The 144,179-nt window shown below is 39.0% G+C and overlaps 3 long non-coding RNA genes across 3 annotated transcripts; all 3 read right to left on the bottom strand.

Moving 5' to 3' along the window:
- Positions 1-1,974: 1,974 nt before the first annotated feature.
- On the bottom strand, positions 1,975-8,487 carry LOC140598549 (uncharacterized). Its single transcript, XR_012000987.1, has 3 exons — positions 8,458-8,487; positions 5,073-5,219; positions 1,975-2,967 (listed from the first exon to the last, which is right to left on the bottom strand). It is a non-coding gene; the product is annotated as an uncharacterized lncRNA (long non-coding RNA).
- Positions 8,483-19,762, bottom strand: LOC140598550 (uncharacterized). Its single transcript, XR_012000988.1, has 3 exons — positions 18,942-19,762; positions 15,764-15,884; positions 8,483-8,564 (listed from the first exon to the last, which is right to left on the bottom strand). It is a non-coding gene; the product is annotated as an uncharacterized lncRNA (long non-coding RNA).
- Positions 19,763-78,779: 59,017 nt separating this feature from the next.
- Positions 78,780-136,085, bottom strand: LOC140598444 (uncharacterized). Its single transcript, XR_012000875.1, has 3 exons — positions 135,999-136,085; positions 90,776-90,879; positions 78,780-78,959 (listed from the first exon to the last, which is right to left on the bottom strand). It is a non-coding gene; the product is annotated as an uncharacterized lncRNA (long non-coding RNA).
- Between the last annotated feature and the right edge of the window lie 8,094 nt (positions 136,086-144,179).

The following is a 144,179-nucleotide window of genomic DNA, read 5'->3' as shown; positions in this document are numbered from 1 at the left end:
CGGGGAACAAGTTCAGGCTGAGAATTTACTTTTCTCTTGGTATCATTCTCTACTGCTTGATTTTTAAAACATGTGTATGTATTAAATTTAAGTTTAAAAGTTAGAAGAAACAAAACCAACTCGACTTTTTGCAGCTGCAGCTCTTGGCACCACTTCCTTCCCATCTGCAATCTCTCTCCTCACACCAGTAGTCCAATCCTATGGAGGCAGGAAGGAATAAGAGACTAGAAAAGTTCCTGTCCTGGGGATCCCTGGGTGGTGCAGCGGTTTAGCGCCTGCCATTGGCCCTGGGCATGATCCTGGAGACCTGGGATCGAGTCCCACGTTGGGCTCCCAGTGCACGGAGCCTGCTTCTCCCTCTGCCTGTGTCTGCCTCTCTCTCTCTCTCTCTCTCTCTCTCTCATAAATAAATAAAAATTTTTAAAAAGCTTCTAAAAAAAAGTTTCTGTCCTGAATTTAAGTTTTTTGGAATATTTTTGTTTTGTGCTTGGGTTCTATCTTTTCAATGTGCAACTCTTTGGAATACTAACTTTTGACTACTTTAATCTGTGATATCTAGATCCTCTTTAAAGTTTTGCTAAACTTTGTTATCCTTCTTTTACTTCTTGACAAAAGACTAATCTTGACTCATTGCCTCTTACTGTGATCACAGTATTTTATTTTCTTAGAATCTTGATTCTGTCCAACTACTGCTTTGCCTGGCCGAACTCAACCTGCCTAGGTAGGAATGAAACATCTATGGAAGAGAGATGACAATTATCATTTTCAGAAAAAATAAAACTTCATATACTAGTAAAACATAGCACTAAGGGAGTAGGATGATGTTCATTATCCCATTCCTCATGCATTTTAAGAGGAGAGTGTACTTCCCTGTCCTAGAGAGAACAGACTTGGGAGAATGTGGGAGGAGAAATTCTCTCTAGACTTGTGGTCTCACAATCTTGTACCAAAGTAGCCAAAACATGAGACACAAGACACAAGGAAATGAAGAAACCAGAATACCTATCTACATTTTTGAAGAAGGCAATAATGTCTCAAATGTCACTCTCTGAGAGAAAGTAGGTAATATATATGGGAGACCACTGCACACATCACCAAAACAAAACAACAGCAAAAGCAAAGGAATACCTATATTAAACATGGGGAAGCACAACTATTGATGGGCACTTTCTGCTCAGTCATACAGATTCACAGGCCGTGGATTCAGTGCTGGTGCAGCTGGCTCGCTTGCCACCGGACCTAGACCAGGTCCTCGCTGTCTCCAGCATAGGTGCTACTAAGTTATCTGCTGTGCTCCGATAGCAGTATCAGATGACATTACATAGTCACTTAATTGGTGTACCACAGTTTTGTTTGTGACAACTTCTATAGTGGACAGTTTCTTTTGTGACTGCTGACCCCTTGGAGACTAGAACTAATTAGAGATTTGAAGCAACTTTGAAGAGGCTGAAGAAGCTATACTCATTCCTGTGAAATCCCAGGACACAGCTGCAGCTATAGGAACCTCGGCTCTAAGTAAAAGCCTCTGGCTTACACTGAGCCAATTGTATAAAATGGAGAGTGAGAGCATTTGGACTTTAAATAAAAGCTCCATGAGCTTTTCCTTGCAAGGGGATTTAGTTTGTGGGGAAGTTGAGTAACAAAAATCAGTTTCATATTGTTCATATTTGGGACATTTTCATATTGATATAGTTCTCTGTATTCATTTCATAAAATCTGGTGAGCTATTTTGGACACCATGACTGGGCATAATTAGTGATAAGAAATAGAATTAGAGAGTGAACTTTCAGCTTAGTACTATCTGACTCATGGTGCTAGTCTTTTATGGGCAAAAAGCAAAATGCCCTTCAAGAAGTCCCAGAAGGACTCTGTGTAGGGAGAAGCAGACATGGGGTCTGTGTGAGCACAGCAGCACTGTGAGCATGCACCACTCGGCTGAGAGGGACAGCTGCCTGGTCCCCTTCGGATGCCTGAGTACAAAGGGTTATGACATTGTTTCTCAGCCTTCCATCATGCGTACACCGCCTTCATGACTTTTCTACAAATACATGTTTTTAAGTATTCAGCATGGACTTTACAATCTTTGCTCAGGGTAATATGTGTTAAAACATGTTAGGAAAAAAAAAACAGGTATCTTTCTGACTACAGATGAAAATGCATACATAATTAATAAAACTGAAAAAAAAATGCCTGGGAGTATGCCTACTTAAAACAACTCACATGATGCCAGTGGAATCCACAATGTAATATATTTAAAAAATTAAAAAGCTGGCAAGCATTAGGAGGGATGCGTGTTATTCCCCTCTTCAGGATTCGACTCCAATCCTGATGACACAACATGGTGTTGGAGAAGAGATTTGGGGTCGCTCTCTTCACTTTCTCACACCATCCCAAGCAACGTAGAGCAGACCTTTTTAAGACCTATAGAAGCTGTGTAGAGCTTTTGTACTTAAAGAGTTTCTTGGTCCCCTATTGGAGTGGGCTTGAGTGAGGACAACTGCAGTTGTCTGGCCATCCCATGGCTTGTTTATGGAGATGCAGTAGCAAACCCTGTTTTTGCATGACGTCTAAGCCTCTACCCAGCTTTACTAGGGAACCCTATAATTTGGATGATAACATACATTTCAATTGCCTGCTGTGTCCCCTTTCTCGAACTGGTTCCAACCCGTAAAGAAGCCCAAATTCCAACACAGCATGTAGTTACATAAACAAGTGAAAGAATGAGAGAAGAAAACATTGATGGAAGAAAATGCATGCTGCTATTATACAGCAAAAATACTATGTACATATAAACATTTAATGATAGCTTATTTTGAAAAAGTGTTTTTTAAAAAATGAATGCAACTCAATACTCAAATAGTGTTGAGTTCTCCTTCCCCAACTTGCAGGTACAGTCATGTAGTATTCCAGTCTTTCTGGCTGAGTCCCTGCAGCTGGAGCAGGGCACCTTCCGCTGTTGCCTAGTTTCTGAAAAACAATGAGAAAGAATATTGGTTTAGGGTCAGGCCTGGGGCTAGATCCTGGATGTCTGAAGTTCAGCAAATTACCTGGCCTTCCTGAGTCTCAGGTTTTATACGTGTAAAATAGGAATAACCCCTCTAGATTTGCTGTGAGGATTAAGTAATAATGCATGTGAGTCAGTGACACTGCCGTTCAGAAAGAAATTCAGATCCATGTCTAGGTATCCACTGGGTATGTCCATAACTAGATAGTTTTGGAAGAGGTTTGAGATCTTTCCCTTGCATGGATAGTGGAGTATGTGTGGTCGTGCCTATAATCAGAGGCTTTTGTTAGCACAGATAAAATGCCAAAACAATAAAGATTTTGATGTCATGTGTTCCTTTGTGCAAACAAGCTTGCCTAGCAAAATGGTGCAGATAAACACCGATGAATGGAATTTATACAAATAAATGAAAATTATGTTTCTCTAGTATAAAAATAGATCAAATGGTAAGAGCACAAAAATAGGTGAAATGGTAACATAAACTGACTTTTGTAATCAGAGGGTCAACTCTTGACATTTTCCTCTCTAAGCTTTTTCTGATAGTTTTGTTGCTAAGGCTACCATGTTTTTGCCAGATTGGAAGAGGACTGTCAACTCTAATGAAGATTAAGTAGATTTCCCAACGAGATTTTTTAAAAATAAACATCAGTTAATGCTGCTGGCTTTCAAAGCCATATTCATGAAGAATGGAAAGATCTTTAAAGAGTTGCTCTTAGAGACTCCTAAATCTGGGAAATGAACAAGGGGTAGTGGAAGGGGAGGTGGGTGGGGGGATGGGGTGACTAGGTGACGGGCACTGAGGGGGACACTTGAAGGCATGAGGACTGGGTGTTATGCTCTATGTTGGCAAATTGAACTCCAGTAAAAAATAAATAAAAAATAAATAAAAAACAAAGATCTGCTCTAAGAAGGTGTAACTAATAAAATTTGAAATTTAGCAGCATTTCTATTCCATAGTTATTCCAACACACAAGTTTTTATCATGGTTACATTCTACAAAAATAACTTAAAACAGAGCTTTACATATTTAATAAAAAGATGAAGATATTATTATTTACAACTTTAGCCAAAAATTAATTCCCTAAAGAGTAAAAGGTTATTTAATGAACAATTCTTTTGACTGGTTGGGAAAGTGTTGCACAACGGTTCACAAATTCACACTTGATTTATTCTTTGAACGATATAGATAACTTACAGGATTCAGTCCTCTGTCTTTTGGTTCCTGCCATTAATTGGTTAAAGTCATCTGAGGACAGTGTAATTACAACGCTCCCAAAGAAACCTGGAGTTTTGTAAATACAGTAAATGGAAAGTAATGTGTTATGGACATTCAATTGCTAAAAGGATGTAAAAGGGTAGGAGCCATTAGGAAAGGTGAATACACACTTCTCTTGATGTGCTTGCTGAGGAGCCAAATGAGCTTCTTGATCATGGACAGAAGAGACCACCTAAAGTTTAAAAAATGTAGAGCTGTTTGTGTGTCCATTGATCCTGCAATTCTACTTGTGCACTAAAGCAGGAAAATTAAATGAAAAATTACCTAGCCAATACACGTGCTGTGTTTTCTTCCTCTGATGTCTTTATATCTTTGTAGCCAGAAATCCCAATGTTAATTTCGAATAGGAAAGGCTGAATACTAAAGTTAAAAGTTCACCTTAATTTGAATATTGTAGCATTAGTGACATCTGATGGAAAACGAGTTACAGGGTAGCATTATTTAGGTATCCTGATCTTTCTATCACTTTCATCAGATTTTCGCACAGCCCTCTCCCCACGTCCATGGGAAGAGTGTACTTTCTGGCCCCATTGAAGTTTGGCTTAGCCTTAAGACTTACCTGCATCAGTGGAATATGGGCAAAAATGTCAGTGTGAAAGTTCTGAAGATAAGCTTTAGGAGTCCTGGTGAGCCATTGCCCCTTCAATGATAGAAGGAGACACGTGCCCTGCAGATTTGCAGGGGCAAAGAAGAAGACAAGCACTCCAGATAACCCACAGACTACACGGGAAAAAATTGTTATTCTATGGTTGTTTGTGCAAAAGCCAATTAATACATGAGACTATTACACACCTCTGTGTGAATTCCCATGGAAGCTTGACTCCTCTCTCCAATTGATGACACTGGGAGAAGATTCCTGGAGACGTGTGGTTCAGTCCCTTCTGGGGCTCTATTTCAGACCCGGATAGGCCCAGTCGGAACATGTTTCCATTCCTCTACCTATGGTAAGCAAAACTGAGTCAAGAGTCCAGGGCAGGCCCATTAGGCTCTCTTAGAATCTTGGGTTCACTGTATAACATGGTGTGGAAGTCATGTAGGGCTTTTTTTTTTCTTCCAAACATTTATTTAAATTTTAATTAACATATAGTGTAATATTGGTTTCAGGAGTATAATTTAGTGATTCATCACTTACATATAATACCCACTGTTCATAGGTCATTTGCAATTCTTACATCTGTTGGTTTAAATATCTTCCTCTTAAGGTGGACTTCAAGGTATAGGAAAAGAGGGCAGGACAAGTTTAGTTGGAGCCATAGGCTAAAGCGTTTCCGGTTGAGCTTTGCCAATAAAGCTTGTAGCTTGGCTCCCACTCAACTCTAATATATGTACTAGTAGGAATCAGTAGTGGTATAAGCCACGAAGTATAAGTGGTAATATTAGGACATTTAATTTGGCGAATAAAAACAACTGACAGAAATTTAAGTATTATCCGTGATCTATTAAGAAAGTTGTTACTGGTGAATATTTTTCAGGGAATGACCACATTATTTCTGGTTATTTAGCAGAGGCATTTAGTGTTTCCTAAAGCAGTTACTGCTTTCTAAAAAGAATTTCAAACTTTTGTCCCAAAAGTAGGACCAGATTTTTTAACTCTTCATATTTTTACTGAACTTCCAGTTCTGCTTTCCTTCTCAACCTAATGTTTCATGTTTAGAGGTTACAAACAGCACAGAATTTAAATGCTTTAATCTTACTAGTGTCCACTTTGTAACATACCTCATGTTTGGAAAACCAGACTCTTGACCACACCTTAATTCAAAATCATTTTCCTTTCTGCAGAACTGCTTTTCTTATTCAGGAAAAGGACATATGTGGGTGGACCTCAATTAGATAGCTTCAACAATTCTCCAGGCAATGGGCTTTCACAATAGCATTCACTATACCTGTCATCAAATACTGGCACTTATTTGTCTTGCAATGAGAGAATTACCTTTTATTCTTAACAAGCAGGCAACTGGATCAAAGAGATTAGATTACTCAGGTGAAAAAACAAATACATAATGAGATAAACCTGTGTAGTAACTGCCTGGAAGCTTGCCATCTATTTTCCTCTCCATATCTCAAGCTTCAGAAAGACCAAGACTTTGTTTCATTCATCCTAATACTTGGCACTTTAACAGGTGCTCACTTTGTCATTTCTGAATGAGTGATACAGGCTATGTGTTTTTACTTTATAGTGAAGGTTAATGAGTTAATTCATATAAAAAGCTTAGAACGGTGTCTGATACTAAGCACTTAATTACAAAACAAGGTAACATTTAGAATAGAGATTAGAAAAGACATCAGAAGTTTGCCTTAAACTGACCCTTAAAAAATAAGGAAAACTAGGCTGGCAATAAAGCTAAGAGGATAGAAAAGTTCTCCAGTCCACTATATGCTAAAATGAATTAATTCCAAATGACATGTATTATTTTATACAGAGAATGATTCTTATTTTAAGTCTAAGGTTATAAGATTAAAGGGATATAATCAAAGCTTGTTCGTTAAATTGAAAGTACCTCCAGATTTATTCAAGTTGGTATCCTTAGGCCTCAGTAGGCACAAGATATTATTTGCTATACTGAATCCATTCTATTATATGTGTTAATACCACACCAATATAAACATATTTAAGACAAATTTTAAACATACATATTTAACTTTATTTCATCATCATTTAAAGCTTGATTTTATAAAACAAAAAAATTAAGAGTTCTGTATCACAGGAATTTAAACAGTGGCAATACACATAGCTTTGTAGGTTCGAGTTCTACAACAAATCAAAATCAAATAATTGGAAGTGTTTTCAATATGGAAAATATACAAATGAAATAAATGGCAGAGACCTATTATGAGCAATGTTTCATTACTTGCAGGTTGTCATTAGATAATTTCAGAATCTAAACAAAGACTCTCAATATTCATACTTCTGTTGCTGTATTTTACATTTAATATCTCCCTACCTATATTCCAGAGTCAAAGTCCTTGACCAAAAGGTCTGATTTAAGAAGGCATTTAGTTTTATGGCAAAAGTTATCCATCTACAGTTACCACTTTCAAGGAATTGACAACAATGCTGATGTGATCTGCTAGTTCCCTTTTGAACAATGTGCAATAATTTATGCCAACCCTGTATAAAGTCATACAGGTAACAAAAAATGGGACAATTATGCACAGTTCAATAGATGTATAATGTTATGTTTCCCCAGTCTAAAAATTAACCAGTGATACAAAATTTATCAACTATAGTTGACTTGGTTTCAGGAAAACCGCATCTGAGAACTACAAGTACATCACTGTCCTAATCTCATCCTCAGTCACTGGTCGGAATTTTATAGGCCACCATGCTATTTACTTTGTGGATAGTAGTAGTAAATGAATGAAGACAGACTTCCTCAGAATTGGTAATATACTGTGGTCCCGACTCTTCCCATTATTCAAGTACAACCAAATCTTTGTATAAATCAGTAGGTCAAATGAACCTAAATTGGGGATAAGATCATTAAAGTACAATTAGTTTTTGAAAGGTACAACTATCCTTCCTCTCTCCCTCACATGTGAGCCACCTATCATGTCAGAAAAGCTAGTTTGGCTTGATCTCTAATCAGTTATATTAGCTAATTGCTTTTCTTCAATGGAAATTTTAGTACAGAAAATACTGTACTCCTTTTTACTTAATGAAAAACTCGATTGTTTTTTTTTCTTCAAAGAGAAAAGCCATTAAAGATATTTGCAGAAAGTATATAATTGATCATGAGACAGCATGAATCTAAGCCAGAGAAAAAGAACATCTTGGTTTTGTGACCGCTGTATCCCAATGCCCAGAACCATGGAAGGCATAAAGTAGGCATTTAGGGTATATCTGATGAATGAAGGAGTAACTAAGCCAGAAAAGAAAGACACAGTTATACCTGTCTAAGTCTTAATTATATACAAGGAAATGTGTATAAAATAAAAGTAATGGAAGAAATTACGTCAAAATATTCAGGAGTACTGAATGAAAACTTTCATTCTTTCCCTATTCAGCACTTGTAAATAAAACACAACCAGCATCGCTTTAGATTCATGACGTTTTTCTCACTTATATACCATGACATGGATAATTAAGAAAAAACTCAACAAAACTGTTAATTCTTAAAGTAATAGCTTAATCTTTCCACAACAAATCTGAACCATCATGAAGTCATATAATACTTACAAGAGACTTCCAACAGCGGCAGAAACGTCATGGTAGCTGTGATCTGTCGGATTACGGAGAGGATCTCATCCTGGATGGCCTTCTGAGACTTTCCTCTGGGTGTGCTACTGAAGAAACCAAATGAGTTGATTCATTTTAAGTTTTAACAAGTTATTTAAAACACTGGTAAGATTATTTGTTTGATTAAATGCTTCAAAACTCAAATTAAGGAATGCATTCAAAAGGAGTTTTTAAAAAACAATTATAATTTCACTTATTATTCCAGTGATTAAGGCTGATCTTAGTATCAGGTCATTAAATAACAGATGACCAGAAAACCTGCCAAGTGCTTCAAGTCAGGAAACATTCAGCATATTGTAAAATAAAGATAACAATTAGTATCTAAGATCTTTAATTGGCATAATCATTTTGGCATTTTTAGGAATACATAAATGTCTAATTCTGTAGTGCTTCAAAGAAGATGTTATATCAAGTTGTTTTTATTATTAAACATTTTCCAGGGGAGGGGCAAGATGGCGGAAGAGTAGGGTCCCCAAATCACCTGTCCCCACCAATTACCTAGATAATCTTGAAATCATCCTGAAAATCTATGAATTCGGCCTGAGATTTAAAGAGAGAACAGCTGGAATGCTACAGTGAGAAGAGTTCGCACTTCTATCAAGGTAGGAAGACGGGGAAAAAAGAAATAAAGAAACAAAAGGCATCCAAGGGGGAGGGGCCCCGCAAGGAGCCAGGCGAAGGCCAGGGCGAGTGTCCCCAGGACAGGAGAGCCCAGGCCCAGGGAAGCAGGAGCTTCACCAATCTTCCTGGGCAGAAAGGCCTCGCAGGGAGTTGGAGCAGGACCCCAGAAAGGCGGGGATGCCCGCAGGCTCCATGGGACACTAACAGAGCAACTGCGCCCCGGGGAGAGTGTGCTGAGCTCCCTAAAGGGCTGCAGCGCAGACACGGCTGGACCCAGGAGCAGCTCACAGGGGCTAGGGCCACAGTTCCGCAGAGAGGCGGCTGTGTGGTGGGAGCACAAATCCAACAGCACAGGCCCAGGAGCACAGGGCGCCAGGGACACAGCCCAGGATCCGGCCTCCTCCCGGGACAGGCAGAGGCCAGGCGGGTCCAGGATGGGAAGGATGCTCCTGCCCCAAGCTGAGCAGATCAGCGGCCCCGACCCCGGAGCATCCAGGCCCCAGCAGATGGAGAGCTCCGTAGTAACTGCAGGAGCTGACTCCAGGGCTCCAGAGCAGGCCGCTGCCACTGCAGGTGTTTCTTCTGGGGCCTCAAGGGGTAAACAAGCCCCTCTGAGCCCTGCACCAGGCAGGGGGTAGAGCAGCTCCCCCAAGCGCTAACACCTGAAAATCAGCACAACAAGCCCGTCCCCTAGAGACCAACTAGACGGACAAGTTCCAGGGGAAGTCAAGGGACTTAAAGTATACAGAATCAGAAGATACTTCCCTGTGTTTTTTGTTTGTTTGTTTGTTTTTGTTTTTTGTTTTTTGTTTTTTGTTTTTTTTGTTTTTGTTTTTTGTTTTTTGTTTTTTGTTTTTTTTGCTTTTTGAATTTTATTTGTTTCCCTTGGCCTTTTTTTCCCTTCTTTTTCTTTCTGTTTTTCCTCTTTTTTTCTTCCTTTTTCGTTTTTCTTTTTCTCTTTTCTTTCCTCCTTTCTCTCTTCTCAATTTCTCCTTTTCCCAATTCACCTTGTTTTTGGCCACTCTGCACTGAGCAAAATGACTAGAAGGAAAACCTCACCTCAAAAGAAAGAATCAGAAACAGTCCTCTCTCCCAAAGAGTTACAAAATCTGGATTAGAATTCAATGTCAGAAAGCCAATTCAGAAGCACTATTATACAGCTACTGGTGGCTCTAGAAAAAAGCATAAATGACTCAAGAGACTTCATGACTGCAGAATTTAGACCTAATCAGGGAGAAATTAAAAATCAATTGAATGAGATGCAATCCAAACTAGAAGTCCTCACAACGAGGGTTCATGAGCTGGAAGAACGAGTGGGTGACATAGAAGACAACAAAGAGGGAAACAGAGGAAAAAAGAGACAAACAATTAAAAGACCATGAAGATAGATAAACGGAAATAAACGACAGCCTGAGGAAGAAAAACCTACGTATAAGTGGGGTTCCCGAGGGCGCCGAAAGGGACAGAGGGTCAGAATACGTATTTTAACCAATCATAGCTGAAAACTTTCCTAATCTGGGAAGGGAAACAGGCATTCAAATCCAGGAGATAGAGAGATAGAGAGATCTCCCCCTAAAATCAATAAAAACAGTTCAACACCTCGACACTTAATAGTTAAGCTTGCAAATTCCAAAGATAAAGAGAAGATCCTTAAAGCATCAAGAGACAAGAAATCCCTGACTATTATGGGGAAGAGTATTAGGGTTACAGCAGACCTCTCTACAGAGACCTGGCAGGCCAGAAACGGCTGGCAGGATATATTCAGGGTCCTAAATGAGAAGAACATGCAACCAAGAATACTTTATCCGGCAAGGATCTCATTCAGAATAGAAGGAGAGATAAAGAGCTTCCAAGACAGGCAGGCACTGAGAGAATATGTGACTTCCAAACCAGCTCTGCAAGAAATTTTAAGGGGAACTCTTAAAATTCCCCTTTAAGGAGAAGTTCAGTGGAACAATCCACAAAACAAGGACTGAATAGATATCATGATGACACTAAACTCCTATCTTTCAATAGTAACTCTGAACGTGAATGGGCTTAATGACCCCATCAAAAGGCACAGGGTTTCAGACTGGATAAAAAAGCAGGACCCATCTATTTGCTGTCTACAAGAGACTCAGACAGAAAGACACCTACAACCTGAAAATAAAAGGTTGGAGAACCATATACTACTCAAAGGGTCCTCAAAAGAAAGCAGGGGTAGCCATCCTTATATCAGAAAAACTAAAGTTTTTCCCAAAGACGGTAGTGAGAGTTGAAGAGGGACACTATATCATACTTAAAGGATCTATCCAAGAAGAGGACTTAACAATCCTCAATATATATGCCCCGAATGTGGGAGCTGACAAAACGATCAATCAATTAATAACATAAATTAAGACATATTTAGATAATAATATACTTGGTGACTTCGACTTAAGGCTTTCTCCACTGGATAGGTCATCTAAGCACAACATCTCCAAAGAAACAAGAGCTTTAAATGATACACTGGACCAGATGGATTTCACAGATATCTACAGAACTTTACATCCAAACTCAACTGAATACACATTCTTCTCAAGTGCACATGGAACTTTCTCCAGAATAGACCACATACTGGGTCACAAATCGGGTCTGAACCAATACCAAAAGATTGGGATCGTCCCCTGTATATTCTCAGACCATAATGCCTTGAAATTAGAACTAAATCACAACAAGAAGTTTGGAAGGACCTCAAACACGTGGAGGTTAAGGACTATCCTGCTAAAAGATGAAAAGGTCAACCAGGAAATTAAGGAAGAATTAAAAAGATTCATGGAACCTAATGAGAATAAAGATACAATCGTTCAAAATCTTTGGGATGCAGCAAAAGCAGTCCTGAGGGGGAAATACATCACAATACAAGCATCCATTCAAAAACTGGAAGGAATTCAAATACAAAAGCTAACCTTACACATAAAGGAGCTAGAGAAAAAACAGCGAATAGATCCTACACCCAGCAGAAGAGAGTTAATAAAGATTCGAGCAGAACTCAATGAAATTGAGAACAAAAGAACTGTGGAACAGATCAACAAAACCAGGAGTTGGTTCTATGAAAGAATTAATTAAGATAGATAAACTATTAGCCAGACCTATTAAAAAGAAGAGAGAGAAGACTCAAATTAATAAAATCATGAATGAGAAAGGAGAGATCACTACCAACACCAAGGAATTAGAAACGATTTTAAAAACATATTATGAACAGCTATACGCCAATAAATTAGGCAAACTGGAACAAATGGACGCATTCCTGAAAGCCACAAACTACCAAAACTGAAACAGGAAGAAATAGAAAACCTAAACAGGCCAATAACCAGGGAGGAAATTGAAGCAGTCATCAAAAACCTCCAAAGACACAAAAGTCCAGGGCCAGATGGCTTCCCAGGGGAATTCTATCAAACGTTTAAAGAAGAAACCATACCTATTCTACTAAAGCTGTTTGATAGAAAGAGATGGAGTACTTCCAAATTCGTTCTATGTGGCCAGCATCACCTTAATTCCAAAAGCAGACAAAGATCCCACCAAAAAGGAGAGTTCCAGACCAATATCCGTGATGAACATGGAAGCAAAAATTCTCAACAAGATACTAGCCAATAGGATCCAACAACACATTAAGAAAATTATTCGCCATGACCAAGTAGGATTTTTCCCCGGGACAGAAGGCTGATTCAACACTCATAAAACAATCAATGTGATTCATCATATCAGCAAGAGAAAAACCAAGAACCGTATGATCCTCTCATTAGATGCAGAGAAAGCATTTGACAAAATACAGCGTCTATTCCTGATCAAAACTCTTCAGAGTGTAGGAATAGAGGAAACAGTCCTCAACATCTTAAAAGCCATCTACAAAAAGCCCACGGCAAATATAATTCTCAATGGGGAAGCACCGGGAGCCTTTCGCCTAAGATCAGGAACAAGACAGGGATGTCCACTCTCACCACTGCTATTCAACATAGTACTGGAAGTCCTAGCCTCAGCAGTCAGACAACAAAAAGGCATTAAAGACATTCAAATTGGCAAAGAAGAAGTGAAACTCTCCCTCTTTGCCGATGACATGATACTCTACGTAGAAACACCAAAAGCCTCCACCCAAAGATTGCTAGAACGCATACAGCAATTTGGCAGTGTGGCAGGATACAAAATCAATGCCCAGAATTCAGTGGCATTTCTATACACTAACAATGAGACTGAATAAAGAGAAATTAAGGAGTCAAACCCATTTACAATTGCACCCAAAAGCATAAGATACCTAGGAAGAAACCTAACCAAAGAGGTAAAAGATCTATACCCTAACAACTATAGAACACTTCTGAAAGAAATTGAGGAAGACACAAAGGGATGGAAAAATAGTCCATGCTCATGGATTGGCAGAATTAATATTGTGAAAATGTCAATGGTACCCAGGGCAATTTACACGTTTAATGCAATCCCTATCAAAATACCATGGACATTCTTCAGAGAGTTAGAATAAATTATATTAAGATTTGTGTGGAATCAGAAAAGACCTCATAAAGCCAGGGGAATTTTAAAAAAGAAAACCATAGCGGGGGGCATCACAATGCCAGATTTCAGTTTGTACTACAAAGCTGTGGTCATCACGACAGTGTGGTACCAGCACAAAAACAGACACATAGATCAATGGAACAGAATAGAGAACCCAGAAGTGGACCCTGAACTTTTTGGTCAACTAATATTCGATAAAGGAGGAAAGACTATCCATTGGAAGAAAGCCAGTCTCTTCAGTAAATGGTGTTGGGAAAATTGGACATCCACATGCAGAAGAATGAAACTAGACCACTCTCTTGCACCACACACAAAGATAAACTCAAAATGGATGAAAGATCTAAATGTGAGACAAGACTCCATCAAAATCCTAGAGGAGAACACAGGCAACACCCTTTTTGAACTCGGCCACAGTAACACCTTGCAAGATACATCCAGGAAGGCAAAAGAAACAAAAGCAAAAATGAACTATTGGGACTTCATCAAGATAAGAAGCTTTTGCACAGCAAAGGATACAGTCAACAAAACTAAAAGACAAGCTACAGATGGGAGAAAATATTTGCAAATGACGTATCAGATAAAGGGCTAGCATCCAAGATCTGCAAAGAACTTCTTAAACTCAACACCAAAGAAACAAACAATCCAATCATGAAATGGGCAAAAGACATGAACAGACATCTCACAGAGGAAGACCTGGACATGGCCAACATGAACATGAGAAAATGCTCCGCATCACTTGCCATCAGGGAAGTACAAATCAAAACCACCATGAGATACCACCTCACACCAGTGAGAATGGGGAAATTTAACAAGGCAGGAAACCACAAATATTGGAGAGGATGTGGAGAAAAGGGAACCCTCTTACACTGTTGGTGGGAATGTGAACTGGTGCATCCACTCTGGAAAAGTGTGTGGAGGTTCCTCAAAGAGTTAAATATAGAGCTGCCCTATGACCCAGCAATTGCACTGCTGGGGATTTACCCCATAAATTCAGATGCAATGAAATGCCGGGACACCTGCACCCCAATGTTTCTAGCAGCGATATCCACAATAGCTAAACTGTGGAAGGAGCCTTGGTGTCCATCGAAAGATGAATGGATAAAGATGTGGTTTATGTATACAATGGAATATTACTCCGCCAATAGAAATGACAAACACCCACCATTTGCTTCAACGTGGATTGAAGTGGAGGGTATTATGCTGAGTGAAGGTAAGTCAATCGGAGAAGGACAAACATTATATGTTCTCATTCATTTGGGGAATATAGATAAGAGTGAAAGGGAATATAAGGGAAGGGTCAATAAATGTGTGGGAAATATCAGAAAGGGAGACAGAACTTACTTACTCCTAACTCTGGGAAACGAACTAGGGGCGGTGGAATGGGAGGAGGGCGGGGTGGGCGTGACTGGGTGGTGGGCACTGAGGGGGGCACTTGACGGTATGAGCACTGGGTGTTATTCTGTATGTTGGTAAATTGAACACCAATAAAAATAAATTATTTAAAATAATCAAATAAACATTTTCTAAAATAGACCAAAGGCTTCAGGAACAAAGTACATTTCATTATGAGAGAGAGTTCTGAGTTTACAGGTAAGCATGCCTTGGACAATGCTAAGAATTAGCATATAATGAGGGGGCATTTCCCATCCAGAGGATCTAAGAACTTCAGTTCAGAGTGTCTTAGGAAGTTCATAGCATTAAATGAAATACAGTAGAGCTGCATATCAAGCTAGGAGAACGTCTAGGATAATACTTCATGGTTAAAAGTACCTTGACACAATCCATTAAATGGGCCACCTAATACATCCTAATACACCTAATACATAGCTTACATATAGCACCATAAATACTAACGGTTGAAATTCATGGATTTTAGACTAAGGGCAGTTATGTTAAAAGTACACTATACAAGTCCATAATAGGCATGACTCTTTTGTGAGCACAGTTTGTGAGTCTTATTCTTCTCCACAGGAGATCTAACATAATTACAAACAAACTACCTTATACGAAACTAGTTCAATTTGGTTAGAACTCATTTAGTCAAGAAAACAAGTTTTGGGAAAAAAATCATGAAAATGGAAGCAGTTTAATTCATACTTACCTGTCATCTTTTGCAGTCTTGTCGCACTCAATGTCAACCTGCCACCTTTCAAGGACTTCACTGCTTTCATTATTTGAGATGAATACCACCAGCTTCTGAACTGAACACTTGTATAACCAATCTGCAATACAGAACAAGGCATCTGTTTTGGTTCACTGCATTACAAAGTAACTCTTCCCAGGTCTCACTTTCTACCCTTAGCAAATCCTACCACTGGTATTTTGGAACTCCTCCAACCTGTACAGAAAACTTGCCTCACGATAACCTAGCTCCCGTTTTCCAATTCTCAGTATCCATAGCAGATGTAGTTAGTACTGAATGCTAAGCACAGAGTAGTGAACATGCAGTATACTGTAATCCAAGGTAAATTGCAGAAGATGAGCATTAATCTAATCACTGCAGCAATGAATGTAAATTTTTAATTGTAATAAGTGCCAAGAAGGTGCAGTATGTGATCCAATGAGAGAATATAGGAAAATTTGACTCAGGGAATTCTCACTGGACTTCAGTTCTACAAGTAAATACAATTAAATATGCAAAAGGTTACAGAAAAGGGTACAGGTCTAAAATACTGGAAAGCAAAAAGTATCTGACCAGAGGATTGAAAGGGTAATACAGATACAGTTAAGAAAGGGAGAATGAACAAGGTCGGTTTGTGCAAGATACATAGGGGTCAGACCACACAAGGTCACATGGGCTAAATTAAAGAACTTATACTTCAAGTACCAGGGAAGTCATTACTGTGTCTGAAGCAGGGTGTGATGTGATTAAACTTATATTTCAGAACTATCCTTTTGGCTGTGATGTGTGGAAAGTAGAGTGGAAGTAAAGAGAGGATCTAGGGATGCTAATTGATTAGTAATTCAAGCAAGAGGTACTGAAGGCTTATAGAAGGATAAATTGGGAGAGATGGATCAGTATAGGTAGAGTGAAGAGATTTCGTGGTTAAAATTGTTAAGATTTATTGGATACTTATGAGACTAAGGAAGAGGAAATACTCAGGGATAGTTCCCAACTTTCTGGTTTATACCACTGGTTGGAAGGTTGATCCATTCATTGAGAGAAAGAGAATGGGAATGAGACATGATGCTTACAATTTTATAAGGTTCTATTTTTCTTCTTTTTTAAAGATTTTATTTATTTATTCATGACAGAGAGAGAGAGAGGCATAGAGAGAGAGGCAGAGACACAGGCAGAGGGAGAAGCAGGCTCCATGCAGGGAGCCTGATGTGGGACTCGATCCCAGGTCTCCAGGATCATGCCCTGGGCTGAAGGCAGTGCTAAACTGCTGAGCCATCCGGGCTGCCCTAAGGTTTTATTTCTAAGTCATCTCCACACCCAATGTGGGGCTGGAACTTACAACCCAAGATCAAGAGTTGCATGCTCTACTGACTGAGCCAGCCAGGACCCCCTTAAATTTAGTTTTCAAGTATCACTAGGATAGCCACATGTGGATATCAAGGGAGCCACTTACTATATGAGCAAAGAGAAGACTTGGGTTGGATGTATGTTTGTGAGTCAACTACACAAAGATTGTTAGTAAAGTTATGTATGTGTCAGAAGTCATCTTAGAGATTATAATAAGGGGACCTCATAATGAGCCCTGAATTAATCTTGGAACTGGGGATAATATACTCAAGAATACACAGTTGTTGTTTTCTTTCAAGAGACAAAAACAATCTTGTAATATTTAGGACTTGTGGGCCCCCTAGGTCTCTTGCGTAGTCTTTTAAAAACTAGCCTTTCAAAATCTGAAAACACTCAGTTTGCAGGTAGTACAAAAATAGGCCACTTGTTGGATATGTGCCCTCAGGCTTGCCGACCCCTCGACAAAAAATAACCTTTTCTCAATTTTGGTCTGAAAAGGAAGAGATTGGGTAGTCACTTAAAGATCTGGGGTGGGTGGAAATCTTTTTCTTTTAAAACTGAAGACAAATGAAACCAATGAAAATATCTCAAAAGAAAGAAGTCAGAAATACCAGAGAAGAACTAGGATAGAGTCCTTAAGAAGGCTAGAGGGATGGGGATTCAAAGAGATTGAACAATTTGCCTCTAAGAAGAGCAATTCCCCCATTCTAACTAAAATAAAAGGGACAAATTAAATAGGAAGGTGTACATACAACCGAGGTGAAATGTCATCAGTGTAGTCTTAAAGGAGACAACCTAAAAGCCAGTAACAGGCAGAGTTTGCTTCTTCATCAAATTAAGGTGACATAGATTCTTAGTTACTTCTATGTTGCAGGCTAAGTAATCTGAGTATCGCCCTGGGTGATTTAGCCCTGAAGATGATAAAAATATAATTAATAGAATTCTAAAAATAAAGCCTCTTGAAACAATATATATATATATATATATATATATATATATATATATACATATATATATATATATATATATATATATGACTTAGGAATAAAAAAAAATACTATAATGTTTTTTTTGGTTTTTTTTGGAACTAGCTTTGGAAGGTCAAATGAGGAGCCAGGGAGAAACATCCTATAACACAGAAAAATTAGAAGTGAGAATCCTAAGTAGAGAAAAACATGGGGGAAAAAGAGAGAGAATAGATGGAGAACAAGTATTCAGGAATTTCTTGAGCTACGGAAAAACAAGGAGTGTTCAGATAGAAACGGCTAACTTACAGGCAGGATTTTAACAAAGACAAATGAAGAAAGTAAGACATTAAAAAACTTTATTGGGTACTCTATTAGTAGTATTTTTTTAAGTTTAGTTCCCAGGCTGGATCCAATTTCATTTTCTTTTATCTTAAAATAATGATGGTTTTAAACTCCAGGCAGCTATAGAAAATATGTCATGTAAAAATATATAGTGGATTTCTCTCCAACAATAAACATCATCATAGTTATGTAAAATTCCAACTTGTTCCACCTGGCTACACGAACTGCAAAAATCACTTCAAAAAGAGTTGATAGAGATTGTTTTGTGAAGCCAGATCAGATTCCTAACATCAACGTATTTAACCCACTCAAAATGTGGTAGGGAAGAGTGGAGTTTCTTTCACTTTATTATTTGCTTCCTTCCGATGGAGAATCGCTTTATTTGAGATTTCAGTGTTTTACACCTCTTTGTATAGAGCTGAAAAATGAACACCAAGATGCCAGAAAGTAGGGTCCAAGAAGGCCTGCGAAACTCAAATTGGTTTTCAACAATTAAATACCTTTCACTTGTTCCACTACATTACTGAGTTACTTTATGAGCTCAGGATCTGTTGTTATAAGCAAGGTGAATGCGTATTTCTGCACTCTGGTAGAGGTTTCAGGTGGATATATGCCACGCTGATATAAAATGCTGTTGACGCCAAATGCTGAAAACAAAAGGAATGTTAAAGTTATTTCCACTTTGTAACTCTGGAAAATAAAACCTATTTAGATGTGGCTGCGGTTTCATTCATGGCATCAAACTGAAAAAGCCTAATGTGCGTTTGTGGGTGTCTCGCTGAAAGCAGAGTAGGTGAAAAGTGCCACTGAAAATCCTTAAAAATGTTGCTTCTAAATCAAAAGAACACGATACGTGCTTTTATGCGGAAATAAAAATGCCAAACTGCATTAACCTAGCGTCAAACTAGAACTACAAGCTCACGGTAATGCAAGCCCCAATTCAGGTTATGTGATCACAGGCTTTTGCGTCTGGATTAGCAATTGACTGATTAACCGGTCCAATGCTCCAGAGCAAGCCTCTCCCTCACTTTTCCCTCCTCTTCTCCTGCCAGAGTCTATCAGAGGGTGCAAACATGGCCTGGTCCAGGACAGAGTTTCCTAAATCCAGTCCATCGCCCTCAGTGCCGGAATCAAAGCTTGGTGGATGGGCTGTGCAAAATGTACTGGGGCTCCACCCGCTCGGGGCGGTGCCGGCCGGCCGGGCTGGGAAGCCTGTGGGATCCGCAGTTTAAAGCAAGGCTGCTGGGAGGGGCCGGCGCGAGGCAGGCCTGGGCAGCACCTGGGCTTCCCGCTGCCCCAGGAGCAAGGCGCCTAGATTAGATTCTCCAGCCAGGCGGGCGCTGGAGCAGAGCCGCCCCCACCCCCGCCCCCGCCTCCGTGGCCCAGGGCCTCCAGGGCCGCCGGGCCTCAGCTCTCCCCGCCCTCTGGCCTGCAGGAGCGGGACTTGCAGAAGAACTCGGCCACGATGTCCGCGCTCCCGCGCAGGGCGATGCCTTGCTCGCGGGACAGCTGCAGCGCCATGGCCAGGCCTAGGGACGAGGGAGCGCGCTGCTACCCGGCAGGCGGCGACCACACGGGCTCCAACGGTTCCCGCCACTCCTTTGGAAAGTAACGACGCTGCTCCCCGGGGCCTTCCGCGCAGGCGTGATGAGCCTCTCAGCCCGCCCAGCGCCAGTCTCCCTGCTCGCCGGAGGGGGGGCGCCTCGCGCAGGCGCAGTGGGTAGGCGTGGTCAGGCACTTCCGGGTTGTGGGGCTCCGAAGGGTCCTGGCGGGCCCCTGTAATTGTGGTCGCGGGCAGCAGCTGAGGCGAGAGGACTGCAAAACCTGCTTTGACGCCCGCTCCGGAGGCCTGCGGACTGAGCGGCCCAGGATCCCAGCTCGTCAGTGCCAAAGCGATTGTTTCTTTTTTTTTTTTTTCAAAGCCATTTTCAAAGTGATGTGAACCGCGCGGGTTGCCTCTTAACGTGGCCCCAGGGACCCCCGCCACCTCCCCAAACTTCTGCTTAGATGCTTCCGGAGTCAGTGAAGAACCCGCCTGCGTGGCTGCCCAGCCGCAGCTTGAGAGGGCCTGGTGACTGGATCCGGGCGCAGCTTTTAAGAAATTGGGGGCGGCCGGGGTGGCCCAGCGGTTGAGGCGCCTTCAGCCTGGGCCTGACCCTGGAGCCCTGGGGTGGAGTCCCGCGTGGGGCTCCCTGCATGGAGCCTGCTTCTGCATCCGCCTGGGTCTCTGCCTCGCTCTCTTTCTCTGTGTGTCTATCATGAATAAATAAATTCTTCAAAAACAAGGGAATTGGGTTGGGGTTAAAGGGGTGAGCCGCAGCTCCTGTCCTGTGCTGTCAGCGGGGAGCCGCAGGGGCTGCCTCTGCGCGCGGGAATAAGTTCCTCGGGAATAAGTTCCCCCCCAATCAGGCCCAGACACGCGGAAGAAGTTGTCAGGGAATTCTGACCCACGAATTCACTATGTTATGTTAGGATGAGAAGTTTGAAAGAGAGCGCACAATCCGTGTCAATTGCAAAAACACTGTAGTCCTTGAAGCAGCTAGAAACATTATTTGTAAAAATCAAGTCTCAAAAACTACGCACCAGACATGCTATCCTACTTGATTATATGAGAAATGCCTTAGTGTCTTACTATGATTGCATGACAAATTACCGCAAATTGATGGCTGAAGATAACACGCATTTATTATCGCCATCTGGTACATCAGGGGTTGCTGTGACACAGCTGGGTGCTCTACTCAAGAGTCTCACGCAGTTGAAATACAGGTGTCTCTGCAAGTGCAATCTCATCCATTTGCATCCATCAACCCAGAAGACCCAGGGTTCTCTTCCAAGCCCCTTGGCTGTTGGCAGAATTAATAACCTTGGACTGGGGTTACTGTTGTTTTGCTCCTTGGCCAGAGGGGAGTCTTGTGCCTTTGCCAGATGGCTCTTCCATAGACCTTCTCATACTGCGAGTCTGACTTCATGGAGATCCCTTTTAAGGATTCATCTAACTGGGTTAGACCTAGTCAGTTAATTTACCCTTAGCTAAATTTTTTTTTTTTTTACCTTTGATGAATTTAATCCGGGAAGTGAATCCTATCATATTCACAGGCTCTGGCCACACTCAAAATGAGGAGAGTATCTAAAATGTGCTCCTTGGGGGATCCCTGGGTGGCGCAGCGGTTTGGCGCCTGCCTTTGGCCCAGGGCGTGATCCTGGAGACCCGGGATCGAATCCCACATCGGGCTCCCGGTGCATGGAGCCTGCTTCTCCCTCTGCCTGTATCTCTGCCTTGTCCCTCTCTCTCTCTCTCTGTATGACTATCATAAAAAAATAATAATAAATTGAAAAGATTCCTTTAAAAAAATAAAAAATAAATAAAATGTGCTCCTTAGAGGATTTTTCTGCCATCTTAGAATGCTGCCTATGACAGTGTTATCAGATTTTGATCAGTTTGAAACATACCTAATAGGCCAAGTAGCCCTAAAATATTTTCCGTACACCCTTCAATCTTTTGTACCTGTGTATACACACAGGTGTGTTTAAATCACCATCTTTTCACTACTTCCACCAGGAATTTAGAGGCAGAACTCGGGCATTATACTGGTAGAGCCACATGCTCAGCTTACTACAAATAAAAATTGTTTCTCTTTCTGAGGAATTTTATATTGATACTGAGCACGTAACGAAATATTTTCTTCGGTTTCATTTTTCTGAATATGTAAATAATTGTTGGTATAATTTTGGAGATTCTAGAATTTACTTTTTTAATTTTTTTATTTAATAAATTTATTTTTTATTGGTGTTCAATTTACCAACATACAGAATAATACCCAGTGCTCATCCCGTCAAGTGCCCCCCTCAGTGCCCATCACCCAGTCACCCCCACCCCCCGCCCTCCTCCCCTTCCACCACACCTAGTTCGTTTCCCAGAGTTAGGAGTCTTTATGTTCTGTCTCCCTTTCTGATATTTCCCACACATTTCTTCTCCTTTCCCCTTTATTCCCTTTCACTATTATTTATTTTTCCAAAATGAATGAGAACATACACTGTTTGTCCTTCTACGATTGACTCACTTCACTCAGCATAATACCCTCCAGTTCCATCCACATCGAAGCAAATGGTGGGTATTTGTCGTTTCTAATGGCTGAGTAATATTCCATTTTATACATAAACCACATCTCCTTTATCCATTCATCTTTCGATGGACACCAAGGCTCCTTCCATAGTTTGGTATTGTGGACATTGCTGCTATAAACATTGGGGTGCAGGTGTCCCGGCGTTTCATTGCATCTGAATCTTTGGGGTAAATCCCCACAGTGCAATTGCTGGGTCGTAGGGCAGATCTATTTTTAATTCTTTGAGGAACCTCCACACAGTTTTCCAGAGTGGCTGCGCCAGTTCACATTCCCACCAACAGTGTAAGAGGGTTCCCTTTTCTCCGCATCCTCTCCAATATTTGTGGTTTCCTGCCTTATTAATTTTCCCCTCTCTCACTGGTGTGAGGTGGTATCTCATTGTGGTTTTGATTTGTATTTCCCTAATGGCAAGTGATGCAGAGCACTTTCTCATGTGCATGTTGGCCATGTCTATGTCTTCCTCTGAGATTCCTCTTCATGTCTTTTGCCCATTTCATGATTGGATTGTTTGTTTCTTTGGTGTTGAGTGTAATAAGTTCTTTATAGATCTTGGAAACTAGCCCTTTATCTGATACGTCATTTGCAAATATTTTCTCCCATTCTGTAGGTTGTCTTCGAGTTTTGTTAACTGTATCCTTTGCTGTGCAAAAGCTTCTTATCTTGATGAAGTCCCAATAGTTCATTTTTGCTTTTGTTTCTTTTGTCTTTGTGGATGTATCTTGCAAGAAGTTACTGTGGCCGAGTTCAAAAAGGGTGTTGCCTGTGTTCTCCTCTAGGATTTTGATGGAGTCTTGTCTCACATTTAGATCTTTCATCAATTTTGAGTTTATCTTTGTGTGTGGTGAAAGAGAGTGGTCTAGTTTCATTCTTCTGCATGTGGATGTCCAATTTTCCTAGCACCATTTATTGAAGAGACTGTCTTTCTTCCAGTGGATAGTCTTTCCTCCTTTATCGAATATTAGTTGACCATAAAGTTGAGGGTCTACTTCTGGGTTCTCTATTCTGTTCCATTGATCTATGTGTCTGTTTTTGTGCCAGTACCACACTGTCTTGATGACCACAGCTTTGTAGTACAACCTGAAATCTGGCATTGTGATGGCCCCAGCTATGGTTTCCTTTTTTAAACTTCCCCTGGCTCTTCGGGATCTTTTCTGATTCCACACAAATCTTAAAATAATTTGTTCTAACTCTCTGAAGAAAGTCCATGGTATTTTGATAGGGAATACACTAAACGTGTAAATTGCCCTGGGTAACATTGACATTTTCACAATATTAATTCTGCCAATCCATGAGCATGGAATATTTTTCCATCTCTTTGTGTCTTCCTCAATTTCTTTCAGAAGTGTTCTATAGTTTTTAGGGTATAGATCCTTTACCTCTTTGGTTAGGTTTATTCCTAGACATCTTATGCTTTTGGGTGCAATTGTAAATGGGATGGACTCCTTAATTTCTCTTTCTTCAGTCACATTGTTAGTGTATAGAAATGCCATTGATTTCTGGGCATTGATTTTGTATCCTGCCACGCTACCAAATTGCTCTATGAGTTCTAGCAATCTTGGGGTGTAAGCTTTTGGGTTTTCTATGTAGAGTATCTTGTCATCGGCGAAGAGGGAGGGTTTGACTTCTTCTTTGCCAATTTGAATGCCTTTAATGTCTTTTTGTTAACACTGATTTTCTAAGCACAGAGTGGGTATAAGACTGTCTACACGTCCATCACACGAAGAAGGCAAGCTGCCCAAGCACCCCACAGGATGGCTTCACTGTACACTATTGAAGGTGGATGCCTAATGATCTAGGGCAAAATGCAACAGCCACACACCAGTGACCTCTTCAGTTTCCAAAAATGCTTAGGAGCAATTCTAACTAAAAAAAAAAAAAAAAAAAAAAAAAAAAAAAAAAAAAAAAAAAAAAAAAAAAACAACTGTGGATAAATAACCTCAAGAACAAACAATTTTACATCTTAGAAGAAGGTCAAAGCAATGCATGTGTAAGTCCGGGTGACCCTCTGTTGATATTCTCAAATTAAAAAGAACTTTCAAGGTGTTACCCTCAGCCTCCTGTGCTCCTCCCTTACTTTCCCTCTAAGAGGCTTAATACTTCAGCACTTTGGACCACGAGGAGTTGAAGAGGGCACCACTCCTAGAATATGTTCTAGCTAGACAAAGGAAAGCTGGGAAGAGGTGATAAAAGAAGTTGTAAAATTGTCATCCTGGTTCTGTGACTTCTAGTGAGTGCAACCTTATAATTTCAATTTACTACTCTGACTTGTAACCAGATCACGTTACTAGGTGAGAAAAAGGTCTCTTGTTGTTATACATTCTGAGAGAAAACAAAATTTAGGGCACCAGAGAACAGGGAGTCTTTACTCATGGTTATCGTCTGGTATGCAACATATGTTTATTGAGCGCACACCAGATGCCGAGTGCTGTGCTTGGCCCTGCTGAAGAATAGATAAAGATAGGTTAGGTCCCTTCCCCCAAGCTTGCACTCAATTCAAGAGAAAAGATGAAAATACATCACTTTGATCATACCTAGCAAACAAAGTGAGGGTTAGTGGACCAGCGGCACTGGGTCACCTGAGATTTATTAGAAATGTGAATCATCAGGCTTTACCCCAGCCCTCCTGAGTCAGAAGCTATATTTTACCAAGATCCCCAGGTAATTTTGTATGCAATCCAAAGTACTTTGAGAAGTACTAACAAATAGAACACTATTTTCTCCTCCCATGGGTCTATTATGCTGCAACGTTAAAAATGGCCACTGGCCCAGCTACATGCCAAGACCAAATGTGTATGTTCATGAAAGACAAGGAATAATTTAAATGAAATATGCCTACGAGGCTGGAGATAACAGTAGACAAGCTTAGCAGAGATGCTTTTGTTCATTTTTAGTGCTATCAGAGTATAAAAAAAGAAGACATTCTTTTATTTAGCTTGCTATTTGTAGACCACTAAAAGGTACAAGTGACCTCATTAAAGGGAAGAAAAATCTACAGTTTGAAATATGTTTCCATTAGTTTACAAGGCTAAAAAGGATAGCATCTGGAGGTTATTCAATTTTATAAAAGATTTTGTGATTTAGTGATTAAAATTCTTGTCTCCTTATCCTCTTTCTGGAATTATCATATCTCTAGGATATGTCAACAAAAGGAGACCTATCAGCTAATGAGGATTTTTTTCAAAGGACGTTTCAGTTTGCATGTAAGAAAACCAAAAGTATCAGGGTGAGTTGTGGAAGGCTACAGCATGTAATTTAAGTACAACATATGTAATATAGTATCAAAATATTTTCATATTTAAAATGTATTCGAAATTAAAAAACAGCCAATTTTTGTACTCAGTAAAGATAAACAAAACCAATTTTAAAGTGATGGCTGAGGGATCCCTGGGTGGCGCAGTGGTTTGGCGCCTGCCTTTGGCCCAGGGCGCGATCCTGGAGACCCGGGATCGAATCCCATATCAGGCTCCCGGTGCATGGAGCCTGCTTCTCCCTCCGCCTGTGTCTCTGCCTCTCTCTCTCTCTCTGTGACTATCATAAATAAATAAAAAATTAAAAAAAAAATAAAAAAAAAAATAAATAAATAAATAAATAAATAAATAAAGTGATGGCTGATATCGGCAGAAAATGTACAACAATTGCTTTGTATCACTGGACTATGAGGGAAACACCTGAGAATTATTAATGATTACTAAATTGCTCTTCACAGTGTGGAGGCCAAGAAAAATCAAAGCCTTTCCACCTCAAGTTTAGCGTTAGCACAAGTACAGCCATTTTAGGCCCCTGTGAATAAGAGCTGAACTTTATGGGAAAACTGCAGAATGTCCTCAGTGTCCTCGGCAGGTAATCCCATATCAGAAAGACAACAGAGCCCATGCCCATGGTAGAAAGTCCCATATTAGAACAAGAACAGACCCCAAGCCAAGGGCAGGAAGCCCCTATTAGAATAAGAACAGAGCTCAATGCCCTTGAAAGCCCCATATCAGAATGTAAACAGAACTTGAGAAATTCCTCCATCCCTTCTGAAAATCCCCTAGACCAGCCCATAAAAACCCAGCTGTAACCCACTTCGGGGTCCAAGTCCTTGTTCCGCAGTGTCGGGTATACTTGGACCCAAGCTCGAGCTTGCTAATAAACCCTCGTGTGCTTGCATCGTTGTCAGCTCCTCGGTGGTTTCTCGGATTCGCTATCTTGGGCACAACAACAGTACTGATTACACTTTGCACTATATTCTGCAATTAGGTAGATGTATAATTATTACACATTACCATCATATTACTATTCTTATACATTCATTCTTTATTCTTTTAGGTCCCTTAAAGAATCAATGGCATTCCTGGAAGCTAAAATAGATTTCATTTACATTAATGCAGGTTCTGATTAGTTCATGGAAAATAATTCTATGCAAGTTCCTGTATTGAATTATCCTTTATAGGTTTTTCACATGACTCTCTACTCTTTGTGTATTAGTATTTGTGGAGTGAAATGTAGTTCAAAAGAAGGAAGATGTTCTTCCTTTTATCATTTCTGACTCCTTTTTAAATGCAAGATTAATCATGTTACTCACTAAACATAACTTCTGAAAATCACATTTGGTCATTGAAGAACTATTTTTTCTCTTTTGTGGACTTCAATTCCCAATAGTGATGATATCTTACCATTTGCTGTGAGAAGGAAAACATAGCTGTGGTCCTAAAAGAAATTAAAAATATACTCTATTCTTGGTATATCACCATTAATGGGAATATAAATTTGTAAGAACATCACAAAGGCATTTGTTCTATCCAAAGTATTTGTCTTGTTTACCATGATGCTGTGGGATCCATGTTAAGAGATCCATGTTAAGGTCACATAAATGGCCTGCACCACTATAGAGTCTAACAATTGTGCTGTTGTCCCATTTACTTGGTTTGGGTGTTTAATGAGTTAACCATCACTATCTCTAAAGTATGAGGTAGGTCAAAAAATATAAATACCTTAGAAATGAAATATAAATATGTAAGCATATGTATAGGGGGAAATGTGAAAATATTTATATTTCTAGAAATGTCTATATTTATATAAAATGTATAAATGAACATAAAAATGTCAAACAGTAAGACTTTTAGTTCTAGAATATAAAAGTTCAGGTCTGTCATATTCTTTAGTTAGACACAAAGATATTTCTTCTCAAAGTAACACATTTATTGTAAAAATGCACTTTGGGTGTCATGTTCATCATGAGTGTTTCAGAATTTGAGACATATAAAAACTTTTTTTAGGTAATCTCTAGACCCAACGTGGGACTCAAACTTATAAACAACCCCAAGGTCAAAAGTCACATGCTCCACTGACTGAACCAGCCAGGCACCCTTAAAAATTATTTTTAATAGGGTGAGTAGTTTCTTTTTTCTCAACCAGATTTTCCAATGTTTATTTCATAATCATATCCTTATAGATACAGTTACTTTTAATTACAAGACACTATTCTAACATTTTGCTATATGCATGAAATAGTCAATATCTCATCTTCTCACAATGAGGTAAGTCGTCTTCCGGGGCAGTCTCATACAGATTCATGGAGATGTTGGTAATCAATACAAAGAAAATTTAGAGATCAGTGATTTTTCATGTCTCAAAACAGAAATTAATAAATCAGACAAATTCAGTTTTTACAAGAATGGCATAAAATAAAAAATCACAAAGGAAATATAACTATTACTCCAACAGCCTCCTGTAATCAAGCCAGTATCAGAGTAAGAAGAAAATTCTTCAAGGGAAATGTTTCACACTAAGGTTTTTTCTGTTCATTTTCTTGATGTTTATTTAGGAATCACAGCTGGGGTTTTTCCACATGCAATTTTCCATAAGTGGAAATCTGAATTTTCATGTTAACTTACATATTCTCTAAAATTGTGCCCTATGATTAGAGCTTCTATAATGATGGAATAAAGAAAGGGGCATTCTGGAGACATAATAAATGCCTATTTGGAGCCACAGGACTGAATTATCTGCTTTAGAGAACTCAGAGTAAATTCTCTGCAAAACTCTTATTATGTAACTGACAGCATTTTGCTAATATTTTTGTCCCTTCGCTTATTTATGTAAGAACTCATTAATGTATGTGATAAAGAACTGTGTGATGCTACTTTGTCCTACAATGCAGTATATGAAAGGGTCTTTTCTGGAATACAAACTCAATGGTATTTTCTTTACAATTCAGTTCATTTCATAACATATTACATATTATATACGAAGTACCTACTATGTGAGAAGTATAAGACCCTGTGTTTGACCCTACAAGGGATGGGATATAACAAGATAAATACGACTTAATCCAGCAAAATTACAATCTCTTTTTTTTAAGATTTTATTTATTTATTCATGTGAGACACACACAGAGAGAGAGGCAGAGACACAGGCAGAGGGAGAAGCAGGCTCCACGCAGGGAGCCCGACATGGGACTCGATCCTGGGTCTCCAGGATCAGGCCCTGGGCCGAAGGCGGCGCTAAACCGCTAAGCCACCTGGGCTGCCCAAATTACAATCTCATAAAGAAAACAGGACATGTAGCATTAGTTACTCTACTATAATCTCCCCCACAAAGGTGTCACGGGAATGATTTAAACATGGAGTAGACATATAGAGGACAGAGATAATTTCTTAATAGAGAAGGCTGAGGGAAAAAATATTTGATCCCATGACTTAGGTAGCAGTCACAATGTTTTCAATCCAAATATCAGGCATACATTAAAAAAAATTGGTACAGGCTTGGTTTCATAGTTTTTGGGCAATGGCATCATAACTCATTAGCATCTACTAAGACATCAGAAATTCCCCCATGGTCTCCCTCAGCAGTCCTTCATTTATTGTCCTCTTCATCCCTACTCCTGGACCTCTTCCACACTGCTTCCATGGCACAGAAGACTCTGGGATCATCCCAACCCTCTCTGCTTAGACACACTCAACTACCTCCTAGGAGTCCCAGTGGGAACAGGGACAGTCCTTTTTTGACTTCTCTATTCTTTAGAGTCCTCTAAATTTTTCTGCAGCTGTGATCACCTCTTACCTTTAGGGGACACTACCTTGAGGTAAAAAGATTTTGTGGCAAAGATCCACAGTGGTGTGCACAAATGTATAACATATTGAAAAATGGCTAAGATGTTGCCATGCTGATGGGTGCCTGGGTGGCTCGGTGTTTGAGCATCTGCCTTTGGCTCAGGGCATGATCCCAGGGCCCTGGGATCAAGTCCTGCATCAGGCTCCCTGTGAGGAGCCTGCTTCTCCCTTGGCCTCTGTCTCTGCCTCTCTCTCTATGTGTGTCTTATGAATAAATATATAAAATCTTTTTTTTTAAAGGATTTTGCCAGGATCCCTGGGTGGCGCAGCAGTTTGGCACCTGCCTTTGGCCCAGGGCACGATCCTGGAGACCCCGGATCGAATCCCACGTCGGGCTCCCGGTGCATGGAGCCTGCTTCTCCCTCTGCCTATGTCTCTGCCTCTCTCTCTGTGTGTGTGTGACTATCATAAATAAATAAAAAAAATTAAAAAAAAAACTTCGTCATTCTTTAAAAAAAAAAAAAAGGATTTTGCCATGACATGACAGAATGAACTACTCTTTACATATTGCAAATAGGAAAGTTTAGAGGTCAGTTTCAACGTGCCACCTCAAAAAATGGGCTGGGGGTAGTGGTACTTTGGTTCCAAGTCGCAATTGAGAGTTTGCCACTTAACTGACTGAATCACCCAGGCACCCCATGATGGTAGTTTTAAATGTATCTTAGGAAAAATATCAGAAATCCAATGGATATTTTCTTCGATAGATAATTAAAAAAACATAAATAAGTAAATACAATTAAGTACATTAATCACTCTGAACTTTAACTCATCTTGAGTCCCCTGTTTCTTCACTCTGATCTCCCTAATTTACTTTTACTTTCTGAATACCACACTAACAAATACAAGGTTTTATCTGGAAGGCAAATGGGAAAATTCTAGTTTTTTCAAGCAGAAGAAATGTATGGTATCCATGTGTTTCAGAGAAAAATAACCTATAGGTGTAATAAGAATTAAGTGCATTAACTGTTAACATAATTTATGGACCAGAGTTGTCAAAAAGAAGGCACTGGGACTAAAATAAGAACATAGAATCTTAGTTATGAACATTGATTTTTTTAATCGCACAGCCCTGAATTTCAGTCCTATTCTAGATTATTTACCATGTGAATTTGGAAAAGTTTTAAAATATTTTTAAGGGACACCTGGGTGGCTCAGCTGTTGAACGTCTGCCTTGGCTCAGGGCATGATCCCCGAGTTCCTGGATCGAGTCCCACATCAGGCTCTTTGCCTGGAGCCTGCTTCTCCCTCTGCCTATGTCTCTGCCCCTCTCTGTGTTTTTCATGAATGAATGAATGAATGAATAAATCTTGTTGCTTATGAGCCTTCAAGATTTAGCTTTCTAGGAAACAAAAAAGATTCATGGCATAGAGTCAAAGATTTCGGTGGCAATCCCATGGGAAAAGCCCCAAACCACTGGGTAGGTACATGAGATATCTGCACCATTTCCTGGATGGAAACCAAAAGGAAGCAGAAATTCCTCACAGAATAATGAGCTGACATGTCTAAGAAAGATGGGGCCTTCTATGTCCATGCAGAGTTGCTTATACCTCAACATGGAACAGATCAGTTAGTAAATGTCTTTCGATCAGTACCAGAATAGTATGGAAGAAATAGAGAGCCACTGCGATTGAAAGACGTGCCTCAGCAACAGGCGTACAGACCAATTTCCCATGGTCAGATAGCAGTTTGGACACCTCAGTGGCTATTAGTATACATCAATGACACAGAGCAACCAGATAAGTGCCACTTCACCATTTTACAGCCTCTACAGCACCAAAAGACTCTAGAACATAGACACACTCATGAGGGCAATTAAGAAATCCTAAATCTCTGGCAGTCTTGGAACAGAGAATCAAACTAGACATCAAGTGAGCTATTTAGAACTACAGAATTGGGATCCCTGGGTGGCGCAGCGGTTTGGCGCCTGTCTTTGGCCCAGGGCGCGATCCTGGAGACCCGGGATCGAATCCCACATCGGGCTCCCGGTGCATGGAGCCTGCTTCTCCCTCTGCCTGTGTCTCTGCCTCTCTCTCTCTCTCTCTGTGACTATCATAAATTTAAAAAAAAATTAAAAAAAAAGAACTACAGAATTGTACATTTCTTACATATGCCAGTGTATAGACAGAGATTGCTATCAGTGCATATAGAATATATGATCCATGCATTGTTTTCCCATTTCCAGAAAAGGTTCCCCTGTCAAATAGGTTTGGAAAATTCATACTTTCCCTTTGAAAGTCAAATGATCCATTTTTTTCCATATTTATTTGACATTACTTGACCCTTTTGAAGTGACCCCATTAATTAATCATCCTGGGGACATTTACACTACATGAACATGCTGTATATTGGCCATGGTGAAAATAAGGCTAAGTGAATTAAAATACACTAATCAACCTTCTTCCTTAGATACAGGCCACAAGACCATGAAAAGCAGTGCTTTCAGAACTCGGCATTTTGGTGGTGCGCTGGCACTTGTCAGAACAACCAGTGCACAACTGCACCATCTGCAAAACCAGGACAGCTCTTTGGAGTTTCCCTCACAGATATCTGTGATAATGACAACTTGCCCTTCCCAATTCTGGTAGGTCTCAGTTTGGTCTTTTATTGCCTTCCTGAGGAGAAGGAACTTGGAGAGGCCAAGTGTTTTCATACAAACCTACCCCCAAATGTGGAAATTATTAGACAGCCCCTGGCTGTGGCTGAGAAGCCTTGGTAGTGTCATTTGATTTAGCCACTGCAGAGTCATGAGGCCAATACAGCAGCACAACTTTTTGTCCATTCCACTTGTTTCCATAGAGACCCATGTAGGCCTGTTCAGATCAGTCAAAATGGACTCTGTGTGCATGAATCATCTTCACATTTTCCCACTGTTTTCTGAACTTACAGTAGACTCCAGTCTCCTTAAACTGAGTCTACTTAATCTAAAAACAGAAAACATCTTACCTAAGCATAAAGACTCACCCTGCAGCAAATATGAATCCATTAATCCTAACAGAATATGTTAAATGACAGCCACTAGTTTGGCCTGTGTTATCTCAAATCGGTCTACTGAATTGTTGCTGTGCAAATTTACTAAGTACCCAGTACCTCTGCAAGCACTACACTAGATTTGGGAATGTATGCTAGGTGTGAAGACATATACCACGTTAGTTACATGCTAGCTACTACCCCGGTACTTGTATCACGGCAATTTTTGGGGGTAGGTAGAACTATCATCCTCCACAATTTACAAATGAATTAGAAATGTTTCAGTACAGTTAACATGTGCCCCAGGTCACACAATAGAATAGAAGGATAATAGATTTCCGATCCCTTGGTCTTTCTGACTTCAGCCCTTATTATCTTTCTACACTGCAGGAAGAGGACATGAAGATAGATCAAAGGACAGTGAAAGACTCATGAAGGGAATGTAATTGGAGAATAAGAAGAGAGCATTTGAGCTTGATTTTAATAGAGGAAATGAAATAGAGGTAGTACGAATGCAGCATGCAATCACTTAAAGAGGAATCAACAAATGGGAAATGAGTACGGCAAAAAAATTTCCATACTTGGGGCAAGAGCATCTATGGAAGGGAATAAGGAGAAAAGACTGGTAAAGTAGGAGACAGGCAAGGATTCCACAAAGGCCTTGAAACATGGAGTTTGATTTAAAAGGGTAAATGCAATGAAAAAAATCAAATTAAAATAAGTGATTACAATGTTTCAGTGTATGACTGTAAGGTGGATTTTTGGGTAGAAACTATAGAGAGACATTGACTAAAGAATCTAAATTGACTTTAGTCTCCCCAGCTGTAAAACCACATATTGTCACATTCCCTAGGTCTTTCATAAAGGAAGCAAGCTTTTGCTCTGGGATTGGGATATGAAATGCCATATACTATTCTTCTTTTCCTACAGAATATGCTTTCATTTATCAATCAGAAAGGACCACTCATGAAAGACATCTTCAGAAAATCAGGAAGTAGAAAATCATGCAGAATCCTAAAGGAGAAACTAAATATTGGGGACAGAGTGAACTTGGACAGCGAATCTGTCCTTGTGGTAGCATCGGTTTTAAAGGTGGGGAAAGTTCTAGCTTTATCCACACATGAGTAGCTCAAGTGGTGATTGGTGTCTTTCAATCATGATTTTCCAAGAACCATCATAGGCATAACTGATTAAGAACTTGACACACTGGAAAAAACTTCATCAAATCAAAATTTAAGGAAGATACTGTAGGAGTTAAAAGCCCCAAACATTAGAAATACTTTGTTTTTACCACACACCGCCCACCTGAAGACTCCATGCAGAATACTAATGCTAATATGACTACTACTAATAATAATAAATTTCAAAATATCCACTGGCACATACATGATGTTTACCAAAGCAAACACCTGCTTTTGATGACGTCCTCACCACCCTAATGAAGGCAGTTTCCAAAAGAAAAATCATATGATACATTTGAGAATAGACATAGAAGTTCACAATAGTAAGCAAATGTTTACTTTATGAGGAATCCAAAAAGGCTCAGTGAGGTGACCAAATCATTCTTAAGCATCATTGTCTCCTGTTTCTTAGTGCCTTTTACTTTATAAGTCATGGAGGAAATATTTTGCCATTTGTGTCTCTTTTTACCACATCCTAAGCATCCTTTTGTTAATATTTGTGATGTCTAGCCCACCATCCAAAGTGATAACAACATGGCAACCAGCTCTTGCTACATGCCTCTTTTGATAAATCTAACTTTTGAAGTAGGTGCAATGGACAAAAGTAGTTTGGAATTCTGAAAATTCAATAGATCGACTAAGAAATAGATTAATTTTGAAATTATACACCCTAAATCACAGATATCGCATTGTATTGCTAAAATGGTAATAGAGAAAGAAGTGAGAACTAGAACAAAGAATTTAATCCATCTACCTTGGTACATGCTAACACCTCTAAACAAAACTATGGTAATGCAGTAATGATGACACTCTTAGAATCAAGGTCATATTTGGTCCTTCCTTGTCACATTTGGTCTTTCCTTCTACCCCATTACTGTTCAACTATACAATAATAGCAATACTCCCTAACCACTACTACACTGGGCTACAGTAAAACACACCACAATGTATATATCAAGCGACAGGGGAAAGAATGATGATACATTAGGTACACAGATAACATGATAAGTGTTGCCCTCTTTAAGGTGCACACATGGAATTGACTTTTCTAGCAAGACTTAGTCAGGTCTTTTCTATTTCTGTGTTATAAGCACAGACTAGGAAGATGGTGACCACGTGTGCATAGAGTTCTTAGACATTTCTAAAGTTTTCCCTTCCTAAAGTTGACTAATCTTTGTGGAGAATCAGACTCTGCAACCTTGGCCTGAATAGTATCATATCAAACTATCTGGAGAACTGGCCTACACTAGAAATGAATATATCCTCAGGACCAACATGAGTTTGCCATTAGACCGTCTACTTTTATACAGTTAAGGAAAGGAAGAATGAAGCAATTATGAGAGTAGCTTTTGTAATAGTTTGCAAAAAAGTACACAAAAGAGTAAGTGCGATATGATGGAAGGGAGCTTTGTCTTCCTTTCCACTGAAGCCTAGGCTCTGCTTTGATGCTTTCATTTTTTTGTTGGAGAAAATCCACTCTCCTGCTTTTGCACGTGCAAGTAAATGGATAGTCAGAGCTGAGCTCCGTGTGGGTCACAGTTTGGGTATCTATGAAGGAAGTAGGGACCAAAGTGAAGTTTCAACTCAGTGTTTTCTCTGTAAAACTTCCAAGATATATTTTCTATTTTATATCTATGTTTGTTTGTATATATCTTTTTTAATCTACATAAGGATTTTTTTCAAGATATCCAGGGAAGTATATTTTCATTCGACCTCTATGATAAATGGCTTGGTGTTATTGATGAATTGACTGAGGAGGAGAAAATAAATGTAGCCCAAAGGTAATGATACAATAATTACTCTATTCTGGTCATGTCTCTGAAATACAGCAAATATACTATTAGGAAAATATTGGCTTATATTTTGCCACTTTGTCCTCCAAAATAACAATCAATGCCAAAGAGTTTTAATTCTTCACACCCATGGAGGCCAGTTTCAGAATACAGGCATGCCTTATGGCTATTAATGCTCTTCGCCTGAAGAGCATTATTAATGTGGACTCCTTAGCCATTGTACACCTTCTGAATATGTGAAGCTGGTAGACAAAATTCAGTGGCCTACGAGAGATACTAGAGCATCAACAGCCAGTGGTATAACCTTAAGTTTGTCAAACATTACCAGAGTGGGTTACCTCAGAAATCGAATTCAGTGAAACATTTTTGTATACATTCATGCCTGGAACTCTGCTACAGCGGGTTGTGTACTAGATCTAAAAAGATGTCCTCTGTTCTCCGTCTCTATGCTTCCAGCTTCCTAAGTGCAATGACTTGCCTTATTCAAAAGTGCATCTTTCTGACTTTAGGCTTCTAGCCCAGCTGCCAAAAGCGAATGTTGTTCTCTTGTGATGCCGTTTTGGAGTGTTATACAACATTGAGCAACGAACCTCATCCAATCAGATGACAGCTTTTATTTTATCACTGCATATAGCCCCAAGCATTCTTTGTCTGTCTAATTCCTGCAGCTTGGAATTGTAAGACAACTTCCTAAAAAAGGTAGAGAGAGCTCTCATTTGTGTCCTCTGGGGTTTAGAATCCATGCTTTGAATGTGAAATGTGTAGTAGTAAATCGGATGGATCAGTACTGAAAAGAGCAATCTTATAGGCTTCCTTGGAATGGCAGAGTTTGTTATCCTACTCGGGTGGAATGTGGGAAGGGGTGTTGTTAAAGTGGGAAATGCAGAGCAGTTGAGTAGCTCCTTTCCTATCCAGGAGATTCAATACTAGACTGACTAAACAAAAGAGAGAGAAGAGTGGGGTGATATGGTAGAAAAGAACCTGGGCTCCAGAGTTTGACATGCCAAGCTTCAACTCTCAACCTGATCCTTGAGGGGGGAGCTTGGAACCTTGGGCAAAGCCATGGCTCCTCATGACACAGTGGTAACAATACCTAGCTCCTCTGGTCGTTACTGGCACATCCTAGGTGGCTTGGGCACTATGAGCACCCATGGCTCCAAACACATTGGCCTTGCTCTGCAAGTTGTGGCTCATTTAGAAAAATACTTGGCTACTGTTTTGCCTCTGCTACATCAGACAGAAACTACTAGAGTATTCCAGGACATCCTAATGGAGCCACAATGCCTAATACGATGATAGCTTTTCCGCAAGCTCATGTCTAGAGCCCGCATTAGGCAAAGCAAGACATGAGAAGGGGACTGCCCTGCAGTTAGACACACATTTTCTCTCCAGCCATGTGAGTTTTTCCTCAAAAAACAAAACAAAAACAAACAAACAAACAAAAGACCACAGGAATCTCCAAATTCCACTAAGATACTTCCTCATTTAAGAAATGGATTTCATCAGTTTTTGTCTATGCTTTATGCATTTAAATAAGATGTTATACATAAGTTACAACCCAATATAAAGTGGAAACGAAATTTTGAAAAATAAGTAGTTTAATAAATTAGGTTACTTTGAAAACCATCCTAGTTTTAAAAATGTAACCATTGATATCACAATGTTAGCTATTAAACTAGGCCACAAATTAGAACTTTAGCCCACTGACTAGTAGTATTTTAAAATCTGTACCCAAAGTTCACTGTAAAGTATCACTCTATGTTATTTTTCTTAGAGAACTCTGGTCTCTCTCTATTTTTATCAACTCTGAATTCTTCTTAGAAGTCTTTCACATTATTGGTTAGATCCAAGATTTTAAACAAAATGTGACTTATAGCTATACTATATGATAAAGAGCACCGCTTTGTGGTCTTTTTGCATTACAGGCTTGTCTTGTACACTTTTTGATTGATAATGGCCTCAAGATATTTGGAGAAGACATCACTTCTCTCTTGGGAGAGAATTAAAAAAGAGTTGTGATAACAATGAGAAGGCTGCAGGTACTGTGAATAACTTAATTGGCTTTGGCCAGATATAGACAGCAAGGTTGCCAGAGTTCATGGTAGATACTTAGCCCTGTTCTGGAGCCCAGAGCATCCCCAGGGCAATGATCGATTGCCAGCTGCTCCTTCTTCCAAAGGCTGGCTCAGAGGTCAAGGGAAGTTTCACACTGCTGGAGACCAAAGAAAGCATAGAAACTTCAAGAAGTTTCTAGCAGTATTAGGAGATAGCATGGTATGATAGAGTGTTTGGCAATTTTTTCTAACAAAATTTTAAATTGATCCCATATCTATATTATATTATATTATATTATATTATATTATATTATATATGCAGTTAGGCATATAATACGCAATTATGTAAATCTATTTATAATATATAAATGTGTTCTGGTTGAAACCAGAGCATGAGGCTTTTATTCATTCTTCCTCCTTGTTTTGCTCAGTGCTCTTGAGGCACCACAGGATTCCAGTTTTCTTTAAAATGAGTTGAAGGGAACCAGCATCATTGAGTACAAAGGACTTGACTTGATGTCAAACTACCTCTCCAGAGTACAAACTCCAGTGCCCCCATTTATCAGCTATATGACCTTTGGCCAAGTACTCTAGCTCAGTAACAGTTTATTCATCTCTAAAATTTGGATAAAAATAATGTATCAATCTTATAAATGATGTAAACATTAAATAAGATAATGATGTAAAATACATTTCTAATAAAGCAATTAATAGAACTAGGAGAAGTTCCCCCTGAGACTAGTGCGAGTGTTATTGGAGCCTAGCTGACCACAGCTCACTGGCAACACCCTATTTTGTAAAACAGAGTTTAGATTCAGAACCTGGAGACACATATCATAAATCCCTCCCTACTTTTGACATGTCTTCGCTTTATGACATATACCTCATTGTGTTGAGGGAATCTTTAGGGTAATCCGTGTCATCAGGAATTAAGATGAGTCTAGTGTCATGTCTTTGAATGTGCTGGATAAGACAAGTGTCTGTTTTTCATTTCATCAGTGACAGAAAAACAAACTACTGAATCCAAGCCACTGAGAGTGATAATGATTTCCAAAAGAGCACAACTGCAGAATGCTACCAAGTCCCTACCTGGCATGGGTCCATCCACCTACATGTCTACAGTTTACTAAGTCACAAAAGACTGGAATCTCCATAATGACCCTTGACACTTCCTCTTTCTTTATTTTTCCAATGAATGAAAAATGAACCCCTTCCAAGACCAAGCTATTTCCATTTAAAGCTTTTTCCTTGGTCCCTTACATTCATATTGAGGTAATCTTCCCACAAATTATCTCCTCTATCTTCAATGCCTACCATATCCTATGACATATTTTTGGAATCGTACTGTATTGTACTGTATGGTATTGTATTGTGTTGTATGTTTTTATATGGATACTAAAAATCATTCCATAACTCAGTAGGTTAGACAACCATTTCATTTGTTTATGATTCACAGAACACTTCAGTGGAGGCTCACCTGAGCAGTTCTGGCCGCAGCTGAGGTCACTTATGCAATTGCAGTTAGCCTGCAGCTCATCTGGAGCTAACCTAGGTGTCTGTCTATTGGTGCTGGCTCTTATTGGTCCCCATGTCTTCAAGTAGTTGGAATTCTGAAAATTCAATAGATCGACTCAAGAAATAGATTAATTTTGAAGTTATACAGCTAAATCACAGATATCCAGTTCTATTTCTAAAAGGGAAATTGAGAAAGAAGTGAAAACGAAAACAAAGAATTTAATCCATCTACCTTGGCACGTGCTAAAAGCTCTGAACAAAACTATGTTAAGGCAATAATGATGACACTCTTAGAATCAAGGTCATATTTGGTCCATTACTGTTCAACTCTATGATAAATCGCAATAGTCCCTGACCACTACTACACTGGGCTACAGTAAAACACAGCACTAAATATATATATATATATATATATATATATATATATATATATATATAGGCATCAAGAGACAGGGGAAAGAATGATGATACATTAGGTACTCAGATAACATGATAAGTGTTGCCCTCTTTAAGGTGCACACATGGAATTCATGTTTCTAGAAGACTTAGTAGGGTCTTTTCTATTTCCATGTTATAAGCACAGACTAGGAAGATGGTGACCACGTGTGCATAGAGTTCTTAGACATTTCTAAAGTTTTCCCTTCCTAAAGTTGACTAATCTTTGTGGAGAATCAGACTCTGCAACCTTGGCCTGAATAGTATCATGTCAAACTATCTGGAGAATTGGCCTACACTAGAAATGAATATATCCTCAGGGCCAACATGAGGTTGTCATTAGACCATCTACTTTTATACAGTTAAGGAAAGGAAGAATGAAGCAATTATGAGAGTAGCTTTTGTAATAGTTTGCAAAAAAGTACACAAAAGAGTAAGTGCGATATGATGGAAGGGAGCTTTGTCTTCCTTTCCACTGAAGCCTAGGCTCTGCTTTGATGCTTTCATTTTTGTTGGAGAAAATCCACACACCTGCTTTTGCATGTGCAAGTAAATGGATAGTCAGAGCTGAGCTCCGCGTGGGTCACAGTTTGGGTATCTATGAAGGAAGTAGGGACTGAGAGAAGCTTCAACTAAGTGTTTTCTCTGTAATATTTCCAATAAATATTTTATATTATATATACATATATATGTGCATATATTTATATTTTTTAATCTACATAAGGATTTTCTTCGAAATATCCAAGGATGTATATTTTCATTCTACCTTTATGATAAATGCCTTGGTGTTATTGATGAATCGAGTGAGGAGGAGAAAATAAATGCAGCCCAAATGTAATGATACAATAATTGCTCTTGTCTGGTCATTTCTCAGAAATACAGCCAATATACTATTAGGAAAATATTGTCTTACTTTTTGCCACTTTGTCCACTAAAATACCGATCAATGCCAAAGAGTTTCAATTCTACATACCCGTGGAGGCATGTTTCAGAATACAGGCATGTGTTATGGCTATTATTGCTCTTCACTTGACCTTATTAATGTAGATTCCTTAGCCATTGTACACCTTCTGAATATATGAAACTGGTAGACAAAATTCAGTGGCCTAAGAGATATCCTAGAGCATCAACAGCCCATGGTATAACCTTACGTTTGTCAAACATTTAACCAGAGTGGGTTACCTCAGAAATCGAATTCGGTGAAACATTTTTGTATACGTTCATGCCTGGAACTCTGCTACAGCGGGTTGTGTACTAGATCTAAAAAGATGTCCTCTGTTCTCCGTCTCTATGCTTCCAGCTTCCTAAGTGCAATGACTTGCCTTATTCAAAAGTGCATCTTTCTGACTTTAGGCTTCTAGCCCAGCTGCCAAAAGCGAATGTTGTTCTCTTGTGATGCCGTTTTGGAGTGTTATACAACATTGAGCAATGAACCTCATCCAATCAGATGACAGCTTTTATTTTATCACTGCGTATAGCCCCAAGCATTCTTTGTCCGTCTAATTCCTGCAGCTTGGAATTGTAAGACAACTTCCTAAAAAAGGTAGAGAGAGCTCTCATTTGTGTCCTCTGGGGTTTAGAATCCATAGTAGTAAATTGGATGCATCAGTACTGAAAAGAGCACATCTTCATAGGCTTCCTTGGAATGGCAGAGTTTGTTATCCTACTCGGGTGGAATATGGGAAGGGGTGTTGTTAAAGTGGGAAATGCAGAGCAGTTGAGTAGCTCCTTTCCTATCCAGGAGATTCAATACTAGACTGACTAAACAAAAGAGATAGAGTGGGGTGATATGGTAGAAAAGAACCTGGGCTCCGGAGTTTGACATGCCAAGCTTCAACTCTCAACCTGATCCTTGAGGGGGGAGCTTGGAACCTTGGGCAAAGCCATGGCTCCTCATGACACAGTGGTAACAACACCCAGCTCCTCTGGTCATTAAGGCACATTCTAGTTGGCTCGGGCACTATGAGCACCCATGGCTCCAAATACATTGGCCTTGCTCTGCAAGTTGTGGCTCATTTAGAAAAATACTTGGCTACTGTTTTGCCTCTGCTACATCAGACAGAAACCTCTAGAGTATTGCAGGAATTCCTAATGTAGTCACACCTACCTAATAAGATGACAGCTTTTTCCCAGCCCATGTCTAGAGCCAGCATTAGGCAAAGCAAGACATGAGAAGGGACTGCAGTTAGACAGACAGACATGTTTTCTCTCCAGCCATGTGAGATTTTCCTCAAAAAACAGACAAATGAACAAACAAAAAAACCCACGAGAATCTCCACGTTCCAACTAAGATACTTCCTCTTTTAAGAAATGGATTTCATAAGTTTTTGTCTATGGTTTATGCATTTAAATAAGATATTATACATAAGTTACAATCCAATATAAACTGGAAATGAGATTTTGAAAAATAAGTAAAGTTTAATAAAGTAGGTTACTTTGAAAACCATGCTAGTTTAAAAAATGTAACCATTGATATCACAATGTTAGCTATTAAACTAGGCGACAAATTAGAACTTTAGCCCACTGACTAGTAGTATTTTAAAATCCGTACCCAAAGTACACTGTAAAGTATCACTCTATGTTATTTTTCTTAGAGAACTCAGGTTTCTCTATATTTTTATCAACTCTGAATTCTTCTTAGAAGTCTTTCACATTATTGGTTAGATCCAAGATTTATAAACAAAATGTGACTTATAGCTATGCCATATAAAAAAGAGCACCCCTTTGTGGTCTTTTTGCATTACAGGCTTGTCTTGTACACTTTTTGATTGAAAATTGCCTCAAGATATTTGGAGAAGACATCACTTCTCTCTTGGGAGAGAATTCAATGAGTTGTGATAACAATGAGAAGGCCGCAGGTACTGTGAATAATTTAATTGGCTTTGGCCAGATGCAGACAGCAAGGTTGCCGGGGGTCATGGTAGATACTTCGCCCCGTTTTGGAGCCCAGAGCATCCCCAGGGCAATGATTCCCAGCTGCTCCTTTTTCCGAAGGCTAGCTCACAGTTCAAGGGAGGTTTCATACTGTTGGAGAACAAAGAAAGCATAGAAACTTCAAGAAGTTTCTAGCAGTATTAGGAGATAGCATGGTATGATAGAGTGTTTGGGAATTTTTTTTTAAACACAGTTTTAAATGGATCCCACATATATATTATATTATATATGTAGTTAAGCATATAATGCATAATTTTGTATTTCTATTTGTAATATATAAATGTGTTCTGTTTGAAACCAGAGTGCAAGGCTTTATTCCTCCTCCCTCCTCGTTTTGCTCAGTGGTCTTGAGGTACCATAGGATTCCAGTGCTCTTTGAAATGAGTTGAAAAGAACCAACATCATTGAGTAAAAAAGGACTTGACTTGACTTCAAACCACCTCTCCAGAGTACAAACTCCAGTGCTCCCATTAATCAGCTATATGACATTTGACCTATTACTCAAGCTCAGTATCAGTTTATTGATCCCTAATATGTGGATAAAAATAATGTCTAAATCTCAGATATGCTGTAAAGATTAAATAAATGTATGTAAAATACATTTCTAATAAAGCAACTAATGGAACTAGAAGTTCCCCCCTGAGACTAGAGCGAGTATTATTGGAGCCTAGCTGACCACAGCTCTCTGGCAACACCCTATTTTGTAAAACAGAGTTTAGATTCAGAACCTAGAGACACATATCATAAATCTCTCCATAGTTTTGACATGTCTGCATTTTTACGACATATACCTCATTGTGTTGAGGAAATCTTTAGGGTAACCCACGTCATTAGGAATTAAGATTAGTCTAGTGTCATGTCTGAGAATATGCTGGTATAAGACAATTGTTTGTTTTTCATCAGTGACATAAAAACAAACTCCTGAAAATAAGCCACTGAGAGTGATAGTGATTTCCAAAAAGGCAAAACTGTAGAATGCTACAAAGTACCCATCTGGCACGGGTCCATCCATCTACATGTCTACAGTTTACTAAGTCCTGAAGACTGGAATCTCCATAATGACGCTTGACTTTTCCTCTTTCTTTATTTTTCCAGTGAATGAGAAATGAACCCCTTCCAAGACCCAGCTATTTCCATTTAATTTTTTTCCCTTGGTCCCATATATTCATATTGAGGAAATCTTCCCACAATATATCTCCTTTTTCTTCAATGCCTACCATATCCTATTACATACTTTTTGTATTGTATTTTAATGTATTGTATTGTACTGTACTGTATTGTGTTGTGTTGTATGTTTTTATATGGATAATAAAAATCATTCCATAACTCAGTAGGTTGGACAACTTTTTAACTTGGTTATGATTCACATAACACTTCAGTGGAGGCTCATCTGAGGTCACTTGTGCACTTGCAGTTAGCCTGCAGCTCATCTGGAGCTAACCTAGGTGTCTGTCTGTTGGAGCTGGCTCTCAATTGGTCCTCATGTCTTCCATAAGGTAGCTTCTCCTCCTTTCATAGGGTGGAGGAAGAGTTCCCAGAACCAAAAGAGACTTTTCAAGAGTTAATGTGGGAGAGGACTGTGCAAAGGACCACGCCCAAGATGGTGGTTTACAAGATGAGGAGGCATTATTTCTTGAGACCACACATCATAAAACTCATGGCAGCACCACTACTACACATATCCTCTTCTTCACTGGCTTTTAATCCTCAGTTCTCTACAACAGCATTTCCTAAGGGGTATTCCAAGTATGGTAGGAAGTATCTTTGAAGTACTAACTCATTTTTTTACCTCAGGTATTTTGTCCCTCATCCTTCTTCCCATCTTAAGCTGCCTTAAGAGGCAACTAAATCACCTCCTCAGGGAATAGAAGCAAGAGGAGAATATGAGGAAAAGGGAGCTCTTTGTTGCTTATGAGTCTTAAAGATTTAGCTTTCTAGGAAACAAAAATGATTCATGGCATAGAGTCGAAGATTTTGGTGGCAATCTCATGGGAAAACCTCAAAACCACTAGGCAGGTCCATGGGATATCTGCACCATTTCCTGCATGGAAACCAAAAGGAAGCAGATATTCCTCACAGAATAGCGAGCTGACATGTCTAAGAAATATGGCCCTCTATGGTCACGCAGAGTTTCTTATATCTCAACATGGAACAGATCGGTTAGTAAAAGTATCTCCATCAGTCACAGAATAGTATGGAAGAAATAGAAATCCACTGGGTTTGAAAGACATGCCTCATCAACAGGCACACAGACCAATTTCCCAGGTCAAGAGAGCAGTGCCGACACCTCAATGGCCATTAGTGAACATCAATGACACAGAGCAACCAGATAAGTGCCACTTCACCATTTTACAGCCTCCCTGGCACTAGAAGACTCCAGATAATAGACACACTCATGGGGGCAATTAAGGAATCCTAAAACTCTAGCAGTCTTGGAACAGAGAACCAAACTAGACATCAAGTGAGCTATTTAGAACTACAGAACTGTAGGTTTCTTACATATGCCAGTGTATAGACAGAGATTGGTATCTGTGCATATAGAATATATGATCCGTGCATTGTTTTCCCATTCCCAGAAATGTTCCATTGTCAAATTGCTTTGGAAAATTCATATTTTTATTTTGAAAGTCAAATGCCCCAAATTTTGCCACATTTATTTGACATTATTTGACCTTTTTGAAGTGACCCCGAAAATTAATCATCCTGGGGACATTTATTGCCTTGTGCTGAGTAGAATATTATATATTTAGTTTAAGAGTTGTAGGCAGCATCATTTATGTTAAAGTTGAGCAAACCAAAGCTTTAAAATGCTGAGCTTCCTAAGTGGCAGAACTAGGATGCTTCTGGTGGAGTGCTGGCACCCACATCAGTGGAGGTGGTGATGTACTCACTACATTCCAGAAAAGCCAAGAGGCCAGGTGTTTAAGGTCATTTGGTGAAATGTTGCTCATCTCTTTATCCTTCAACAGCTTGGCTCATCTGTTGACTTTTAAGGAATTCACTTATTTAAGCAATGTTAAGGTATCTTCAAAGGAAAAAATTCATAGCTGACCACTCGAAACACTGAATTCAGCTTTTCACTGCTGATCACCTTTTCTTTGGAAAGCTCTTCCTTTGATAGGGAATGTTGAGTAATTAAAAATCATCTCTGGAAACTGGTGGTAAATAAATGCATTTATAACCTCTCATTGTTTTGCTTTTTCTATGTTTTCTCAAGCCTTGTACTTGTGTGTAGATGTATATATACATGTATGTTTGAGTGTGTGTATGAGGAAGTGTGTTTCCACAGTTCATTGTGGTTTAGGCTCTTTTCAGTAAATGTTAAACATATTTAAACAAAAACATCATCTCTGGGTGGGTTGGTGGGGTATGACAAGAAAACACAGCCACCACATAGCCAGCATGTGATGACAACTTCCCAAGGACCCTGACTGCAGAAAGTCGTCCTTGAAGATGACCCAGAGCAGAGGAACCAGAGAAGTAGGGCTCAGGCAAATTGTGTCACAAGAGGCAGATCCTCTGCATGGGAGAAACTTGAGCACTGAGAAAACCAAAGAGGATATCTGAGGCTGAGGGGAGAAGGGCTGGGAAAGCCTATGATTAGCAAACTCCACGTGATTTGAATATAAATCCTTCTAGCTTTTAAAATGAGATCCGACACCTGAACCCACTGATCACACCAGTAGAAAACAAACGTCTACAGGTTCAGTGTCTCCTGATGCAGTGTAATCGACAGTAACTGATGGCACAGGAAATACTGACCTTGAGTGTGATCGAGTCTCTAGGCTTAACCATCAGTCTGAAGGATATGGGCAAGAAGTCTTCAACACCAAGAGGATGGTATTAGCCAACATCAGAACGTGCAGAATTCTATACAACAAATGACTCAGTTTCCCTCGTCTAGCCACTACAATGAACACGCTGTATAATAGCAATGGTGAAAATAAGGCTAAGTGAATTAAAATACACTAATCTCCCTTCTTCCTTAGATTCAGGCCAGAAGACCATTAAAATTAGTGTTTTCAGAAACTTGGCCTTTTGGCGGTGTGCTGGCACTTGCAAAAATAACCAGTGCACACCTGCACCTTCTGCAAAACCCAGACAGCTCTTTCCATTTTCCCTCATTGATATCTGTGATAATGACAACTTGCCCTTCCCAATTCTGGTAGGTCTCAGTTTGGTCTTTTATTGCCTTCCTGAGGAGGGGGACCTTGGAGAGGCCAAGTGTTTTCATGTAAACCTACACCCAAATGGAGAAATCATTGGACAGCCCCTGCTGTGGCTGAGAAGCTTTCGTAGTGTCATTTGATTTAGGTACTGCAGAGTCATGAGGCTAATACAATAGGACAACTTTTTGTCCATTCCACTTGTTTCCACAGAGACCTACGTAGTGCTGTTCAGATCAGTCAAAATGGACTCTGTGTGCATGAATCATCTTCACAGTCTGCCATTGTCTTCCGGAACTCACAGTAGTTTCAGGTCTCCTTCAACTGAGTCTACTTAATCTAACACTAGAAAACATCTTACCTAAGCATAAAGACTCATCTTGTGGCAAATATGAATCCATTAATCCTACCAGAATATGTTAAATGACAGCCAAAGGGTTTGGTTATGTGTTATCTGAAATTGGTGTACTGAATTTTCAGTGTGGAAATTCACTGAGTACCCAGGACCTCTGCAAGCACTGCACTAGATTTGGGAATGTTATGCTATGTGTGAAGAAATTTACCACATTACTTACTTGCTAGCTACTACCCCAGTCCTTACATCATGGCAATTTTAGGGGGTAGCTAAAACTATCATCCTCCACAATTTACAAATGAATTAGAAAGTTCTCAGTACAGTTTGCATGTGCCCAAGGTCCCACAATAGATCAGAAGCATAATAAGTTTCTGGTCCCTTGGTCTATCTCACTCCAGCCCTTATTATCTTTCTACACTGCAGGGAGAGGACATGAAGATAGAGCAAAGGACAGTGAAAGACTCATGAAGGGAATGTAATAAGAGAATAAGAAGAGAGCATTTGAGCTTGATTTGAAAAGAGGAAATGAAATAGAGATAGTAGGAATGGAGGATGCAATCACTTAAAGAGGAATCAATGAATGGGAAATGAGTATGGCAAAAAGTATTCCATACTTGGGGGAAGAGCATCTATGTAAGGGAATAAGGAGAAAAGACTGGTAAAGTAGGAGACAGGCGAGGATTCCACAAAGGCCTTGAAACATGGAAGTTTGTTTAAAAGGATAAATTCAATGAAAAAATCTTATTAAAATAAGTGATTACAATATTTCAGTGTATGACTGTAAGGTGGATTTTTTGGTTAGAAACTCTAGAGAGTCATTGACTAAAGAATCTAAATTGACTTTAGTACTTCCAGCTCTAAAATGTATACCATCACATCCCTACCTCTTTCCAAAAGGAAGAAAGCTTTTGCTCTGGGCTTGGGATATGAAATGCTATATACTCTTTCTTTTTCTTCCCTACAGGATATGCATTCCTTTATCAATCAGAAAGGACCACTCACAGAAGGCATCTTCAGAAAATCAGCCCATATAAATTCATACGGAATCATAAAGGAGAAACTAAATTCTGGGGACAGAGTGAACTTTGACAGTGAATCTGTTCTTGTGGTAGCATCTGTTTTAAAGCTGGGCAAAGTTCTAGCTTTATCCACACATGAACAACTCAAGGTTTGATTGTTGTCTTTCATTATGATTGCCCAGGAACCATCATAGGCATAACTGATTAAGAACTTGACACACTGGAAAACACTTCATGAAATCAAAATTTAAGGAAGATACTGTAGGAGTTAAAAGCCCCATACATTAGAAATACGTTCTGTTTTCACCATTCACCGCCCGCCTGAAGACCCCATGCAAAATACTAATGCTAATATGACTACTAGTAATAATAAATTTCAAAATATCCACTGGCACATACATAATGTTTACCAAAGCAAACATCCCGCTTTTGATTACATCCTCACCACCCTCCTAATGCAGGCAGTTTCCAAAAGAAAAATCATATGAAACATTTGAAAATAGGTATAGAAGTTTACAATAGTAAGCAAGTGTTTACTTTATGAGGAATCCAAAAAGGCTCAGTGAGGCAATCATTCTTAAGCATCATTTTCTCCTGTCTCTTAATGCCTTTTACTTTATAAGTCATGGAGGAAGGATTTTGCCATTTGTGTCTCCTTTCACCACATCCTAAGCATCCTTTTATTAATATTTGAGATGTCTATCCCACCATCCAAGGTTATAACGACATGGTAACAAGCTCTGGCTACATGCCTCTTTTGATAAAGCTAACTTTTGGAGTAGGCACAACATACAAAAATAGTTTCGATTCTTAAAATTCAAAAGATTGACTAAAACAATAGGTTTTTGAAATTATACAGCTAATTCACAGATATCCAGTTATATTCCTAAAAGGGAAATGGAGAAAGAAGTGAGAACTAGAACAAACAATTTAATCCATCTACCTTGGCACTTGCTAACAACTCTGAACAAAACTATGTTAAGGCAATAATGATGACACTCTTAGAACCAAGGTCATATTTGGTCCTTCCTTGTCCCCCATTACTGTTTAACTCTATGATAGATAGCAATAGTCTCTGACCACTACTACACTGGGCTATAATAAAACACACCAGTAAATATATGTATAGACACCAAGAGAAAGGGGAAAGAATGATGATACATTAAGTACTTGCATAGCATGGTAAGTGTTGCCCTCTTTAAGCTGCACACATGGAATTGACTTTTCTAGCAAGACTTAGTCAGGTCTTTTCTATTTCTGTGTTATAAGCACAGACTAGGAAGATGGTGACCAAGTGTGTGTAGAGTTCTTAGACATTTCTAAAGTTTTCCCTTCCTAAAGTTGACTAATCTTTGTGGAGAATCAGACTCTGCAACCTTGGCCTGAATAGTATCATGTCAAACTATCTGGAGAATTGGCCTACACTAGAAATTAATATATCCTCAGGACCATCATGAGTTTGCCATTAGACTATTTGATACAGTGATTGAAAGGAAGAATGATGCAATTATGAGAGTATTTTTTTAGTAGTTTGCAAAAAAGCACACAAAAGAGTAAGTGCCATATGATAGAACGGAGCTTTGTCTTCATTTCCACTAAAGCTTAGGCTCTGCTTTGAAGCTTTCGTTTTTGTTGGAGAAAATCCACACACCTTCTTTCGCATGTGCACATCGATGGAGAGTCAGAGCTGAGCTCCGTGTGGGTCACAGTTTGGGTATCTATGAAAGAAGTAGGGACTTAACTGAAGTTTTCAACTAAGTGTTTTCTCTGTAATATTTCCAATATGTGTGTGTGTGTGTGTGTGTGTGTGTGTGTATTTTTGTTATCTACATAGTATTTTCTTCTAAATATCCAAGGAAGTTTACTTTTATCTGACCTCTAGGATAAATGGCTTGGTGTTTTTGATGAAGTGACTGAGGAGGAGAAAATAAATGCAGCCCAGAGGTAATGATGCAATAATTACTCTACTCTGGTCATGTCTCAGAAATACAGGCAATATACTTTTAGGAAAATATTGGCTTACATTTGCCACTTTGTTCACTACAGTAATGATCAAAGCCAAAGAGTTTCAATTCTTCAGACCCATGGACGCATGTTTCAGAATACAGGCATGCCTTATGGCTATTAATGCTCTTCGCCTGAAGAGCATTATTAATGTGGACTCCTTAGCCATTGTACACCTTCTGAATATATGAAACTGGTAGACAAAATTCAGTGGCCTAAGAGAGATCCTAGAGCATCAACAGCCCGTGGTATAATCTTACATTTGTCAAACATTTAACGAGAGTGGGTTAGCTCAGAAATCGAATTCGGTGAAACATTTTTGTATACATTCATGCCTGGAACTCTGCTACAGCAGGTTGTGAACTAGATCTAGAAAGATGTCCTCTGTTCTCCATCTCTATACTTCCAGCTTCCTAAGTGCAAAGACTTGCCTTATTCAAAAGTGCATCTTTCTGACTTTAGGCTTCTAGCCCAGCTGCCAAAAGCGAATGCTGTTCTCTTGTGATGCCTTTTTGGAGTGTTATACAATATTGAGCAACAATCCTCATCCAATCAGATGACAGTTTATAATTTATCAGAGAGTATAGCGCCATGCATTCTTTGTCCACCTAATTCCTCCAGCTTTGAATTGATAAACAACTTTATAAAAAAGGTAAGAGAGCTCTCATTTCTGTCCCTTGAGGTTTAGAATCCATGCTTTGAATCTGAAATGTGTAGTAGTGAACTGGATGGATCAGTTCTTAAATGTGCACAACTTCATAGGCTTCCTTGGAATGGCAGAGTTCGTTATCCTACTCTGGTGGAATATGGGAAGGGATGTTGTTAAAGTGTGAAACACAGAGCAGTTGAGTCGCTTTCTTCCCATCCAGGAGGTTCAATACTACACTACCTAAATAAACAAGAGAGAAGAGTGGTGTGATATGATTGAAAAGAACCTGGGCTTTGGAGTTTGACATGCCAAGGTTAAACTCTCAGCCTGATCTTTGAGGGGTGGGGGAGCTTGTAAAGGCAAAAGCCATGGATTTTGGGCAAAGCCATGGATTCCTGATAACACAATGGTAACAACACCTAGGTCCTCTAGTCAGTACTGGCACATCCTAGGTGGATCGGGCACTATGAGTACCCATGGCTCCAAACACATTGACCTTCCTCTGTAAGTTGTGGCTCATTTAGAAAAATACATGGCTACTGTTTTGCCTCTGTTACATCAGACAGAAACTACTAGAATATTCCAGAACATCCTAATGGAGCCACAGATGTCTAATAAGATGACTGCTTTTCCCCAAGCACATGCCGAGAGACAGCATTAGACAAAGGAAGACATGAGGAGGGACTGCAGTTATACAGACAGACATGTTTTCTCTCCAGCCATGTGAGTTTTTCCTCAAAAAAAAAAAAAAAAAAAAAAAAACAAATACAAAGAAACCCTCAGGAATCTCCAAATTCCACTAAGATACTTCCTCATTTAAGAAATTGATTTCATAAGTTTTTCTCTATGCTTTATACATTTTAATTAGATATTATACAGAAGTTATAACCCAATATGTATTGGAAACAAAATTTAAAAAAATAAGTAAAGTTTAACAAATTAGGTTACTTCAAAAACTATCTTAGTTTTAATGATGTAACCATAGGTATCACAATGTTAATTGTGATGTGTTAATAAAAATATACAGAAAGCAGAGTTCCCAAAGAAAAATAACATAGAGTGATACTTTCCGTTGTACTTTGGGTATAGATTTTAAAATAGTACTAGTCAGTGGGCTAAAGTTATAATTTGTGGCCTAGTTTAATAGCTATGACTATTATGACTTATAGCTATGCCATATGAAAAAGAACACCCCTTTGTGGTCCTTTTCATTACAGGTTTCTCTTGTACACTTTTTGATTGAAAATTGCCTCAAGATATTTGGAGTAGACATCACTTCTCTCTTGGGAGAGAATTCAATGGGTTGTGATAACAATGAGAAGGCTGCAGGTACTGTGAATAATTTAATTGGCTTCAGCCAGAAGCAGACAGCAAGGTTGCCATTGGTCTGGCAGATACTTACCCCTGTTCTGGAGCCCAGGGCATCCCCAGGCAATGATTCTCAGCTGCTCCTTCTTCCGAAGGCTGGCTCACAGGTCAAGGGAGGTTTCACACTGTTGGAGACCAATAAAAGCATAGAAACTTCAAGAAGTTTCTAGCAGTATTAGGAGATAGCATGGAATGATACAGTTTTAGGGAATTTTTTTGAGCACAATTTTAAATGGATCCCACATATATATTATATTATATATGTTGTTAAGCATATAATACATAACTGTGTATTTCAATTTATAATATATAAATGTGCTCTGGTTGAAACCAGAGCATGGGGCTTTTATTCCTCCTCCCTCCTCTTTTTCCTCAGTGGCTCATGAGGCATTCAGAAATTCAGTGCTCTTTAAAATGAGTTGAAAAGAACCAGCAACACTGATAGAAAAGGACTTGACTTGATGTCAAACCACCTCTACAGAGTACAAACTCCAGTGCCCCCATTTGTCAGCTATATGACCTTTGGCCAATTAGTCCAGCTCAGTATCACTTTATTTATGCCCAAAATGTGGAAAAACATAATGTCCAAATCTTAGAAATTTTGTCAAGATTCAATAAGATAAAGGATGTAAAACACATTTCTAAAAAGCCAACTAATAGAACTAGGAGAAGTTCCCCTGAGACTAGTGTTAGTATTATTGGAGCCTAGTTAAACACAGCTCACTGGCAACACCACATTTATAAAACAGAGTTTAGATTCAGAACCTGGAGACCCATATCATCGATTCCTCCATAGTTTTGATATGTCTTCTTTTTACGACATATACCACATTGTGTTGAGGTAATCTTTAGGGTAATCCATGTCATCAGGAATTAAGATGAGTCTAGTGTCATGTCTGAGAATTCGCTGGTATAAATCAAGTGTTTGTTTTTCATTTCATCTGTGACAGAAACACAAACTGTTGAATCCAGCCAGTAAGAAGAACAGTAAATTTCAAAAAGGCACAACTGCCCAATGATACCAAATCCCGATCTGGCATGGGTCCATCCACCTATATGTCTACAGTTTACTAAGTCACTGAAGACTGGATACTCCATAACGGCACTTGACACTTCCTCTTTCTTTATTTTTCCAGTGATGATAAACGAGCCCCTTCCAAGACCCTGCTATTTCCATTTAAATTTTTTTCCTTGGTCCCATATATTGATATTGAGGAAAACTTCCCACAAAATATCTTCTCTATCTTCAATGCCTACCATATCCTATTACATACTTTTTGTATTGTATTGTATTGTACTGTATTGTACTGTGTTGTGTTGTGCTGTATATTTTTACATGGATAATAAAAATGATTCCGTAACTCAGTAGGTAAGACAACCATTTAATTTGGTTCTGATTCATATAACACTTCAGTGGAGGCTCATCTGAGCAGTTCTGGTCTCAGTTGAGGTCACTTGTGCACTTGCAGTTAGCCTGGAGCTCATCTGGAGCTAACGTAGGTGTCTGTCTATTGGTGCTGGAACTCAATTGGTCCCTATGTCTTCCATAAGGTAGCTTTTCCTCTTTTCATAAGGTGGAGGAAGAGCTCCCAGAAGCAAGAGAGACTTCTCAAGAGTTAATGTGGGAGAGGATGTGCAAAGGACCATGCCAAAGATGGTGGTTCACAAGACAAGGAGGCATTATTACTTAAGAGCACACATCATAAAACTCACGGCAGCACCACTACTACACATATCCTTTCCTTTACTGCCTTTTAATCCTCAGTTCTGTACCCCAGAATTTCCTAAGGGATATTCCAAGTATGGTTGGAAATGTCTTAGAAATAAAAACTCATTTCTTACCGCAGGTCTTTCCCTCATCCATCTTCCTGTCTTAAGCTGCCTTAGGCAACTAATCACATTCTCAGGGAATAAAGCAACAGGAGAATATTAGGAAAAGGGAGGTCCATGTTGCTTATCAGTTTTACAGATTAACTTTCTAGGAAACAAAAATGATCATGGCATAGAGTAAAAGGTTTCTGTGGCAATCTCACAGGAAAAGCCCAAACCCACTAGGTTAGGTACATGGGATATCTGCACCATTTCCTGGATGGAAACCAAAAGGAAGCAGAAATTCCTCACAGAATAGCGAGCTGACATGTCTAAGAAAGATGGCCCTCTATGTCCATGCAGAATTCCTTATACCTCAACATGGAACAGATCAGTTAGTAAATGTATTTCGATCAGTCCCAGAATAGTATGGAAGAAATAGAGAGCCACTGCGATTGAAAGACATGCCTCAGCAACAGTCACACAGACCAATTTCCCATGGTCAGATAGCAGTTTGGACACCTCAGCGGCTATTAGTATACATCAATGACACAGAGCAACCAGATAAGTGCCACTTCACTATTTTACAGCCTCCACAGCACCAAAAGACTCTAGAACATAGACACACTCATGAGGGCAATTAAGAAATCCTAAATCTCCAGCAATCTTGGAACAGATTATCAAACTAGACATCAAGTGAGCTATTTAGAACTACAGAATTGTACATTTCTTACATATGCCAGTGTATAGACAGAGATTGCTATCAGTGCATATAGAATATAGGATCCAAGGATTGTTTTCCCATTCCCAGAAAGAGTTCCCCTGTCAAATAGGTTTGGAAAATTCATACTTTCCCTTTGAAAGTCAAATGCCCCAATTTTTTTCCATATTTATTTGACATTACTTGACCCTTTTGAAGTGACCCCATTAATTAATCATCCTGGGGACATTTACACTAGATGACATGCTGTATAATGGCCATGGTGAAAATAAGGCTAAGTGAATTAAAATACACTAATCAACCTTCTTCCTTAGATACAGGCCACAAGACCATGAAAAGCAGTGCTTTCAGAAACTCGGCATTTTGGCGGTGTGCTGGCACTTGCAAGAACAACCAGTGCACAACTGCACCATCTGCAAAACCAGGACAGCTCTTTGGATTTTCCCTCACAGATATCTGTGATAATGACAACTTGCCCTTTCCAATTCTGGTAGGTCTCAGTTTGGTCTTTTATTGCCTTCCTGAGGAGAAGGAACTTGGAGAGGCCAAGTGTTTTCATACAAACCTACCCTCAAATGTGGAAATTATTAGACAGCCCCTGGCTGTGGCTGAGGAGCATTGATAGTGTCATTTGATTTAGCCACTGCAGAGTCATGAGGCCAATACAGCAGGACAACTTTTTGTCCATTCCACTTGTTTGCACAGAGACCCATGTAGGCCTGTTAAGATCAGTCAAAATGGACTCTGTGTGCATGAATCATCTTCACATTCTGCCATTGTCTTCCTGAATTCACAGTAGTCTCAGGTCTCCTTCAACTGAGTCTACTTAATCTAACACTAGAAAACATCTTACCTAAGCATAAAGATGCATCCTGTGGCAAATATGAGTCCATTAATTCTAACAGAATATGCTTAATGAAAGCCACAGAGTTTGGCCTGTGTTATCTCAAATTGGTGTACTGAATTGTTAGTGTGGAAATTTACTGAATACCCAGTACCTCTGCAAGGGCTACACTAGATTTGGGAATGTTATGCTAGATGTGGAGAAATTTACCATGTTAGTTACATGCTACCTACTACCCCAGTCCTTGCATCACAGCAGTTTTAGGGGGTAGCTAGAACTACTGTCCTCCACACTTTACAAATGAGTTAGAAAGTTAGAAAGGTATTCAGAACAGTTTGCATGTGCCCCAGGTCACACAATAAGAAGCATAATAGGTTTCCAATCCCTTGGTCTTTCTGACTCCAGCCCTTATTATCGTTCTACACCACAGGGAGAGGACATGAAGATAGATCAAAGGACAGTGAAAGACTCATGAAGGGAATGTAATAAGAGAATAAGAGAGCATTTGAGCTTGGTTTGAAAAGGAAAGGAAATAGAGGTAGTAGGAATGGAGGATGTAATCACTTAAGGGGAATCAACAAATGGGAAATGAGTATGGCAAAAAGTATTCCATACTTGGGGGAAGAGCATCTATGGAAGGGAATAAGGAGAAAAGACTGGCAAAGTAGGAGACAGGCAAGGATTCCACAAAGGCCTTGAAACATGGAAGTTTGTTTAAAAGGGTAAATTCAATGAAAAAATCTGATTAAAGTAAGTGATTACAATGTTTCAGTGTATGAGTGTAAGGTGGACTTTTGGGTAGAAACTATAGAGAGACATTGACTAAAGAATCTAAATTGAATTTAGTCTTTCCAGCTCTAAAACCGTATACCATCACATTCCCTACCTCTTTCCCAAAGGAAGCAAGCTTTTGCTCTGGGATTGGCATATGACATGCCATATACCCTTCTTTTTTCCTACAGGATATGCTTTCTTATCAATCAGAAAGGACCACTCACAGAAGGCATCTTCAGAAAATCAGCCCATATAAATTCATACAGAATCATAAAGGAAACTAAATTCTGGGGACAGAGTGAACTTTGACAGTGAATGTTATTGTGGTAGCATCTGTTTTAAAGGTCGGGAAAGTTCTAGCCTTATCCACACATGAGTAACTCAAGGTTTGATTGGTGTCTTTCATTAAGATTTCCCAAGAACCATCATAGGCATAACTGATTAAGAACTTGACACACTGGAAAACACTTCATGAAATGAAAATTTAAGGAAGATACTGTAGGGGTTAAAAGCCACATAGATTAGAAATACTTTGTTTTCACCACACACCGCCCACCTGAAGACCCCTTAAAAATACTAATACTAATATGACTACTAGTAATAATAATAAATTTCAAAATATCCACTGGCACATACATAATGTTTACCAAAGCAAACATCCTGCTTTTGATGACTTCCTCACCACCCTCCTAATGAAGGCAGTTTCCAAAAGGAAAATAATATGAAACATTTGAAAATTGGTATAGAAGTTTACAATAGTAAGCAAGTGTTTACTTTATGAGGAATCCAAAAAGGCTCAGTGAGGTGACCAAATCATTCTTAACCATCATTCTCTCCTGTCTCTTAATGCCTTATACTTTGTAAGTCATGGAGGAAGGATTTTGCCAATTGTGCCTCCTTTCACCACATCCTAAGCATCCTTTGGTTAATATTTGTGATGTCTAGCCCACCACGCAAGGTTATAACAACATGGTAACCAGCTCTTGCTACATGCCTCTTTTGATAAATCTAACTTTTGGAGTAGGTGCAACAGAGAAAAGTAGTTTGGAATTCTGAAAATTCTATAGATCAACCAAGAAATAGATTAGTTTCGAAATTATACAGCTAAATCACAGATATCCAGCTCTATTTCTGAAAGGGAAATGGAGAAAGAAGTGAGAATTAGAACAGACAATTTAATCCATCTACCTTGGCACCTAACAGCTCTAAACAAAGGGATGTTAATGCAGTAATGATGACACTCTTAGAATCAAGGTCATATTTCATCCTTCTTTTTCACCTTTGGAATTTCCTTGTCCCCCATTACTGTTCAACTCTATGATAAATAGCAATAGTCCCTGACCACTACTACACTGGGCAACAGTAAAACACACCAGTAAAAAAATATATATAGCCATCAAGAGACAGGGGAAAGAATGATGATACATTACGTACCCGAATCGCAGGATAAGTGTTGTCCTCTTTAATGTGCACACATGGAATTGACTTTTCTACCAAGACTTAGTAGGGTCCTTTCTATTTCCATGTTACAAGCACAGATTATATGGTGTCCACGTGTGCGTAGGTTCTTAGACCTTTCTAAAGTTTTCCCTTCTTAAAGCTGTCTAATCTTTGTGGAGAATCAGTCTCTGCAACCTTGGCCTGAATAGTATCATGTCAAACTATCTGGATAATTGGTCTCCACTAGAAATTAATATATCCTCAGGACCATCATGAGTTTGCCATTAGACTGTCTATTTTATACAGTAAAGGAAAGGAAGAGTGAGGCAATTATGAGAGCAGCTTTTGTAGTAGTTTGCAAAAAAGCACACAAAAGAGTAAGTGCCATATGATAGAACGGAGCTTTGTCTTTATTTCCACTAAAGCCTAGGCTCTGCTTTGAAGCTTTCGTTTTTGTTGGAGAAAATCTACACCTGCTTTCGAATGTGCACATCAATGGAGAGTCAGAGCTGAGCTCCGTGTGGGACACAGTTTGGGTATCTATGAAGGAAGTAGGGACTTAACTGAAGTTTTCAACTGTTTTCTCTGTAATACTTCCAACATATATTTTCTATTGTGTGTTTATATTTTTTATAACCATAAGGATTTTTTTCAAAATATCCAAGGAGGTATGTTTTCATTCGACCTCTATGATAAATGGCTTGGTGTTATTGATGAATCGACTGAGGAGGAGAAAATAAATGTAGCCCAAAGGTAATGATGCTATAATTACTCGACTCTGGTCATGTATCTGAAGTATAGCCAATATACTATTAGGAAAATATTGGCTTAATTTTTGCCACTCTGTCCACTAAAATAATGATCAATGCCAAAGAGTTTCAATTCTACATACCCATGGAGGCATGTTTCAGAATACAGGCATGTGTTATGGCTATTTTTGCTCTTCACCTGACCTTATTAATGTAGAATCCTTTACCATTGTACACAATCTGAATATATGAAACTGGTAGACAAAACTCAGTGGCCTAAGAGAGATGCTAGAGCATCAGTAGCCAGAAGTATAACCATAAGCTTATCAAACCTTTAACCGGAGTGGGTTGGCTCAGAAATTGAATTCAGTGTAACTTTTTTTTGTATACATTAATGCCTGGAACTCTGCTACAACGCGTTGTGTACTAGATCTAGAATGATATTCTCTGTTCTCCGTCTCTATACTTCCAGCTTCCTAAGTGCAATGACTTGCCTTATTCAAAAGTGCATCTGTCTGACTTTAGGCTTCTAGCCCAGCTGCCAAAAGCGAATGCTGTTCTCTTGTGATGCCTTTTTGGAGTGTTATACAACATTGAGCAACAATCCTCATCCAATCAGATGACAGATTTTAATTTATCAGAGAGTAGAGCCCCATGCATTCTTTGTCCACCTAATTCCTCCAGCTTTGAATTGATAAACAACTTTATAAAAAAGGTAAGAGAGTTCTCATTTGTGTCCCTTGGGGTTTAGAATCCATGCTTTGAATCTGAAATGTGTAGTAGTAAACTGGTTCAGTTCTGAAAAGTGCGCATCCTCATAGGCTTCCTTGGAATGGCAGAGTTCATTATCCTACGCTGGTGGAATATGGGAAGGGGTGTTGTTAAAGTGTGAAACAGAGAGCAGTTGAGTCGCTTTCTTCCCGTCCAGGAGATTACATACTAGACTGACTACACAAAAGAGAGAGAAGAGTGGTGTGATAAGATAGAAAAGAACCAGGGCTCTGGAGTTTGACAAGCCAAGGTTCAACTCTCAACCTGATCTGTGATGGGGGTGGAGCTTGTAAACATAGGCAAAGTCATGGCTTCCTCATAACACAATGAGCTCCTCTGGTCATAACACTGTCTAATAAGATGACAGCTTTACCCCAAGCTCACGACGACAGCCAGCATTAGGCAAAGCAAGACATAAGGAGGGACTGCAGTTATACAGACAGACATGTTTTCTCTCCAGTTCTCTCCAGCCATGTGAGTTTTTCCTCAAAAACAAAAACAAACAAACAAAAAAAACAAAATAAAAAAAAAACCCACAAGATTCTCCACGTTCCAACTCAGATACTTCCTCATTTAAGAAATGGATTTCATGGAGGAGGGGCAAGATGGCGGAAGAGTAGGGTCCCCAATATCCTGTCCCCACCAAATTACCTAGATAACCTTCAAATCAATCTGAAAATGTACGAATTCTGCCTGAGATTTAAAGAGAGACCAGCTGGAATGCTACAGTGAGAAGAGTTCACGCCTCTCTCAAGGTAGGAAGACGGGGAAAAAGAAATAAAGAAACAAAAGGCCTCCAAGAGGGAGGGGCCCTGCGAGCAGCCGGGCTGAGGCCAGGGCGACTGTCCCCAGGACAGGAGAGCCCCGTCCCGGAGAAGCAGGAGCTGCACCAACCTTCCCCGTGGAAAGGCACCCTTAGGGAGTTAGAGCAGGACCCAGGAAGGCGGGGATGCCCTCGGGCTCCCTGGGACACAAACAGGCACCTGCGGCGCACCAAGGAGAGTGCGCTGAGATCCCTAAGGGCTGTAGCAAACACGGCGGGACCGGAGCAGCTCAGAGGGTCTCGGGGGGCGGCTCCGTGGAGAGGGCTGCATGGCCTGGAGCACGAATCCAAGGGCGCAGGCGCCAAAGCACAGGGCGCCAGGACACAGCCCAGAATCCGGCCTCCCCCAGGGACAGGAAGAGGCCGGGAGGGCCCAGGAGAGCAAGGACGCTCCTGCCAGGAGCTGAGCAGATCAGCGGCCCTGCCCCGGGGCCTCCAGGCCCTGCAGACAGAGAGCCCCGGAGTTACTGTGGGGGCTGAATCCAGGTATCCTGAGCTGCCACCCCACTGTGGCTGTTCCTCCTGGGGCCTCACGGGTAAACAACCCCCACTGAGCCCTCCACCAGGCAGGGGGCAGAGCAGCTCCCCCAAGTGCTAACACCTGAAAATCAGCACAACAGGCCCCTCCCCCAGAAGACCAGCTAGAAGGACCAGTTCCAGGGGAAGTCAAGGGACTTAAAGGATACAGAATCAGAAGATACTCCCCCGTGTTTTTTGTATTTTTTGTTTTGTTTTGTGTTTTTTTTCCTCTCTTTTTGATTTCTGATTGCTTCCCCCACCCCTTTTTTTCACCTTTCTTTCTTTTTCTCTTTTTCTTTTTTCTCCTTTTTTCTCCTTTCTCTTTTTCCTTTTTCTCTTTTTTTTCCTTCTCTCTCTCTCTCTTTTTCTCTTTTTCCCAATACAACTTGTTTTTGGCCAGTCTGCACTGAGCAAAATGACTAGAAGGAAAACCTCACCTCAAAAGAAAGAATCAGAAACACTCCTCTCTCCAACAGAGTTACAAACTCTGGATTACAATTCAATGTCAGAAAGCCAATTCAGAAGCACTATTATACAGCTACTAGTGGCTCTAGAAAAAAGCATAAAGGACTCAAGAGACTTCATGACTGCAGAATTTAGATCCAATCAGGCAGAAATTAAAAATCAATTCAATGAGATGCAATCCACGCTAGAAGTCCTAACGACGAGGGTTAACGAAGTGGAAGAACGAGTGAGTGACATAGAAGACAAGATGATGGCAAAGACGGAAACTGAGGAAAAAAGAGACAGACAATTAACAGACCATGAAGACAGATTAAGGGAAATAAACAACAGCCTGAGGAAGAAAAACCTACGTTTAATTGGGATTCCCGAGGGCGCCATAAGGAACAGAGGTCCAGAATATGTATTTGAACAAATCCTAGCTGAAAACTTTCCTAATCTGGGAAGGGAAACAGGCATTCAGATCCAGGAAATAGAGAGACCCCCCCCCCCGCTAAAATCAATAAAAACCATTCAACACCTCGACATTTAATAGTTAAGCTTGCAAATTCCAAAGATAAAGAGAAGATCCTTAAAGCAGCAAGGGACAAGAAATCCCTGACTTTTATGGGAAGAAATATTAGGGTGACAGCAGACCTCTCCACAGACACCTGGAAGGCCAGAAAGGGCTGGCAGGATATATTCAGGGTCCTAAATGAGAAGAACATGCAACCAAGAATACTTCATCTAGCAAGGCTCTCATTCAAAATGGAAGGAGAGATAAAGAGCTTCCAAGACAGGCAGGAACTGAAAGAATATGTGACCTCCAAACCAGCTCTGCAGGAAATTTTAAGGGGGACTCTTAATATTCCCCTTTAAGAAGAAGTTCAGTGGAACAATCCACAAAAACAAGGACTGAATAGATATCATGATGACACTAAACTCATATCTGTCAATAGTAACTCTGAACGTGAACGGGCTTAATGACCCCATCAAAAGGCGCAGGGTTTCAGACTGGATAAAGAAGCAGGACCCGTCTATTTGCTGTCTACAAGAGACTCATTTTAGACAGAAGGACACCTACAACCTGAAAATAAAAGGTTGGAGAACCATTTACGATTCAAATGCTCCTCAAAAGAAAGCACGGGTAGCCATCCTCATATCAGATAAATTAAAATTTACCCCGAACACTATAGTGAGAGATGAAGAGGGACCCTATATCATACTCAAAGGATCTATCCAACAAGAGGACTTAACAATCCTCAATATATATGCCCCGAATGTGGGAGCTGCCAAATATTTAAATCAATTAATAACCAAAGTGAAGAAATACTTAGATAATAATGCACTTAAACTTCGTGACTTCAATCTAGCTCTTTCTACCCTCAATAGGTCTTCTAAGCACAACATCTCCAAAGAAATGAGAGCTTTAAATGATACATGGGACCAGATGGATTTCACAGATATCTATAGAACTTTACATCCAAACTCAACTGAATACACATTCTTCTCAAGTGCACATGGAACTTTCTCCAGAATAGACACATACTGGGTCACAAATCGGGTCTGAACCGATACGAAAAGATCGGGATAGTCCCCTGTATATTCTCAGATCATAATGCCTTGAAATTAGAACTTAATCACAACAAGAAGTTTGGAAGGACCACAATCACGTGGAGGTTAAGGAACATCCTGCTAAAAGATGAAAAGGTCAACCAGGAAATTAAGGAAGAATTAAAAAGATTCATGGAAACTAATGAGAATAAAGATACAACCGTTCAAAATCTTTGGGATGCAGCAAAAGCAGCCCTGAGGGGGAAATACATCACAACACAAGCATCCATTCAAAAACTGAAAATAACTCAAATACAAAAGCTCACCTTACACATAAAGGAGCTAGAGAAAAAGCAGCAAATGGACCCCACGCCCTGCAGAAGAAGCGTTAATTAAAATTAGAGCAGAACTAAATGAAATCGAGACCAAAAGAACTGAGGAACAGATCAACAGAACCAGGAGTTGGTTCTCTGAAGGAATTAATAAGATAGATAAACCATTAGCCAGCCTTATTAAAAAGAAGAGAAAGAAGACTCAAATTAATAAAATCATGAATGAGAAAGGAGAGGTCACTACCAACACCAAGGAAATACAAACGATTTTAAAAACATATTATGAACAGCTCTACGCCAGTAAATTGAGCAATCTAGGAGAAATGGACACATTCCTGGAAAGCCACAAACTACCAAAACTGGAGCAGGAAGAAATAGAAAATCTGAACAGGCCAATAACCAGGGAGGAAATTGAAGCAGTCAACAAAAACCTCCCAAGACACAAGAGTCCAGGGCCAGATGGCTTCCCAGGGGAATTCTATCAAACGTTGAAAGAAGAAATCATACCTATTCTACTAAAGCTTTTTGGAAAGATAGAAGGAGATGGAGTACTTCCAAATTCGTTCTATGAGGCCAGCATCACCTTAATTCCGAAACCAGACAAAGACCCCACCAAAAAGGAGAATTACAGACCAATATCCCTGATGAACGTGGATGCAAAAATTCTCAACAAGATACTAGCCAATAGTTCATTAAGAAAATTATTCACCATGACCAAGTAGGATTTATCCCCGTGACACAAGGCTGGTTCAACAGTTGTAAAACAAACAATGTGATTCATCATATCAGCAAGAGAAAAACCAAGAACCATATGATCCTCTCATTAGATGCAGAGAAAGCATTTGACAAAATACAGCGTCCATTCCTGATCAAAACACTTCAGAGGGTTGGGATAGAGGGAACTTTCCTCGACATCTTAAAAGCCATCTACGAAAAGCCCACAGCAAATATCATTCTCAATGGGGAAGCACTGGGAACCTTTCCCCTAAGATCAGCAACAAGACAGGGATGTCCACTCTCACCACTGCTATTGAACATAGTACTGGAAGTCCTCGCCTCAGCAATCAGACAACAAAAAGACATTAAAGGCATACAAATTGGCAAAGAAGAAGTCAAACTATCCCTCTTCGCCGATGACATGATACTCTACATAGAAAACCCAAAAGCCTCCACCCCAAGATTGCTAGAACTCAAACAGGAATTTGGTAGTGTGGCAGGATACAAAATCAATGCCCAGAAATCAATGGCATTTCTATCCACTAACAATGAGACTGAAGAAAGAGAAATTAAGGAGTCAAACCCATTTACAATTGCACCCAAAAGCATGAGATACCTAGGAATTAACCTAACCAAAGAGGTAAAGGATCTATACTCTCAAAACTATAGAACACATCTGAAAGAAACTGAGTAAGGCACAAAGAGATGAAAAATAGTCCATGCTCATGGATTGGCAGAATTAATATTGTCAAAATGTCAATGTTACCCAGGGCAATTTACACGTTTAATGCAATCCCTATCAAAATACCATGGACTTTCTTCAGAGAGTTAGAACAAATTATTTTAAGATTTGTGTGGAATCAGAAAAGACCCCAAATAGCCAGGAGAATTGTAAATAAGAATACCATAGTTGGGGGCATCACAATTCCAGATTTCAGGTTGGACTACAAAGCTGTGGTCATCAAGACAGTGTGGTAGTGGCACAGAAACAGACACATAGATCAATGGAACAGAATAGACAATCCAGAAGTGGACCCTGAACTTTATGGTCAACTAATATTCGATAAAGGAGGGAAGACTATCCATTGGAAGAAAGACAGTCTCTTCAATAAATGGGGCTGGGAAAATTGGACATCCACATGCAGAAGAATGAAACTAGACCACTCTCTTTCACCATACACAAAGGTAAACTCAAAATGGATGAGAGATCTAAATGTGAGACAAGAGTCCATCAAAATCCTAGAGAACACAGGCAACACCCTTTTTGAAGTCGGCCACAGTAACTTCTTGCAAGATGTATCCATGAAGGCAAAGGACACAAAAGCAAAAATGAACTATTGGGACTTCATCAAGATAAGAAGCTTTTGCACAGCAAAGGATACAGTCAACAAAACTAAAAGACAACCTACAGAATGGGAGAAAATATTTGCAAATGATGTATCAGATAAAGGGCTAGTTTCCAAGATCTATAAAAAACTTATTAAACTCCACAGCAAAGAAACAAACAATCCAATCATGAAACGGGTAAAAGACATGAACAGAAATCTCACCTAGGAAGACATAGACATGGCAAACATGCAGATGAGAACGTGCTCTGTATCATTTGCCATCAGGGAAAGATAAATCAAAACCACAATGAGATCCCACCTCACACCAGTGAGAATGGGGAAAATTAACAAAGCAGGAAACCACAAATGTTGGAGAGGATGTGGAGAAAGGGGGACCCTCCTGCACTGTTGGTGGGAATGTGAAATGGTGCAGCCACTCTGGAAAACTGTGTGGAGGTTCCTCAAAGAGTTAAAAATAGATCTGCCCTACGACCCAGTAATTGCACTGCTGGGATTTACCCCAAAGATACAGATGCAATGAAACGCTGGGACACCTGCACCCCGATGTTTCTAGCAGCAATGTCCACAATAGCCAAACTGTGGAAGGAGCCTCAGTGTCCCTCAAAAGATGAATGGATAAAGAAGATGTGGTTTATGTATATATACAATGGAATATTCCTCAGTCATTAGAAACGACAAATACCCACCATTTGCTTCAACGTGGATGGAATTGGAGTGTATTATGCTGAGTGCAGTAGGTTAATCGGAGAAGGACAAACAGTGTATGTTCTCATTCATTTGGGGAATATGAATAATAGTGAAAGGGAATATAAAGGAAGGGAGAAGAAATGTCCGGGAAATATCAGGAAGGGAGACAGAACATAAAGACTCCTTACTCTGGGAAACGAACTAGGGGTGGTGGAAGGGGAGGAGGGCGGGGGGTGGAGGGAAATGGGTGACGGGCACTGAGGGGGGCACTTGATGGGATGAGAACTGGGTGTTATTGTGTATGATGGTAAATTGAACACCAATAAAAATTAACTTATTAAAAAAATGGATTTCATAAAGTTTTGCCTATGTTTTATACAGTTTAATAGGATATTATACAGAGGTTACAACCCAATATCTACTGGAAACAAAATTTTAAAAGAGAGGTAAATTTTAATGAATTGGGTTACTTTGAAAACTATTGTAGTTTTAAAGATGTAACTATTAGTATCACAATATTAGCTGTAAAAATAGGCCAAAAGTTAGAACTATAGCCCACTGATGATAATTACTTCAAATCTGTACCCAAAGTACACCAGAAAGTATCACTCTATGTTATTTTTGTTAGAGAACTCTGGTCTCTCTATATTTTATCAACTCTGAATTCTTCTTAGAAGTCTTTCATATTAATGGTTAGATCCAAGATTTATAAACAAAATGTGACTTATAGCTATGCCATATGAAAAAGAGCACCCCTTTGTGGTCTTTTTGCATTACAGGCTTGTCTTGTACACTTTTTGATTGAAAATTGCCTCAAGATATTTGGAGTAGACATCACTTCTCTCTTGGGAGAGAATTCAATGAGTTGTGATAACAATGAGAAGGCTGCAGGTACTGTGAATAATTTAATTGGCTTTAGCCAGAAGCAGACAGCAAGGTTGCCATTGGTCTGGCAGATACTTACCCCTGTTCTGGAGCCCATGGCATCCCCAGGGCAATGATTCTCAGCTGCTCCTTCTTCCGAAGGCTGGCTCACAGGTCAAGGGAGGTTTCACACTGTTGGAGACCAATAAAAGCATAGACTTCAAGAGGTTTCTAGCAGTATTAGGAGATAGCATGGAATGATACCATTTTGGGGAATATTTTCAAACACAATTTTAAATGGATCCCACATATATATTATATTATATATGTAGTTAAGCATATAATACATAATTATGAATTTCTATTTGTAATATATAAATGTGCTCTGGTTGAAACCCGAGCATGAGGCTTTTATTCCTCCTCCCTCCTCTTTTTGCTCAGTGGCTCTTGAGGCACCACAGGATTCCAGTGCTCTTTAAAATGAGTTGAAGTGAGACAGAACATAAAGACTCCTAACCCTGGGAAACGCACTAGGGGTGGTGGAAGGGGAGGAGGGTGGGGGGTGGGGGTGAATGGGTGACGGGCACTGTGGGGGGCACTTGACAGGATGAGCACTGGGTGTTATTCTGTATGTTGGTAAATTGAACACCAATAAAAAATAAATTTACTATAAAAAAAATAAAATGAGTTGAAGACTCCTAACTCTGGGAAATGCACTAGGGGTGGTGGAAGGGGAGGAGGGCAGGGGGTGCGGGTGACTGGGTGGCAGGCACTGAGGGGGGCACTTGACGGGATGAGCACTGGGTGTTATTCTTTATGTTGGCAAATTGAACACCAATAAAAAATAAATGTATTATTAAAAAGGAAAGAAAAAAAATGAGTTGAAAAGAATCAGCATCATTGAGAGAAAAGGACTTGACTTGATGTCAAACCACCTCTCCAGAATACAAACTCCAGTGCCCCCCATTTATCAGCTATATGACCTTTGGCCTATACCTCAAGCTTGCTATCAGTTTATTCATCCCTAAAATTTGGATGAAAATAATGTCTAAATCTTAGAAATGTTCTAGAGATTAAATAAGATAATGGATGTAAAATACATTTCTAATAAAGCAGTTAATAGAACTAGGAGAAGTTCCCCTGAGACTAGTGTATTATTGGAGTCTAGCTAATCGCAGCTAACTGGCAACACCCAATTTTGTAAAACAGAGTTTAGATTCAGAACCTAGAGACATATATCATCAACCCTCCATAGTTTTGACATGTCTTCATTTTTTTTCTATAGTGTAATTCATGTCTTAATGAATTAAGATGAATCTAGTGTCAGGTCTGATAGTATTCTGATATAAGACACAGGTTTGTTTGTTTTTTTCATCAGTAACAGAAAAATCACCTGTTGAATCCAAGCCAGTGGGAGTGATAGTGATTTCCAAAAAGGCACACCTGCAGAATGATACCAAGTCCCCATCTGGCATGGGACCATCCACCTACATGTCTACAGTTTATTAAGTCACTGAAGACTGGAATCTCCATAATGACACTTGACACTTCCTTTTTCTTTATTTTTCCAATGAATGAAAAATGAACCCCTTCCAAGACCCAGCTATTTCCATTTAAAGTTTTTTTCCTGGGTCCCATATATTCATATTGAGGATATTTCCCCACAAAATATCTCCTCTATCTTCAATGCCTACCATATCTATCATATTACATACTTTTGTATTGTGTTGTGTTGTATATTTTTATGTGGATAATAAAAATCATTCCATAACTCAGTAAGTTAGACAACCATTTCATTTGGTTATGATTCATATAACACTTCAGTGGAGGCTCATCTGAGCAGGTCTGGTCTCAGCTGAGGTCACTTGTGCACTTGCAGTTAGCCTGCAGCTCATCTGGAGTTAACCTAGGTGTCTGTCTATTGGTGCTGGCTCTCAATTGGTCCCCATGTCTTCCATAAGGTAGCTTCTCCTCCTTTCATAGGGTGGAGGAAGAGTTCCCAGAAGCAAGAGAGACTTCTCAAGAGTTAATGTGGGAGAGGATGTGCAAAGATGGTGGTTCACAAGACAAGGAGGCATTATTTCTTGAGACCACACATCATAAAACTCATGGCAGCACCACTACTACACATATCCTCTTCTTCACTGGCTTTTAATCCTCAGTTCTGAACTCTAGCATTTCCTAAAGGGTATTCCAAGTACGGTAGGAAAAATATTTGAAATAATAACTCATTTTTACCTCAGGTATTCCTTCCTCATCCTTCTTCCTGTCTTAAGCTGCCTTAAGAGGCAACTAAATCTCCTCCTCATGGAATAGAAGCAAGAGGGGAATAGGAGGAAAAGGGAGTTCTTTGTTGCTTATGAGTTTTACAGATTTAGCTTTCTAGGAAACAAAAATGATTCATGGCATAGAGTCGAAGATTTAGGTGGCAATCTCATGGGAAAAGCCCAAAACCACTAGGTAGGTACATGGGATATCTGCACCTTTTCCTGCATGGAAACCAACAGGAAGCAGAAATTCCTCACAGAATAGCGAGCTGACATGTCTAAGAGAGATGGGGCCCTCTATGTCCACGCAGTTTCTTATACCTCAATATGGACAGATCAGATAGTAAAAGTATTTCCATCATTCCCAGAATAGTATGGAAGAAATAGAAAGCCACTGAGATGGAGAGATGCCTCAGCAACAGGAGTACCGACCAATTTCCTAGTACCAGACAATCAAACTAGACATCAAGTGAGCTACTTAGAACTACAGAACTGTACATTTCTGACATATCCCAGTGTATAGACTGAGATTGGTATCAGAGCATATAGAATATATGATCCATGCATTGTTTTCCCTTTCCCTGAAAGGATTCCCTTGTCAAATAGTTTTGGGAAATTCATATTTTCCTTTTGGAAGTCAAATGCCGCAGTTTTTCCCCATATTTATTTGTCATTATTTGACCCTTTTGAAGTGACCCCGTTAATTAAGGAGCCTTGAAACATTAATAAACATTTCTCTAAATTTATTTTAAGTCATAGTTTAACATTCCACTCCCTGCTAAGAAGCCATCAATGGATTTCAATAAATCTTTGGTTTTTTTTCCTCTTTTCGTGAAAAAAAAAAAATGTCGTCTTTAAGATCCTCCACAATGCAGCCTGCTCTAGTAATTAGTATTGTCTTCACTCTTTCCCAGTGCAGATCCTTTACTTAACTGGTTCAGACATTTCCTTGGCTCTTGAACAAATCACACTCACTTTTCTACTATAATTCTCACCTCTTCTTGGACTCTGCATTGCCACACACAAAGTAGGCTAGCCATTTGGGCTCTCCACTCCGAGAAATTTCACAAAGCCTTTCGGATATCAATTTAATTGTTCTTTATAAAACATGAGCACTTGACCCTACTAGACATTGGCTGATATGCTGCTTTGACCATCAGGAATTATGCTGATGTGCTCATACATTATCCAGAAAATCCAAACTCCTGTGGTAAACAACTGTATCTTGTGTTAGTTTTATACTACTTTTAAAGCCTGGCTAAATGTCTACTCAAAAAAATGTACAGATGAATATGTTCACTTTCCTACGAGTATAGAGATTTTATAGATACTGGTAAAAACTGCAAGTTTTAAAACAAGAGGTAGAACACAGCACATGAAATTTTAGGGGGTGACAATAAGACATAGGTTTGAGTAATTGTTTTAGATATGACTTCACAGGCTGATTCACATGTGCTTGGATATACTATTTTCATTCATTATACCAAAAAAAGTGATATTGGTGTGATATATTTGGGAATGATTGCAAGTTTGTATGAAATTTCTTTTAAATATCAACAATCCAGAATAAAAGGGGCAAAAAACATAGCTGGGCAATGCAGCTATGAGTTTTTAAACCAAAGAAGATATTGAAGAAAGGAAGAAAGAAAGAAAGAAAGAAAGAAAGAAAGAAAGAAAGAAAGAAAGAAAGAAAGAAAGAAATTGAAGAGGATATAGAAATACAAGGAGGCATAGAAAAGCTGAAACTGAACTAATTTGTCAACTGTGACTCAGAGAAGAGATTTCTCACATAGGGAAATAGTTAATAAGTGTTAGTTTTTCCCTCAGGATACTCAAGCATAATATCTCTGAGAACAGCAATTCATTTCCTATTTTTGAGGAAAAGATCCTGAGAACTCTGATAAACTGCAAAAGGATCTAATTGCGTAATCTAGAATGAATGACAGGCAATTAGGTGTTCCCATATTGGCCTTTACCATACCTGGGAGTAAGATGTGTGTAATCATTAGTTAATACGCACTTAGTGATACAGTTAAGGTTAAACATTTCTAAAAGTAAAATAAAGGTACTTAGAATGACTATCTTACTTTATTCCAGAAAGAAAGTTACTCTGAGGCTACCAATATAAGGAAACTAATTCTCATAGCTGGTCTGGATCAATTACCATGATGAATAAAATTATATATATATATATATATATATATAGTAAAAGTATATATATATATATATTATATATATTATATTAGTATATATATTATTATACTATATTATACTATTATACTATATACTAGTATACTATTATACTATTATATTATATATATATTAGTATATATTATATATATATATAAAAGTATATATATATATATCACTCAATTTTTATTTATATGAGCAACATGTAAGAATTTGGTGAATGAAATATATCTTAGTACAAGAAACCAACTTTTTTTTTTCAGAGAGCACTGAACAATGCCTTTTATATTTTTCTGTAATTCTTTCTATGCTAGTCAAATGGGCCAATACATACTCTGAAGATTTATAGTGGATGGTGACTATTTTCCAGTTTTGTTTTGTTTTACTCACCCATTGCATAACTGGTGCTATGAACAAATTGGTTTCTTCATAGTCTTGGGCCTCAATGTCAGTATTAATTTAGTTGGCTTGCTCTTTTAAAGAATGAAGTCATTCCTTTGTCAAATAAAAGAAACAAGTAGAAAAACCAAATTGCCAAAGGAAAATTGTAATTTCTTAAAGTGGATAAAGAGAAACTGCTTTATTAGAATGGAAGGTTTTCCAAAATGTAACAGTATAAAACTAGCTGAGAAACAAAACAAAACAAAACAACACCATCCTCAGGATAATAATTATCTCTGGGCAAGGAAAGAGTAGGATTAGGAGAAAGGGGAAAGAAAGAAACTCCAAGCACACATACATCAATTTAAATTCTTGGAAGATTTCAAAATGCTTACACTTCACCATGTGCTTCATACTAATGAAGAACATGTTGTAGGTAACTTGATCATATAAATATCTACCACATACCCATGCACACACAAACGCACACATTGAATTGTATATGTAAACATACAAAACACTGTTTAATGAATAAGTAAATAAACGACAGAAATTTTAAGATTTTCTATTTATTCATAAGAGACCGATAGAGAGGCAGAGACACAGACAGGGGGAGAAGCAGGCTCCTCACAGGCAGCCAGATGCGGGACTCGATCCCCAGACCAGGATCACATCCTGAGCCAAAGGCAGGCAGATGTTCAATCGCTGAGTCACCCAGAGGTCCCTAAAAAACAGAATTTCTGATCATTCAGCAATTTTGTCTGTGATTCCTCTGTATTGATGATCTGGTTCACTCAGTCCAAGTGGCTGAACAGTAGTATTCCATTATATGATGATACATTTATGTGTGGGCACATCTAGTCAAACTTTCTAGAGGCTTACCTAGTTTATTAGCTTTCAAAGAAATTGATTTTTAAAATCATCTCCATAAATGTTTTTCCTAGGCTCTTTGTGTTTTGTTTTTATAATTCTGTTGCTTCAACTTTCTTACTCTTTTGATTTCTTCATCTATCTACTTGGATTAAATGCTAGCTCATTGTAGTAAATATATTGAAGACTATTCATAACTTCTAAGTATGGCTTTAGCTATACCTCACAAATTTATTTTTCATATTTTAGTTTGTTGGTAATACCATTACAGTTTATGATTTTCCTTGTGAAGTCTTTTTTAACCTAGTCATTATTTAAGCTTTTGTGTTTTTTTTCAGATTTTTCTAACCTGTAGGATTTTAATTATTAGTTGTAATAGTTAATTTCTAATTAAACTGCATTGTAATCACATAATACGGTTTGAATAACTATGACTCTTTGTGATTGAGAGTATACAGTTAATTTTATAAATATTTAAAATGTTGCATGCATGCTTTAGGAGAATGTGTATTTTCTGTTGTATTCTCTTTTGAGTGCAAGGATATGTAAACTCACAATTATGTCAAACATGTTACTCAAATTCTCTATATATTCTCCAAATGTGTAGCTTCTGAGAGAGGTGTTAAATTTTGCCATTATGCTTCTATGAGCTTTTCCCTTTTATTTTGTAATTCTGAGTTTTGGTAGCTGTTGGCTTTTGGTATTTTATAGTTTAAGTCTATATTATTAGGCACATACAAATTTATAATTTCTAGAGCCTTTTCATGAATTATAGCTTATATGCTTTATTCACATTAATGCTTTGACTTCATATTCTACTTTTTAAAAAATTTTATTTATTTATTTATGACAGAGAGAGAGAGAGAGAGAGAGAGAGAGAGAGAGAGAGGCAGAGACACAGGAGGAGGGAGAAGCAGGCTCCAAGCTGGGAGCCTGACACGGGACTCGATCCTAGGACTCCAGAATCGCGCCCTGGGCCAAAGGCAGGCGCTAAACTGCTGAGCCACCCAGGGATTCCCCTTCATATTCTACTTTGACAGATATTGTTGCACTAGCAATTTTTTTTTTTTTTTGCTTCATATATGCTTAGTCTATTTCTTTTTTTTTCTTCCTTTTTATATTTTCTGTTTTAGGTTGTTTGTGTAGCAGTGTCTCCTGTAAGCAGCATATAATTGATTTTTTTTTATATCCACACTGACAATTTCTGATATTTATTAAAGCGATTTAATCTATTACATTTACTGTCATTATAGTGTATTTCGAGTTATACTGACACACCATATTTTGCATTTTTGTTTCATCAAAGATTTCTTCTGGTTCCTTTTATCTTCCTTAAGTAAGATTTGTTAGACTCATAAATCTTATTTTAGTATCCTCTGTGTCAATTTTTATTTATATTAAAATTTCTCAGCTATTAGGTCTTTGACCACTTTGTTCCAATATTCCTCTAGTATCTTTTACGAGAATCCACTAAAATTTTAAGAAACAATGATTCTCAAAGAGCACTCGATATGAACAACTTTTTCACTTTTTCTCTTCATACTGCATCCAGGGTAAAATTCTCAGTTCTTTTTCCCAGTTTATTAATTCCTTAACCTTGGTCATTCTAGAGATTATTCTTTTACTTTCATATTTTTTTTCCTTTTTTGACACCTATATATTTTCTGAGATTACTAATCAGATCTTTTTCCTCTTCATACAATTTATATTTTTTCAATAAAGATCATTTCAGGGGCACCTGGGTAGCTCAGTCGGGTGAGTATACAATTCTGGATTTCGGGTCAGGTCATGAGATGGAGCCCCACATGGGGTTCCTCACTGGGTGGGGAGTCTGCTTGGGATACCTTGTCTATCTCTCTCCTTCCCTGCTCTCTCTCGCTCCCTCTTAATTAAATAAAAATCTTTAAAAAGATCATTTCATTCATTTTCCCCTTTGATTTTGGTAGCAAGAAGTAGGGTCCTACTATGACAAATACCTAAAACTGTCAAAGCAGCTTTAGAACTGGATAAGGGGTAATAAGGCTGTAGGAGTTTGGAGGGCCATGCTGGGAAAAGCCCACATTGCTGTGAAGGTACTATTGGTAGAAGTAATAGATGCTGAAGGTAATTCTGGTAAGAGTTCAGAAATAAAAGCAAGAACTTCAGAGAGAGACTCTATCTTCTTAGAGAATACATAACTAATCAGAAACAGATTGTTCGAAACATGGATGTTGAAGATCTTTCTGTGAGATCTCAGAATGGAAATAAGGAACATGTTATTGGAAACCATAAAAAAGGAGAACCTTGTCATAAAATGGCTGAAACTTGGCTTAACGAGTGTTCTAGTATTTTGTGGAAGTTTGAACTTGGAAACAATAAAATCAGATATTTATCTGAGTAGATTGCTCAGGAAAGTTTTAAAGGAGCTTGTGTCCTCCTGACTGCTTATACTAAAATGCAAGAAGAGAGAAATGAGTTGAAGAAGGTATAAAGCAAAAAGAAGTCAGGACTCAAAGATGTGGAAAATTCTCAAGTTTCCGAATTTCTCAGTTTGTCATCTCTGCTCTAGCACTTGTACTCATGCTCTTGCTGCCCCTAGACAGTTCCCTTCTTGTCCTCTTCCCATCCAAGTCTGACCTATAGAGTCAGCTTCCCAACAGTCTGTCTTGATTTGTTCAGTCATGTTGGCATTTTCTCTTGTGAATTTCTGTAGCCTTATAATCATTTTCCTGTGATTTTTGTGACATGTAGTCTTTAATGCCCATTTCTTTTTTTAATTTAACATTTTCTGAAATTGAAATTTCAATGTTACTCTTTTGTCTATGTATATATGTATATCTTTTCAGCAATTCTAGGGCTAGCCTCAAATGCTTTTTATGGATAACACACATGTAATCCACGGGTTCTAGAATATGAGGAAATAGAAAATGTGAGTTCTGAATGGTTCTCAGATGGTTCTCCATGGCACCTACAAGAGCAGGGCTAGAGCAGTGTGAAATTTAAGCAAACCAGTGGAGCCTTGCCCTGGTCACTCCTACAGCCTTGAACAAGCAGCTCAACTCTTTTTTTTTGATACTTTTTGCTCTATTATTTTATTTATGGATCTGAGCAAAAAGTTTTGTGAACCCAAAAATATTGTTATAAATGTGTAGTATGTTTTAGCTTTGTCTCTCTTAGGAGAACACAGGCTTCTGCACCCAAAGAGACTGGCACAGTTATGTCTAGATAATTGGGTCAGCTTATTCTTGATTGGATTGTGTGCAAACATGCAGACTACATCCATAGTGATCAACCTCTTAATTTTTTCAAACAACTCTGTGCCAATCTCCTAAATGTTAGTTCCCTTCTAACATTTTCTTTAAAAAAAAAAAAAAGTGTCTCAGGCCTCCCAGAATGAACACGAATTTTATAGCATTAGTATTTCTTTCCAGACCACAAATTTTAGATTTCTTTCCAAAGCACATGAATGGATTTTAAGAAAATCTGTAAATGGCTATAATTTAAGAGGAAAGTATTATCCTTAAGAGAAGATTAGAATTTGGAGGGAAAAACAACCACAACTTTTATCTAGAAACGTGTTACTTCTCCCTCTGCCCCTTTTCTTGCATGCTCTCAATCAATCAATCAATCAATCAATCAAATCGTTATTTCAAAAGAGGAAATGGGCTCACACAATTGTGGAGTCTGGCAAGTCTCAAATCTATAGGGCAAGCTTGCAGGCTAGAAATTCAGGTAAGAATTGATGTTATAGTCTTGAGCCCAAATTGCACAGGCAAATGAGAAATTCAGGCAAGGTTTCTATGGCACAGTCTTGAGGCTGAATTCCTTCTAAGGAAACTGGTCTTTGCTCTAATGGCCTTCAAGTGTTTGGATGATGCCTACCCACACTACGGAATGTAATCTGCCTAACTCAAAGCCTACTAATTTAAATGTTATTCACATCTAAAAAATATATTCACAGTAATGTCTACACTAGTTCTTGAACAAATTATTGGGCACCATAGCATAACCACCATAGCATAACCACAATAACATATAAAATTAACCATCACTGTGTGTCATTACCTATTAGGCTCTGTTTTCTTTCCCTCACTCTGCTCTACTTAGTTTTACCTTACTCGACCAAATAAAATGCAGTATGATTTGAGCCTTGTAAGGGTCTCCAATCTGCTACAGACCTAAAATCTCTGAACTAATCAGGAGTTCAAAGAGCTCTCTCTAGCCACAAAGACCAAATTCCCAACAGCTTTGTGTATCAGAGGTTTTCCTGCATAGTAGGTTTGGTGGAAGAGACAATGAGTGAAAGCAGCAAATGTATATGTGGCAGGCTGATCTCAAAATGTTAATACACATTTGCCACTGAATTCACATCATGGATGGTGTATCATTTGTGTCATTATTGCTAGCAGTAAATTTTCATGAAGTCTTTAAAACTGTACCTGATACATATTTCAAGACTGATGGAGTGTGGCTAGGTAAGAGTGGATCTGAGCTGCTCTTTCATTCTGTATTTGGAATCTCAGCAGTCATCCTCTGGATTACTCTATTAGGTATCCTACTAAGATGTCTGCAGTATGATCTCATTTAATTCTCATAGCAACCCGATGAAGCAGGTGCTTTTTTTTTAATAATAAATTTATTTTTTATTGGTGTTCAATTTGCCAACATACAGAATAACACCCAGTGCTCATCCTATCAAGTGCCCCCCTCAGTGCCCACTACCCAGTCGCCCCCACCCCCACCCCCCTCCCCTTCCACCACCCCTAGTTCATTTCCTAGAGTTAGGAGTCTTCCATGTTCTGTCTCCCTTTCTGATATTTCCTACCCATTTCTTCTCCCGTCCCCTCTATTCCCTTTCACTATTATTTATATTCCCCAAATGAATGAGACCATATAATGTTTGTCCTTCTCTGATTGACTTACTTCACTCAGCATAATACCCTCCAGTTCCATCCATGTTGAAGCAAATGGTGGGTATTTGTCATTTGTAATGCCTGAGTAATATTCCATTGTATACATAAACCACATCTTCTTTATCCCTTCATCTTTCAATGGACACCGAGGCTCCTTCCACAGTTTGGCTATTGTGGACATTGCTGCTAGAAACATCGGGGTGCAGGTGTCCCAGCGTTTCATTGCATCTGTATCTTTGGGGTAAATCCCCAGCAGTGCAATTGCTCGGTCGTAGGGCAGGTCTATTTTTAACTCTTTCAGGAACCTCCACACAGTTTTCCAGAGTGGCTGCACCAGTTCACATTCCCACCAACAGTGTAAGAGGGTTCCCTTTTCTCCATATCCTCTCCAAAATTTGTGGTTTCCTGCCTTGTTAATTTTCCCCATTCTCACTGGTGTGAGGTGGTATCTCATTGTGGTTTTGATTTGTATTTCCCTGATGGCAAGTGATGCAGAGCATTTTCTCATGTGCATGTTGGCCATGTCTATGTCTTCCTCTGTGAGATTTCTGTTCATGTCTTTTGCCCGTTTCATGATTGGATTGTTTGTTTCTTTGCTGTGGAGTTTAATAAGTTCTTTATAGATCTTGGAAACTGGCCCTTTATCTGATATGTCATTTGCAAATATCTTCTCCCATTCTGTAGGTTGTCTTTTAGTTTTGTTGACTGTATCCTTCTCTGGAAGCAGGTGCTTTTATCACCATCCTGATTTTATAAATGACAACAGTGAGGCTTCAGAAGTGTAACTAGTCTATCCAGTGTCATGTAGGTAGTAAATTATGAGGAAGGATTAAAACTACGTAATGGGATTCCAGACCTCATGCTCTTGACATTATATAATGTTTTCCAATATACACATGTAATCAAATATTTAAAATTGTAAGAGAAGAAATCAAAGAAGCAATTTAAAGACACTTGCAGACCAATGAAAATGAAAACACAGTGGTCCAAAAACTTTGCAATCCAGCAGAAACCTTTCTAATAGGGAAGTTTAGAGCAATCCAGCCCTACCTCAAGAAGCAAGAAAAATATCAAATAAACAACCTAAACTTACACCTACAGAGGCTAGAAAAAGAAGAACAAATAAAACCCCAAACTAGCAAAAGAAAGAAAATAATAAAGCATAGAGCAGAAATAAATGAAATAGAAACTAAGAAAACAATAGAACAGATCAATGAAACCAGGAGCTGGTTCTTTAAGAAGATCAACCAGCCTGTACCAGGGCCCCAGCAGCCTCTGCCTCCTGCCCTGCATGCCGCCCTCCCTGGCCGACCCTGTCAGCCACTGTTGGGCAGATGCAGCCCTGCAGAGGGTCCCCAGCTTGGCCTTGTCCCACTGCCGGCCCTCCCGGGGAGCTGTCCTTGGGGCTAAGGGCCTGCAGGGGCCACATGCGGCTCCATGCCCCCAGGTGGGTGGGCACCCGGTGCTGCTGCCCCTCAGCAGCCCGTTGGGGGAAAAGAGGCTGTAACCCGTTGATAGTCCTTTTTGGCTACTCCTTTTGGCCGTCCAGCCAAGGAAGGACTATCAGGCTCTGGGAAGGCATCGTGCACTTGGTGAAGACCGCAGGTGGGCGCCTGCTCAGCCCCTGCTGGACGTGCCCCCCAACTCACCGCTTCCCCTCTGTGGGGCAATTCCCAGAGGCTGCTCTGGAGAGAAGGGGCCCTGCCGGTCCATCCTGGATGAAGAGGCGTTCTGAGAGCCTCAGATATCCTTCACACGCTCTGGACATCAAGACCACATCCAATCCTGGGCATGGAGAGGTCGGTGACTCCATTCTTCAAACAATGGGACTGCATGGCCTCTAACTCTTCTGACTTGGCTTTTGCCCTGGAAGAAAGGCAACAGTTGAATATACACGGATTGTTGCCCTCTTGCTGCATCAGTCAGGATATCCAGGTTCTAAGAATCATTAAAAATTTTGAGCGTGGCCAGGCGGGGCAAGATGGCGGAAGAGTAGGGTCCCCAAGGCACCTGTCCCCACCAACTTACCTAGATAACTTTCAAATCATCCTGAAAACCTACGAATTCAGTCTGAGATTTAAAAAGAGAACAGCTGGAATGCTACAGTGAGAAGAGTTGGCACTTCTATCAAGGTAGGAAGATGGAAACAAAAAATAAAGAAAACAGCAGCCAAGCGGGAGGGGCCCCGTGAGGAGCCAGGCTAAGGCCACGCAGCAAGTGCCCCCAAGACAGGAAAGCACAGGCCCGGAGAAGCGGGAGCTTTACCAAACTTTCCAGATGGCAAGGCGCTGGGAGGGAGCTCGGGCAGGATCCCAAGAGGGGTGGTGATGCCTTCAGGCTCCCAGGTGCAGTAATGGAGGAAGTGCACCCTGGGGGAGAGCGAGCAACACACCCCAGGTAGAGCTCCCTAAAGGCCTGGAGCATGCGTCCACTATGGCCCTGGAGCAGTTCAGGTGGCGGCGATGCACGGAGGTGGCTGCGAGCCCAGGAGCGGGATTCCAACGGTTAGGACCCCAGAGCCCAGGGCACAGGGGACACAGCCCAAGATCCGGCACCCCCCAGGACAGGCAGAGGCTGGGAGGACACAGGAGAGCAAGGACGCTCCTGCTGCCGCCCCCAGCTGTACAGATTGGTGCCCCTGCCCAGGGAGCATCCAGGTCCCTGTGGACTGGGAGCTCCCGGTATTACTGCGGGACTTGACTCTAGGGCTGGAGAGCTGGCCGCTGCCACTGTTGTTCCTACTGGTGTCACCTTTTACCCCGGACTGAGCAGGCGCCTCACAGGATAAACAGCTCCCATGGAGCAATGCACCTGGCAGGGGGCTGGGCATCTCCACCAGGTGCACACACCTGAGAATCAGCACAGCAGGCCCAGCAGGCCCCTCCCCCAGGTGAAGAACAGCTAGAAGGACAGGGGGAAATAAAGTTATTGACCAAGCAGCACTAGAAAGTTCAAGAGCAGTCGAGGGATTTACAGTGTATAGAATCAGAGGACACTCCCCCTTGATTTTTGTTTTCCGTTTGTTCCCCCCCCCCGCTTTTATTCTTTTCTTTTTTTTCTCTCTTTTTCTCCTTTTTCCAGTACAACTTGTTTTTGGCCACGATGCACTGAGCAAAATGACTAGAAGGAAAAACTCACCTCTAAAGAAAGAATCAGAGACAGTCCTCTCACCCACAGAGTTATAAAATTTGGATTGCAATTCAATATCAGAAAGCCAGTTCACAAGCACAATTATAAAGCTACTGGTGGCTCTAGAAAAAAGCATAAAGGATTCAAGAGACTTCATGACTGCAGAATTTAGATCTAATCAGGCCGAAATTAAAAATCAATTAAATGAGGTGCAATCCAAACTGGAGGTCATAACAATGAGGTTTAATGAGGTAGAAGAGTGAGTGACTGACACTGGAGAAAAGCTGATGGCAAGGAATGAAACTGAGGAGAAAAAGAGAAAAACAATTAAAAGCTCATAGGATAGGTTAAGGGAAAGGGAAACAAATGACAGGCTCAGAAGGAAAAATATACGTTTAATTGGGGTTCCCAAGGGCGCTGAAAAGGACAGAGGTCCAGAATGTGTATTTGAACAAATCATAGCTGAGAACTTCCCTAACTTGGGAAGGGAACAGGCATTCAGATCCAGGAGATAGAGAGATCCCCTCCCCCCTCTAAAGTCAATAAAAAACCGCTCAAAACCTCGACCTTTAATAGTGAAACTTGCAAATTCCAAAGAAAAAGAGATCCTTAAGGAAGCAAGAAACAAGAAATCCTTAACTTTTATGGGGAGAAGCATTAGGATAACAGCAGACCTCTCCACAGAGACCTGGCAGGCCAGAAAGGGCTGGCAGGGTATATTCAGGGTCCTAAATGAGAAGAACATGCAGGCAAGAATACTTTATCCAGCAAGGCTCTCATTCAGAATAGAAGGAGAAATAAAGAGCTTCCAAGGTAAGCAGGAACAAAAAGAATATGTAACCACCAAACCAGCTCTCCAAGACACCTACAGCCTGAAAATAAAAGGTTGGAGAACCATGTACCATTCAAATGGTCCTCAAAAGAAAGCAGGGGTAGCCATCCTTATATTAGATAAAGCTTATCCCAAAGACTGTAGTAAGAGATGAAGAGGGACACTATATCGTACTTAAAAGATCTATCCAAAAAAATAAAAAATAAAAAAATAAAAAGGATCTATCCAACAAGAGGACCTAACAATCATGAATATTTTTGCCCCAAATGTGGGAGCTGCTAAGTATATCAGTCAATTAATAAACAAAGTGAAGTCATACTTAGATAATAATACACTTATACTTGGTGACTTCAATGTAGTGCTTTCTACAATCGACAGATATTCTAAGCACAACATCTCCAAAGAAACAAGAGCTTTAAATGATACACTGGACCAGATGGATTTCATAGATATTTACAGAACTTTACATCCAAATGCAACTGAATACACATTCTTCTCAAGTGCACATGGAACTTTCTCCAGAATAGATGACATATTGGGTCACAAATCAGGTCTTAACTGGTACCAAAAGATTGGGATCGTCCCCTGCATATTTTCAGACCATAATGCTTTAAAATCAGAACTAAATCATAAGAAATTTGGAAGGATTTCAAACACCAGGAGTTAAAGGACCAAACTGCAAAAAGATGAAAGGGCCAACCAGGAAATTAGGGCAGAATTAAAAAGATTCATGGAAACTAATGAGAATGAAGATACAACCGTTCAAAATCTTTGGAATGCAGCAAAAGCAGTCCGGAGGGGGAAATACATCGCAATACAAGCATCCATCCAAAAACTGGAAGGAATTCAAAAATGAAAGCCAACCTAGCACCTGAAGGAGCTGGAGAAATAAAACAGCAAATAGATCCTATACACAGCAGAAGAAGGGAGTTAATAAATATTCGAGCAGAACTCAATGAAATCGAGACAAGAAGAACTGTGGAACAGATTAACAAAACCAGGAGTTGGTTCTTTGAAAGAATTAAGATAGATAAACCATTAGCCAGCCTTATTAAAAAGAAGAGAGAAAAGATTCAAATTTAAAAAATCATGAATAATATAGGAGAGATCATGACCAATACCAAGGAAATACAAACAATCTTAAAAACGTATAACGAGCAGCTTTATGCCAATAAAATAGGCAATCTAGAAGAAACGGATGCTTTTCTGGAAAGCCACAAACAACCAAAACTAGAACAGGAAGAAAATGAAAACCTGAACAGACCAATAACCAGGGAGGAAATTGAAGCAGTCATCAAAAACCTCCCAAGACACAAAAGTCCAGGGCCAGATGGCTTCCCTGGGGAATTCTATCTAACGTTTAAAGAAGAAACCATACCTCTTCTACTAAAGCTGTTTGGAAAGATAGAAAGACATGGAGTACTTCCAAACTCCTTCTATGAGGCCAGCATCACCTGAATTCCTAAGCCAGACAGAGACCCCACCAAAAAGGAGAATTATAGACTAGGATCCCTGATGAACACAGATGCAAAAAATCTCAACAAGATACTAGCCAATAGGATGCAACATTACATTAAGAAGATTATTCCCCATGACCAAGTAGGATTTATCCCCGGGATACAAGGCTGGTTCAACACTCGTAAAGCAATCAACGTGATTTATCATATCAGCAAGAGAAAAAACAAGAACCATATGATCCTCTCAATAGATGCAGAGAAAGCATTTGACGAAATACAGCATCCATTCCTGATCAAAACTCTTCAGAGTGTAGGGATAGAGGGAATACTCCTCAGCATCTTAAAAGCCATCTACGAAAAGCCCACAACAAATATCATTCTCAGTGGGGAAGCACTGGGAGCCTTTCCCCTAAGATCAGGAAGAAGACAGGGATGTCCACTCTCACCACTGCTATTCAACATAGTACTAGAAGGCCTAGCCTCAGCAATCAGGCAACAAAAAAGAAATAAAAGGCATTCAAATTGGCAAAGAATTCAAACTCTCCCTCTTCGCAGATGGCAGGATACTGTACATAGAAAACCCAAAAGACTCTACCCCAAGAGTGCCAGACATACAGCAATTCAGCAGTGTGGCAGTCAGTGGCATTTCTATACACTAACAATGAGACTGAAGAAAGAGAAATTAAGGAGTCAGTCCCATTTACAATTGCACCCAAAATCATAAGAAAACTAAGACTCCTAACTCTGGGAAACGAACTAGGGGTGGTGGAAGGGGAGGTGGGCAGAGGGTTGGGGTGACTGGGTGACAGGCACTGAGGAGCGCATTTCATGGGATGAGAACTGGGCATTATATTATACGTTGGCAAATCAAACTTCAATAAAAAATGAATGAAAAAAGAAAAATAATTAAAAAAAAGAAACCTAGGAATAAACCTAACCAAAAGGTAAAGGATCTACACCCTAAAAACTACAGAACACTTCTGAAAGAAATTGAGGAAGACACAAAGAGATGGAAAAATATTCCATGCTCATGGATTGGAAGAATTAATATTGTGAAAATGTCAATGTTACCCAGGGCAATTTACACGTTTAATGCAATCCCTATCAAAATACCATGAATTTTCTTGAGAGAGTTGGAATGAATTATTTTAAGATTTGTGTGGAATCCGAAAAGACCCCAATAGCCAGGGGAATACTAAAGAAGAAAATCATAGCTGGGGGCATCACAATGCCAGATTTCAGGTTGTACTACAAAGCTGTGGTCATCAAGACAATGTGGTACTGGCACAAAAACAGACACATAGATCAGTGGAACAGAATAGAGAATCCAGAAGTGGACCCTCAACTTTATGGTCAACTAATATTCGATAAAGGAGGAAAGACTATCCCCTGGAAAAAAGACAGTCTCTTCAATAAATGGTGCTGGGAAAATTGGACATCCACATGCAGAAGAATGAAACTAGACCATTCTCTTACACCATACACACACACACACACACACACACACACAACCTCAAAATTGATGAAAGATCTAAATGTGAGACAAGATTCCATCAAAATCCTAGAGGAGAACACAAGCAACACCCTTTTTGAACTTGGCCACAGCAACTTCTTGCAAGATACATCCATGAAGGCAAGAGAAACAAAGGCAAAAAAGAATTATTGGGACTTCATCAAAATAAGAAGCTTCTGCACAGCAAAAGAAACAGTCAACAAAACTAAAAGACAACCTACAGAATGGGAGAAGATATTTGCAAATGACTTATCAGATAAAGGGCTAGTATCCAAAATCTATAAAGAACTTATTTGAACTCAACAGCAAAGATATAAACTATCCAATCATGAAATGGGCAAAAGACATGAACAGAAATTTCCCAGAGGAAGACATAGGTGTAGCCAACAAGCACTTGAGAATATGCTCCGCATCACTTGCCACCAGGGAAATACAAATCAAAACCACAATGAGATACCACCTAACATCAGTGAGAATGGGGAGAATTAACAAGGCAGGAAACAACAAATGTTGGAGAGAATGTGGAGAAAGGGGAACCCTCTTGCACTGTTTGTGGGAATGTGAACTGGTACAGCCCCTCTGGAAAACTGTAGAGGTTCCTCAAACAGTTAAAAATAGATCTGCCCTATGACCCAGCAATTGAACCCCAATGTTTATAGCAGCAATATCCACAATAGCCAAACTGTGGAAGGAGCCTCGGTGTCCATCGAAAGATGAATGGATAAAGATGTGGTATATGGGGGATCCCTGGGTGGCGCAGCGGCTTAGCGCCTGCCTTTGGCCCAGGGCGCGATCCTGGAGACCCGGGATCGAATCCCACGTCAGGCTCCCGGTGCATGGAGCCTGCTTCTCCCTCTGCCTGTGTCTCTGCCTCTCTCTCTCTCTCTCTCTCTCTCTCTTTCTCTCTCTCTGTGACTATTATAAATAAATTTAAAAAATTTTAAAAAAAGATGTGTTATATGTATACAATGGAATATTACTCAGCCATTAGCAAAGACAAATAGCCCCATTTGCTTCAATGTGGAGGGACCTGGAGGGTATTGTGCTGAGTGAAGTAAGTCAATCGGAATGGGAGAAATATTATATGGTCTCATTCATCCGAGGAATATAAAGATTAGTGAAAGCTAATAAAGGGAAAGGAGAGAAAATGAGTGAAAACATCAGTAAGGGTGACAAAACATGAGAGACATTTAACTCTGTGAAATGGACAAGGGGCAGTGGAAGGGGAAGTGGGCGGGATGTTGGGGTGACTGTGTGATGGGCATTGAGGGGAACTTGGTGGGATGAGGACTGGGTGGTATGCTATATGTTGGAAAATTGAAATCCAATTTAAAAATAAACTAAATTGATAAACATTTAGCCAGACTCATAAAAAGGAGAAAGAGGGGGGATGTCTGGGTGGCTCAGTGGTTGAACATCTGCTTTCAGCTCAGGGTGTGATCCTGGAGTCCCGGGATCGAGTCCTACATTGGGCTCCTTGCATGCAGCCTGCTTCTCCTTCTGCCTGTGTCTCTGCCTCTGTCTCTCTCTGTCATGGATAAATAAATAAGTTCTTAAATATTTCTTTTTAACAAGCATTTAAAGAAGAGTTAATACCTACTCTTCTTAAACTACTTGAAAAACAGAAGGAAAGCTCCTATGTATTCTATGAGGCCAGCATCACCCTGATACCAAAACCAGATAAAGACACTACAGAGAGGGAGGGAGGGAGGGAGGGAGGGAGAAAGAGAGAGAGAGAACTACAGGCCCATGTCTCTGATGAACATAGATGCAAAAATCCTCAACAAAATATTAGCCAACCAAATCCAAAAATACACTAAAAAAATCATTTACCATGATCAAGTGGGATTTATTCTTAGGATTCAAATGTGATTCAATATTCACAAATCAATTAACATCATACATCCCATCAACAAGAGAAGTGTAAAACACCATGATTGCTTCAATGGATGCAGAAAAGCATTTAAAAGTACAACATCCATTCATGATAAAAACTCTCAACAAAATAAGTTTGGAGGGAACATAACTCAACAGAATGAAGACAATATATGAAAAAATAACAGCTAATATCATACTCAATGGTGAAAAAAGTGAGAGCTTTTCCCCAAGATCAAGAGCAAGACAAGGATTTCCACCTGACTACTTTTATTCAGCATAGTACTGGAAGTCCTATCCCCAGCAATAAGAAAAGAAAAAGAAATAAATGGCATCCAAATGGGTAAGGAAGAGGTAAAACTTTCACTATTTGCAGGTGCCATGATACTATATGTAGAAAACCCTCAGGATTCTACCAAAAATTGACTAGACCTGATAAATGAGTTCAGGAAAGTCACAGGATACAAACCAATATACAGAAATCCACTGCATTTCTATACACTAATAATGAAGAAGCAAAAAGAGAAATTAAGAAACAGTTCCATTAACAATTGCGCCAAAAAGAATAAGATACCTAGGAATAAACATAAACAAGGAAGTGAAAGATACTGAAAAACTATAAAACATTGATGAAAAAAATTGAAGACCAAATGAAAAAATATTCCATGTTTATAGATGAGAGAACAAGTATTAATAAAATATCCCATGCTCAAAAAAAATCTACAGATTTGATGGAATCCCTATTAAATACCAGTAGTATTTTTCACAGAACTAAAACAAGTAATTCATAAGCATGTATGGAACCACAAAAGACCCCAAATAGCCAAAGCAATCTGAAAAAGAAAAAAACTGGAGGTATCACAGTCCCAGATTTCAAGATATATTACAAAGCTGTAATAATCAAAACAGTATGGTATTGACAAAAACAGACAATTGATCAATGGTATGGTATTATGGGCATAAAGATCACCTTACAGTATCACTTCTATTTGATATTTAGGGTGAAAATATAGGTGTTCGGTGAAATAGATGAAAACAGACCCTAGGGCAGCCCGGGTGGCTCAGCGGTTTAACGCTGCCTTTAGCCCAGAGCATGATCCTGGAGACCGGGGATGGAGTCCTGCATGGAGCCTGCTTCTCCCTCTGCCTGTGTCTCTGCCTCTATCTCTTTCATTCTGTGTCTCTCATGAATAAATACATATATTCTCTGCTCCTATGAATTCTTTTTTTTATTCCACATGTAAGTAATATATAGTATTTGTCTTTCTCTGATTTATTTCACTTAGCATAATACCTTCAATTTCATCAACGCTGTCACAATGGGAAGGATTTTCTTTGGTTTTTCTCATGGCTGATTAATAATGCATTATTATATATGGAATATAATGTGTATATATACACAATATACATGCACTACATTTTCTTTTTTCATTTGTCCATTGTTAGACATTTAGGATGTTTCTATGTCTTGGCTACGATAAATAATGCTGTGATAAACATGAGAGTGCAGATATGCTGCTTTCATTTTCTTCAGATAAATGTCCAGAAGTTGATTTCTTGGATGATACGGTAGTTTTATTTTTAATTTTTCAAGAAACATCGACAGTGGGGGTTTTCCATAGTGGCTATACCAATTTACATTTCCACCAATAGCCACAAACATTGCCTTTTCTCCACATCTGTGCCAGCACTTATTATATCTTGTCTTTTTGATAATAGCCATTATAACAGACATGAGATGATATCATGGTTTTGATTTGCATTTATCTAATGACTAGTGATGTTGAGCATCTTTTCATGTGGCTTGTTGGCTATCTGTATGTCTTCTTTGGAAAAATATTCAGTTGTCTTGTCTATCTTTAAATCAGATTGTTTTGCTTGTTTTTGTTTTGCTATTGAGTTGTGGGAGTTTCTCATATATTAGGGTTGTTAACCCTTTATCAGATAAATGGTTTCCAAATTTTTTATGGAATTTTTATTGGGAGGCTATTTCAGTTTACCAAATCCACCAATTGTCAATTTATCCTCAGAAAAAAATTACGTTCAATCTTCTGGCTGTATTTTTGGAAACCATTCATACTGTATAATTGCCAGGTAAGAAACAGAGATATAATTCTACTTGTTCACCTTTTAAAGGTACATTCAGGGATGCCTGAATGGTTCAGGGGTTGAGTGTCTGCCTTCGGCTCAGGGCATGATCCCAGAGTCCCAGGATCAAGTCCCACATCGGGGTCCCTGCATGGAGCCTGCTTCTCCCTCTGCCTGTGTCTGTGCCTGCCTCTCTCTCTCTCTCTCTCATGAATAAATAAATAAAATCTTTAAAAATAATAAAATAAAGGTACATTAAACTGTTTGTTTTTTAATATTTTTATTTATCTATTCATTCGGGCTTATCTGAAAGCCCTGGACACTTTGAATTAATGAAAAAATTGAAATGAATATTAAAGTCTCATTACCCTAGATAGTGATTCATGAATTAGGTTTAATAGCCTAAGTATTCTCCCATCTGCTGAGAAATATACCTAGAGAGGATTAACATTAATTCTAATAATTCCAGTTTTAAATGCTGTTTTTCATAAACAACTTATTAAAAGAATTTGCAATACTTCCTTGGAAAAATCCCTAAAGTTTTATATGACTGAAATCTGCTCAGAAATATAAAAACAAAGAAATCATGAAAATAGAAATATCAACAGAATGAAAATGACTTAATAAGAAACTACATAGATCACTGACTATTAAAGGACTTATCTCCCTGTTTGTCGATTATGATAATTCCCAAATTTTCCTTCTGATTTTTTCTATTAACTAGTTATATCCCTGTTAATTAACAACTGGATCAAAATGTAGACAGAACTGAAAATTTTTTAAATCACAAAATGAGTAAAAGAAGTCCTCAGAGGGGATCTATTAAAGCCATTCAATTTACAAATGAAGAAATTGATGACAGGTGAAGTAAAACATTTATTTAAGGTTGCAGTGACTTGGTGATTTCATCCCCCATTTCAATTCCATTGACTTAGAGCAATTGTTTATTAATTTTAGTTATCATACTATTGAAGGTTTTCAGTGATACATAAATAAGTGGGCAGGGAAACTGATAGGTAGGTAGGTAAATAGATAGGCAGACCACTAAACCCTCCCCCAATTTTAGACATTCCAAGATCACCTAGATTTTGTCAGTTTTCAGTAGCTCTATTTTAAATCAGGCACTCAGTATGCGTACATTATTGAGCATCTGCCATGTACTACTCCTGGGATAATTGTTAGTGGATGTAACGAATAAGAAATCATCCTTGTCCACAGAAAACTGACAGAGCTATTTATTTAGCTCAGTGTAGTAAATAGGTATGAGGAAAGTGAATGGGATTGAATACATAGAGGAAAGTGAATGGGATTAAATACATAGAGACCTCAGCCTGCTTGAAGGTAGGAGAAATTAGATCTGAATCTAGTCTTACCCTACTCTCAGTAGGAATTGGTCTATTCAAGGGTTGGCTGAAAGAACATTCCATCTATAGACAGGCAGAGACAAGAAATCAGGTGTTGTGAAATGGATGGGAAAATGTGTCTAGTACAAGCCTATCAGACAATAGGAACTTCAGCCTATTATTGTGGATACGTGCTGATTTTCCCTAACTTTCAGTGACCCTTCTTTATGATGAGAGCAAGAGGTTTGCCACATGTAAATTGTAACAAAAAGGCAACTGACTAACTGCAATTTTAAATACAGATAATCAAACAAGAAAGTGAAGTGACAGAAAAGAGAGTAGGACAGACTTCATAAGGGCAAAAAGGATTCCTGAGAGGAATTTAATCCATGTCTTAGTGTTATACTGTGTATTCCAGGTTCTCTTCCTATATGTATCCATTAAATTTCCAGGAATGTGAGGGACATAATAATTGAAATTACTGTCCAATTATAAAATATGAGTATGTTTTTCCTAAGTCTGTGATCCTGAAAATGCATATGTGAATACCTTCTTCCCAAATTCAATCATATTTAAATATTCTATGAAGAAACTAACACTTAAATAACTATGATAAATTAATTTGTTGGAAGAAGATAATATAATATATATCCTCAATATATATAATGTATATTGAGCTGTGATTAGATTATTATAAAAATTTTCTAGGACTACCTGGAATAAATATGAAAGGAGAAAACTGTCCTATAATTAGAACCTAAGTAAATATACAATTAAATATGTATCTTCTATATTGTCCTCTTGGCTTGAAGAAAAGCTAATTCTATAGAAAATACACCTCAAAAGTATTACTTTCACATTCAAACCTATTCAACTCTACCTACTTCATGTGCATCTGACTGAATACATTCTTTGTATGTGACAATATTTACGTATTTAAGTCTAAGAATCACACCTGAAGAACAAATATTGGTAAATAGGAATAAAGATAACTTGAAAACCAACAAATTAACATGTGTATTTGTATTTCTGTTGTAAAAAACAGCCATAATTTTCAATATGACCTCTAATCTTTATTTAAAGTATTGTCATGAATTTCCAGCTATGGTAGACCAAATGTTAAGGACCAAGATTCAGGAGAAAAAAGAAACACAGGAGGGGAGTCTAGCATTTCCCATTGTAGTGTCTCCTGATTCTCTTCAAGGTGATTAGAAGATGAGCAGTGCTTTTGACAGCCTTGGGGCCACAGTAGACAGTGTAAGAATTCAGAATAGTGGCTTATTGGAAGGAAGGAGGGAGTAAGGATTAAGAAAGGATGATGATCTTTCTTTTTTTCTTAGTGGTCATTATACACGTGTTACTTTGCCCTAACTCATCAAGCTGCACATTAGTATTTTGTGCACTTCTCTGTGTGTTGTACTTCAAAGTAGACAGTAAAAACTTACCACGATAAGAAACGTCAACTCATGCTTACACCCTTAAATTCACTCCAGTAAACACATTGAGCATCTTCTCATGCCAGCCATGATGCTGTGTTAGCCTCGCAACTCTAAATAAAAGACAAATACCATATGATTTTATTCATGTGTGGAATTTAAGAAAAAAAGCAAACAACATGGGAGAGGGAGAGGAAAACCAAGAAACAGACTCTTATCCATAGAGAACAAAATGATGGTTACCAGAGGGGAGGTGCCCAGCAGGATGGGTTAAATAGGTGATGGGGATCGAGAAGTGCGCTTGTGATAAGCACTGGGTGTTGTTTGTAACTGTTGAATCACTAAATTCTACACCTGAAACCAGTATTGTACTGTCTGTTAACTAACTGGAATTTAAGGAAAAATTTTGTAAAAAGGCCATACATTTTTTAAAATACACTTATGTATAGAAACAAGAACAAAAACAAAAAAAGAGAGAGACACACACACATCCCTAATTTCATCAAGCTTACTATCTAGGAAAAATATGGCATTAAGAAACGCCATACTAGGAAAATTCAAGACTTTAGCACTTACATTGAAAGCCACTGATTTAATAAAGAAATCATATCAGTTCGGAATGGTAAGTTCTACAGCCTAAGTTATAAATTTATAAATTTAATATTTCCTTTTCCATGGTCATATTTTTGCTGTGATTTTTAAAAATATTTTATTTATTTATTTGAGAGAAACAAAGAGCATGAATAGAAGGAGGGGCAGAGAGAGAGAGGTAGAGGGAGAAACAGACTCTCCGTTGAGTGGGGAACCTGACGGGAGGCTCAAGCCCAGGTCCCTGAGATCATGATCTCAGCCAAAGTCAGACCCTTAATGAACTGAGTCACCCAGCCCCTTTGCTGTGATTTTTAAACATATTTACTACAAATTCCTTGAGGTAAGAGGCTATGTTTTATTCATCTTTCAATCCACTGTTCATTGCACAAGGTGTAGCTAAGAGACTTAAGTAAATATATTGGATGAAGAAAAAAAATCAAGATATATAGAACGTCTTCTTTAATGTATCTGGTTGCCTGTGTGATTCTTTCTTTATAAAATAAGCCAATTTAAGGCAAGAGACTTTATTCTTTACATTTTCTTGAAGAAATTAAATGTCATGCATAAATTTAGTGCTTAATAATTCTTTTATGATTATTAAATATCCATTGTTCAACTTTTAATTTTTAATCTTAGACGGGCTCATGGCCATCTATTAACAATTACTAACCCTTCAGCTCTTCAAGGATTTATAATTTAGTACAAGTTTTTAACTTCATAGATGAGGTAAATTAAGCCCCAAGAACTTGTAAAGTAAGGCATAATACTTAGCTCTCACTTGCAAATTCTCTCTTATACTCAAAGATAAACATATCAGATCACTTTGTACATCTCCAAATGTACTCTACTGGTAATTGTTTAATTCATAAAAGGAAAACATTTCATATTCAGTGTAAGAAAAACAGTGTGATTGCTACAAACAGGAAGCAAAAACAAAATGACATATACATAATTTTTATGTGAAAAAAATCTACAGGTGTGTGTATTTAATACTAACCTATGGTTTTGACAGAGTCAATGGTATTTTCTGGGAATAGGCAATTGGAAGTGTTTTTACAAAAAAAATTGTCTTAAGAAATTTGGAAAGCAATCTACATTCACAGTTATGTTTTATCTGCAATCAAGGAACTGACAGTCTACGTAACCACAGATTTCCTATTTGTTGTTATTTTAATGATTGCAACACTAGTTTGAAAAGTTCAGCTAGAGAATTCAGTCTCTACCTTGAACTATGTTCTATGAGAACACTATGAGAAGGAAAAGTCAAACTGACCAGCAAATACATTAAATTAGACTCTTGGGATACGTGACCACTTTCTAAAAGAAAAACCACATTACACTCACAAAGCAGAGGAAAGTTTTCACTAAGAAGGCTTTATCCCAAGATAAAGCAGAGAACTGACAGTGAGGACCTCTGGAGACCATCACACTAATTAATCTCTCTGGTATCCAAGGGTTTATTATCTCCACTGAGGCCTATTCATAGGTGGAAAATAATCCTGAAGGTAGATTCATTTCCAAGTTGTTATGCTAAACAATGAAACTAGTGATGATCCAATATATCATTTATCCTTACTAAGGAAATACTTAAGGGATTTGAGATGATGAGTGAATGTTATAGAAAATTTAAAAATTAATGTCATTTAATGAACCATGGGTTTAATTATGAGCATATGAAAGAAACGTATTTGATTATTAAAAGATTATCTAAAATTACATATTATACAACTTCTTGGGCACTTGATCTTTTTGATCAAATTCAGTTAATAAAAACTGAATAATGAGCCATTTAATAGGAAAATTCTTGCACCAAAGAGATAATCTTCCTAGGTTCAAATGTTTCTTAGGGTTAAAGGCTGATGAACGTTTCATGAAAACAAAATGGATCATACACTCAGAGAAAAATCTTGCTTTGCCAAAGCATTTTATAACCTAATTTTGAAATTAGAATGGAAATTAGCATATGGAATATTTTCATTATCATACAGTTACAACAAAGTTTCTATCTACTCTCTCGTGCACTGTATTAGCTCCTGGGTTTTCTCAACTCACATTATTTCACAATATTCTTCCACACATGACTATTTTTGGTATTTTATACTTCGAAAAATATGTTAGCTTATTATTCAGAGATAACATCCAGAGGGAGTTAAAGCAGCTAAAAACTTCATGATCAAAATCCTTGCCCTCTGACATAACTGAAACAGTATTTCTTTGAGTTATATTCTGACACCAAATAATAATTATGGAGAATAAACAAACGCTAGTAAGAGCCCTGGATGTCATCAGCAACAGAAAGGCTATTTGTAATACTGTCTTAGAACTTTCCTACTTTAAAGATAACTAACAAGCCTACTCAACCTTTTGGGGAAACTCTCAAGAGAGGAGGAGTATTGCATGGAAATAGCAAAAGTGAGCAACAATAATGCTCCCACTCCTGGCCACTATAGCATGTGAGGGGAGACAAACAATGTTCCAGTCAAGGCAAAAATAAAATAAGGAAGCTGAGATAACTTTTTAAAAAGATTTTATTTATTTATTCATGAGACAGACAGAGAGGGAGGCAGAGACACAAGCAGGGGAAGAAGAAGGGTCCATGCAGGGAGCCCAATGTGGGACTCGATCCCGGGACTCCAGGATCAAGCCCTGAGCCAAAGGCTCAGCTTAACCACTGAACCACCCGGACGTCCCCAAGATAACATTTTAAATATGGTTGAGGATATTAGGGGAGTCTTTTTACCTTAGAAAATGAATTCCCTGAGACACAGTGAAGAAATTTTGAAAGGTAAGATGAAGTAGAGGGATAAATAAGAGATAAACAAACATACAGAAAATGAGGGCATCACTGGACGATGCTACCATAGAGGTAAGGAGGGCAGTAATTAAAGTTGGGTTTTGCCTGATGAGAATAACAAGAAGTTTAGTGGAATTATCCTATGAAGGCTCTTTCTTTTTTCTTTTCTTTTGAAGGCGCTTTCTACTCACAATCACTTCCCCTTAATATTTACATCCACTTCAATCCTGATTCTTTTTCCACATTCCACTGAAATTGCTCATGCTAAGTTCACCGTTGACTTTGACATTGCCAAATCAGTGAAATTTTTCTTCCAAATGATCTAACCTTAAGCATATCTGACCACTCTGACTTTTTCCTTGTTTTCCCAGCACCACACACTCATCCATTTATTCTTATTTCACTGACTTATTTTTCTACCTCTTTTTTTTTATTCTCCTCTTACCCTAATATAAATTTTCCTTCTCTTTCTCTATCATCTTCTGAGGTAATACCAGCCAATTTCATGACTTAACACCATTGTTTCATGATGATCTCCAAATTTATATCTAAAGTCTAGACTTTTCCTCTGAGTTTGAGTTACATTTATCCAACAGTTTACTTCACATCTCTACTTGTATGTCCAATAAGCATTTCAAAATTAGTGTGACTGTCAAATTCCCTCCTCTTCTATCCTCCTCTAACATCACAACGCTGTCAGTAAAATAAATAATTGAAGGAAAAACTGCTAAGTTTAAATAGTTTAATACTGTGTTTCTTCTTCTACTTTTAAATTCCTATTTCCAGCAGTGCCTTTCCAGTTCCACATGGTCTGCTAACAAAAATGTAACTATTGCTGTTGCTTTACGTCTTTTTAGTCATTATCTTTATCTTTCACTTTCCTGCCTCTGTTTCACAGTAAAGATCTGTGAAATCAGTGACTGTTATTTTTGCCATATGTTGCCATAGGAAAATAAATTATCAATAGGATTTTGCTCCAATTCTTTTATTATTTATCAAAGGTGGGAAGTTTCATTTTTTAATTAATTTACTTTTTATTGGAGTTCAATTTGCCAACATATAGCATAACCTCCAGTGCTCATCCCACCAAGTGCCCCCCTCAGTGCCCATCGCCCAGTCACCCCAACCCTCCGCCCACCTCCTCTTCCACTACCCCTTGTTCATCTCCCAGTGTTAAGTCTCTCTCATGTTTTGTCACTGTCACTGATATTTTCACTCATTTTCTCTCCTTTCCCCTTTATTCCCTTTCATTGTTTTTATATTTCCCAAATGAAGGAGACCATATAATGTTTGTCCTTTTCCAATTGATTTATTTCACTCAGCATAACACCCTCCAGTTCCATTCACGACGAAGCAAATGGTGGGTATTTGCCGTTTCTAATGGGTGAGTAATATTCCATTGTATACATATACCACAGCTCTTTTATCCATTCATCCTTTGCTGGACACCGAGGCTACTTCCACAGTTTGGCTATTGTGGACATTGCTGCTAGAAACATCGGGGTTCAGGTGTTTCAGCATTTCACTGCATCTGTATCTTTGGGGTAAATCCCCAGCAGTGCAATTCCTGGGTTGTTAGGGCAGATCTATTTTTAACCCTTTGAGGAACCTCCACACAGTTTTCCAGAGTGGCTGCACCAGTTCACATTCCCACCAACAGGGCAAGAGGGTTCCCCTTTCTCCACATCCTCTCCAACATTCATTGTTTCCTGCCTTTTTAATTTTCACCATTCTCACTGGTGTGAGGTGGTATCTCATTGTGGTTTTGTATTTCCCTGATGGCAAGTGATGCAGAGCATTTTCTCATGTGCTTGTTGGCCATATCTATGTCTTCCTCTGTGAGATTCCTGTTCATGTCTTTTGCCCATTTCATGGTTGGATTGTTTGTTTCTTTTCTTTTGAGTTTAATAAGTTCTTTATAGATCTTGGATGCTAGCCCTTTATCTGATAAGTCATTTGCAAATATCATCTCCCATTCCGTAGGTTGCCTTTGTTTTGTTGACTGGTTTTTTTGCTGTGTAGAAGCTTCTTGTCTTGATGAAGCCCCAATAATTCATTTTTGCCTTTGTTTCTTTTGCCTTCTTGGATGTATCTTGCAAGAAGTTGCTGTGGCTGAGTTCAAAAAGGGTGTTGCCTGTGTTCTCCTCTAGGATTTTGATGGAACCTTGTCTTGCATTTAGATCTTTCATCCATTTTGAGTTTATCTTTGTGTACGGTGTAAGAGAATGGTCCGGTTTCATTCTTCTGCATGTGGATGTCCAATTTTCCCAGCACCATTTATTGAAGAGACTGTCTTTTTTCCAGTGGATAGTCTTTCCTGCTTTGTCGAATATTAGTTGACCATAAAGTTCAGGGTCCACTTCTGGATTCTCTATTCTGTTCCACTGATCTATGTGTCTGTTTCTGTGCCAGTACCACACTGTCTGGATTACAACAGCTTTGTAGTACAACCTGAAATCTGGCATTGTGATGCCCCCAGATATGGTTTTCTTTTTTAATATTCCCCTGGCTATTTGGGGTCTTTTCTGATTCCACACAAATGTTAAAATAATTTGTTCCAACTCTGTGAAGAAAGTCCATGGTATTTTGATAGGGATTGCATTAAACGTATAAATTGCCCTGGGTAACATTGACATTTTCACAATATTAATTCTTCCAATCCATGCGCATGGTATATTTTTCCATCTCTTTGTGTCTATCTCAATTTGTTTCAAGAAATGTTCTGTAGTTTTTAGGGTATTGATCCTTTACCTCTTTGGTTAGGTTTATTCCTGGGTATTTTATGCTTTTGGGTGCAATTGTAAATGAGATTGACTCCTTAATTTCTCTTTCTTTAGTCTCATTGTATAGAAATGCTTCTGACTTCTGAGCATTCATTTTGTATTCTGCCATACTACCGAATTGCTGTATGAGTTCTAGCAATCCTGGGGTGGAGTCTTTTGGGTTTTCTATGTATGGGAAACTTCATTTTCATGAAGCTATATTAAGTAAGTACTTGCCTAGAATATGGCATTGCTATCATTTGACCTTTATCAGCCTTTCTCCCTATTCTTTTGTTTGAACGAAGGTCCTTTCTTTCATGGGAAGATAGGAAGGGCCTTTAATATACAGGTGGAGAAATGTGCCACGATTCAGAGGAAGCCTAGAAGAGGAAGTAAATAGTCCTATATAAGTAAGGTCATAGGGTGTCTCTTCCAAAATAGGCAGAAGAGACAAAAAGAAATATTATAGAAACAGCAGCTGCCATGTGAAATGGGACTGAGGGAATACTGTGTTATATGGGGGTAAAGTCTCTTAACTGCTTCTTGAGAATGTCTGTGAAGGGCTGCATCTTTCTTCCAGGCTCTTGGAGTTGAATTTGTAAATATTTTGGATGTGTCACTGTTGGTCCTAAGGTGAAAGCAATGTTATATTTGGTTTATACAATCTTACACACAAAAATGTATTTAATTAAGCTATATTTAATGAAATACACATTAGTATATGGCCCTGTTCTAGAGACTCATAAAATTAAAAAATTGTTTCAATGATAATACCAAAACATTGAGAACTTGCACACTAAGTACTATGTTTCTTCTTGATTTTAATGTGATAAATTTACATTAATCATCTTTATTTTAGTTCATCTTTATTTTATTCTTTTCTCCATATAAGTAAAATAAGATAAAAATCTCACAATAATACTGATAATTTTGTAAAACAGCTACAGTGATTTTAACTCCTTTTCTTTGACTATGTTCTTTTGTTTACCCTTCTTTTTCTTACTTTGGGAAAAATCTCACATGTTTTTCTGGAGAATTTTCTTTTAGTGTCAGTAATTTAGAGTGGTGGTTAAGTTGGGGGACTTCCAATTATTAGCCACATGACTGGCCTCTGTTTTCATCTAAGTTATGGGGATACTAACAATAAGTTTATATACCGGGAGGGAGGGGCAAGATGGCGGAGGAGTAGAGTCCCCAAATCACCTGAGCCCAACAAATTACCTAGATAACCTTCAAATCATCCTGAAAACCTACGAATTCGGCCTGAGATTAAAGAGAGAACAGCTGAAACGCTACAGTGAGAAGAGTTCTCGATTCTCTCAAGATAGGAAGACGGGGAAAAAGAAATAAAGAAACAAAAGGCCTCCAAGGGGGAGGGGCCCGGCGAGGACCTGGGCTGAGGCTGGGGCGAGTGTCCCCAGGACAGGAGAGCCCCGGCCCGGAGAAGCAAGAGCTGCACCAACCTTCCTGGGCAGAAAGGGGCCCGCAGGGAGTTAGAGCAGGACCCAGGAGGGCGGGGATGCCCTCGGGCTCCCTGGGACACTAACAGACACCTGCGCCCCGGGAGAGTGCGCCGAGCTCCCTAAGGGCTGCAGCGCGCACGGCGGGACCTGGAGCACCTCGAAGGGGCTCGGGCGAGGAAGAGTCTCCGTGCAGAGTGGGCTGCACGGCTCCGGGAGCAGGTAGGAGAAGCTCAGGCGGCGGCTCCGCGGAGGGGGCTGTGCGGCCAGGAGCACGAATCCAACAGCGCAGGCCCGGGAGCACTGCGTGTGGGACACAGCCCAGGATCCGGCTTCCCCCCAGGACAGGCAGAGGCCGGGAGGGCACAGGACAGCAAGGACGCTTCTGACCCAAGCTGAGCAGATCACCGGCCCCGCCCCGGGGCATCAGACCCTGCGGACTGAGAGCTCCGTAGTTACTGCGGGAGTTGAATCCAGGGCTCTGGAGCTGGCCGCCACCACCAGGGTTGTTCCTCCAGGGGCCTCACGGGGTAAACAACCCCCACTGAGCCCAGCACCAGGCAGGGGGCAGAGCAGCAAACCCAAGTGCTAACACCTGAAAATCAGCACAATCGGCCCCTCCCCCAGAAGACCAGCTAGACTGCCAACTTCCAGGGGAAGTCAAGGGACTTAAAGTATACAGAAAGAGAAGATACTCCCCCGTGTTTTTCTGTTTTTTTTTTTCTTTTTAATGTCTGTTTGCTTTCCCCACCCTTTTTTTACTTTCTTTCTTTTTCTCTTTTTCTTTTTTTTCTTCCTTTTTTTTTCTTTTTCTCTTTTCTTTCCTTCTTTCTCTCCTCTCTTTTTCTCCCTTTCCCAATACAACTTGTTTTTCGCCACTCTGCACTGAGCAAAATGACTAGAAGGAAAACCTCACCTCAAAAGAAAGAATCAGAAACAGTTCTCTCTCCCACAGAGTTACAAAATCTGGATTACAGTTCAATGTCAGAAAGCCAATTCAGAAGCACCATTATACAGCTACTGGTGGCTCTAGAAAAAAGCATAAAGGACTCAAGAGACTTCATGACTGCAAAATTTAGATCCAATCAGGCAGAAATTAAAAATCAATTCAATGAGATGCAATCCAAACTAGAAGTCCTAAAGAAGAGGGTTATCGAGGTGGAAGAATGAGTGAGTGACATAGAAGACAAGTTGATGGCAAAGAGGGAAACTGAGGAAAAAAGAGACAAACAATTAAAAGACCATGAAGATACATTAAGGGAAATAAACAACAGCCTGAGGAAGAAAAATCTACGTTTAATTGGGGTTCCCGAGGGCGCCGAAAGGGCCAGAGGATCAGAATATGTATTTGAACAAATCCTAGCTGAAAACTTTCCTAATCTGGGAAGGGAAACAGGCATTCAGATCCAGGAAATAGAGAGATTCCCCCCCCCTAAAATCAATAAAAACCGTTCAACACCTCGACATTTAATAGTTAAGCTTGCAAATTCCAAAGATAAAGAGAAGATCCTTAAAGCAGCAAGAGACAAGAAATCCCTGACTTTTATGGGAAGAAGTATTAGGGTAACAGCAGACCTCTCCACAGACACCTGGAAGGCCAGAAAGGGCTGGCAGGATATATTCAGGGTCCTAAATGAGAAGAACATGCAACCAAGAATACTTTATCCAGCAAGGCTCTCATTCAGAATGGAAGGAGACATAAAGAGCTTCCAAGACAGGCAGGAACTGAAAGAATATGTGGCCTCCAAACCAGCTACGAAAGCAATTTTAAGGGGGACTCTTAAAATTCCCCTTTAAGAAGAAGTTAAGTGGAACAATCCACAAAAAACAAGGACTGAATAGATATCATGATGACACTAAACTCATTATCTTTCAATATAACTCTGAACGTGAACGGGCTTAAAGACCCCATCAAAAGGGGCAGGGTGTCAGACTGGATAAAAGAGCAGGACCCATCTATTTGCTGTCTACAGGAGACTCATTCTAGACAGGAGGACACCTACAGCCTGAAAATAAAAGGTTGGAGAACAATTTACCATTCAAATGGTCCTCAAAAGAAAGCAGGGGTACCATCCTTATATCATATAAACTAAAATTTACCCCGTTGACTGTACTGAGAGATGAAGAGGGACACTATATCATACTTAAAGGATCTATCCAACAAGAGGACTAAACAATCCTCAATATATATGCCCCCAATGTGGGAGCTGCCAAATATTTAAATCAATTAATAACCAAAGATAAGACATACTTAGATAATAATACACTTACATTGGTGACTTCAATCTAGCTCTTTCTACCCTCGATAGGTCCTCTAAACACAACATCTCCAAAGAAATGAGAGCTTTAAATGATACACTGGACCAGATGGATTTCACAGATATCTATAAAACTTTACATCCAAACTCAACTGAGTACACATTCTTCTCAAGTGCACATGGAACTTTCTCCAGAATAGACCACATACTGGGACACCAATCGGGTCTGAACCGATACGAAAAGAAAGGGATCGTCCCCTGTATTCTCAGACCCTAATGCCTAGAAATTAGAACTAAATCACAACAAGAAGTTTGGAAGGTCCTCAAACACGTGGAGGTTAAGGACCATCTTGCTAAAAGATGAAAGGGTCAACCAGGAAATTAAGGAAGAGTTAAAAAGATTCATGGAAACTAATGAGAATGAAGATACAACCGATCAAAATCTTTGGGATACAACAAACACAGTGCTAAGGGGGAAATACATCGCAATACAAGCATCCATTCAAAAACTGGAAAGAACTCAAATACAAAGGCTAAACTTACACATAAAGGAGCTAGAGAAAAAACAGCAAATAGATCCTACACCCAGCAGAAGAAGAGAGTTAATAAAGATTCGAGCAGAACTCAATGAAATCGAGACCAGAAGAACTGTGGAATAGATCAACAAAACCAGGAGTTGGTTCTTTGAAAGAATTAGTAATACAGATAAACCATTAGCCAGCCTTATTAAAAAGAAGAGAGAGAAGACTCAAATTAATAAAATCATGAATGAGAAAGGAGAGATCACTACCAACACCAAGGAAATACAAACGATTTTAAAAACATATTATGAACAGCTATACACCAATAAATTAGGCAATCTGGGAGAAATGGACGCATTCCTCGAAAGCCACGAACTACCAAAACTGGAACAGGAAGAAATTGAAAATCTGAACAGCCAATAACCAGGGAGGAAATTGAAGGAGTCATCAAAAACCTCCCAAGACACAAAAGTTCAGTGACAGATGGCTTCCCAGGGGAATTCTATCAAATGATTAAAGAAGAAACCATACCTATTCCACTAAAGCTGTTTGGAAAGATAGAAAGAGATGGAGTACTTCCAAATTCGTTCTATGAGGCCAGCATCACCTTAATTCCGAAACCAAACAAAGACCCCACCAAAAAGGAGAATTACAGACCAATATCCCTGATGAACATGGATGCAAAAGTTCTCAACAAGATACTAGGCAATAGGATCCAACAGGACATTAAGAAAATTTTTCACCATGACCAAGTAGGATTTATCCCTGGTTGGATTAACCAACCACAAGGGTGGTTCAACACTCGTAAAACAATTAATGTGATTCATCATATCAGCAAGAGAAAAACCAAGAACCATATGATCCTCTCATTAGATGCAGAGAAAGGATTTGACAAAATACAGCATCCATTCCTGATCAAAACTCTTCAGAGTGTAGAGATAGAGGGAACATTCCTCAACATCTTAAAAGCAATCTACGAAAAGCCCACAGCAGATACCATGATACCATTCTCCATGGGGAAGCACTGGGAGCCTTTCCCCTAAGATCAGGAACAAGACAGGGATGTCCACTCTCACCACTGCTATTCAACATAGTACTGGAAGTCCTCGCCTCAGCAATCAGACAACAAAAAGACATTAAAGGCATTCAAATTGTCAAAGAAGAAGTCAAACTCTCCCTCTTCGCCGATGACATGATACTCTACATAGAAAACCCAAAAGCCTCCACCCCAAGATTGCTAGAACTCATACAGAAATTCAGCAGTGTGACAGGAGACAAAATCAATGCCCAGAAGTCAGTGGCATTTCTATACACTAACAATGAGACTGAAGAAAGAGAATTTAAGGAGTCCATCCCATTTACAATTTGCACCCCAAAGCATAAGATACCTAGGAATAAACCTAACCAAAGAGGTAAAGAATCTATACCCTAAAAAGTATAGAACATTTCTGAAAGCAATTGAGGAAGACACAAAGAGATGGAAAAATATTCCATGCTCATGGATTGGCAGAATTAATATTGTGAAAATGTCAATGTTACCCAGGGCAATGTACACGTTTAATGCAATCCCTATCAAAATACCATGGACTTTCTTCAGAGTTAGAACAAATTATTTTAAGATTTGTGTGGAATCAGAAAAGACCCCGAATAGCCAGGGGAATTTTAAAAAAGAAAACCATAGCTGGGGGCAGCACAATGCCAGATTTCAGGTGTACTCTTAAGCTGTGGTCATCAAGACAGTGTGGTACTGGCACAAAAACAGACACATAGATCAATGGAACAGAATAGACAATCCAGAAGTAGACCCTGAACTTTATGGTCATCTAATATTCGATAAAGGAGGAAAGACTATCCATTGGAAGAAAGACAGTCTCTTCAATGAATGGTGTTGGGAAAATTGGACATCCACATGCAGAAGAATGAAAATAGACCACTCTCTTTCACCATACACAAAGGTAAACTAAAAATGGATGAGAGATCTAAATGTGAGACAAGATTCCATCAAAATCCTAGAGGGGAACACAGGTAACACCCTTTTTGAACTTGACCACAGTAACTTCTTGCAAGATACATCCATGAAGGCAAAAGAAACAAAAGCATAAATGAACTATTGGGACTTCATCAAGATAAGAAGCTTTTGCACAGCAAAGGATACAGTCAACAAAACTCAAAGACAACCTACAGAATGGGAGAAAATATTTGCAAATGACATATCAGATAAAGGGCTAGTTTCCAAAATCTATAAAGAATTTATTAAACTCAACACCAAAGAAACAATCCAATCATGAAATGGGCAAAAGACATGAACAGACATCTCACAGAGGAAGATATGGACATGGCCAACACGCACATGAGAAAATGCTCTGCATCACTTGCCATCAGGGAAATACAAATCAAAACCACAATGAGATACCACCTCACACCAGTGAGAATGGGGAAAATTAACAAGGCAGGAAACCACAAATGTTGGAGAGGATGAGGAGAAAAGGGAACCCTCTTACACTGCTGGTGGCAACGTGAACTGGTGCAGCCACTCTGGAAAACTCTGTGGAGGTTCCTGAAAGAGTTAAAAATAGACCTGCCCTACGACCCCGCAATTGCACTGCTGGGGATTTACCCCAAATATGCAGATGCATTGAAACGCCAGGACCCTGGCACCCCGATGTTTCTAGCAGCAATGTCCACAATAGCCAATCTGGAAAGGAGCCTCGGTGTCCATCGAAAGATGAATGGATACAGAAGATATGGTTTATTTATACAATGGAATTTACTCAGCCATTAGAAATGACAAATACCCACCATATGCTTTGACGTGGATGGAACTCGAGGGTATTATGCTGAGTGAAGTAAGTCAATCGGAGAAAGACAAACATTATATGTTCTCTTTCATTTGGGGAATATAAATAATAGTGAAAGGGAATATAAGGCAAGGGAGAAGAAATGTGTGGGAAATATCAGAAAGGGAGACAGAACATAAAGACTCCTAACTGTGCGAAATGAACTAGGGATAGTGGAAAGGGAGGAGGGCGGGGGGTGGGGGTGAATGTTTGACGGGCACTGAGGGGGGCACTTGAAGGGATGAGCACTGGGTGTTATTCTGTATGTTGGCAAATTGAACACAAATAAAAAATAAATTTAATAAATAAATAATCTATCTCAATATGTGTCATAAATTTGAAACTGCAAAAATAGATGACTTAAGAATATGAGACTTAAACTCTTTGAGAATGATGTAATCAATTTGGATTCAGCTATTAATGTTATCCCAGATGGTACTGCCTTTGCTGTCATTTCTATGAGAAAACAGAAATGATTTTTCCATTTGGAAAATTTTACAGATTTTTAGCATAAAATAACATATGTATTTTGTTAAAAATAATAAATGGTTATCTTACTGACATGGAATAACAGATGTGATTCCTTATATGCTTAATTTATGGTGAAAATTGCTTAGGCTTAATAGAAGGTTGCACAGAAATTCATAGTACACAGTAAGGTGTTATTAAAATATATAATATCATTTCTAATAGAATTATTAATATCCCAAGAGAAATTGTCTAGCTATGGTTTCAGTTAAGCCAGCTCAACAAATGCTGCCACTCTGTTATATGCTGAACATTCTAACAGGAGATAAAAAGATAATAAAAGCAGAATTACTACCTTTAAGAAACTTTCAATCTGACAGAGCCACAGAATTTAAACAGATGTAACTAGGGAGCTTTATGTATACTGAAGTAAAGGCAAATTACAAAAGTAGTACAAAGAAGGCAATAATGAATTCAGTTTGGAGAAACTAGAAGGAATAATATGGAAACTGGCCTTCGTCGGATAAGTAGCAGTTCAATGGGTGGTGAAAGTGTTTCAAATGGCCCAGACCTATAAAACAACCTTGTCATCTTCAGAGAACTACAAACAATTTAATGCTAAAAGGAAGAAAAGGAGGGTATGGAGAGAAAAAGAAGAAAAAGAAGGGGAGGGGAAGATGATCAAAAAAGGAGAAAGAGAGAAGGAAGAAGGCAAGAAGTAAAAAGTAGGGGATCCCTGGGTGGCTCAGCGGTTTAGCGTCCGCCTTCAGCCCAGGGCTTGATCCTGGAGTCCTGGGATCGAGTCCCACATAAGGCTCCCTGCACGGAGCCTGCTTCTCCCTCTGCCTGTGTCTCTGCCTCTCTCTCTGTGTCTCTCATGAATAAATAAATAAAATCTTTAAAAAAATAAAAAAAGAAGTAGAAGGAAAGGAGGCTGGAGAAGTAGGCTGGGAACAGATTAGAAAGGATTTTGTTGAGCTGGAACCTCCTCTTTTAGGCATCAGGAAGTCACTGAAGGAATTCATCTGGAGAACAATATAGTCAGATTTGAAATTTGGAAAGGTCACTCCAGTAACAACATACAAAAAGAAAAAACTGCATGGGCAAGAAGGAAACCAGGAAGACCAAAAAGCAGCCTATTATTATAATTCAGGCTGGAGGTGACGTGCTTGAACTAACACAAGGCTACTGGTGATGCTGTAGAGAAGACAGGCCTGACAGATCACTTGAGTGAGCACATGGGTATTGAAGGTGAGAGAAGAAAGGAAGCACTGGATAGCTTAGAATGTTATGGACTTCAGATAGCAGTGGTGCCATATCACTAATGCAGACAGTGACAAGAAAAGTGGAATCGTTTCAGAGTAAAGAAAGAGGAACCGCATTACTAAACTCTGGGGATGTTGACTAAGGGACTTATAAGACCTCCAGCTGAAGGTACATATTTAGGGTTATCCGTTTTTAAATTATACCCAGAGACAAATGATGTTATCCAGGGAGAGAATATAATGAGAAGAGGAATAATAACCCTGGAGAAAAACAAAGTTAATCATACATTCAAGTAAGGGGTGCTCTAAAGAAGAGGTCACAGAAATACAAAGAAATCCAGACTATGTTGTCATGGAACTCAAGTGAGAAAATAGTTGAAAGAAATAATCAACACTGTTAAGTACCACAGAAAACCCAAGTGAAATAGTGACTGAAAAATGTTCATTGGATTTGGCAATTGAGGTAAAAATAACACAGTGGTAATTTCAGTGGAATTGGGAAGTTAGAATTCAGATTTCAAATGGAGGGCAATAAAACAAAGGTATTTTCTTTTATTTTGTGATGTATTTATTATTTTATTTATTTTATTCAATTTTTTATGTTTTATTTTATAAAGCTATTATTCCAGAAAGATGGTGGAGAAGACAAACATAAAAAAAGGCATTAGCCAGGGGAAAAAAAGTTTCAAAGAGTATGTTAGACTTCTTTTTTTTTTAAGATTTATTTATTTATTCATGAGAGACACCGTGGGCGGGGGTCAGAGACATAGGCAGAGGGATAAACAGGCTCCATGCAGGAAGCCCAATGTGGGGACTCAATCCTGGACTCCCAGGATCACACCCTGAGCCAAAGGCAAATGCTCAGCCTCTGAGCCACCCAGGCGTCCCTGTTAGACTTCTTTTTAATGTCAGTTCATTGTCTTCCTTTTAAGAAAATAGGATCACTAGCAGTTTGGCCTCTAAAATTTTCCTGGTAGCCAGAAAATTCACTACTAAAAATTTTGAAGTCATTTGAAACAACAGAAATTTTAACATTTTGGAAATCCTTGGCAACAGAGAAACAACCTTCTAAAAGCAGGGCACCATAATGTCAGATACTGGCATAAAGAGCAAAGGAATGTCTTTCAGAGATCCTACACATCAAAAAGCTATTGGCACTGTAGAGGCCGTAATGCATGGTGGTTAAGACCGCATGGTTCTGCGGTCTACGGCCATACCACCCTGAACACGCCCGATCTCGGAAGAATGGTTCTGCGGGTGCCTTGGTGGCTCAGTCAGTTAAACATCCAGCTCATGGTTTCAGTTCAAGTCATGATCTCATGGATCGTGAGATGTAGCCCCAAGCTGGGCTCTGTGTTTAGCAGGAAGTCTGCTTAAGATTCTCTTTCTCTTTCTCTCTCTCTCCCTGCCCCCAATCACATCCTCTTACCCTCTCTTCCTCTCTCTCTAAAATAAAGAAATAAATCTTTAAAAAAAGTTCTGGAATCACCTATCCATATTCAAGGCCTGGCTCTATACCACTTTGTTACTGTGCCAGAGTCAGGTGGTCTTCAGTCTCGGTTTTCTCACCTGTGAAATGGAGATAATAACTCATCTACATCATGAAGTTCTGTCAGGAGTAAATGAGATAACATTTCTCTGACACTTAGTGATAAGAATGATAATGCTAATTTGGTATATTTTGCTAATGAAGATGAGGATATTGATTATACACAGTTGTATAGCTCATATGAAGAACTATGGAACTGGATGAGACCATGAAGGCAGGGAGTAGAGACAGAAAAGAGAAGAGGTCTAAAGAGTCTTCTGGCATATAAGATATTAGGATTTTGAGAAAGAACCAACAGAGGAGACTAAATTGGAGCAGTGAGGTAGGAGCAAAAGTAGGAGAACAAAGTCATGGGAGCAATGGAAAGTGTTTCAGGAATGATCGATTGAGTCAAATGATACTAATAAGTCAAGTAAAATGAAGACTGAGTATTGATCACTGGATTTAGCAGGAAAAAAAAAAACAGAAATCTTTGGTGACCTTGACAGGAGAAGGCTGGTGGACACTGTTTGTGTCTCTATGTTAGCACATGTATGTAACTTTGATGATTTATGTCCAAGCCACTGAGGCAGATTTTTGTCCATTACTGCATATGATCCAAATAAGGAACGTGATATTTTCTGGGGGCTTCTCAGATAGCTAATGGAAAGACATACGTTCTGCCACTGGATGTGACCAAGATCGCTATCCCTGGGAATTGTTAGCAGACATCTTCAGTCTTGAAAAAGAACAGTTTTGGCACAGAAGGAATAGAAGCTAAGCAGAAACCAGTTGATGATGACAGAAGTAATTATCCAGCTACCCAAAGTTCAATATATCTCTATTTAATTTCCTCAAAGTCTGTTTATCTCAAGATAGTTATACTAGCAAAAAAATACCATTTTTACATAAGCCTTATTATATTTTTCTGTTATTTGCAAAACAAATATCCTTAACTAATAGTTCAATTTACCAAGGTTGAAACTGCATGAACTGGCTGAGGGAAAGGGTAGTGGTTCCTGGAGGAATTTTGCACAGTCAATAAAAACTCCTATCACAATCTATACATGACCAAATCCTGATCATTTTCATTTCTACGTCCCCATTCTGAAGGCATTCTAATGATGTATAAAATAATTAATTGTTAAAAGCTAGAATCTGTTTTAAGAGAATTCTGGGACAACAGTGATCAAATTTGAATGTCTTATTTCCTATCCATTTCTGGCTTAAATATATTTGTCTACCTTGAGCCAAGCAGCAGTTGGTGGTGGTGAGCCACTGAGTATAAGTAAGATGTTGAGTTATGAAAAGATCTTGGCAGAGGAGAAAATGTGGGGCCTTTTCCAACATGGGTGAGGCATGAGTTTGAAAGCCAAATTCAGAGACTCAAGATTAAGTTTGCATTTGATGAATACTAGGGATAGCTTCAAAGTTCTGTACACTCCAAGCATCTAAGGATGACTTGGTCTCTTGTGAAGGGCTCTTAGTCTGACCCCTACAAAGCTGAAAAAGCATATCTAGAAGGCTAAACATCCCTTTTTCTGAGGGCAGGAAGGTATGAGTAGGAAAAGGGACAGGAAGACTCTCTGCTGTCTAGATAGTCTAACTGTCTACCTTCTATGCAATTCCCCAGGGAGTTAGGCAGGTGATGCTTTGCTTCCCATCACTTAGGGAACCTTCAATATTTGTACCCAGGTCTACATCAAAAAAATAACAACCTTTTAGAATAAGAATCTGAAAGAGAAAGAGCAAGATCAAAGGATATAGGTATCCAGTGAAATAGTGCTGCTGGACAGATTTATGACAAGTTGTACAAAAAACTTGAAGAGCATTTTAGTAGAGTACACACACACACAATCTAAATATATATTTAAGTCTAAGTAGATATTGGTAGACTGTCTGGGAATGTGTTTTTAAAAGTACTAAATAAGAATTCTTGAAATGAAAGTGGAATTGGTTTAGAATAAAAGTATTTAATTATCTCAGCAAAACCCAGAAGTTGAAGATGGTGGCAGGGTTGGATTAGAGTGGAGTGATTAGGTGATAAAAACATTCCTTGGGGCACCTGGGTGGCTCAGTGGTTGAGGATCTGCCTTTGGCTCAGGACATGATCCTAGAGTTCTGGGATTCAGTCCCATATGGGGCTCCCCACAGGTAACCTACTTCTCGCTTCTCCCCCGCCTGAGTCTCTGCCTCTCTCTCTGTGTCTCTCATGAATGAATGAATGAATGAATGAATGAATGAATGAATATATAAAAAAATGATTTTTAAAACCCCACATTCCAAACCTCTCATCTGATGGGATGAAACACAGAAAAGCAGCAAGTGAAAGTTTGCTAAAGGACTCATCTTATTGGTTTGAGTGTTATGATAATTAGGAGGGAAGCCTCCAGGGTGTTGGGGGGGTGGTGGGGAGGCAACTGTTCTCTCTTTTCACAATGAGTATGTACATCAAATCATCACATTGTGCATTTTAAATATATCACAATTTTATTGTCAGTTATACCTCAATAAAACTGAAAAAATGGAACAGAGCAGGGAGGAACAAGATAGAGAAAATAAGTCTAGTGAAGTTTTGAATTTCTTCATCCTGCTATACCTCTTGGACTTCATCTTCTGTGAATCAGTATAGTTCCTTTAAGTATGGGTTTAAAAATATATATATCTTGCTTTTAAACAGTAGGAGAGAAATGTGTGTCTGACTTAGAGCAGAAGAGGGGTACATAAAGGTAAAGGGGAATAGAATGAATAGTAACTTGAATAAACCAGAGAAATAAGAATAAATTGCAAACAATAATGTAAAATAAGAAAAAAATTAAGGAAAGCAGATCAGTCAATATGCTCAGTGTTAATGGACTATATGCTTCCATTAAGTCAGTCATATTGGATTAATAAAAGAAGAAATTAGAGAATATTATTAAATATAAAGTAATTTGAAAACTGAAAATAAAGAAATAGGAAAAAAATACCAGGTAAATCCAAGCAAAGTAAAAAAGACAAATAGCAAGGTTAATAGCAGACAATATATAACTTAAGTATTATATTAAATTCAATAGACAGGGAAAAGCACTAAACTAGATAAAAAGGGAAGTCATATCCTCATAAAAGGCACAAAAGAATGCACTGTATGAATGTACCAGTCAACACAGGTGCTAACCATATAAAGCAAAAACTATTATAATAGAAGGGGAATCTGACTAAAAATGTATTTACAGCTTGAAATTGAAATACATCTCTTTTCAAATCAGAGCCCTAGTCAGAAAAAAAAAACAGAGAATTTGAAAAGTATAACCCACAATTATAAATACATAGCTTATATATCTTAAATAGAGAATCTAGTATCTCTCCACACTCTAACTCAGCATAGTCTTATTAGAGGAGAAATGAGTGTGCAGAAATGGCCTACTGCCTCTCTCTGGCAGCCTAAGGGAGAAGGAGAAAGGGAACAGAAAAAGAAAGAGACAGGAGGGGGAAAAGAAGGACTAGGAGATAAGGAAGAGGGAGGGAGGAAAAAAAAGAGAGAAGAGGGTAAAGAACAAGAAGGAGACAGAGAGAGAGGATCAGGGGAAAGGGAGGGGGAGACCATGAGTTGAAATTCTGTCCCTGCCTCTCTATGGCTTCTGTGTAATGAACAGCGTGACACATTGAAATGAATGAATGTGTTTTTAGAGGTTTAGAAGGTAATAGTATTTAGCATCGAGACAAACTTTTCTGCCTATTTATCACATGAAAAGCAAAGAACACCCTGAAGTGATATACATAATGATGCTTAATTTAGATTTTTTGGTTCTGCACAGTCCTTAAATTCTTTTCCTGGAAAAGCTATTATTAACTGTGCTAATTGTAGTTCAGTGCAACAGCTCTCAATGCTTGTCATGTTTAGAGGGTGTTTTTCAGTAAGCTTCTGAAAGCCCTAATTAATGGAAAAGACCAGACTCTCACTGCTTCTTCTATACATGCTTAAAGTACCAAAGATGCTTGATGAAACTACATTACCAAATGATCAAAATGGACTTTTCCCAATGAAATAAATGTAGTTAACACGACCATAAATCTCAGTAACACAATACATGGACTATAATATTTATTATTTCTAAGAATATTGTTAAATGCTTTCATCAGAGTATCTAAATTTCATTTTGTTCTCTCATCAAAAAGAAATAAATAATATTATACTACATTCCATTATATCTAGTCATTTAACTTTTCAGAAATTCTATTATCAGAAAGGGAGACAGAACATAAAGACTCCTAACGCTGGGAAACAAACTACGGGTGGTGGAAGGGGAGAAGGGCGGGGGGTGGGGGTGAATGGGTGACGGGGACTGAGGGGGGCACTTGACGGGATGAGCACAGGGTGTTATTCTGTATGTTGGCAAATTGAACACCAATAAAAAATGAATTTATTATTGAAAAAAGAAATTCTATTATAAAATTTTTCAAATATTTATAAGTTGAAAGAATTTCACAGTGAAACTGTGAAGACCTACATACTCACCCTTTAGAATCTTTTTTTTTTTAGATTTTATTTATTTATTCATGAGAGACACAGAGAGACAGAGGCAGGGACATAGGCAGAGGGAAAAGAAGGCTCCAGGCAGAGAGCCCAATGTGGGACTCGATCCTGGCACTCGAGGATCATGCCCTGGCCCGAAGGAAGGCACCAAACCACTGAGCCACCCAGGCATCCCTCACCCCTTAGATTCTAACATTAATATCTCACTATCTTGTTTCATTCTATATCTATCCAACTCTCCATCCATTAATACATCTTGGTCTTTCTTTTTTTTTTAAGATTTTATTTATTTAGTCATGACAGACGCACAGAGAGAGAGAGAGAGAGAGAGAGAGAGAGAGGCAGAGACACAGGCAGAGGGAGAAGCAGGCCCCATGCAGGGAGCTTGATGTGGGACTCGATCCTGGGACTCCAGGATCACACCCTGGGCTGAAGGCAGGCGCTAAACCACTGAGCCACCCAGGGATCCCCTATCTTGGTCTTTCTTTATGAACTTCAAAGTAAATGGAAACACCAATCTCCTTTTTCTTAAGTACTACAGCAAACACTAGTGATGTAGCTTTTGACACAGACAAGATACATTTATCTCCACTACAATAAGCAGGAAGATGCAAGGCACATATACTAGTATAGGAACTAGGACCCTGAATATATGACTTCCTACTCATGTCTAGAAAATAAGGCAATAGCTAAGTAACATCTTGAGGTTCTGTGGGAAAATGAAACCTACAGAGATTATTATTGATAATAATAAGTAATAAGTTCATTTTTCCTTAAGATTTCTTCATCTAAAACTATCAGAGACTCCTATAAACAAGCCAAACCTCTGATTTGTCACTGAGGAAAAATAATGTTTAAGAATTTTGCTACTCGGGATCCCTGGGTGGCGCAGCAGTTTAGCGCCTGCCTTTGGCCCAGGGCACGATCCTGGAGAACCGGGATCGAATCCCATGTCGGGCTCCCGGTGCATGGAGCCTGCTTCTCCCTCTGCCTATGTCTCTGCCTCTCTCTCTCTCTCTCTCTCTCTCTCTCTCTCATAAATAAATAAAAATAAAAAAACAGAATTTTGTTACTCAAGCAATAGAGAAGATTATAAAGAAGAAACAAAAAGCACATGAAACCTATAAGTGTTAATATTTTGGTGACTATCCTTGTCCAAATATCTCCATTTATTCATTCATTCAGCAAATAATTTTTGAGTGCCTACTGTGTGCCATGGGACACAAAGCTTATGTCCTCAAGATGTTTATATTCTAGTCATATGTCAGGTGGTAATATGCTCTAAAGAAAAGTAAAGAAGGGTATTAGTGCCAGAGATGTTATTTTGGGTAGGGTTGTCAGGAAAATCCTTTTTAAAGAAGTGATATTTAAGCAGAAGTATGGAGGAGAGGGCAGGAAGATGGAGATGGCAAAGGGGATTGCAAAAGTACTAAATTTGTAAGGTGACATGGCATTCAGCACATCCGAGGAATAGTGAAGACAAGTGTAGCTGGAGTGTCCTGAGGGAAGGGAGAGAATGACCTGAGGTTAGAGAAGCTACAGGGGCCACATTCTACTCTGAGTGAGATGGAAAGTACTATCATGTACTACCATGTACTATCATGTACTCAGAGAGTACTATCATGACAGTACTCATCAGAGAAGGATCTGATTTAGCTTTTCAAATAATCACTCTGGCTGTGTGCAGAGTGCTGCAAGAAGGCAAGCATGGAAGAGGGAAATGAGAAAGAAGATTCTAAAGGGAATCCGGGTGAAGAGCTGATGTTTGGACTTGGTTGGGAGCAGTGGAAGTAGTATATACACAGACCTATACATAGACATATACTTCAATAATTTTACATGAATGGGACTAGGTATATGCTGAATGTGTTCTTTAAACTTTTCTTGTGTACTCATTTTTTCTTTAATTTTCCCGTTCCCTAGTCCTCCATCCCACACTCCACACTCCTCCTTTCCAGTAACCAATGTAAGAAGCCAGCCATTTATGCAACCTTTCACATTTCTCTCCATTTCAGAAATCATCCATGGAGGACTGTTGTTTAATGTCTTGCTTTATAAAAACTGAACTATATTATCTTACTTTGCTGCATGAATTGCTAATACATTTGCGTACTTTTCTATTTGGTTAGTTGTCTTTTTCTTACTTGGTAGGCACATTATAAGTATTGACTCTTTTTTGTGTTTTGTTTTCTTTTATCATATGAATTCCCTAACCCTGACCTCCAAGCTCCTATGTGATCACCTCCTCCCTAGAATGACCTAGAACCCTAGATGGTAGAGGCTTCCTGGGTCTACTGATCTCTGGTTAGTCTCACGGTCCCTCCTTTGTCTTCTCAGCATTCCCATCACTGAGTAAACGAATTCCCTGCTTTAAATTTCCTATATTTTCTTGGTTCAGCCCTGATAACTCTCCTATAGTATTTATCCTTGTGCCTCAATCAGAGGAAAAGCTAAAATATTTTTTTAAGCAATGATTATCATGGACAGCCTCCCACACGTCAGCAAATTAGTGGGAACTGTTCATTCTTACTTATTCAACACCCCATGCAACATAATCAACCAAACAGTGTTGACTGAGTATCACTTAATCACCACCTCCAAAAATACAGTGTCAAGTTTCCCCATCACCACAATGCTGGTACCATCCTCTCAGGGGCCAAAAGGCAGACCACCCCAGGATGGATAGCTACTTTGAGTTAAAAAGTAATCAAAACTTAGAAGATTCAGGAAAAGTTCATCTCCCCCACAACTGACTAAAAATAGTTTAGATAGACACCCTGCTCCAGGAAGAGAGCTATCATCAGAGCTAACTATAGTACACTACAAACTAGATACGGTAGAGAGGAAAGAACATAGCAGGGCCTGTTTGATCAAAGTCCTTTCTCTCCCATTGTTTCTGAGTGGTAAACAACATTTTACCAAACATTAATTATTTTATGTCTTCCTGACAATTGCATTCCTTACCTTTGAAGTACCAGATCCCTATCTCTTTTTTCTTAGTTCAGAATGACATATATATACCTCCCTTGGTTTGACTATCTTTGGTGTATTTCTGAGTGTGTGGATTCTCCATATGTAGGAAATTAAATTTTGTTTTCTTCTATTAATCTGTCTCACGTCAATTTGATTTTAGCCCACCTAGAATGACCTACTAGGGAACAGAAAATTCTTGCTCCCTAACACCTCATTAATAGATTCTGTAGTTTCCAGATTTAGTTCAAAATTTCTCTGTCCTTCATTCAATTCAGAAACAATTCAATTCAGAAACATTTTTTCACCTAGGACTCTACTGAATGTATTGATTATTAAGATTTTTTTCTCTTTTGGCCTCCATGCTTTCTACCACCCAAACACAACTGTCAACATTTATTAAGTGACTGAGCAAGTATTTATTGAGAGTCCAATATCTGCCAAGCACTATGCAAAGCACAAGCCAGGTCCACCAAGAGATAATCCTTCTAGGATCTCAGCAATTTGGCAATTATAATGCAATGTGATAAAGGATATTTTGAGATGACTGATGTCTCGGTCATAAAGCAAAAATGGCAGAATGTTGAGATGACTCCCTAGATCCCCTACCCTTGGTATACACAAACAGGATGATCCCCTCCCGCTTAAGTATGGGCAGAATTTGTGAATATGATGGGAAAGTTACTCCCATGATTATGTATGTTACATAAGCTCCTATTTTAGCAGATTCCCTGCTGGCCCTGAAGTGCCAGACTACCATGTTGTAGAGGGTCACATGGTAAGGACCTGAGTTGAGAGTAGGTCCCCACCTACAGCTATTAAAGAAATAGGAACCTCAGTTCTACAGCTGCAAGGAAACAAATTCCTCCAACAAGCTACAGAAGCCTGGAAGCTTAATTTTCCCTGGTCAAGTCTCCAGATGAAGACACAGCTGGCCAACATCCTGATCTTAGCCTTAGTTCCTGAGCAGAGTGTCCAGGATACCTAAGGCACAAAAACTGTGAGAAAATAAATTTTGTTTCAAGCTGCTACATTTGTGGTGATATGTTACAAAGCAATACATAAAGAAAACAAACTTGACGGGTAAGAGGAGGATATTAGTAGTACACGCAGGAATAGACCTAACCACTCTATGGTCAGGGATGGCTTTTTAAGAAAGTCCTAAACTGAGACATGAAGACTGCAGGAGTTAGTTTAAGCAAACAGGAGGGGAATGGGGAGAGGAAGGATAGAGAGGTATTCCAGATACATAATCCAGGAAGTGTGGTGGAGTAGAGGGGGAGACAGAGGGAAAGAGGGAGAAAGAGGAACACAGTCCATAAACTCTTCTTCTTTAAACCTCTAGTAGTTTGCAAATTACCTTGACTCTAAACCACATTCTTTAGGACTCTTCACACTAGGTTTTTACCCTGCCCAACCACTCCCATCCCATTCTATGCTTTAGCCAAAAACCTTCATTGGTGCTAGGAAAGATCTGTGCGTTTATTTTGCAACTCCTATCCCAGAAATTTTGCCAAATTAAATATCCTAGGTGCAGAGAACAACTCTTTGACTCAACAACAGGTCTGCCTCATGTGTTTCACATAACAAGGGCTTTATCATCTCTAGGATGCTATCATATAGTACTTCCTTAGTCTCTACAAAGACCCCATGCCTCACTCCCAACAGCAGTGCACTTTGTAATACCCGTGTGCACCTCTGTTCACAGTATCCCTGGCTACGTAGTCTCTTCTTCAACTTTTCCAAGGTTAGGGCCATGTCTGGTTGATGTTTTGTCTTGTTTTCACTTGTTATCATATCATAACTGCTGCCTGGCTGCTTTACTTTCTTGTGAGCAAGGCTTAATGACATCTGAGCTATTCAAAGGAGAATGAAAGTTCTCACCCAGAGCCCCCAGACCACTCTTCAGATCTTCCTTTTTCATGGGGTATTTTTATGGTTTGGAGATATGGACAATGGTCTAGGAATTCTTTTTTTTTTTTTTTTTGTTATCAGTCAAGTGTAAGTATAGCTAAACTTTTCTGAGTGTATATTACATGCCCAGCATTGTGTAAAGTATTTTCCATGGATTATCTTGTCCCGTGCTCACAGCAGACCTACAGACATGTGAAGTAATATTTTTCTCATTATACAGACAGGGTAATTAAAGCCTGGTAGGTAGCAAAGCAGGGATGCCACCCTCAGCACACTGTTTGTCTAGAGCCCAGGTTTTCAACCACTATTCCATGATGTTTCTTCAGTCTGAACCCAATCATTTCCCACTCCCAGAGGCCCTCCATGCTCACAGAAGCAACCAAACAATGCTGGGCCTAGGAAGCTGTCCCCTCTCCAGAGGGTTTTATATTCTAGCACAGAGCTGGGAACTGAATTGAGACTGCTTGGATTTTTCCACAGTTCTGCCATTTATCAACTTTGTGATCTTAATCCCTTAGCCTCAGTTACTTCATCTCTAAAATGGGGTCCATAATAACCATCTCACAGGGTAGCCATAAGAATTCAATAAGATGATGCAAATAAAGTGTTTATTCCCAGAACTGGCAGCTTGTAAGCACTCAGGAAAAATGTGATTACTATTATTCTGGTCCTCAAGGGAAGTAAAGCAGATACAAATACTTCAGTTAATGCACTTCCTATAGTTAAAAAAAAAAATTCCTCAAATCGAGCTTTCTTTTTCTTTCTCTTTCTTTCTTTCTTTCTTTCTTTCTTTCTTTCTTTCTCTCTTTCTATTTATGTATTCATGAGAGACAGAAAGGAAGACAGAGGCAGAGACACAGGCAGATGCAGAAGCAGACTCCACGCAGGAAGCCCGACGCAGGACTCGATCCCAGGTCTCCAGGATCACATCCTGGGCTGAAGGCAGACGCTCAACCGCTGAGCCACCCAGGGATACCCCTAAGCATTTATTTCTATGCATTAAGATGTTAAATGTCACATATGGTGAAAATGGAAATATTCCTTTGAAACAATATCTTAACATTATTTAAATTATTAATAATAGCCAGAGGGAAGGCAGACTATAAATGAGTATCATTATGTTTGTGATTTTTAATGGTGAACATTAAATTACATTGTTGTAAACTATGAAATATTTCACTTGATTCCCAAATTCCCAATAACTTTTCAATAAGGTAAAGAGGATGGTGTTCAAGAGAGAGGCTCAAAAAGTAGCTGCAAACCCAATATATCAGAGAGGAACAGTATATTCAGGACAGGAGGTGGGACTGGCTCTTTCACTATTTTCACTGTAGCTAATGAAAGGCAAACCCCAAAATGTTCAGAGCTCTAGGACTTTTCAGATAAATACTGGAAATGGTGAGTATGATTCATGTCCAAGATTGATTTACTGAAAAATACAGATGTGGAGACAAAATTTCAGCATTTTAATCTTTGCTAAATATGGTCTCCTTGAAATAGGTCTCAACTGCAAGCCAGGAGATGTGGGCTCCAGTGCTGGCTCCTCCTTTACTAGCTGTGTGGCCTTGGCAAGCTGCACCATCTCACTAGGCTTAGTATCCTTATCTTTAAAAAAGAGAAGATGAGGAGCCCTGACTGCAGGACCTCACACACTCCCTCTAGCTTGAATATTCAATGGAATAAAGGACTTAGTATCTTTATTTATTTTTGGTGTTTCTTACTTTTAAAGTGGATGATCACCTTTGAAAGCATACATCTTAAATAAAATATGGATTTGAGGCACCTTAGAAAGTCATCTTCATGGCCACTGGCTGGAAGAAAATAGATTGCAACCAGCAGCTGGAGTCAATACAAAATTAAATGACACAGCAAGAGTATTCAAATATTTTCTTAGGCATAGAAATAGACCTTTCAGAATTATCATTTTTAAAATCATAACTATTTCAAAAGGTACATGGTTAGTAACCATGTAAAAAAATAAGGTACAGCATGTTATAAATAAAACATGTTTTACATGGAAACCTCAATTATAGAAAGTAAAGCCTACTTATGAACTATTTTCAGACATTCAAGTTAAATTATAATTGATAACAGCCCAATTTTCCAATTAACTTATGTTTCAAAATAGTATACAATTTTTAAAATAAGCTTCAATATAATCATACTTCTATAATTCCTCTGGATATTCTTGCTTCAGAGAGCTGTGCAAGCCCAGAGAAACAGACTAACCCTTCATACCCCAGTTTCACACATGAAATGGGAATATTAACAGCAATGCTGTACACAGTCCCTCAAACCTTCACAGAAGAGTAATATGTTCCACTAAGCTAGACTGGAAGCCGGCATTGGAAGTACTTGTCAATGGTCTAGTGGAAAGTCATTTCAAAACTGATGAAATAGCATTTCCCTTGGTAACTCAGGGGAATTTTACTGGTATGCTACAAAATCTGACTCCTGGTTTATATCAAATTTTTATATTCTGTTGCTGTTGACATTGTTATGTCTTTTGTTTTACATTTGTTTTGGTCTTCCTTCTCCCAGAAACTATTATTTATGAGCAGATGTGTTAGTTTGCAGGCATATCTCAAAGCTATGACTTTCTTACCACTTTCTGTCAGAAGATGATCTAATCTGTGAGTCAAACTGTATTACAAACACCTAATCTTATTCTGGTCCTGATGAAATCAAACACTTTGGAACAATTTCTTCTTCATTGTTCTAGAGCATTGCCATTATGCTTCTCCTGTATTTGAGCAAAGAAGAACAGATGAGAGAGGACTAGGCAAGTTAAAAATATCAGTCTGTCTGTCTGTCTGTCTATCTATCTATGTATTTTTATTTAACTTCAATTTGCCAACATATAGTACAACATTAGTTTCAGATGTCGTTTTTAATAATTCACAGTTGCATATAACCCCCAGTGCTGATATAAGCCCTTTAAAAAAAAGATGACAACTCAGTAAAGATTATTGGATTATGTTCTTTGGTAAATCTATTTCTTGGCTATTCCTAAAAAGAAAAGATCACACCCAAGGACCACATTAGAATACATTTATTTGAAAACACTCCTTATCAGCTGCCAATTAAAAAAATTCTCAAGCAGCAATGAATTTAATCAACATAGACCTTCTGAGTCCCAGGCCTGAGATGCTGAAAGGAATGAATAAAGTTAAGAAGCTTTTACTTGTAACTTTTCATTCTGGCAGATTAAACAACTAAGTCTCTTTTTCCTAAATTATTAATATTTCCAGGTAAGGTGGGATTATTCAGAGGTTATTTTTCATATAATTCCCATACTCTAGCACAGGATTAGCAACATCCTTCTAATTCTTTTAATTTAAATAATGGTGGGAAGGAGGGGGCAATAAAATCATTAAGCATTGTAAACAGTCTAGCTGATAAAGAGCTTTTGTTTTTTTTAGTTTGTCTTATTATTTAATTATGTATAATTAACATAAAATGTTTATATAGCAAAATTACATACAAATGTATAATATTATCTAAGACCTGGAACAAATTTTCATAACTGAGACTCTATACAGAAATATATGTTTGAAAAATTCATTCGAACTTTAAGGAAAAATAAATAATTATTTTAAGTACAATTTTTTTGTCCTCACAATTTAAAACTACCCCAAAATTGCTTCCAGTATCATGTAAAATAAAGACAGAATTCAATAAAGGTTTTTTTTTTTTCTGGGAAACCAACTAGGGGTGGTGGAAGGTGAGGTGGGCAGAGGGTAGGGGTGACTGGGTGATGGGCACTAAGGGGCGCACTTGATGGGATGAGCACTGGGTGGTATGCTATATGTTAGCAAATTGAACACCAAAAAAAAAATAAATAAATTATAAAAAAAACAATAAAGAGCTTTTGTAGGGATATTTTTTTTGGTGAAATAAATCGGCACTGATGCATAGAAACTGATTTGAGGGAAAAGGGATACCAAAGAAGACACAATGCAAGAAAATAAATTAAAAAGTAATATGAGGAAAAGGTTTCATGACTGACGGTAAATCATTTATTCATGGCCATTTATTGATACTATACTTCCAACAGCATGCTAAAGTAATACTAAAATCTTTATTTTTAGAGAAACATTTATTTATCTCAAAGGCTTAAGGAACTATTCATTCCATTTAATACACTTTTCCAATATATTTGATGTAAGATTCTAAATATAGCAAATATAGTAGAATTTTCCCATTCTTATCCCTATTATGTTTTTATTTTTTTTTCTAGAGGTATTTGGAGGATCATAAGACAGATATTTGAGGTTCCATGTCCCCATTAGATAACTGATTTGACAAACTCTTAACTTGTGAAGATCATTTTAAGGTTTGTATAAATTCATCCTTGGCCAATAGGCTGGAGTGGACTTATTATGCATTGTAAGAATTAATTATTAAACTTTCAAGAGGTTTTCAAGCCAATTGACATCCCAGGGGTAGTCTGAAACTGGCCCCATGTAGGAGTATTTACATCATGTTAATTGTCAAATGCTACGAATCAGGACTTCTCTAACCCCATATCCAGAGCTAGTTAATAAATATTTACCAGTAAGTATAAGTACACCGTTGGTCAGAGCTATTCTTTGACTTTTTCATAATATGCCAAGGAAAATAAAGCCTACTATATAATACAACTTTGACCAAAATGCCTTCTAAAATATTTTATGTTTATTTTTTGTATTAATAATTTCAAAATTTCAAGAATTGGTACTACTACTAAGCTTAAAAAATATGGGCCAGTCAAATCACATTAGATTAGGCTTCTCTGTTTTGATTTTAAAGTTGGAAATGATGTCCTTCAAAGATATATATTCATTTTACTCAGACACAGTAAGTTAGTGAATTTCTCCATTCACTGTAGTCTCTTCCTGCTGTCCCACCTGTTTTGAGGAGTTAACTCTGCTGATACAGCAATTGGACATCCAAAGAACACATTATTTTATAAGTAACTATATAAATGAAATATGTATGTTTACATAGTCATTTGACATTACTCTGCTGAAGTAAGACAAAAAAGTCAGAAGGCAATGGTCAAATCAATAGAAATTAGAATAAACACCAATTAAAATGTAAAAAAACCTTAGGAGGAGACAGCTTCCCAGGCCCAACATTATTGGTTTACTGTGATGGCCAGGGAGGACTTCCAAGACAGAGGAAGGACCAGATTGAGACCTAAATCAGCACCATGCTTTACTAAATAAGACCTGAACTCTTGGCAGTTTCTAACAGGCAACCAACACATATTAAACTGTTTGTAGGGATCCCTGGGTGGCGCAGCGGTTTGGCGCCTGCCTTTGGCCCAGGGCGCGATCCTGGAGACCCGGGATCGAATCCCACGTCGGGCTCCTGGTGCATGGAGCTTCCTTCTTCCTCTGCCTCTCTCTCTATCTCTCTGGGACTATCATAAATAAAATTTAAAAAATAAAAAATAAAAAAAATAAACTGTATATCAACTTATTACAGTGTTCTCCATCTAAATTGTCATAGGAAAAATAAAGTTGTTTCATTCATTTCGGCTTCAGTTTCACATCTGGGCAAAGCACACTGCTGGTAAAGACAGCTCTTATTTTCCTGGTGAAAAATGGACCCTGGGTCTCTGCACAGGAAGTATTTAGCGCCTTTGTGGCAGTGTTCAGTTTAAGCCAGACTGCAAATAAGAGAGCCATCTGTGTTTAAACATGGAAAGGGTTCACAGTAAGGGAAGAGATCTTAAACTTTTCTCTTTTCCTGGGTGTGGATCTTGCTTAGTATCCCTGAGGAAATGAGCTGTTAAGGGATGCGCTGCTCTGTGAATCACAGCTCTGAAAGGAGATACAGATGGCTGTATCTGTATACAAATATACACCAAAGTAAACCTTCCATTGTGGATAATTTAGTAGGTTGATTAGAGCACATTTCATCACTGACCAACAGAACAGAAACAACTACGAAAGCTGAAGGCTCATTCCAGAAACATCTCTGACCAAAGTTTTCTCGAGCTTTAACTTCATGGTTTTATATTTAATCATTTCAGCATTTTGCTAGTTAAACAATTCTGATATGAAATGTGAATCCCAGAAAGTGCAGTTTCATTCCACATAGCTGGAAAATTGGTAACTCATTTTTCTCTGCCACTTGTTATCGATTCGTAAAGATCATTCCAAATCCCCACTACTTATTCTGTTCATTAAATTGTCTTATTCCATGGTTTTTCCAGAAACTTTAGCCACAGTTCTAATATCTCTTTGTAAATGTTGTCTCATTTTAAATAACTGCTTTAAACAAATATTCTAAACTCACTACCAAATTTAGGGCAGCAGATTCAGACTCGAGCCCTCCAGATCACTTGTCTACAATCCATACAACACATAAGAACAAAGTCTTCCAGGGGCACCTTGGTGGCTCAATGGCTCAGGTCATGATCCAGGGTCCGGGGATTGAGTCCCACATTGGGTTCCCCACAGGGAGCCTGCTTCTCCCTCTGCCTATGTCTCTGCCTCTCTATCTCTCATGAATAAATAAATAGAATCTTAAAAAAGAAAAAGAACAAAGTCTTCTAGTTCAGGCAGGGCAAGCCCTCCAGATCGGTTACTCTTATCTCTTTTATTCACATCATCACCATTACTTATAGTTTTTCTCTAAATTTGTATTAAAGAAATCAAGTATCTTTGTAAAACTGTATAATGTAGACATTATATCAGTATTAATTTTCTTTATTAAAATCCTACTTCAGTGACTTTATCTCTGAAAAGTAAAATGACAATGTTTTTTCTTAGAACATACCAGGTATCAGAGATATTGCTGTTTCCATGCAACAGTGATATTCATGAACTTGATCAATGTGTCATCACTTAAGAATCCATAAGAATAGGATATAAGCTGGTTGGTGTGGATCTGGCTGTGTCCACTACTTTTTATTGTCTTGGAGGGCACTGGGCAAATGCTGAATTCTCTCTACAGGAGGGACAGAAATGCAAGGGTTCCCTGACCATGTCCCACTGATTCTGAATAATTTGAGGCCATGTATTAGAACACTAGAACTTAAGAGTGTCAAAGTATGAGGTGGTCTAGTCCAGACTGAATCCTAATCAAGTAAATCTCTGAATGGGCCAAGCAGAACCACCCCTTTCTGTCCTTTTTCCCAGGGATGGAAGAACTGGTGGTGGTCTTGGAAAGCACTCCAGCTCCAGCTTCAGCTCTAGTTCTAGACTCTAGGTCTATCCCTCTTATCTACGGAACCATTTTTAAACTGCTAGGAAACTCTGGGTAGACCATATACCTATATGAACTGCATATTTATATAATCACTCTCTGGATGTGTTTAGATTCTTTACTATGAAAAAGGCATTGCAAATCTCACATAGGCATCTGATTCCAGGTTGGTTCCCTGTTAGATTCCAGGAGTTTTATTAAGCAAAGGAAGAAGCCCTTCACAGTTGATCTCACTTCACATGCTGGCATATAGTTCTAGGTATTGATATATCCCCACAGACCTAAACAACAGTTAAAGTCCAGCAGAACATTATATGACGCACAGTCTTTCTTCACGTTGGCAGCAATAGTTTGGATACTGAGAATACGGTTGTGGGTTTTTTCCTCCTGTTGTGTTACATATTTTATCAGTAATCTGAAAATCACTATATTAACACATTTGAACTGCTTAATCAATGCTAGTAAGTTGGCACTGTCAGCCTTTTCCCTCACTATCTATACTTAATATTTCTCTTGGGTGTGTTTTTGAATGGAACAAAGAAGGATAATTCTTCCTGTTTTTCTATTTTCCTTTTCCACCTCCCTGTCCTTTGGCTGCTATTTTACAAAACATCCTAATTTATAAAAGAATGGTCTCTTACAAGAGATGAAGTACAAGAATTTTAAACCCCTTAATTGCACTGTGTGTTTCAAATCTTAAAACTGAATTCTAATTTAGTGCCTCAACATTCTGAATCAACATTCCAGGTATTTTTTAAATCTTGCAATGATGCAAAGTATCAAGTTGAAAATCAACCACAAGAAGACATAACATTTCCACACTTTTAACTTATGGGCTAAAAATGGAAAAAGATTCACATTGCTTATATTTGCTTTTGCCTGATTAATGGCAGTTATATCAGAAGGCCTTGGCCAACACTTGGGGAAAGCAGCCAAGTACACAGAGACAAGCCAAAAGTCACTAAAGATGAGCAAGTCACAATGCACCATCTGTGGTGGCACCAGATACCTGCATAAAATAATTTCTCAAAATAAGAGAAAATTCACTTAAGAGAAATGCAGCTTCTTTTAATTAACTTTCCTCCAGTAATTGTTATCTTTTTAGGAAATACCATAAATATCCTGCTGGATATTTATGATCGTTTGGGCAGCTTTTCTCACGAGGGCCATAATTAACAGGGAGACACAGTTTTGGTTCCCTCGGTCCCACACAAAGACAACTTGGGACTCTTAAATAATGCCTTGCTTTCAAATTAATGCAAAATGTTATTACATTAACCCAGGAATCAATTAAGCTATTTTAAAGAAATAATATATTTTTTACAATAACCAGGCTTTAGTTGAATAAGCTGAGCTGAAGTGTGGCTATACCTCCAATAACACTTGGATGAATTTAACCTAAAGGAATTACAACCTAATACAAATAGATGAGGGATATCTGGGTGGCTCAGTAGTTGAGTGTCTGACTTTGGATCAGGTAATGATCCTGGGGTCCTAGGATGGAGTTCTGCATCAGGTTCCCCTTAGGGAGCCTGTTTCTCCCTCTGCCTATGTCTCTGCCTCTTTCTATTAATCTCTCATGAATAAATAGATAAAATCTTTAAAAAAAATACAGATAGATGAGATTTCATCAGAGCACATGGCAAAATATTTTTTACCACTTTTATGTAGTTTGTTTTAAAATATGTCAACTCAGTCTTTGGAATTTTAAAGACATTTTTATATCTTCTCTAATATAATCATTTATATGTGTACTAATACAACCATCACACTTCCACATACTAGACTCTTCCTAAGTTAGGGGTATGAATTAAATTATTGTGTTTAACCACATTAGTGGAGACAGCTCTACTTTCAGCACTTGAGCCAAAGGATCAGGAATGGCCACACAACAGAGGCAATGACTTCAACACCTCACTGACCTTGACTCACAAGTATCTCTGACTTTATCACCCCTCCGGTTCCATTGTCTTGTTTAGTTCCAACCTTCATTAATTCTAAAATGGTCCATGACAGTAACCTCCTCTCTAGCATCTGGGCCTCCAAACTACCCTACACTCCATAGGAATGTGGCCATTTGACACCTGTCCTAACAGAGCTTTGGAAATTGTTCAAATGTCAATAGCCCTTAAAGTTCAAACTCTAGTAAGTCAACAATTTTCTGTTAAGCAAATCAATTGATAAACCAACCTCTTCACAGTTTGTCTCTAACCTATCTCTTTGGCCTTATGTCTAACTATCCATATGCGCTCCCAAATATCCTAAACTGTAGTTTTCATCACAATGGCAAATTATAGACTATATAATCAGGCTCCCTGGGTTCTAATCTCAATAGTATCACCTTCAAAATGTGTTAGCGGGAGACCAAATACTTAATTTTTTGAAATTTCAGTTTTCCCATCTGTACAATTGGGATCAAAAGGTTGTTGTTAATTAAATGACACACACTAATATTAAATAAAGAGTAGCACAGAACATGAAGACTCCTAACTCGGGGAAATGAACTAGGGGATGTGGAGGGGGAGGAGGAGGGGGGGTGGTTAGTGGGTGACGGGCACTGAGGGGGGCACTTGACGGGATGAGCACTGGGTGTTACTCTGTATATTGGCAAATTGAATACCAATAAAAAATAAATTTATTATGAAAGAAAAGAAAAGAACAAAAAGAAAAGAAAAGAAAAGAAAAGGAAAGAAAGAAAGAAAGAATGAAAGAAAGAAAGAAAAGAAAGAAAGAGTAGCTAGTAATAATCACAGCAAACAAACACTTAATCCATGCCTTTACCCCAAACTTTCTGGCTGATGTGTCCTCCCATCTGGCATCCTTTTCTCAATGAACTCCTATATGTCCCTCAAAGATTAGTTCAAATGGCACCTGCCTTTGAAAGCCTTCCTTTACCATTTCACTTGGGAAAAGGTAGCTTTCCCCACTGCAATACGCTTACAGCATTTTGTGAATATTGTATATTACAACCTGCATCTTCATAAATCTCTATATATGTGTTCTTCCTATAGTGTAAGATCTGCATGGAAAACAATAATATCTTGACATCCCCATACTCGGTTATGGGTACACTGTACCATCCCTCACCCAAGAAAGATATAGTAAAGTCCTAATACCCAGTACCTCAAAATGTGACCTATTTGAAAACAGAGTTGTTGCAGATATCATTAGTTAAGATCATACTGGAGTAGAGTGGAGCCCTAATCCAAAACAAATGATATACTTTTAAGAAGACAGCAATGTGAAGACACAGAGTCACAAGCACCATATGAAGCCAGAGGCAGAGATTGGAGTGATATATATCTCAAGCCAAAGAGTGCTAAGAATTGCTGGCCTTCATCAGAACCTATGAAGAGGCAAAGAATTCTGCCCCAGATCCTTCAGAAGGACTGTGGCCCGACCAAAACATTGATTTCAGACTTCTAAACTACAGAATTGCGAGATAATAAATTTCCGTTGTTTTAAGCCAGCAACTTATGGTACTTCATTATAACAGCCCGAGGAAACCAATACATGTTCCCAGATTCAGGGGGAAAAACTAACATATTTGTGTTAAAGAAGCAAATGACTTTAAGAATTTTACTTAATCAATTGGGACTTACATAGAAAAATAGGAGTGTACAGAGATGGCTAGATTAGACCATCCTAAATTCTGGCTTTAAGAATCTGTAAGTACCTGATTTCCTATTTAAGTATCATATTTAACTTCCTTGCCCACCTAAAAAATTAAGGTTATTGATGCTTTTTCTTTTAAGATTTTTTTATTCATGGGATCCCCAGGTGACTCAGTGGTTGATTATCTGCCTTTGGCCCAAGACATGATCCTGGAGACCCAGGATCGAGTCCCGCATCGGGCTCCCTGCATGGACCCTGCTTCTCCCTCTGCCTGTGTCTCTGCCTCAGAGAGACACTGAAAGAGAGAGAAAGAGGCAGAGACACAGTCAGAGGGAGAAGAAGGCTCCATTCAGGGAGCCCGATGCGGGACTCAATCCTGGGTCTCCAGGATCTTGCCCTGGGCCAAAGGCAGGTGCCAAATCACTGAGCCACCTAGGCATATCAAGATTGATACTTAAGACTTAGAAAATGTTGACATATTCCTCCTTGCCCTGTACCTACACTGACTGCTTATAAAATGAAACCTAGTCTTATTCATCAGAGCAATGACATAAAAGTTTTTCAACAGGTGATTCATAAAAAATGGCATACTTATTCATCTTTATATGGTATCTATAGTCCAAGGAGATTGTGTCTGAGACTCCAGAAAGTTTTTTCCAAAGCATTTTTATTAACAACATGTTTGCTCTCAGGGACCTATTAATTTATTATAATGTAGTTATACTGATAGGCATCTTACCTAAAAACATTCATTTACATGGAAATAACAGTGTAAAGACAGATAAAAGTAGTCTTATATTTAGGCCAGAATCAAGGTCTATCTACTCTTTACGTTAGTAATTGCAGCTAAGAAGGAAGGAAAAAATATAGAATTTGGAAGGAGAAATGTAATTTCAGTCACTGTGGTTAGAAGGGACATTTATTGTATGATTGAAATAAGTCAATAGGAGAATGACAAACATTAAATGGTCTCATTCATTTGGGGAATATAAAAAATAGTGAAAGGGAATAAAGGGGAAAGGAGAAAAAATGAGTGGGAAACATCAGAAAGGGAGACAGAACTTGAGAGACTCCTAACTCTGGGAACAAACTGGGCGGGGGGTGGAAGGTGAGGTGGGCGGGGGGGGGTGACTCGGTGATAGGCACTGAGGGGGGCACTTGATGGGATGAGCACTGGGTTTATTCTATATGTTTGCAAATTGAACACCAATAAAAAATAAATTTATATTAAAAAATCCAAAGTACACAAGGAAGGCAAAATGCCATACTTATTTGGTGCCTAAAATAACATGTTATTATAAAGTAAAGCAATTTCATTTTTGGAGCATGGAAAATCCCAAAACTATGAAAAATGTGCTTTCTGAGATCTCTAAGAGCCTTAACTTCAAAAACATGCAGTGAAGGTACTAAATAAATCTTTCAAGAAAAAGAATGCTCTGGCATGAGTCAAACATCCAGTTTCTGACACCTACATTCAATGTTGCCTCTAAAGAGATGTCTTGTCTTTCACTGCTCAGGTCCTTGAGAACCAGGCCTCACAATGAAGGAAGTCATTATAGTCACAGTCTGGTTCTCCAGCTTCTGGAACTCCCAAGAATGCACAGATTTGATCCAGTCATCTATAATCCAACAGTCATTCAATAATCATGAGTTATGCCTTACCCTAGGCTCACCACTGATTTGCTGTTGGCAGCTTTGATTAATTTTTTTTTCCTGAAGCTCAGTATTCTCATCTGTAAGCAAGGATAATGATGGTATCTGCTTCCTAGGATTTGTTGTGGTAATTAAATAAGAGATGGCTCATAGGACTTCACATAGAGCCTGGCATATGATAATTACCCAATACAAGTTAACTGCTGTCTTTATCATCATTACTGGAATATGTTATAAAACTAGTAAGCAAGTTGAGGGTAGGACTGTGCCTATTACTTAATGGACACCCACACTGAACAGCTGAGACCAGTGAATGCTAAAGTAAATCTTCGTGCCAATTCCAGCCCAAAGCCTACTTCTGTAAATGTTTATTGGAACACAGCCACTCCTGATCTTTTATATGTTGTCTATGTCTACGTTACCCAGCAGATGTACATAGTTGTAACAAAAGGACTGAATAGGCTGCAGACTGTGAACCATTTATTACTTGGCTCTTTAAACAATAAGTGTGTTAATCCTGCACTAGAGCATCGCCACTTACTATGTGGTCCTCAGCTCATTAGAAATACAGACACTGGGATCCCTGGGTGGCTCAGTGGTTTAGCACCTGCCTTCCGCCTAGAGCGTGATCCTGGAGGCCGGGGATCAATTCCTGCATCAGGCTCCCTGCATGGAGCCTGCTTCTCCCGCTGCCTGTGTCTCTGCCTCTCTCTGTGTGTCTCTCATGTAGAAATAAACAAAATCTTTAAAAAAAAGAAATACAGACACGTAGGCTCCCTTGACCTACTGAATCAGAAACTATATATTTTCACAAAATCTTCAAATGATTTACAAACATTAAGGGTTGAGAAACAGTGGTCTAGGTCAGAGGTTAACAAAATTTCTGTAAAGGGATAGAGAGTAAATATTTAAGCCTTTGTTGCAGGACTATAATATCTGTTCAAATCTGCCTTCCTATCTCAAAAGCAGCCAGAAAAAAATATGTAAATAAATGGGCACGGTTCCATGCCAATAAAACCAAGTATGGAACCTGAAGTTTCAATTTTATACAATTTTCATGTATCACAAAATATTCTTTTAATTTTTTTCAACCATTTAAAAATGTTGAAACCTTCCCTTAGCTTGTGTACCATACAAAAACAGGCAGCAGGGCAGCCCGGATGGCTCAGCGGTTTAGTGCCACCTTCAGCCCGGGGCATGGTCCTGGAGACCCGGGATCGAGTCCCACATCAGGCTCCCTGCATGGGGCCTGCTTCTCTCTCTGCCTGTGTCTCTGCCTCTCTATGTGTCTCAAGAATAAATAAATAAATAAATAAATAAATAAATAAATAAATAAATAAATAAATAAATAAATAAAATCATTAAAAAAAAAAAAAAAACAGGCAGCAGGTAGGATCTGGCCTATAGATCAGAGTCAGTAGTCTTAATCTAGGCTAATGCCACATCACTGTTTAGCCAGCAGGTTACCCCTCCTCCCATACTCTCCCCAGGACTCTAAAAACCTATGTGTATTTTCTGGCACATGTGACTTTAGAGAAGTTATCTTCTACTCATCTAACTTATCCTAAAAAATATTTCTGTTCCTCCTTTATGACTTCTAACTTGTAATATAAAGTTCCTATCAAATGATGTGATGGTGTAACTGTTTCCTTTTCTTTGGCAGATTAAATAGAACATACCAGAGAGGCTGAACTAGGAAGCTATAGGTGAATAGACAGACAGGTGGACAGATAAGATACCTGCCTCCAAAGGAATAGGAACCTGATCACAATGAAAAACTCTTTGTCTCTAAATTCAAACCAAGTATGCTGAGCATTTCTAAATATATACTCAGGATTTGTGTCTATTTGATCCACAATATCCTTCTCCTTGACTCTTCAAGTAGTCTGAAGCTCTTGGAAAGTAACATAGGAAGTCTGCACATCTTGCCCTTGCCCTTCCCCTTCCAGAGGCTAGTAGATCACAAGCAACTGAGAAGGAACTGCCAGAGAGGGTTCTCCATCCAGAAAAAAAAAGAGCTTTGCCCCACTCTCAGGGCTCTGGGACACATTGGTGGGAGATGGCTAGAGGAGGGGATCCCTACCTGCCTTTTACTTAAGCCAGTATTCTTTGTTCCTGCTTATACTGAGATCATAAATCAGTTTCAGAAGAGAAGCTTAGTTCATAGAAACCTTTAATTTATGTTCAAAGTTTATTGAAGCTAAGCTCAATAAATGGTAGATAAGAGGACTTTGTTGAGTAAACACAACATTCATAATTTAGGTTTAGCAATTTAAGAAACATGAAAGTACTCAAGATTCATCAGAAACACAAACTATATGAACTATCTGCACAATCTTAGAAGAAAGATTTACATATACCTATAGACTTATGATATATATATATAACATTTTAATCTAAATGAATGTGTTAGAATACATTCTGACCCCTGGTCTCGGCTACCATCACATCTTTTTTGTCGTTTAACCTTACTCTGTTTTATCTTTCTACCATCATCTAATTTTCCCTCTCCTTTCAAGGATAATTTATTCTGCGAAACAGGCTGAGATAAAAACCTTTCTACATAGCCTGATAAATCTTATAATTATAAATTATTCAATAATGAAATGGTTCCCATAGTGTATTAATGAGGAAGATTTCAGCTACAAGAAACAGAAAATCCTGGCCTCACTAGCTGACGTCTTAAGAAATTGATCATTTCATAAGAGAAATTCTGCAGTTAGGCAGCTACACGGTTGCTTAATTCAGTGCCTCGACAACATCATCAAGGATCTTTCCATTTTTCAATATTGCATTATTCAGGATATAGGCTTATCCTTATGTTAACTACCTTACACCATATGTGACAAAATGATATCCAGTAAAAATGCTGTGTTTTTGTGTCTCTTTAATTATGACAAAGTTTTTCCCTGAGCTCCCACAATATTCCACTTCATAGCTCATTGACCAGAAATGCATCATACCTGTTTCTAAAATATGAGCAGCCAAGAAGAATGAGATTACCATAATTGTGCTGAATGGGGAAAATATGCAGCCAAGAATATTTTATCTGGCAAGCCTGTCATTCAGAATAGGAAGAGAGATAAAGAGTGTCCCACACAAACAAAAACTAAAGGAGTTCATAGACCACTAAGCCAGCCCTGCAAGAAATATTAAGAGGAACTGAGTGGGAGAAAAAAGATCCAAAGCAACAAAGACGGGCAGCCCCGGTGGCCCAGTGGTTTAGCACTGCTTGCAGCCCAAGGTGTGATCCTGGAGATCCAGGATCAAGTCCCATGTCAGGCTCCCTGCATGGAGTCTGCTTCTCCCTCTGCCTGTGTCTCTGCCTCTCTGCCTGCCTTCTCTCTCTCTCTCTCTCTCTCTCTGAATTAATAAATAAAAAATCTTTTCTAAAAAAAAGCAACAAAGACTAGAAAGGAACATCACCAGAAACACCAAGTTTATAGGTAACACAGTGCCATGAAATTCATATCTTTCAATAAGCAATCTGAATGTATATGAACTAAATTTCCAATCAAAATACATTGGGTATCAGAATAGATTTTTTTAAAAAGGCACATCTATATGCTACCTACAAGAGACTCATTTTAGACCTAAAGACACCCCCATATTGAAACTAAGGAGATGGAGCACCACTTATCATGCTAATGGATGGCAAAACAAAGCCAGGGTTGCCAAACTTATATCAAACTAGATTTTAAAACAAAGACAGTAACAAGTGTTTGAATGATACACTCGACCAGATGGCCTTAACAGGTATATTCAGGACATTTCATCCCAAAGTAGAATATGCATTCTTTTATATACAATGGAGTATTACTCAGAATGAAATCTTGCCATTTGCAACAATGTGGATGGAGCTAGAGCACATTACACTAAGTGAAATAAGTCAGTAAGAAAAAGACAAATACTATATGATTTCACATTCATATGTGGAATTTAAGAAACAAAACAGATGAACATATGGGAAAAGGGGGAAAAAAGAGAGAAGGAAAAAACCATAAGAGACTTAAGGACAGAGAACAAACTGAGGGCTGCTGGAGGGAGATGAGCAGGGATGGGCTAGATGGGTGGTGAGGACACTTGTCAGGATGAGCACTGGGTGTTGTATGTAAGTGATGAATTACTGAATTCTACTCCTGAAACCAATATTGCAAATCTATGTTAAGTAGAACTTAAATACAATTTAAAAAAAAATTACCGTAATTGGATTAGGAAAGCATATGGTCATGTGAAAGATTATATTACCTGAATGAAAATCAGCATTAGAAAGAAGTGGGGAGGGATGCAGGAGCTATTACTCAGTAGTCACACAATACTCAATACTACAATCAATAAGAGGTATCCTGTTCATCAGCCTTTGAAGGTAGCCAATTAATTTGCAGGAAATAGTAACTGGGAGATTCTGTGACTACACAATTTTATATTACTGGAGTAATAAAGATCTGAAGCAGCCTCAATGTAATTACAGAATAAAGGCACATACCACAATCTGAGAATAGTTCTAGAATTTGGCAAAACCTGGTCCTAACACCTTTCAGTAAACCAATGTTCATCAAGGACTCAAGCAGTTGGGATTTATAACTGCCACTCAGGCCCCAGCCAACTTTCCCCATGATGTGATCAGTTCCAATTAATATAATACACTTTAATTTGTGTATCATTCTGTATTCAAGTATGACAAGTACCTTAAGCAAAGAAAAAAAGCAAAGTTGAATTTAAAAAAATTAAAACATTCTAATGTGACCCAGAAGCTATCAATTTGTGAATGCTGCCGGGGCAGGGGGTCTTCTCTTACAGCCTCATTTAAGGGGGCTGCAAGTGGACAGAAACAAGGCTTGGTCATTCATAGCCGATAGATGATAGAAAACTGAAATGGAAAGAGAAGTCTGTGCATTCTGGTCCTTCTGTCCCTCCCTGTTCACCCACAGTGTCCACCTAGCAGCACAAGTACAGAAACTTGGTTTCTGTAAGCCAAGAGGAAGAGAACACTGTTTCTGAGACCCAGTTGATGGAGGAGGGGCCATGGCACACAATTCCTATTTACTTTTTCAACTATTTCTTCAAACTAAGAAAAAAACCCTATTCTAAATCTAACCTATTCTAAAATTATCTTAAATTTTCCAAAAACGAGATAGAAAGCATCTCAAATTCCCCTTCATAATTTGAAAGCACAAGTTAGAAATTGAGCACCAATAAAAAATAAATTTATTATAAAAAAAAGAAAAGAAACTGATGTCTGTTAATATATATCAGTACCTCATGTGTTTCAGACACAGCTATCTTACCTTCCTGTTATGTTTTGCTCTTTATTATACGAATGTACTAATGTAGCCAAGTAATTTAGGATGGGATCAACTCTAGTGGACTTCACAAGCAGGTTTAGTTTAGTTGGACAGCTATTCTTTTAAGTGTGTTGTTGCTAAAAATGTGACAGAGCTACTCTTTCTTCCATGAGTGTTCTGAAGACGTATTTAAACATTTCAACCTGTAAGAATCTGCTTAATCCCTCTGCAGAATATTAAAGAGAAAAGAAGTTACTCTTTGACCAGGAAAGTTTAAGGCATTTAAATATGATCAGATATCCAGAAATAAAATAGTACATTCCATGAAGAAACTAGGAAATCACAACACAGATACATTCATTGTACATGAAAAACTCAGAAACTTAGTATAAAAGCAAAGAAAATATTAAGTGATATTATTAAAGTAAGCTAACTAGAATAAGAAAATAACACCAAAACCACATTAATTCTATTGGTTTTTCTTGCACAGAACAGAGGGAAAATGATAAAAAATTGGACATATTAAATTTCTCCATTCTTTCCACTTAAGGGTAAAGTCTAGATCGAAAATGTTCTAAGAATTTCCTTTTATTTTATTATTATTATTATTTTAATATTACTTATTATTATTTATATGGAGCCCAATGCAGAACCTGAACTCATGATTTGAGCTGATACCAAGAGTCAGACACTTGATCAACTGAGCCACGCAGGTGCTTCGAGAATGTTTTGAGAATTTAATGGATAATTATTTCCCTTAAATCCAAATTTTTCCTTAATAGATTTTTAAAGAACCATATGCTCCTCAATAGTACTTAGTTTTGGCTTATGAATAAGATGAAAAACGTTTGAGGGATAATGGCTTTTATGTATGGACCTGGGTGTGCAGATGCACACACACACACACACACACACATGCATGTGTGTGTGTATTTCCATCAACTGTTTATAATGGAAGTGTATCCAGAATAAGGATAAAACTACTGATTGGATTCTTAAACAATATAACTACTGCCTCAGAGTCTTAGAAAAACACTAGCTCAGAAGCTGCCAGGACTCTAAGAAATCAACCAGGATATGTACAAGCAAACTGCAGAACATTTATTAAAAGTCCACTACCTAATCTAAGGTGATTTGAGTACATCTATAGGTGTTTATGAGATTTTATCACATATCACTATGGTTCATAAAGCATTATTTATACAAACAATAACCATAGAAGTCCAACTCTCTAAACTTTCAAGATACCACTCGGTAAAGCAATCAATTACTTTGATTTAGTACACTGCTCTGGATTTTTCCTGGATGGCAAAGCCTAGATATTGGGAAAGACGCTAAAGACACGGCCAAGCTTCAGACCTTATCCTTTCTCCCTAAAAGACATTTATTTTTTTTTAAATTTTTATTTATTTTTGATAGTCACAGAGAGAGAGAGAGGCAGAGACACAGGCAGAGGGAGAAGCAGGCTCCATGCACCGGGAGCCCGACGTGGGACCCGATCCCGGGTCTCCAGGATCGCGCCCTGGGCCAAAGGCAGGCGCCAAACCACTGCGCCACCCAGGGATCCCCCTAAAAGACATTTAAATAGTACCTACCGGTTGCAGACAGATATCATGTTGGTTTATGTAGATTTTCATCTATATCAAGTGTTAGTACCTTGGAGTACAAAGGATCCTTTTGGTCTTCCTAAAAACAAGGGAAAAATTGAGCAAAGGCATTCCTCATATGTGTGCTTTACTCAGTTACTTTTGCCACTTTGGCTTTGGACTTTTTGGAGTGGAAGGTGAAATCTAGATGAAAATCAGACCCTTTTCGTACCCTGTTAACTCTTAACTCCTTTTCTTTTAATTCCAGTACAATACCAACTTTATTTCTTAAAGGCCCTTCCAGTTCTGTGTAATCCATAATCCCATGAAGACTTCCACAGACCCTGACCACAGCAAATTCAAATTATTTGATAAGAAGACACCCTTCAGATAAATGGGACTTTTGTGCTGCTCTTTCGAATAATCTCTGGGACCCGGTCTTGCTATTGTGGTTTGTTGTCTGTTTTTATTTAGGGTTTTTATTTATTTGAGAGAGACGCAGAGACAGTGACAGAGAGCACAAGCTCAGGAGGAGAGGGAGAAGCAGACTCCCCACTGAGCAAGGAGCCTGATGCGGGGCTCCATTTCAGGACCCTGGGATCATGACCTGAGCCAAAGGCAAACGCTTAACCAACTAGTCACCCAGGTGTCTTCTCTTGTTGTTGATCATCCTGTCTTTAGGAATTTTCTCCACATTTGGCCACACTAATCTGACTTCCCCACTTAACCCACCACCCATTGCATCTCATGAGTGGCTTTAAACGACAAAAAGGAAAATCCTGAAAGACATCAAACTCCTAAAAGAAAGGGGAATTGTTAGGGACACTCCCAGAGCTGCAGCCCACCCCCTGACTTGTGATGGTATTTGAGGGCACTGAAACCAAGGGTAGAGCAGAACACACAGTTGTCTGGTAAAGCTCAGCAGTAATGACCAACTGGTGTTTGGCCAGAAATTCCGTTTTCCCTCCTCTTCCCCTAAAGACCACTAACGTTTTTTCTTTTAAGGATTTTATTTAGTTATTCATGAGACACACAGAGACAGAAGCAGAGACAGGGGCAGGGGCAGAAGCAGGCTCCAGGCAGGGGGCCCGAAGCGGGACTCGATCCCGAATCTCTAGGATCAGGCCCTGGGCTGCAGGCCCGCTAAACCGTGAGCCACCCGGGCTGCCCACATTTTTTCTTTAATGTGATGGATTTGGCAGGTGAATTTATTCCATCTAAATACGAATGCCCTGTCTCGATTCATTCTTATAGCCTGAACTTTTAAAAAGTCTTCCGCCAAAAACAAACCGCCATCGCTGTACCCTCTGCCACCTCCCGCAGAACATCCGGTCATCAAATTGCATGAAAATCCTCTCCTCGCGGGGCTGCAAAGACGCATCTGATCCCTTTCCCCCGTCCCGCCCTCAGAAAGGCAGGCCCGGGGGGCGCACGTACCTCGCGGAGGCCCCGCCGGTGAGGGGGGCGGCGGCCCGGGAGCCCGCGTGCCCTCCACAGAGAGCCGTCCTCCGCGGTGCGGCCAAGGGCGCCCGGACAGTGGCCGGGCAGGGCCGCGGCGGGAGAGCGCACCTTGCGGGGTGTTTTCAGGCAGGCTTCCAGCTCGGCGGCCCGGACTCTCGGATGCGCCCCGAAACCCTGGTCTCCCTCGGGGAGTCCCTGCCGCCGCACCGCGCATGTGCTGGCAACTGCAGGCGCCCAAAGGCCTCCCGCCCGCCTCTCACCTGCGCGTGCGCAGTCGCTCCTCAGAGCCAGCGGGCGCCGGAGCACCCGAGGCCTGTGGGAGCGGAGCTGCTTCCGCTCAGGCGGGCGTCCCCGGGCCTGGAGCTGGTCCCGCGAAGCCTGCAGCCGCGCTCGCCGTTGACGTGCGGTAGAAAGCAAGCTCGAAGCCGGCGCTTTCCTGCCTGCGGCCAGAAGCCTCTGCCTGTACACAGATCTGGGTCGGTGCGGCCGAGGCCTAGACGTGGGGTTCACGTGCCGTTCCACAGCCCAGCCGCTCTCGCGGGGGCGGCCGCGCGGGGAAGAGCTCGCCGTCCGGGGGTCTCCCTGCCAGGACCCCCTTAACTGGCCGTCCGGCTCCCCGGGACCCTCGAAGGCAGCTCGGACAGAGGCCCAGGAGAGCAGGAGGAAAGGAGGAGAACTTGCTGCCCCACCTGCCATGCCCCAGAAGGCGCCGTCCAGCCTGGCGGGCGGGGGGCGGAAGCCGGTGGTCACCCCAGCGCGCGGGGCGGCTGTGCAGGCGCCCCAAGGCCCGGAGGAGCCTGCAGCAGCAGCCTAGGAAAAGCTTTCTCAGCTGACAAATGAAACGATTCTTGGAGCCAGAAAGGAAACACGACGGGTCCATAGGGGCTGTGGTTTTAGATGCTCATCTCCTTCAGGGCAGCCCAGGGGCCCAGCGGTTTAGCGCCGCCTGCAGCCCGGGGTGTGACCCTGGAGACCCGGGATCGAGCCCAGCAGGGGCTCCCTGCCTGGAGCCGGCTTCTCCCTCTGCCTGTGCCTCTGCCTCGCTCTCTCTCTCTCTCTCTTGCCTCTCCTGAATGAATAAATAAAATCTTCAAAAAATAAAATAAATTATAATCCCCTTCAAACAGTATTATGCTAATCCACATAGGTGGATTTTCCATTTCCCTGTCTCATTCTTTGTGCCAAAATTTGCATACGGTTTACTTCTACATATGTTTAAAAAAACACTGGCAAACATTACTATTATTTATTTTTAAAGATTTTTTACTATTGTTTCTGTAGACACATGGTTAACTGTATGGTTTTTTTTTCCTTTAAGAGTTTATTTATTTATTTGAGAGGGAGGGAGCGAGAGCACCTGCCCACAAGTCAGATGCGGGCTGAATCCCAGGGCCCCTGTATCATGACCTGAGTGGAAGGCAGATGTTTAAAGGACTGAGCCGCCCGGGGTGCCCTATGTTTAACTTTTAAAGAAATCGCCAGACTAGGGATCCCTGGGTGGCCCAGCGGTTTGGCGCCTGCCTTTGGCCCAGGGCGTGATCCTGGAGACTCGGGGTCGAATCCCACATCGGGCTCCCAGTGCATGGAGCCTGCTTCTGTCTCTGCCTCTCTCTCTCTCTCTCTCTCTGTGTGACTATCATAAATTTAAAAAAAAGAAAGAAATTGCCAGACTATTATACAAAGTGATTGCAGTGTTTTGCATTCCTACCAGAGATATAGGAGACTTCCAGTGTTCTCTATGTCCTTGTCGATAATTGCATTTGTCAGCCTTTTTATTTCAAGCTTTTTAATGGTTCTATACTGGTATTTTATAATTTTGGTTTGCATTTTCTTAATGCTTGATGATGTTGAGTATCTTTCCAGGAGCTTGTTAGCCAGAGTGTCTTCTTTTATGAAGTGTCTTTCTTTTGCTCATTTCTTAATTGAAAAGTTTCTCTTGTTATTGTGTTATACAAGTTCTTTGTATATTTTGTGCTATGTGTCTGGATCTACCTTAGACAGATGTATGTTTTGCAAATATTTTCTCTCATTTTGTGGCTGCCTTTTCATTTTCAATAGTGTCCTTTGACAAGTAAAATTTTTGGTTTTGGTGGAGTCCAATTAACAAAATCTTCATTTATGGGCTTATGATTATGTCTTGCCTAAGAAATCTCTGCCTAAATCAAGGTTATAAAGATCTTCCTTTATATTTTCTTTTAAAAGATTTAGCTCCTATGTTTATTTTGAATTATTTTTCAGGTATGGTGTAATGAGAAGGCTGAGATCCATTTGTGTGTGTGTGTGTGTGTGTATACATACATATATACATACATATATATATATATATACATACATATATATATATATATCCATTATTCTAGCATAGTTTACTAAAAAGACAATCTTTCCCCCAGCCGTAAATTTTTGACATCTTTGTTGAAAAATCAATTGGTTATATAATTGATGTATTTCTGCATTGTCATTTCTGTTCCATTTATCTGTCTATTCTCTGCCATTACTATAGTGCCTTGGTACTTTAACTTTGTAATCTTGAAATCAAATGGTATAAATCCTCCAACTTTATTAGTTTTAAAAATCATTTGCAAATTCTAGATCACTTGAATTTCCCTATCAGTTATATATTAAGTTTGTCAATTTCTCTTTACTCTCATTTATGAAAGATATTTTGCTGAATATAGAATTTAGAATTTTTTTCTGTCAACATTTTATTTTTATTTTTTATTTTTTTCTGTCAGCATTTTAGAGAGATAAGCCTCTTTTCTGTGGTTTGAATGATTTCTGACAAAAAGTCTGCTGTTTTGTTTAACTTTGTGTCTCTGCGTGCAATGTGTCTGTTTTCTTTAACACTTTTTTGGCAGTTTGATTACAATAAAACTTGGAGAGATTTGATTTATGTTTATTTTACTTAGGCTTCATTTTGTCTTTTGGTTCTGAAAGTTTATAACTTATTAAATTTGAAAAAAAAGTTGTACTATTATGTCATCAAGTATTTTTTTCTCTTCCTTTCCTTACCTACTGAAATTCCAGTTGCACAAGTGTCAAATCATTTGTTATTGTCTCAGAAGGTCACTAAAGACTAATTTTTCTTCAGCCTTTGTTAGTTTTCTGGGCTTCGTTCTCGCATTTCTATCACTATCCAATATACATATTGGATTTGTGCTGTTTTAAAGTTCTTGTCTGTTAATCAAGATTATATTTTTATATATTTTTATATATTATATGTTTAATTTTGGGTCTGTTTCATTGATTGACTTTTCTCCAAGTTATGGGTCACATTTTTCTGCTTCTTCATATATGCAGTGATTTTAGTGATGTGGGACATCATGGTTTTATGTTCTTGAGTACTGCATTTGTTACATCTTTTTGGGTGAATTTAGAATACCTTTAATGCTCATTTAGCCCCACTTTTAAGATGAGGCTTCTCTGGGCTCTCCACTAAATGTACCATGTATTCATGAAGGTCTCTTTGCTTGGGTTTATGGGAACTTGAATGATTCTCAGACCTTTACAATCTCCAGGAATTAATTGTTCAGCTCACTGGTAACTGTTCTGTTCTCTGAAATTATTCATATCCAGTGATGGGTTTGCAAATTCATTTTCAGCCAAAGACTTGATGCAACTTCCATGAAAATATCCTGAGCACTTCTGCATAGCTCCCTCCTCTTAGGTAGTCTGCCTCACAAATTCTAATTGCCTTGGCTTCCCCAAATGATGATTTCTATCTCCTCAATTCATTCATATACACAAGTTTTGTTAGAATTCCCCTTCCTGAACTTCAGTAGAAATTCTTCTAGGCAGAAGGTCTAGACAAAGGTAGAGTTCACCTCATTCCTTTCTCTTTCCTCCAAGATTATTCTCCTATACTGCCTACCATCAAGTTTCTTAAAGTAGTTACTTCCTAAACTATGTCCAGTTTTCTAGTTGTTTATGGATGGAGGGTAATTGAAATCCTTGTTGTCTCTTGTGTGTGGCCAAATTCTCACAACATTTAGCAGGAAGGTTGGTTTTAGAAAATCCTGAAATTTCCTGTCTCGGACATGAACATAATAGAACTAAATGTAAATTCAGCTGTTAAAAGAAAAGTTAGCTGCCTTTGTTATTTAATCTCACAAGTCTTCCAGAATCTGAGTCCTTTTACTAGCAGGAAAAAATACAGTAACACTGGCCAAATAAGATTAATTCAACTTGAATTCAAAATACTTTGGGGAGGGATCCCTGGGTGGCGCAACGGTTTGGCGCCTGCCTTTGGCCCAGGGCGCGATCCTGGAGACCCGGGATTGAATCCCACATCGGGCTCCCGGTGCATGGAGCCTGCTTCTCCCTCTGCCTGTGTCTCTGCCTCTCTCTCTCTCTCTGTGACTATCATAAGTAAATAAAAATTAAAAAAAAAACAACAAAATACTATGGGGGAAAAAATCTATTAAACGCTAGTCACAACTGTTTCTCCCCTCTACAGAGTCTTCTCTAACTTTCTTTCCTGTACAACTGGCTTCTGGGTGCATGCCAGCATGGTGGGTATAAAGAGGTCCACATTCTGTCTTCTGGAATTTTCCTTTCCTTCTCTCATCACTGGATGGCCCACTGGAGTGCCTACTGAGGTATGACTGGTCTGGCTTATTCTGTGGTGTCATGTCTGTTAATGCCTCTGGATCTTGTCATGACCCCACAGTGGCTCTTTCACATTTTTCTGATTGTCTCAAATCTGTGATTCTTGCTGGAGACCCAAAAGCTATCACTGATTTTCCTCATCATGCCACAGTATGCAGAATTCTTTGAAAGAGGCAGGCTTCAGATACTTCCTCAGACATTGCTTCTCTGCCCAGGGATTATATAACACCAACAAAAGGCATAATATAAGGCTTTGCAAAGGAGTGTACAGCATTCCCTCTTCCCTCTCCCTGGAGCATTAGTTCCCAAGTAGGTGGGTAGGTCACTAATACCTATACTCTTCTCCTCTTTCTCTCCTTTCCAAATCCTATGCTTCTTAGTAAAGGAAACTTTCCTTCCTGTTGTAAGGAAACTTTGTTTGCAATATGGTCTCTGTTCTTTATACTATGTTTTCTTATAAATGCAATACTATAGAAATTAAATGAATCAAGGCCACCACCTTCAATTGTAAAGAGAAGCTTTTGAAATTGAAAAACATTTGTTCTTTAACAAAGCATGGCTTCCTGACTAAATGTTTGCAGTGGACTAAAAGAGGACTCGAAAAGGAATAAAAACACTCTTTGTTCTGTACCTACTCTCTCATTCTGAAGCAGTATCATTGATTTAACAGGATCACGGTATTGGATTCTCTGCAGCCCAGGTTACGTCCTACATTCTTGAGAGTTCAGAAATCAGCTTTTGCTGCACCTAATGAGTAGATGTGTGTCTCAGGCTTGGGACAAACTTGCAAGGACCAAGATCTGGAGGCATGAAGATCAATCCCAACACTCCAGGAAACTTCTTTGAAACATTATATGCACCAAACTGTTCTTTAGTTCTTTGACAAAGTCAAGGGAAAGAAAATGTGATTATTATGAATCATGCATTGTCACCCATAATAACCCTCTTTTACCTGAAGGACCATACTGTCAGAATTTACTGACATAACTTGTATAATCACATTTAGTCTTTATATGTTGGTCTTGTATTTATACTTCTATATCAGAAGATGGCAGGAAAATCTCTTTACAAGAATACTGGGAGATCATTTTTATGAGCTCATTTAAAAGAACTTCACATGATCTGCTAATCTAAGAAATTATTAAAAGACTTCGGAGGAGGTCCCCGTCCATTAAACATTTAAACACTTGCACCAAATAACAGTCGCTGACATGAGAACTGCCAAAATCACATTCCTCTAATGACATATGATCGAGAATGTAGCACAAAAAGAATTCACAGCACAAAACCATCTAGGAACAATCAATTTTACACTAAATGTTAACATTCCCATGTGTTAAACGCACAGACCATTTTGAGAATCGGTAATCATTTCAAAAACAAGGGCTCAATATCCAATATCATGCTTTACTAGTCCTCATTGACACACAAGTACGCATGCACACAGACACTGACACACGTTCATAGATGTAAAACTTCTAGCCACATAGATTGAACAGTTTTATTGAGATCTAACTTACATCACTTTGTGGGGAAAGGTGGTGGAAAGAGCAGAAAATGCTGCTAGTGTCAATAACCAGGGTCTCGACTAGGGCCACTGTAATCAAATATATGACCTCATTTATCATGTGTTGCAGATACTGTAGTTTCCATGAAGACAGATATCACATCATTTTTTCCCCTAAAATATGAGGTGGAAAACAACTTTAGTAATTTCCATTTGGTAAGGAAGGATTGCTTGATAATTTAAGAACAGATTTAAGATGTGTCTCTTTATCCTGAAATCCTGAAATGTTTTATCGCAACACTGCAATTCTACTCATGGCCAGAAATAAACAAACAAATACATCTATGGGACTTACAAACATCAAAAGACCCCAAAATGCCACTTCAGTATTTTTATGCAAATCATTGCTCATAGCACTATAAATGTGATTTTAGTAGATTCATTAACATAAAGTTGTTCTTTTTTCCCCAAATAATTGACCTAGCTCCTTGGAACTTCTTTAGTGAGAGATACAAGAAAAGAAGAATGAGCTGTTATTTAAAACTTTTCCAAAAAAAATAAAAATAAAAAAATAAATAAAACTTTTCCAGCTACTTATTTTATGTATTTTTACT

The sequence above is a fragment of the Vulpes vulpes genome, chromosome 4, assembly GCF_048418805.1.
Source record: "Vulpes vulpes isolate BD-2025 chromosome 4, VulVul3, whole genome shotgun sequence".
Taxonomy (NCBI): Eukaryota; Metazoa; Chordata; class Mammalia; order Carnivora; family Canidae; genus Vulpes; species Vulpes vulpes.
This window is presented reverse-complemented; position numbering and strand designations above follow the sequence as displayed.